General features: G+C 38.5%; 11 protein-coding genes across 16 annotated transcripts; 4 read left to right on the top strand and 7 right to left on the bottom strand.

Moving 5' to 3' along the window:
• The first annotated feature begins 8,031 nt into the window (after positions 1-8,031).
• On the top strand, positions 8,032-11,107 carry LOC129362863 (GTPase IMAP family member 9-like). Its single transcript, XM_055034654.1, has 2 exons — positions 8,032-8,114; positions 10,407-11,107. Exons 1-2 carry the CDS (start codon positions 8,084-8,086, stop codon positions 11,105-11,107), a joined length of 732 nt encoding a protein of 243 aa, XP_054890629.1. The 5' UTR covers positions 8,032-8,083.
• Positions 11,108-13,204: 2,097 nt separating this feature from the next.
• LOC129365823 (GTPase IMAP family member 9-like) lies at positions 13,205-13,945 on the top strand (the record flags this gene model as incomplete). Its single annotated transcript, XM_055039333.1, has 1 exon — positions 13,205-13,945. A coding segment is annotated over one exon (741 nt), but the record flags the coding sequence as incomplete, so codon positions are not given.
• Positions 13,946-22,358: 8,413 nt separating this feature from the next.
• LOC129362711 (GTPase IMAP family member 8-like) lies at positions 22,359-25,214 on the bottom strand. The gene is made up of 5 exons (XM_055034422.1): positions 24,410-25,214; positions 23,005-24,059; positions 22,806-22,958; positions 22,560-22,709; positions 22,359-22,448 (listed from the first exon to the last, which is right to left on the bottom strand). Exons 1-5 carry the CDS (start codon positions 25,212-25,214, stop codon positions 22,359-22,361), a joined length of 2,253 nt encoding a protein of 750 aa, XP_054890397.1.
• Positions 25,215-28,975: 3,761 nt separating this feature from the next.
• Positions 28,976-32,718, top strand: LOC129365818 (GTPase IMAP family member 9-like). Its single transcript, XM_055039319.1, has 2 exons — positions 28,976-29,042; positions 31,462-32,718. Exons 1-2 carry the CDS (start codon positions 28,979-28,981, stop codon positions 32,367-32,369), a joined length of 972 nt encoding a protein of 323 aa, XP_054895294.1. The 5' UTR covers positions 28,976-28,978; the 3' UTR covers positions 32,370-32,718.
• Positions 32,719-35,720: 3,002 nt separating this feature from the next.
• LOC129362136 (protein FAM3C-like) lies at positions 35,721-42,141 on the bottom strand. The gene is made up of 10 exons (XM_055033498.1): positions 42,012-42,141; positions 40,001-40,039; positions 39,417-39,500; positions 38,758-38,814; positions 38,575-38,683; positions 38,354-38,412; positions 37,600-37,650; positions 37,445-37,529; positions 36,418-36,544; positions 35,721-36,332 (listed from the first exon to the last, which is right to left on the bottom strand). The coding sequence occupies exons 1-10, from the start codon at positions 42,028-42,030 to the stop codon at positions 36,243-36,245; spliced, it is 720 nt and encodes a 239-aa protein (XP_054889473.1). The 5' UTR covers positions 42,031-42,141; the 3' UTR covers positions 35,721-36,242.
• Positions 42,142-43,563: 1,422 nt separating this feature from the next.
• On the bottom strand, positions 43,564-56,921 carry LOC129367047 (uncharacterized). Its single transcript, XM_055041257.1, has 13 exons — positions 56,488-56,921; positions 56,324-56,417; positions 55,700-55,787; positions 52,916-53,252; positions 52,132-52,225; positions 51,969-52,056; positions 50,928-51,234; positions 50,749-50,842; positions 50,341-50,428; positions 49,167-49,479; positions 47,021-47,114; positions 46,147-46,234; positions 43,564-45,326 (listed from the first exon to the last, which is right to left on the bottom strand). Exons 1-13 carry the CDS (start codon positions 56,552-56,554, stop codon positions 44,832-44,834), a joined length of 2,247 nt encoding a protein of 748 aa, XP_054897232.1. The 5' UTR covers positions 56,555-56,921; the 3' UTR covers positions 43,564-44,831.
• A 1,445-nt stretch (positions 56,922-58,366) lies between these two features.
• kcnj11l (potassium inwardly rectifying channel subfamily J member 11, like) lies at positions 58,367-63,797 on the top strand. The gene is made up of 6 exons (XM_055033178.1): positions 58,367-58,665; positions 59,609-59,771; positions 60,802-61,041; positions 61,385-61,654; positions 61,728-61,935; positions 62,740-63,797. The coding sequence occupies exons 2-6, from the start codon at positions 59,613-59,615 to the stop codon at positions 63,168-63,170; spliced, it is 1,308 nt and encodes a 435-aa protein (XP_054889153.1). The 5' UTR covers positions 58,367-58,665; positions 59,609-59,612; the 3' UTR covers positions 63,171-63,797.
• An 815-nt stretch (positions 63,798-64,612) lies between these two features.
• Positions 64,613-66,476, bottom strand: cd59 (CD59 molecule (CD59 blood group)). Its single transcript, XM_055033205.1, has 3 exons — positions 66,294-66,476; positions 65,660-65,761; positions 64,613-64,981 (listed from the first exon to the last, which is right to left on the bottom strand). The coding sequence occupies exons 1-3, from the start codon at positions 66,346-66,348 to the stop codon at positions 64,782-64,784; spliced, it is 357 nt and encodes a 118-aa protein (XP_054889180.1). The 5' UTR covers positions 66,349-66,476; the 3' UTR covers positions 64,613-64,781.
• A 3,338-nt stretch (positions 66,477-69,814) lies between these two features.
• On the bottom strand, positions 69,815-76,561 carry prdm11 (PR domain containing 11). 2 transcript variants are annotated; one of them, XM_055033158.1, is made up of 7 exons: positions 76,448-76,561; positions 75,615-75,760; positions 75,286-75,545; positions 75,138-75,205; positions 74,763-74,950; positions 73,527-73,946; positions 69,815-73,137 (listed from the first exon to the last, which is right to left on the bottom strand). In XM_055033158.1, exons 2-7 carry the CDS (start codon positions 75,640-75,642, stop codon positions 70,994-70,996), a joined length of 3,108 nt encoding a protein of 1,035 aa, XP_054889133.1. In that variant the 5' UTR covers positions 75,643-75,760; positions 76,448-76,561; the 3' UTR covers positions 69,815-70,993. The 2 variants fall into 2 exon arrangements, with proteins under 2 accessions (XP_054889133.1, XP_054889141.1); XM_055033166.1 differs by having other exon boundaries at positions 76,279-76,465.
• A 1,236-nt stretch (positions 76,562-77,797) lies between these two features.
• Positions 77,798-81,305, bottom strand: LOC129361939 (uncharacterized). Its single transcript, XM_055033192.1, has 5 exons — positions 81,025-81,305; positions 80,352-80,492; positions 79,715-79,887; positions 79,047-79,338; positions 77,798-78,434 (listed from the first exon to the last, which is right to left on the bottom strand). Exons 1-5 carry the CDS (start codon positions 81,266-81,268, stop codon positions 78,034-78,036), a joined length of 1,251 nt encoding a protein of 416 aa, XP_054889167.1. The 5' UTR covers positions 81,269-81,305; the 3' UTR covers positions 77,798-78,033.
• Positions 81,306-82,343: 1,038 nt separating this feature from the next.
• phf21ab (PHD finger protein 21Ab) lies at positions 82,344-114,524 on the bottom strand. 5 transcript variants are annotated; one of them, XM_055027449.1, is made up of 19 exons: positions 114,321-114,524; positions 107,495-107,534; positions 105,566-105,617; positions 105,398-105,487; positions 105,282-105,314; positions 105,131-105,196; positions 102,439-102,591; positions 101,837-102,067; positions 99,798-99,896; positions 98,111-98,458; positions 97,356-97,532; positions 97,227-97,278; positions 97,058-97,137; positions 96,216-96,276; positions 92,883-93,127; positions 92,400-92,555; positions 90,887-90,962; positions 89,652-89,755; positions 82,344-89,380 (listed from the first exon to the last, which is right to left on the bottom strand). In XM_055027449.1, the coding sequence occupies exons 3-19, from the start codon at positions 105,605-105,607 to the stop codon at positions 88,709-88,711; spliced, it is 2,685 nt and encodes an 894-aa protein (XP_054883424.1). In that variant the 5' UTR covers positions 105,608-105,617; positions 107,495-107,534; positions 114,321-114,524; the 3' UTR covers positions 82,344-88,708. The 5 variants fall into 5 exon arrangements, with proteins under 5 accessions (XP_054883424.1, XP_054883451.1, XP_054883443.1 ...); XM_055027476.1 differs by having other exon boundaries at positions 93,105-93,127; XM_055027468.1 differs by having other exon boundaries at positions 92,883-92,989.
• Between the last annotated feature and the right edge of the window lie 8,495 nt (positions 114,525-123,019).

The following is a 123,019-nucleotide window of genomic DNA, read 5'->3' as shown; positions in this document are numbered from 1 at the left end:
GTTCCTGAGGATTTTTGGGATAAAAGCAAATATGATGAAGGTCTAATTAAGGGTTGTGAACCAGTTGTTGTTACTCTGAAATCTGACTTCTGTCCATGTCAGAATCAGCATCACCTCAAGCTGAAGCTGTTGAAGGCATAAAACCAGTTTTTGAAGCTCTACAAAAAGCCAGCATCATTGTTCCCCGTGATAATTCTCCAGTTCGCTCACCAATGTTTCCTGTGAAAAAAGTAAAGAAACCTGGAAAACGACAGGAATGGAGATTTGTGCAAGACTTAAAATTAGTAAATACATAATTTTTACCACGTGTGGCTGTAACGCCAAATCCTCACATCAACCTTTCTCAGATTCCCTCAAATGCAGTTTTTGTCAGTGGTGGATATTTCAAATGCATTTTCTCTGTTCCTGTGGATCCAAAAAGTCAGTTTTGGTTTGCTTTTGAACTTGAGGGAAAATTATGGACTTTTACGTGTTTGTGTCAAGGGTTTTGTGACAGCCCCATTATCTATAATGCTGCACTGAAGGCAAGCTTAGATTCGCTCCCATTTGTCGAGGAAGAAGTTACCTTTAAGATCATCTCGTTTCAAAAACCTCTGTTTCTATCATACTTTTGGAGCAGAAAAGTTCCATCTTTCTGCTGCATGTTGGCTACAATATACATCTGTTCTTTTGGAGATAATGTCACTGTGAAACGTTTCAATGTTCTTAATCCAGCAACTCTTTTGTCGACTCCTGATGATGGTGAAGCTCATCATTGTGAGGGAGTCTTGGAACAAGTTTGCACACACAGACCTGATTTAAGCAAAACTAACTAACCCTGACTTAGTGCTGTTTTTTGATGGCTCTGCATCACGTGATCCTGTTACTGGAACTAACCGTTTGCTGTTTACTCCTTGCTAAAACACTTTTCTGAATAAAAAAAGAAATACAAACAAAATAACAAACCAAAGGAAAGAGCAAAAGAAGAAAATACTAATAATGTTGATCCAAAGTGAATAAACTACATACTCCTATTCAGGGTTGCTAGTTAAGTGTAAGTAAGTATTATCTGGACTTTTTAAGTGTGCTCTGAATTTGTAAAAGTAATAAGTGCTCCACAGTTTGCAAGTAATAAAAACTAAGTGTTGACGTTTTGAAGTGAAATACAGGGTATTTGTCAAAAGGGAAAAACAAATCTTAACTGATTTTATTCATTACATGAGATCTACAATATCACATCAAGTTGTTTTACTATATATGCATGCTATCATTTTATTACATTTATTTTATTGTATGACATTAATGTCTCAGTTCTCCTCCTGTTATCTCACTGATAACGCAGGAGGTAACAAGTCGCAGCCCGGCAAATAACACAGATCTCTGACCTTGAATTAAAGTCCAAAGGGATAAGAAGAAAACATAAGATGAGATAAAAAAGTACTTTATTGATCCCAGATTTGGGTAATTGTTGGCAGAGCAGCCAAAAGTACTTGCATTTTAAACTTAACTCTCCTCGTATGTTGTCAGTTTTAAGCCTCAAAAGATTTTTAAAAATACTTTACACTATTTTTTCTGCATTAAACTTTTTTCTATTTGTCTTAATAGGCATAATCTACATATAAATTAAAATGGTTTGCAAGAATTTAAATTATCCTAAAGTAAAATAAGTATTTATTTTAACTTGATATTGTGAATAACATGATAAAGAAACGTGGCTCTTTAAGTGAAGGCAGTTTGTTTTATTTAGTTTAAATTGCAGCATTAAGTTAAAACTCACAATTCAAGATAAATAAAGTTAAAAAAATAATGTTTAAACAACTTGTCTCTTGTTGTTAATTCAACTTCATAAACTTTAATTTCTGAGTTACAACCAAAACACTTTTCTTGTTGATTTAAGTTACATTTTTAAGTTAGCAGGTGCACTTTCAATTTCAACTTTAACCACCTGTAAATGTTTTACAGTGTCCCAATGTGAACCCTGACTGTTCAGGGTTCACAGACTTACCCTGGCACGCATACACACACATCTCATGGCCATAAACACACACTCCCTGCCTTCACTGCCTTCACTGGCAATGTGTTATATGTGCAGATGTTTTTTACAGCCTCTCACTGTGTGGGATTATGATGTTTTCCTTCCATTTTATTAAATGTTGCTGCTTCCCCATTTAAAAGCTGCAGCCTCAGACATTTGTCTATTTGTTATACCTGAAACTTGTTTATATGTTGTTTTGGATGGTGGTCATAAAATATGTGAATTTTCCTCTGAAATTAATAAATATTAATAATTCATTCATTCAAGCTCCATATTTTCCATTTGCCTGATTTATTATTTTTCCATTTTCTCTCTTTCTACCAGAAGCCGAATGATAAAAGTCTTCAATCTGCTGATTTTGTCTCAACTAGGCTTCTTTTGAAGAACAGTTTTGTTTACAGATTTCATAATTCATTTTATTTATTGTTTATGTTGTTTTGTTTATTTTGAACATTTAAAATGTCTCCCAGTTTTGGGATTAAATACTCACTAGACTTTAATGTTTATTGGTATTTGAGAACATGTTGCATTATTATCCTAAAATGTGTTTTTGTGAGAAGCCGACACTGAATCACAGTGGGAATTTCCTCCTGCTAAGTGTTTTATAGATCAGATAGATTCTCGTTCATTAATGAAGTTTTTGCTTCTAATCACTTCAGTTGAAGAAAAACGTCTTGATTTAAAAATTTGTCACTGCAGAGAAGAAGATGCATCTGCTCTTATGCTTAGTGTGTGAGTAAGTGTGGATTCTTGTTTCAGCTGAACAAAGCCAAATGAAAATTAAATGCAATTGAATATGTCATAATTTTAACATTTGTCAGGTAAATATAGAATATGATGGGATTTTTTTCATCCTGTCAGCCAAAATGACTGAAATAAAAAAGGTCTAGTGCAAACTCTGAAAGTTCAATTAAGGAGAGTGTTTTTGTTTTTTTTTACTTATAAACAGAAAAAGAAATATTCTCTGAGTTGACTTCATACAAAAGAGTAAATATAAATGTTGATTTTGTGGTAGAAAAACTGTTTCACTCCTCACTTCTTCACCAACCAATCAGACCAACCACAGCAGCTGCTTCTGCTTGTTAATCACAGCAGGAGGCTGACTGACCAGGTGGAGGGCCTGTCCTACGCAAAGTAAATAAATAACAATAGATGTACCACTATCATTACCTTGGATCAGTAACATTAATAATTTTGTAAATAATAAAATAATCTCATTCTAATAAGCTCCAACACCAATGCCAGCGGCAGACGAGTTCTGGCGTAATCAACACATTTTAACACACAACGTCGAGGAAAAAAAAGCAGTTTCATTAAAATAATAAAAACTTAAGAATGTAAAAGCCTAAACATGTAAACACAATCCTATAACAAATACAAAAGAACAAATAAATGCTAAACTGAAATCAGAATTTATTTCATTTCAGCAACAAAGCAATTGCGTTCAATAATACACTGAGGTTTGTTATGATGAAGTCTGCAATAAAAAACGAGTTTTAATGGACTGATCTGGTCCTCTGTCATCAGTGTCACCTGACTGTTTTTTTCATATTTCATTCAATTACATTTCCTTTCATCCTGGGCTTTATTCTTCTTTACTAAACAGCCAATCAAACCTTTTTGTGGCTCCTGTTTTTCCTGATTGGTTGTTATAACTTTTAGTTATAACGATTGACATTGACTGTTATTTACAATTGATATGGTCTTAGTGTCTGAACCTGTATGCTGTCATTGCTTTTTGCTGTTATTGACATGGAACAATAAAGAATCTTGTAATTTATTCTATTCTCTTGTGTTAAATACATTTGATCAACACATGTAGTTGACATAGTTGCCAAATTTACATTTTGCAGAGTAAAGATCATCTCTCTCATCCTCAAGATGGATGAATGTCGTGCAGAGGACAGAAACCCAGTCAGTAAAAATCTTTATCAGAACCCAGATAAGTTTATACAAAAACAAAACATAGAAGTAATGGTACATACATATTTTTGTAGTTAACCTGTCTGACCAACCTAACCAGAACTGTGACAAGAAGCTGAGATTTAAAATAATAATAAGAGACATGAAATTTCACCCAACTGGTCCACATGTGTTTTATGGACCTGGAGAAGGCATTCGACCGTGTCTGTCATGGTGCCCTGTGGGGGGTTCTCAGGAAGTATGGGGTACCGGGCCCTTTGATAAAGAGAGAGTTTAGACTGAAACAATTTATCCTCTAAAACGTTGTTTCCTGCTGCACTTTTTCCCAACTACAGTTTTTCCAAGAAGTACAATCCTGAGATCTGTCTTCTTTTCATCTGTTGAATAATTAGAAAACAACAATAAGACCAAAACAATAAATCCAACAAACATAGAATATGTTCACCTACCAGCTGAGCTACCTCATGGTTTTTGTATATTTATCATTTAATATCCTTTAATAAACATCAGTTCTCATTGAACTGATTTAACGTTAAATCAGACAGTTCCCTTAATGTTCCCTTAATGTTCCCTTTAAAGCTTCCCCTAAAGCTTTTATGCTTGGGGGGGAAAAAAACATTGAAGCTTGATACTTAAACTTCAGCCTCAACTTTCATCATCTCAGGAAAATCTATAATATGTCTCCAATACATCTGCTTTTGAACTCAGTTGACTGATGGTGATAAAGTATATTTAGTGAGCATTGGGATGTATTTTCTGTTTTCTGCTGTATGACACTTCCTGGCCAGATTGTTGTTGAAAATAAGACTTTATTTTCCACCAACTTACCTGGAAAAAAAAATAATAATAATCAGACATAAGACAATCTTATAGATTATTTTTCCCACAGGCCTTCCTTGCTCTTCGCTGAGCCCTCGATATTTCTCCAGTTTCTCATATTCCTTTTTCATAATGTTTCCATTATTGGGAATGGAAACATCCATCACAACAGACGTCTTCTTAGCTAGGTCATATAGAGGAACTGTTGGATCATTCTGTTAACTCGGGTCAGCAGGTAGGAAACCTGGACCTGAAGTACGACTCGTTCAAAATATTTTGCCTATCTTCTTTGCCTTCTTTGCATGGCTGACTTTACCTGGCAGAAAATATTATCTACTCTCCATAAAATATAGGTGAGCATTTGACCTTGACCCATGAATGTGACATATTTTCACCTTTAGGAAGGATTTTCACTCTCTGTGTGTATTTAAACTTCTCTCTTAAATTTACTGCAGTTTTTAACAAATTCTGTAGCTCCATGTGTATTTCTAAATCTGCTCCTTAGTCACATATTTTTGGGACTGCTACTGCCTCTAGTGGCGTGGAGGTGGTATCTAATATAATTACGATAAACAACATGATAAACAAAAAATTCCATTTGCAATGTATACGTAAGAAATTAAATTGAGCAACAGTCAATAACAAACAAATTACTTAGGTACAGGTTGTTACAACCAGGGTTGTTAAACTGATACAAGAAAAATAATCACATTTTTGTTTTTATTGTGTCATGTATATTATTCTGAGAGACTTTTTGTTGGTAGAGTCTTATATATAGGAAAAAATAAGATGAAACTATTTAGTCTATCAAGGTGGAAATTTTTGACTACGACTCTAAAAAGACAAATCCTATTCATTTAATCACATTATCAACAATTTGTGAATAGAGCAAAACACTTAGCACTCTGTAGGTAAATGATATCATTTAGTTTGGCTAAGAATAATTATTGCACTTTCAATAAATTACTTCTAATAGATGTTCTTAGTTGCCAGAGGAAAATAGTCACACCTTCATGAACTCAGAGGTTCAAACTGATGAATAAAGAGGATGGATGCTCTCTGCTAAAATATTTCTTGCCATCTTCTGTGTTCTTTCCAACAGTTGCGACAGAGTTGTTTTTGGTTTCACCACTTTTTACCTGCTGTTATATCTGCCATTGAAAATATTCTTAAAATATTGTCTGTTAGTATGCAGCTCATGTGACCAAACCAGCCAAGGAGATAAAAAGTTACAACTTGAGTTAAAATGTTGTTATAATTTGAGTTGAGTTAAAACTTAAGTTAGAACATTAAGTTTTAACATTTTAACTCAACAACCTCTACCTAACTAGAGATTGTTGACTATAGAATATAGGAAGTGTTTTCACTAAAGTTGAGCTGGCTGTCCAGGAACAACATAAGGAATTAAACATTTTCCACAGTTTCAACAAGTTGGCCATTAAGTGAAATTGGAATCACTTTGTTTATCTCATTACTTAGCTCTGCTTCCTTAAGAAAACAACAATAATAATAAGAAGAAGGTGTTCTATAAGACAATTTATATTTTACAGTAATGCCGAAATGAATAGTAGTAAGTAATAAATACTTAGTGGTACTCTGATTTAGTAATGTAATTAGATTAGTTGTTTTAATACCCCCACGTCACTAGAGGCAGTAGCAGGCCCGAAAAGAGATTTAGAAGTACACAGAAAGCTACTGAATTTGTTAAAAATTGTGAGTTGCGCTGAAGTAAATAAGAGAGAAATCTAAGTACATGCTGAGAGTGAAAATCCTTCCCAAATGTGAAAATAAATCACAGATGTCAAAAGAAAATGAAAACGAGAGGCCGCAAATAATATAGAAAATAGCGCCCCCTTTACTTTCGGAGTGCAATGGTCCCATTTCCAAATAAAGTCTGAGACTGACAGCGGTCCGGTCCGGTCCGGTCCGGTCTCTTCCTGTTTTCTGCAGCCAGGTGGACTTTCGCTTTTCATCAAGTTGTTTCTGTTTAGTTGGATTGAAGCAAAGCGACAGATCCTCTTCAGTGACTTTGGTAAGAAAATAATTTAAGCTGATTTATTGATCAACAGTGTTGCGTTGCAGACAGTGAAGGTGCAAATGATAGTTATGTTGTTATTATTATTATTATTATTATTATTATTATTATTATTATTATTATTATTATTATTTAAATTTCCTATCTAGTGTTCCCTTTATCCACATTAGACGATCTATTTACTCCACTGGTCTAGAGATGCTGTATTAACCGTCTAATCAGTGTTTATACATTTCAGTGCTTTAATTCAAGACAGTCTGATTTTCCCTGCTTTATTTAACACCGGGGCTCAGTTTCAAAAGCAGGTTAAGCAAATTATAGATGCAGTTCCTTAAGCTCAAGTTGGTTTCCAAATGGCTAAAGGGCGAGTCCACCTAGTTTTTCACCTTCTCATTTTTAATCGACTCTAGTTTAAAAACTACAATACCTGGACATTTCAAACCTGGACTGAATATTTAAAACCATGTTTGAGTTTGTGAAACTTTCTTTCTGAGTTGTGAAACTTCACTTAAACCACAGCAGAAGATCTTTCCTTCCAGCAGCCATCGCCATCTGCAGTAACTCTTTGAAGAATTAATGAGTTGCACCAACATTTAATTTCCTTGTGGGATCAATAAAGTGGTTTTGAATTAGAATTGACTTTGAATTTGAAAGAAACTGCATGGAACAAGTGTGAATATATAAACATTAGTGAAGTTTCACAAATTAGAAAAAGGTTTTATAAATCCCAAACATGGTTATAAATATTCTGCTATTAGTGCAGAATAATCCCATCCCGGTTTGGAGAGTCTAGATGTTGCAGTTTTTAAACTAGAGTCATTTAAAAATGCGGAAAGTAGTGAAAAATTAGGTGGAATCGCCCTTTAGCCAAACCAACTTCAGCTTCGTAATAGTATCTGTGAGATAATCTGAGTTTTTTCTTCCAGAACATCATCATCAACAAGGAAACTCTGAGTTAAGTTATTTCAAAGCAAAAGGCAATGACAGCTTACAGGTTAAATAAATAGTTACCAGACTAAAGTTATAAGGACCAATCAGAGGAAACAGGAGCCACAAAAGATATTGACAGGCTGTTTAGTAAAGAAGAATAAAACCCAGAATTAAGTGAAATAAATTAAAATGTATTATTTGAAAACACTGTATGGTTTTCATAAAGGTATCTCAAAAACATTAAATATTCATGTGACACTCAGCACATGCAGAGAATCGGTTCAGTTTGTTAAAACTTGTTTTTCATTTCAGATTGCATCATAACAAGCAGCAGTAAATTTTTATGCTGCTGTTTCTGAACCATGGATGTGTCATCAACATCCACTGATTATGGTAAGTAAAGCAGCGGCTTTTCTTTCTTTTTTATTTTTAACATGAAACTAAACAAACCAGCAGTACAAGAACATGGGAGTTGCACCAGAAAATGGAACTTTGAATTTAATTTTGGTTTAAAATGTTTTTTATGTTTTTGAATTATTTGTATCATTCAAATAATTCAAAATCTAAAATTACAGATGATAAAAAGATGAATAAATAAATGCTAAACTTAAATCAGTTTTTGCCAGTGTTTTATAAGTCTGAAGGGCCACCAGGCTTTAGTTGCCCAGATGCCCCACCAGACTACGCATTGTTTGTGTATTTTAAAATAATAACAAAATTATGGCGCCTGTTCTTGCACTTATTTTTTTAGCTTTCAACATTAACACAAAAACAAAATGATAGGGGCCCTAGTGACTCTACCATTGAGCTCAGCAGGTTTAATGGGGGAATGAATAACTGTCATAGAAGTCAAGTTTATTTGTGTAGCGTATTTCAGCTGTTATGGTCTGGCTCTGGTACCATAACAAATTAAAGGAAGCAACGCATGGGATAACTTAAAATAGAATTTATTTAACAAAAATCATAGCTGGTTGGAGAGGAAAGGAAAAAAAGAGGAGAAGTGAACAGTGTTGAAATAGAATTTTAAAGTAGCACAATAGTACACAAGTTAACGTTTACATTAAGATAAACTTAGATACAAATCCAAACTAAGACAACTGGTGACTCTCTGAACTTACATAAATTTCTAATCAAAAAGCAGTCTAATACTCCTTAAGGAACATTTCAGACAGGGAGTGTATTGGCTATCAGGGCAATAAATTCTTTACTCAGGGTTGAATAGTTCAGGCAAACATTAAAAACTATAGAAGTCCGTTACAACATATCAAACATATTAATATATTTCTTTAAGCATTAAAAAGCATGTTTTTAATTAGTTAGTTTTAGATCCAACTTATAGTTAGTATTAAGCAATAGATTTTGTGCGAGTTTGTTTAAAAAACACCAACTGGTTTCTTGTTGAAGCATTTTGAGGCAGAGATAACGCTCCAGATCCACGCCGTAAATCAGATCGCCTAAAGGAGCCTGGTACGAGAAGAGCTGGGTGTTTCAGTGGGTCTCAGAGGTAATAAAATTAACATTAAGACAGCCCACACAAAGGAAAAACACACCTCCTAATGCATATATTTAAATGAAGGGAATACACATTCTTATAAAATGGTTTGTTTTACAGCAGAAGTTTGAATCTCTTTGTGCTGAGTGAGAGTTTCCCAGAAGATGCATCTTTTGTTTGTGTTTTTATTTCCCTTTTTACTCAGTTAATTGTTTCTGTTTTGTAATGTCTTGGACTTTTGATGATCTAGGTGAGATGCTTATTGTAACATTCTTCTTGCATTGATTTTCTCTGGATATCTGAAGTCTGACGTCGTATGATTGCTCTTTCTCCCTGCACATATATAGAGACACAGGAATTCGGAAAAAGAGGAATGAATTAACAAGCTAAATCAAGTTATTCCTCTTTTTAATTCTTAACAACAGACAGAAAGAAAAAGGCTGGATTGATGAGAAAAAGGTGGTGCATTTTAAGCTGATCTGATGTCATTCATGGAGACACTGGCCAGCTGCCTCCACTTCCAATCAGCACCAATGAGAAGATCTGGAGCAGGGATGCTAAACCCCAAAGGAATAGCCTTGGGCCGTAACACAGCAACAATGCAATTGAAAATGCTTTACATAATAAAAAGATGACACAAGAAAAGCTTTTCTATGTTACACTGGAAAAATAAAGAGAAGTGGTGAAACTTTGTAATCCAGACTAGAATTAATGAATGTTGTACATATTAATCTAAGCAACACTAAACAAATTAACCATTAATTTGAGGTGAATTCACAGCCAGAAAGTTCTTTGGTCCGCTTGTTTGGTCCAGATCACAAATGGACTGGATTTTTTCCAGTTGATGTGTTTTATTTTCACATTGTGCTTTTTTGGACTATAATTTGTAAACAGACATAACATGACAGTCATTGCTCCCATTGAACAGAAATGATGGGAAAAAGTTTTAAATGTCAAGCAGCAGCTCATAAAACGCAGGTTTTGCACCAGTGTCACTGACATGGAGGAGACAAATGTTTTCATCCTGCTTCTTGGTGTTGGCACTTTTGAAAGTTTACAATAAACTTGTGCAAGTTGAGCAGGATGTGTGGTTTCATATTTATATACTTAACTATAACAAATCATTATGTAACTGATATTTATCTGAATAAAAATGCTTCTCAGTTTATTGTTGTTTTCTAATTCTCTTTCAGCTGCAGAAAAGACCAACCTCAGGATTGTTCTCCTGGGAAAATCTGGAGTTGGAAAAAGTGCAGCAGGAAACATCATTTTAGGGAGAAAAGCTTTTGAGTCTCATCCTTCATTTTGTTCTGTGACATCAGTTTGTGAGAAGAAAACTGATGATTTTCGTCATTTAAATCTGGATGTTATTGATACTCCAGGTCTGTTTGGGACTAAAAACAGTAATGAAGAGGTTGTGAAAGAGATCAGTAAATGCATCAGCATGGCGGCTCCTGGTCCTCATGTGTTCCTGATTGTTCTCCAACCGACCAGATTCACAGCAGAAGATGAAAAAACAGTGGAAATAATTAAGGAAACATTTGGCAAAGAAGCAGCCAGATTCACCATGGTCCTGTTCACCCATGGAGACGAACTGAACAAGAGAAACATGAAAATAGAAGAGATGTTAGAGAAACACCAGCCTCTAAAACTCTTCATCAGTCAGTGCTCCATCCTGGAGAAATTTGAAGATAAATATCATGTTTTTGGAAACGAAGTTGAGGATAGTGTTGAAGTCAGCAGATTGCTGCAGAAGATCCAAAGAATGGTTCAGAGAAATGGAGGAAGTTACTACACTAATAAAATATTCAAAAAGACTCAAAGAGTCAAACAAGAAGAAATGGAACGACTGTTCAGAGCTGCTGTTGCAGGTAGGACTGAGCTAATGGCCTAAAATCAATATTATTAATTATCACTGTCATTTTAATAGATTTTATCACCACAACATCTGCAAATAAATGAAAATCAAGTAAGTAAATAAGTTTAGAAGTATAAAATAACTTCCAGAGATTGCACTCGGCCAGACCTTTTTGTTGTCCATCATTTTGACTGATTGGTGAAAAAATCCCATCATAATCTATATTCATCCATCAGTTTTTAAAATGATAATAGTGACACATTTAATTACATTTTATTTTAATTTGGTTTTATTCAATAAGCTGAAACAATAAACCACATGGTGTCATCACACATCCTGGAGATGAATATATTTAAATTCTCTGCAGTGACAAATTTTGAAATCAGGAAATATTTCTTCAACTTGAGTGATCAGAAATCTCCAAGACTCTGAATGAAGAGCTACCAGATCCAGAAAACACTCAGTGGGAGGAAACGCCTGCTGTGATTTAGACCTGCCACAATAATGAATTCAGCTGGATGATAAATTGTCCCTTAAGATATTGTTATAAACAATAATATTGTTTTGAGATCACTTTAAATTCAAATACAGGTAATACCATAATAATTCAAAAACAGATTCTCAAAGAAGCTGAAAAAGGGAAACATTAAAATAGAAGACATGATAGAGAAACACCAGCCTCTAAAACTCTGCATCAGTCATTCCTCCATCCTGGATAAATTTGAAGGGTTCAGGAAATCGGAGCAAAAAATCCTGTAGTTTGAACTTTTGCATCATTCAGTCGGATTCTTCTCTATTTAAATCTAATTATTACTGAAGGGCAATATAATATACAGACTTCATAATCTGCACTCTTTTGGTTGAATGCAGTGTTTATTTCCACTTTGGTTTTATGCTGTTTACTTTTTATTCAAATACATTTATTGTTAATAGAGACTGAGAATCTATTTTATTTTTGTTTTTGGTTGTTTTATTTATTTTGTTTATCAGTTCCAGTGTTAAGTGTTCTTTTGAAAATAAAGTGTATCTATCTTTGACATGATTTATTACATAATTCCCATTAAATCAGTGCAAAAAAGGTCTTCAAACAATATTATCGTTTATAGCAATAATTTATGAGACAATCGCTCAGCAAAATGTCTTATTCTGACAGGCCTATCTGTCACAAAAACACATTTTGCTGAATGATAAATTGTCCCAGAAGTTATTGCAATAAATGATGATATTGTTTATGTGTTGTTAATGATAAGAATAGTAATTTAACATAACATTTAACACTGATAAATGCTATTTAACAGTGTTAAGACATTTAATATTCAAAATAAAACAACAAAAGCAACAAATAAAATGAATCATGAAAACATTTTGAAAACAAAACTGCCCTTCAAAAAAAGAGCTATTAAGACAAAAGCCCTTTTGTCGTCCAGTTTTTGACAGAAAGAAAGAGAAAAATGATAAATCATGCAAAAGGAAATTATTGAGCTGTTTTAATTTATCATGTGATTATTTCATTACTTATTGTGTCAGGCCTGATGCAGCTGCAGCAGATTCGCTCCAAAGCCTCCATAACTCTTCAATCAGTTTGAGAAATAATGGAGGCTTTAGAGCACATTCAATGAGAAAAGATGTTTTATCATCAGATTATAACAGTGTTGATTTCATGTTTTTATAACTGTGAAATTATATTGAAGCCACATTTTAGTGAAGCTTTGAAATGCTTTGATTTTAAACTTTTGATCAGATGATGCGCTGTCTATTTCTGCTTACTGCTGTTTGCAATACATTGCTGACTCAGCTTAATTTCAGGTGTTGTCATTCATGAAAGGATATTAACTTGATTATTAGCTGATCTATAAGATCTATTTTAAATACTTATCTATTATATGTGTGTTGGTTTGATGAACCATACCAAACTACAACACTATAAATGTTTTTATAACATGTCACCTGAAAACCAAAATAAATTTTCTTACATGAGGATGATTGGCAAAGTTTTTTAAAAAGTATTATTTTTCCTTTAGTTTTTTATAGTTATTTTTAGAATTTTGTAATCTACTTAATTTTCTTTGACATCATTAAATCTAATCATAACAAATTCTTTTGTAATGGATTTCTTTCAATGTATTGTTGTTTTCTAATTCTTCAACAGCTGAAAAGGCACGAGACCTCAGGATTGTTCTTTTTGGGAAAACTGGAGTCGGCAAAAGTGCATCAGGAAACACCATTTTAGGGAGAAAAGCTTTTGAGTCTGAACTCTCTCTTTCCTCTGTGACACAGACCTGTGAGAAGGAAACCTGTGAGTTTGCTGGTCTAAATCTGACTGTTATTGATACTCCAGGTCTGTTTCATACAGATAAGAGTAATAAAGAGATTGAGAAGGAAATCGCTAGATGCATCAGCATGGTGGCTCCTGGTCCTCATGTGTTCCTGATTGTTCTCCAACCGGCCAGATTCACAGCAGAAGAAAAAGAAACAGTGGAAATTATTAAGACAATGTTTGGAGAAGAAGCTGCCAGATACACCATGATCCTGTTTACTCATGGAGATGAGCTGAAAATGGAAAACTTTAAGATAGAAAACCTGTTAGAAACATCCCAACCTCTAAAGCACTTCATCAGTCAGTGCTCCATCTTGGAGAAATTTGAAGATAAATATCATGTTTTTGACAACACAGTTAAGGATTCTGCTCAAGTTGGTGGACTGGTGGAAAAGATCAACAGAATGGTTCAGAGAAATGGAGGAAGTTTCTACACCAATGAAATGTTCAGAGCGGCAGAAAGAGCCAACCGAGAAGAAATGGAACGACTGCTCAGAGAAAATCCAGACATGAATCCAAGAGGTTCAAGGAAAGAGGAGACGTGTGTTACACAGTGATAATGTCTGTGATGATTTCATCACAGCTGATTAAACCCTGATTTTAATGAATAAAATCTGTTCCAGTAATAAACATTATTTGATCATGTAATTGGGGCCTGCCTAGCAATGCATAAGGAGAGCAGTTACTGACTTGCAAAGCAAGTCAGTAACTGCCTCCATGCATTGCATGGCAGGCACCTATTAATCTACACCCAATAGAATGTCTCTTTATTATTATTCTTTATTTTTCTTCCGCCAGCCGGAATGCGGCTCGTACCGCTGCGAGCCCACCCACAAAAGTGGTATCAAAACGTGCGGCTCGTTCCCGGCATTGGAGCTATTACTTTTGGTGGGATTCGGAGTTACGATAAAAAAGTAAAAAGCGAAAAACCATCAAAAATTTTTGTCAGTTAGAAACTGCCCAAACTAGAGTGTAATCAACGTTTCGTTAGAGTGTGGGAAGCAGTGTGATTCTGACCCCAAATAAATTTTGAAATCGCCGTCACGCCCACAAATATCGCCCTATCGGTATGAAACTCGGTCATAACATAGATACGCATGCCTGCTCCGGTAAAATGTTTTCAAAATTTTTCTAGGGCTTATGGTTTTCTGTCTAGGGGCTTCAGAGCAAAGTGATGCGACAGGATTTCGACTCGCTCAGCCAGGATCACTTCCATGTATTTCTGAAAATGTCAGACCTCAGCGCACACCATTTTTATCTTGTCGCTGTTATTAATGTGAGTGATGTACAGATATGAATAGCGGGACTATCGGAGACGAAAGATAGCGCTCTCATACGCTTCAAACGGTTTTCCGATACGTATCACGGTTTCCGAACGGGAAGGAGTTGTTTTGGACCGCTTTTTTCAGTGAAAACTGACTGGGTGTCTCACAAAGATAGAATTCTTTCTGTCTCACACACATGACAGTTGCAGAGGATTAATTACCATAGCAACGAAGCACAGCAGGGCCGAGCAGCTAATTAGAACTACAAAAACGCATCACTGTAGTTTTTACTATGGCAGAGCTCTGAGGAAGGAGCTGGCCTGTAGAACTACTTGTGTTTTGGGCATTTTATAACTTATTTTAACCAACCATTGCTACACATGGGATTAGTGTTAATTAAGTTTAATTAATCTTAATGAAATTAAGCTTAATGAAAATTTCAAAATAAAAGCCTTGACAATTTTTATATAAATTGCTGTTTGGAGAATTTTAGAACTGATTTAACACAATCACTGTTACTCATGTGAATAGATTGGGGCCATTTAAACGAGGCTTACTGAAAATTTCAAATTAAAAGCCTTAAGATTCCTTTCTGGCTCATGCCTATTTTAGTGAAAATGGCTGCCTCAAACTGATAGAATTCTGTCTCCACCTGTCTGACTCACAGCTGGCAGAGGATCCATTACCATAGCAACGGAGCAGAGCAGGGCCAGTGGTTAGGACTACAAAAACGCATCACTGTAGTTTTTATTATGGCAGAGCTCTGAGGAAGGTGTTGGCCTTTAGAACTACTTGTGTTTTGGGCATTTTATAACTGATTTTAACCAACCATTGTTACACACAGGATTAGTGTGGCAATTTTAAATTAAGTTGAATGAAAATTTCAAAATAAAAGCCCTGAAATTCTTTTATATCACGTAATTGCTCTCTTGGGCTTTATGTGACTTTTTATATACACCACTGTAAAACTTTGGATTATTTTGGACATTTAAAATGAAGCTTGAAAATTTCAAAATAAATGTCTTAAGATTCCTTTCTGGCTCATGCCTATTTTAGTGAAAATGGCTGCCTCAAACTGATAGAATTCTGTCTCCCCCTGTCTGACTCACAGCTGGCAGAGGATCCATTACCATAGCAACGGAGCACAGCAGGGCCAGTGGTTAGGACTACAAAACCGCATCACTGTAGTTCTAACATGGCAGAACTCAGAGGAAAAAGCTGGACTTTAGAACTGCCTGTGTTTTGGGCCTTTTATAACTCATTTTAACCAACCATTGTTACACATGGAATTAGTTTGGCAATTTTAAATTAAGCTTTAAACAAATTTCAAAATAAAAGCCTTGACAATTTTTATATTAAGTAAGTGCTTTTTTGACCATTATATGTCTGATTTAACCAAATCACTGTTGTACATGGATTACATTGACCGTTTAAAATTAAGCATTCTGAAAATTCCAAAATAAAGCCTTGAGATTCGTCTGTGGCTAATGCAGCGCCGCGGGCGCTGCAATGATATTAGCTTGCATTATCTTTTCCTCTCAAGTTAGGGCACTGTCTTGCGCAGCAAGGTAGAGCATTAGCATTAGCCTTTTACCTTGCATGAGGTATTCGCTATTTCCCTTACTTAATGCAGTAAGTCATGCTTGTGACTCTCCACATGGTATTGATGACATTGCAGCTTTCTTTAGCATGGATGCTAATGTTTAGCATAAGAACGCTGGGTCCAAACTGACGGGCACACTTTGGCAGGCCCCGGTTAAATTTCTTCAGGAATTTTCTAGTTAGTTACTGTAATGTTTGAGCAGCTGTGGTTGAGCTGAGGAAATAAGAGTCATCATCTCATAATAACGAGGTTGTTGGTTTGATTCCTGTTTCCATCAGTCTCATCTTCAACTCTTAACCCTGATCAACGCTGCATGAACACATGAAGTAATGAACAGGAGCATTGAGCTGACAATATGACAACAAATACTAAATTAATAATAAATTATTATAAGCTGTTATTTTATTTTTATCTTCTGTGATTAATTTGTTTTAATCTGATAATTAGTGATGTGAGATTACCTGCTGGATTATTTAATGCTTGTGGGATCTTTACATTCTGTTTATCCTTTTGCTTCTCAAGTTGTAACAAATCCTTGAAATGATAAAGATCAAGTTTTTATTGTTTATTGCAGTTTCTCTTAAATGTCATTCTAATAATATCAAGTTTTTTATTTTGACAAGTAATATTTTGTAAATTCATGCAACATGTTAAAAACACTAATGATGAGTTTGGGACATTGTATTTATGTGCAGTGGTCCAAATACTCTATTGAACCACAAACACAAAGATCTTTAAAGATCAATTTTCATGTATAGATAGAATAACTCGGTATTCTAGTTTATTTAAACTTATAACTACATCAGTTTTTATATTTATTTGAATTAGTTTTATGGCCTGAAAAAATAAAACTTTGAAAACTAATTTACAGAAACAAACTAAACCATGTTACAGAGTTTATTAAAGTCCTGAAGGCTCAACAGTTTTTACTCTGTTTTTTATCTGCCTGGTTTTCTCAGAAAATAAACGACTGAATTTATCTGTATATATGAGTTTTACTAAACTAGATTCTAGATTAAATGTGGCTTATTATAGAGATAATTTAAATTACATTGGCAGTGAATTTGTGGATTATAGTTAATTTATTGAGATTTTGTATAAAATAAATCCAGAATCAAGAAACGATATTTATCTTTGTTGCAACATTTAAATAAATATTCTGATTAAATGGACAGTCTGTGACTCTTTATTGTTTTCACACATTTTGCTTCTCTAACAGCCACAGGATAATTTATATAACAACAATATAAATAACAGCAGAGATCATGAAGGGGATCTAACTTGAATGAACTTTGAGTAATTAATTAACAATTCTAATCAGGTATTTTCAATTATTCTTGATTATAAAACCTGACAATTTGTTGATCAAATTTTTATCTACTATTAAACAAAGAGCTGCATGAAGCCACTGCAATCATTTCTTATTGCTACAAAATAAAATATAAAAATTTCACACTTTTGCAGACAGAAAAAGGTTAATAAGTTTAAAGTCTGGGAGGTTTTCAGACACAAGCTTCTCTAAAAATATATTTTATTTAAGAACATTGGAAGGTTTCATAAATATTGTCTGTAGTTTCCTCATAACATTATTTTAGCAAGTTTTAAGAGCTGAAGTGTCTCCAGTGTTGTAATTTAAAATGCTATGACACGATGGCGCCGGCAGGTGGAGCTATTTAACCATTAAGCTTCACCACACCTGGTCTCAGCAGCAGGTTTATTAGAAATATGAAATAAATGCCTTTTAGTTACTTACAAACTCCATTTGTTCAGAATCTGATACCTTTATTGATACGGACATGATGTTTACATTCCTGTGTTTACATTTTATTTTATTTGGCTACATTTATCACAGGACAGTAACAAGCTGGGAGGACTGGGATCAAACCAGTTAAAGGCTTTCTAGTGGGAAAAACCCGTCGGCCATGCTGGTAAATAATTTATTTAACCTTTTATAAAACACAAAACTTGACTTTATACATGAAGTGTAAATATTTCTCAGATTCGGTTACAACATGTTTTGTTAATGAACATTTTAAAGACTTATTTCAGGTTATAAAATTCCAGATTGTATCACATAAATCAGGATATATTGGGTAAATATATTCAATAATTTGAATGCACTTTTGTGCAGTTAGCAGTACAATTGCACTACCAAATATAACTGGGGTAAGGAAGTATATTGGATTAATTACCTCTTCGTTTGCAGTAAACGTGTCACAACAAACATCAAATAGGACAAATATATTTAAGTTTTAACAAACAAATGGTTTCTACCACGATAATTATGTGAAATTAAATTAATTACATCCCAGATCCAGAAGATTTTCATTTACCTCTGCAGATCTCTTTGGTTCCTCCTATCAAACTGCAGTTTCTCATATTGACGTCATCAAACCAAAGTTCAGATCCACCAGAACTGACTGAGAAACCAGTAACCTGCTCCCAGAGTCAGAATCTCACTGAGGAAGAAACGCATCAGGTTTTCTATCATTTATTATTTCTGATATAACTGATGTATATTCGTCTAGAAAATAAGTCAATAGGGTTTAATTTACAATAGTTCTGTCTTCGTGTCATGAGGTCGATCTCAGTCGGCTACTGAGAGAGAAAGTAAATCTTGGTCTCAAAAAGTTTGAGCTCTCCTGAAGTCGCCTATGAAATTATGGGGAACTTTCTAATAACTGAGTTTTTGTGAGGCTCTGATAAGTTGTAGTGGTTTTCAGGCACAGTCCCCAAAATCTGTTGCAAAAAAAAAAAAAGTTCACATTTGTTTTAAAATATTGTTATTGCAATAAACAACAAAATGTGATAAAGTTCAATATATTCCCCATTCGTACATTTAGAGCATTGAAGCTGTTGAGTTTAAACAGAAGAAAACAGATAAACTAATCAATAATTACTGAAAGTAGAATGTCTAAAATAATTAGGAAAATGTGTTAAATTAACAGTATTTGTTTCTACTGTTATTGATGGTTAGAAGCTTCTGTACAACCTGTTACTGTCCTATTCAAAGACGAGACACATTTCCAATTAATGATAGAATCAGTTTTGACTGCAGATGCATTTCATCCTAATTTTATTCAAGAAGCTGCAGCAGCTTCCTGAAGACTCAGAGAGTGAGAGCCAGTTTACACAGGACATTTGTGGTTTTTATATTCTTCTTCATCACGTATTCACATCCTTCCACACAATGTTCTATTCCATCAGAACTTTTCCATCAGAATCTCTAAAGGTCAATTTAACCGCAAAACCGTCATCTTCAGATTTTCTGACTAATATTCAGATTGTTAATGTGGGATTCATCATGTTGCCCAACATGTTATTAACAAGCTGCGGCCGGAACATCATCACTGTGTAACATCATCATTCTCTTTCTCTGCAGCAGCAGCAAATAAAAACATTTCTAGGGAGGCACAGAAATGGGAAATGCCATTTGTCTCACAGATATCAGAGGTTTAGTATCAGTCAATACTGATCCGATATAGAAAAACAGCGCTGAATTGATTAAAAACTTTTTTAAAAACAAACATAAATGTCCTGAATTTCTAATTTGGTTGATAATTCTGCACCAGTTTAGCTCATTTAAGGAAACCTTAAGCTTCACAAGTTTCATCAAACAAGTAAAAACAACATAACTTTAATTTGTTTTGGTGCAATTAGGAGGATAATTTGTAGAAAACAGTTAATTCATAAATAATTGCATTTACATGAGCAACTTTATGGGAAAAAGTGCTTTTAGGAATGTTATTACACTGTACTTTAGTTTTACTTGAGTAACTTTAAGTATTTCTACTCTTACTTGAGCAAAATTTCTGGATTTTCTACCCACTCAATGAAAAAACAAAAATTCATCAGACACACCTGCAGATTGAGATGTTTTTTTATTGAAAGAAACTCCATTTTATCTTGCCTGATTGTTATTTTTTGTTACTTATATGAATTATTATTTTTGTACATCTGATAATGTAATTTTCTTTAAATATGAAATGACTGATAATTTGATCAGTTACCTCAGTGGAATTTTTACCAAACACTTCTCTACTCTTACTCGATTTATTTCTTGATGGATACTTTTTACTTTCACTCGTGTGAAAATCTGTTGAAGTAGTGAGTAAATGTTGGTAGACGCAGCAGAACAATCCCAGACTGATGTGTTGGAGATGTTAATCTGCTTACTTCAGACTCAACCAAAACCAGAATAACAGCATGTGAATAAATAAATAAAGCCCAGTATGGAGCACAACTTAATGTACTAAGGGACTAAATGGGACATGATAGCAGAAGACTAAATTCATCTATTGGTGCTTTTCTCAGTAATCAATAAAAACAATACAAAAGAATAACTGCTTTCAATACCATGTATTTTATAGAAGAGAAAATGAAAGGGAACATCACAAGACACAAAACATACATAATACCCAGTTCTGTATCAATATATATATTGTATTTATTGTATTGGGGAAAATTAGGAGTACACACAGTACTCCTAATTTCAGCACAGCATCTGACTGACACACATTTTAAAAAAAATAAATAAAATAAAAATCCATGGTTTGATTGTCCATAATTTGTTTCTGATGGAGAAGAGATGAATAATGGATTGTGTGTCTGTATAATGGAGGGGAAACCAGTACAGACCACCAGCCTCCTACCAGACCAGTATGGAGTGAAATTCAGGTTCTCCTGGTTCCAGCCGGTTGTCAGAAGCTCGACATCCTTTAACCCTAAAAAGGGTCACCTGGCAGGTATTGAAATAAACTGGTCCTGTAGCCACAATCAAATCTTTAAGACAAAATAAAGATATCAGCATTTATCTCATTATCTTACAGACATGTATTCAATTTGAAAAGTTAGATTATGTGACAACTGATGATCAAACAATTAGCATTGGCTACCACCACCAACATGACAAACAAACAAAACAGCACTATGTTCACTACCCACCAACTGCATATATAGATCAGTGCATGACAGATTCATGGCTGCAAGCTCACTGGGTGTTCAGATCTACACGACTTTTATATTGTACGTTTTTTAAAATTGCATAATAAACAAAGAGATAAACTAATTGTTTGGAAGCACAAACCTGTAGCTCCTTTGTCTGATTGGGAAAGTTGGAGCAGGCCTGAAAAATCACTTCAGGTGCAGCGATTGGCTGAATGCTCTGTGTGACTGACTGTCACTAACCAATGGAGCAGCAAAGGCTGGATTAAGGGCAGTTTTGGGATTACAGGTATAATAATCAGATGAAGGTTTTCCCTCTGCAGCTCTTCAAACAGCAGGAGTCGCTGTTATACAGGAAAACGCACCAGCGGTGTCAGTTTTTCAAAATAAAGTAAAATGCAACATTTCTCGATACTTAAAACCATTTCAAACTCTGATTTTGGTACAAATGCACAAATATAGACTATATATATGCACACTTCATGTGCTTTATATTGATGTAACATAAATAAAAATAAAAAACTTTTCACCTGGATACTGACAGAAATTTTACAATTCCTACTGATGTTGACTGGAAAGTCCATAATGATTAGAGGTGTTCAGTCCAGTTGTGGGAAAATTTAATTTGTGAAGTTATTGTATTAAAAAGATGTAGAAATTATCCGAATGGAAAATGCATTTAAAAATGGGAGCAAGTTCTGGATTAAATTAAAAGGCCATAAATGTGAACCGGGATGATGAATATCTTGAAATGCATCTTTCACTGTAAACACATGTTGAAGCCTTTGCATTGTAACAGGTCTGACATTCACATTTCTGCTGGAGAAATGATATCAAAATAACAAAATAACCCATATTTACATGGGTTATTTTGTTCCAGTAATTTATGTTTTCTATATCTGTCCTGTATAAGTTTGTCCTCTTGTCGTTGTCCCTTTTCCCTTTTTCAGCATAAATATTCAAAATATCTAATAAACATAACGTGAAACAAAATAATTTGGTGCGTCACCATCCAGTACCGCTGAGACCAATAACTGATACGGGCATTAATATCGGATTAGTGAATCTCTGATCATTTCACCTCTCACTCCAGCAGCAGCACTCCTACCACCTCCATCATGTTAGAGATGTTTGGAGCTCCACCTGCATCAGCTCCACCTACATCAGCTCCACCTGCAGCAGCTCCACCTGCATCAGCTCCACCTGCATCAGCTCCACCTGCATCAGCTCCACCTGCATCAGCTCCACCTACATCAGCTCCACCTGCAGCAGCTCCACCAGCAGCTCCACCCACAGCTCCACCTGCAGCAGCTCCACCCGCAGCTCCACCTGCAGAAGATCCGCCTGCAGCAGCTCCGCCTGCAGCAGCTCCGCCTGCAGTAGCTCCACCTGCAGTAGCTCCACCTGCAGCAGCTCCACCTGCAGAAGATCCACCTGTAGCAGCTCCACCTGCCGCAGCTCCATCTGCAGCAGCTCCGCCTGCAGTAGCTCCGCCTGCTGCAGCTCCACCTGCAGTAGCTCCGCCTGCAGCAGCTCCACCAGCAGCTCCACCTGCAGCAGCTCCACCCGCAGCTCCGCCTGCTGCAGCTCCACCTGCAGCTCCACCCACAGCTCCACCTGCAGCAGTTCCACCCACAGCTCCACCTGCAGCAGCTCCACCCGCAGCTCCGCCTGCTGCAGCTCCGCCTGCAGTAGCTCCGCCTGCTGCAGCTCCACCTGCAGCAGCTCCACCCGCAGCTCCGCCTGCTGCAGCTCCACCTGCAGTAGCTCCGCCTGCAGCAGCTCCACCAGCAGCTCCACCCACAGCTCCACCTGCAGCAGTTCCACCCACAGCTCCGCCTGCTGCAGCTCCGCCTGCTGCAGCTCCGCCTGCAGTAGCTCCGCCTGCTGCAGCTCCACCTGCAGCAGCTCCACCCGCAGCTCCGCCTGCAGCAGCTCCGCCTGCAGCAGCTCCGCCTGCTGCAGCTCCACCTGCAGTAGCTCCGCCTGCAGCAGCTCCACCTGCAGTAGCTCCGCCTGCAGCAGCTCCGCCTGCAGTAGCTCCGCCTGCTGCAGCTCCACCTGCAGCAGCTCCACCTGCAGCAGCTCCGCCTGCAGTAGCTCCGCCTGCAGCAGCTCCGCCTGCAGCAGCATCCATAGCAGCACGGATAAATGAGTTCTCTCTCTCTGCCTGTTTTCTTCCATCTTTAACAAACGTTTTTGGGTTTTCTCTGCGCCGTCGGTCCATTTCTTCTTGCTTGGCTCTCTGTGCCTCTCTGAACATCTCATTGCTGTAGAAACTTCCTCCATTTTGCTCAACCATTTTCATGATCTTCTTTAGAAGTTCCTGGACTTGAGTTCTATCTGCAGTAATGTTGTCAAAAACGTGATATTTTTCTTCAAATTTCTCCAAGACAGAGCACTGATTGATGAAGTGTTTTAGAGGCTGGTGTTTTTCTATTATGCTTTTCATTGTTATGTTTTTCTTTTTCAGCACATCTCCATATGTAAACAGGACCATGGTGTATCTGGCTGCTTCTTCTCCAAACAATCTCTGGATTATTTCCACAGTTTTTCTTTCTTGTGGTGTTAATTTGGTCAGTTGGAGAACAATCAGGAAGACATGCGGACCAGGAGCCGCCATGCTGACGCATCGAGCCATCTGTTTGGGGCAGACCAGGTACTCCAGGTTTGACCCAAACAGATCTGGAGTGTCAACAACATCCAGACCAAAGCCATGGAAATAATTGCTTTCCCTCTGACAGACCAATGTCACAGAGGACTCAGAGGCTCTGGACTGAAAATATCTTCCTCCTAAAATGGTGTTTCCTGCTGCACTTTTTCCAGCTCCAGTTCTTCCAAGAAGAACAATCCTGCAGTCTGGAAAACAACAATAAACTGAAATCAATTTCTTGTTACAGATAGAAGTACAACGCTAAAAATGAGTTTAATGACGTAAAATACAGAATGACATGTTTCTCAGATTGACTTGGAGAAAAATATGAGAATTACGTAACTTTAAAAAGTCTTATTTTATAACTGCTGATTTAATCAAAGTGGTAATAAAAATAATTACGTAAATTACATAATGTAAGTGGCTATGAAGAGTTGGTGTTAAGCCATTTCCAGAGATGCTGCGGGTGAGAGTGGTTAGGGTTAACTTATTGTTATCTAGGTGAATTGATCAGGATATCATAATATTGATTTTGGGCCATATCGCGCAGCCTTACCTTGAGGATCAGCTCTTTCTGCACCTTCAGGATTAAAGCCTGGATTTCCTCTGAGCGATCGTTTAAATTTTTCTTGCTTCGCTCTCAGAGAGTATCTGAACATCTCATCAAAATGGAAGAAGTAACTGCCTTCATTTTGGAGGACATTACGGCGGACATTACGTCCTCCATTTTGGAGGAAGTAACGTCCTCCATTTTGCTGAACCATTCTTTGGATCTTCTCCAGCAGTTTGCTGACTTGATCAGGATCCTCAACTTCATTGTCAAAAACATGATATTTATCTTCAAACTTCTCCAAGCTGGAGCACTGACTGGTGAAGAGTTTTAGAGGATGGCGTCTTTTTAACATGTCTTCTATGTTAATGTTTTCCTCTCTCAGCTCGTCTCCATGGGTGAACAGGACCATGGTGTATCTGGCTGCTTCTTCTCCAAATGTTTCCTTAATTATTTTCACTATTTTTTCATCTTCTGGTGTGAATCTGGTCGGTTGGATCACAATCAGGAAGACATGAGGACCAGGAGCTGCCATGCTGATGCCTTTATTGATCTCCTTCATAATATCGCGATTAATGTTTATAGTCCCAAACACACCTGGAGTATCAATAACAGTGACATTTAGACCAGCATTTACACTGGTTTTCTTCTCACAGAACAATGTGGCTGAGGAAACCCAAGCATGATCTTTGTTCCCTAAGATGGTTTTTGCTGCTGAGGTTTTTCCAACTTGAGTTTTTCCAAGAAGAACAATCCTGAGGTCCGGCTGCTTCTCAGCTGTTGGAGAATTAGAAAACAACAACCTGAGCATTTTTATTCAGATAGATGTCGGTTACAGAAGGATATTTTATTGGTCTAAAAGAAAATTAGACAGACTGCAAAGTTGTAGAAAAAATAAAAAAAAGACTTGCAGCAAAATACTTTTTCTTCAATACTTTGCAAATCGTCCTGATGTAAGAAAATACATTTCAGTTTTGAGCAAATATTTTCTAAAGAAATTAACAGTTATACACTTTAGTGCAGTTCAGCAAATAAGGACTAAGAACTTCAGCTAATACACAAAGTAAAATTTAACATACAACAAATACCTAAAATCAACCAGATTGTCATTTTGTTTAACCCCCTGTGGGTTTCCTTGAATTAATAATAACCAGAACATTGACTACTTCTAGTCTGGATTACATCTTTTCAGTCCTTCTCTTTATTTTCCCACTATCACATAATTTTATGTTTATCTTTTTACCATAAAAAGCACATTTAGTTTTCTTGTAGCTGAATTACAAATAAACTTAACTTGTAATTTTTTTATTTGTAGAAATAATATTTGAAGAAAAACATTTGTATTTATTTTTTCTCAAGTTTTCAATTATCTGTGATCTTAGATTTAGCTCATATGAATAATAAAACTAAAATAAAGAAATGCTAGGCTCAAATCAGCATTTATTATATTTAAGCAACAAAACAATTCAAAGCGACATTTTGTGGTGTAACTACCATTTTGTTGTCCTTCAGTTTCATGTTTAAAAAAAAGCAAAGCAAAAAAAAACTTTATTTACTTACCACAATCAGCAGATGTTGGTAATAAATCCATTGAAACTGTATATCCAGAAAACAGCAGCTTCTTCTACACACTCAGTAACACAGCTGGTTCCTTATGATCAGGTCTGCAATGGAAAACATGAGCTTCACCAGACTGAACCGGTTCTCTGGACCGGTTCAGTCTGTCATCAGAGTCGCTTCACTGTTTTTTATATTTGATTAATCTGAGATTAATTTCCGATGACCATACAGAGAGTTCAAATAATAAACTGAATTAAATTTTATTTCATCCTGGGCTTTATTCCTCTTTAATAAACAGCCTATTGAAACTTTTTGTGGTTCCTGTTTCCTTATTGGTTCTTCTAACTTTCAGTTTGGTAACTGTTGTTCTAGTGACGTCACTGGCTTTTGCTTTGAGCTGATTTGTTTGTTGACGCTGCTGTTCTCACATAGACATTCATGCAGAGTAACTGCCACCTATGACTGCTTATGAAACTTGAACCCTGATTGGTTCATAACTGCTTATGAAACTGAGCCCTGATTGGTTCATAACTGCTTGTGAAACTGAGACCTGATTGGTTCATAACTGCTTGTGAAACTGAGACCTGGTGTCAAACAAGGCAGGGAAACATAGATAAAGAATTAAAATATGAAAACATTTATGAGACTGTTCATTAATCCAGCAATCTCTAAACATTCACCCCTGGTGTTAACACGTTGCTTTCAGTCTAATAACGTTCATACTGAAATAATAAAGATAAAAATAATGTAACATGCCTCATCGTTTGTGCCTCCACGGTCTGCAACTCTGTTGAGAAATAAATTATTTTCTAATGAAAAGTCGAGCTGAGGTTTAATCCGAGAAAATAAAAACAACTTGGTGAAAACGGAGGTGACTTGATGCCAAAAGCGAAACTGAAACTTGTGTGAAAAAATTAAAATCCTGCTTCTTCTTCTTCTCTGTAATGGCGGATCGCCAGGAGCTTATAGGTGAATACCGCCCCCTGCTGTTCATGAACATGTAACAGCACCAACTCCCACCTATTAAAATTATTTTTAAAACAAAGATAAATAATGAGTCTTTACTATATAAATGTCCTCTTTATTTACTTTAGTTTCAAATATTTATTTTTCTCCATTCCTCTTTCACAATTCATCAATATATTTTCAACATTTTGACAGCTCAACAGGTGGGGGAGGGGCGTGCCGCTCCACAGTACATATAACTGGAGAAGTCTGCATGCTGTCCTAGGATCTCATTAAAAAAGTTGGATCAACAATAATACTCAATGTTTTGAATTCAAAACTTTTTAAATCCATCGTCTGTTTGGGAACTGGAAATCGTCCTTTTCCTATTATACAATAAATTATTTTTAAGTGCTGTATTTAAAGGTGAAGCTTGTAACATTTATAAAAAATGTGTTTTACATATTTGTTAAATTATTATAACATCAGAGCTTCCAGTAAAAACTGCAAAAAAGCACCATTAAGTCAGAACTGACCAATCAGAACCAGGAGGGACTTAGCGCCGTCAGTCAAGCTCCTGTTTATGCTGCTCAGACCCTACTCCATGCTCTCTGCTGTGCTACAACTGATTCATCACAACTTTACAGAAATGCTAAAGCTAGTTAGCATGATCACTGAAGTCCTAACAGCAGCTCCTCCTGGTTCCCCACAGCTCCACCAGCAGCTCCACTTATAACAACACAGATAAATTTAATGTCTGGATTTTCTTTTAATTTCTTCGTTCTTTGCTCTCTGTGCCTCTTCAAACATTTCATTGGTGTAGCACCTTCCTCCATTTCTCTGAGTCATTCTGTTGATCTTCTGCGGCAATCCACAGGATGATATTTATCTTCAAACTTCTCCAGGATGGAGTATTGACTGATGTTGTGATTTAGAGGCTGGCTGGGATATTTAGTCTGTAGATTTAGAAATCATTCAAGGTAATTTGTGTAGCACATTTCAGCAAGACAGCTAAAAGTGCTTTTACATCATAAAAACATGATTAAAACATCATAAAAACATTCTGGTTTTAGTCAGAATAGCAGCAGCGGCATTCTGGATCAGCTGCAGCTGTCTGATGTTTTTAGGCAGACCAGTGGAGACACTGTTGCAGTAATCGATGCGACTAAAGATAAACCCATGGATGAGTTTCTCTAGATGTTGCTGAGACATTAGTCCTCTAACCCTGAAAATGTTCTTCAGGTGATAAAAGGCCGACTTTGTAACTGCATTTATGTGGCTCTGAATGTTCAGATCAGAGTTCATCACTTCTCCCAGTTTTCAGGCCTGATCACTACTTTTCAAGCTGTAACAACTGAAGCTGTGTGCAGACCAGATCAGTCCTCTTTGGTCCAAACATAATAACTTCAGTTATTATTCACTTCCTCTGCTGCAGTAGCAATGGAGGAAGTGAATTCTACTCTATCCACGGGAATCGTTCATTCTGTGTTGGCCACACTTCCAAATATTAAATTAACAGCAACAACCACCTAGTTCGTTGCTGCACTTTTGTCTTTGCAGTGGAGGATGGTTGTTTACAGTGCAGGAAAATTCTGGAAAGCTTCATAGCGCAGAACTCGCGCAATATAGACATTAAATGTTAGCAACTGAGTAAACTTGCTAACTCTGGACTTCAACAGAGTCCACGATTAGAGCAAAAAATAATTTCTCCAATGGCCCAGCGTCTGGACTCTGTACAGAGCAAATAGCAACTAAACATCTGATTTGATTTTTTACAAATGTCTACAGCTGAACTGATTTAGTGAAAATTGATCTAGAAGAGTTGCTTCCCAAGCAACCTGTCTAACCGCCATAACTAATAGATACATGCAGTGAACTGCTATATGTGTCCTATGTTTCTCAAAGCATTTAGTTTACTACGTTCCCTCACCGTTTTCTATTTGAAATCATCCTGCATAGTTCTGACTGCATTGGCAGACAGATTGTCAGACAGATTCAAAGGGAGGAGCCAAGAACCTGGACCAGAAAGCAGAACTGATACAAACATTTACTGCCAAGTCATCAACAACCATGTATCGTCACAAATCAACAGCCTGCAGGGACCAAATGGAAATGACCAACTATCGTCCAGCTGGTAAGAAGAGTTTATTATCTATAAGGAGCAAACCTTATCAGAAAAATTTAAAATAATGAACCTTTGATAGGTTCATTATTTCAGTTGTTTATACTGAAATATAAAACATTATACCTTCTATTAAGTATCATTAAACATCAAAATGTATCTTTTAGTCCTGACATTTAACCTTTAATAATTTCCAGAAAAGTTTCCCTTCAAACTTTCTTTTTTGCACAAGTGAATGAATAAAAAGTCTTCCATGGAGCTGTTTTCTCTTTGCTTTCAGAGGCAACAATTACTTTCTATTTTATTAAAGTATGGATATTCAACCTATAACATAATTGAAATTTTAAATGAAACATCAACACTGACTTGGAAAGCAGAATAAATTTTAAATAAATAGAAAGATTTAAGGATACCAGGTAAAATTTTAAAAGAAAAACAAAACAAACAAAAATAAAACCCTATCAAAAATGTGCAAAATTTAATTATTAATATAATTTACGCTTTGATTTTTTTTTAATCAAAACAATCCAGGACAAAACACAGCATGCACAGTTAAACATAAAAAACTAAGAGGATCTTGTGTCTCTCAGCCAAAACAAAACGGTGTGAAGGTTTCCTGTCTTGTGCTCAGCAGGTCCCCCTTTTGCTCCATTTCCATTTCTGTTTCTTGTTCTGCTTTTCTCTAAAGGGTTTGGTGGCTCTACCTCAATCCCCCCCTATACTCTCATCAGTGGTTTAGTCACTTCCTGCTGTGTAAACTTCCTGGTTTTTCCTTATGTCTCCTTTTTTGCTTGGCATTGATTCAGTTTGGCAGAATAAAAAGCAGTGTTAGATATTTTTAGTATTTTAATTCATGTAAAGAAAGCTCTCATTTCTTTGTGCAGCAATAACAATACTCATAAAAACCCTTCCAATCAGACAATTCCAACAATTCCTAGATTGTCGGAAGCTGCAATGAGACTTTGCCTTATTTTAATGGTAGAACTCGCTTCAAAAATGTCCTTAAGGCTTTACAAGTCAGAAACCAGTTAAGACCAGTTGGGTCATAAATACTGAACCACGTGAGACTGTGCTACCTGCCTCGGCAGGTTGATTCACTTTAAAGAAAGTTTAAGTCTCTGTGCAGGGCTTCCCTGAGACAAGGAGGGAAAATTGTTAGCAGAAGGTCCAGAGTGAAGATTCTCCTTTATTTTTCTCTGCCTTAGGTTCATATTAAAATGTTTGACCTAAGTCTTGATGGAAATCTTATCCTTTAAAGCAGGAATCCTCAAATCCAAGCTGTAAGTCCTGCAACTTTAAGATGTTTCCCTGGATAAACACGCCTCAATCACATTACTGAATCACCTCCTCAGAGCAGTCAAGTTCTCCAAAGTGCTGCTAATTACCTGATTATTTGACTCAGGTGTGGTGAGGCTGAGCCACATATAACATCTGCAGGACACCGGGAATAGTCAAAGGGACATGTTGAATATCTTGGTTAATTTACCAGAGCTCTAACCAATGAAACTATTTTAGATCTGTCTCAGTTCCAGAACCCGATTCAAATGACTGCATGACTTTCTCTGCAAGCTGCAAACGCCTGTTAATCCCCTCCAATACTCATTTCTGTCAACATAGTTCTGGTTCCGCTCTGCATCACCAGAACCAGAACCAAACATGTAGAAGCAGCATTCAGCTTCTATGCACCACAAATCTGGACCAAACTTCCAGAAAACTGCAAAACAGCTGAAATACAGAGCTCCTTTAAATCTGGACTAAAATCCACCTGCTTCCAGTTGCTTTTGAAACATTATGAATTAAACAATCAACAATCTGATGTGTAACATGGCGCTTGACAAAATGTAATTACTGACTGAGTCTTCTCTGACTTTGTGCTTTTTTGATACAAAGCACTTTGAAATGCCTTGTTGCTGAAATGTGCTATTCAAATAAACTTGACTGACTGAACTAGATCGATTAATTTAACTTTCTCTGCCCAGTCGCAACATCTTGTTAGAGCAGTTCTTATGAGCAATAAGGCATGATGGGTCAGTGAGTTGAGGTTTGATGAGCAAAGAAGCCAAGGTGTCAGCAGCAGCTGGGATGAAGCGTCTGGGAAAGGATTCCACTCAGACAGCCGCAAACTTCAGGGCTCCAGAACTACAGTCCTTATCTAAAGGAAGTAGAGCAGAAGCCACTTCATCAGTGTAATCAGACAGGGTCTTTTTTTGAGGAATCTAAACTTGTTGACATTATTTTTTCAGGAGCTCAGACAAGCTTGGTGCAAGCTTACTTATTTTACTGAAAGTAGAGCAACTCATCAATAGTTGATCAACTGTAGAACTTGTTCTAAGTCCATAAAACTGGCATCATTAGAGGTATGTTAAGTTACTTTGAAGTTATCTGGATTAAACTTCTCCCTCTTTGTTGTTGTCTTCAAATTCTCCAACAGCTAAAAAGGACACGGAGCTCAGGATTGTTCTTCTTGGGAAAACTGGAGTTGGAAAAAGTGCAGCAGGAAACAGCATGTTAAGAAGAAGATTTTTTAATTCTTGCCTCTCTTTTACCTCTGTGACATCAGTCTGTGAGAAGAAAATCAATGATTTTGAAGGTTTGAAACTGGCTGTTATTGATACTCCAGGTCTGTTTGATACAGACAGAAGTAATAAAGAGATTATGGAAGAAATTGCTAAAGGCATCTGCCTGGCGGCTCCTGGTCCTCATGTCTTCCTGATCGTTCTCCAACCAACCAGATTCACCACAGAAGAAGAAAAATGTTTAAAAATTATCCAGAAAATTTTTGGAAATGAAGCAGCCACATACACTATGATCCTATTTACCCATGGAGACGAACTAAAACAGGAAAATATTGCAATAAGAGAAATGTTAAAAAAACACAGACCTCTGGAGCGTTTCATCAGTCAGTGTGCCATCTTCCAGACGTTTGAAGATAAATATCATGTCTTCGATAACACTGTTGAGGATCCTGGTCAAGTCAGGGGACTGGTGCAGAAGATCAACAGACTGGTTAAGGAAAATGGGGGAAGTTACTACACCAATGAAATGCTTGAAGACGCAGAGAGAGCCAAACAAGAAGAAGCAGATCGATTAATCAGAGAAGATCCAGAAATTGATCCTGAAGTTGCAAGAAGGCGGGCAGAGAAAGACAACTCATTTATGCGTGCTACTCTGGGGGCTGCTGCTGCTGGAGCTGCAACTGGAGCAGGTGTTGGAGCTGCAATTGGAGTTTTGGGAGGACCATTAGGAGTTGCTGTTGGAGCTGGTGTTGGAGTTAATCTGGGAGCAATAGTTGGAGCTGCAGCAGCAGTGCAAAAGATGGGAGGATGCTCTACACAGTGATCATACGTGTGATGTTTTGGCTGCAGTTCATTAAACTATGATGTTTCATGAATAAAAAAAATATTTACCAGTATAAGGAGATATTTATTTCCTTAGTTAATGGCTTAACTGAGGATGGATTAACTGTCAATCAGGTGAACAGCTGTCAATGATTAATATTTACAATCATAACCTTATATAATGTAATGTAAGCTAAATTCATGGTTATTTGTCTATGTTAATTAACATGTTTGATTTTTGGACATAATAGTAGACAGTACAAATAACTGTGTAATAACTACATTATATAAATTGAGTATAACCATTATCACAGTAAAGCCATTACTAAAAAAAAATATTTCTGTTTTCGCAGAATAAAAGCACTTTTTTCTCACAAATCAGTTTGTCTACCATCATGTGTGTCACATTCACATGAAACTGGAAAACATAAGTATGTAATTCCAATTAGTGGAATTACGTATTCCAGTAATTGAACTGGAATATGGGAAATTTCAGGTCCAGCAGCAGAACAGCTCTACATGGAGAAGGTCAGAAAACTGGAAAAGTGATTTTAATCAGCAGATGTTTTACATGAAACCAGTTGAACTGAAGGATGCGCTTCAAAAGGTTCCAAATAGCGCCACCTTGTGGAGCCTTAGAGATGTATGATATGATAGTCCGTCCGTCCGTCCGCCCGCCAAAATTTGTCGTGCAAAAACGTGAAATATGGACATGACATGACAGCATGTTTTGTTGCAGGAAGAGGAAGAAGCTGAAGTCCCGTCGCATTGGACTTGACCAGCAGATTATTAAAGCAGCAGGACCCTGGACGATGTTCTGTGAAATGAAGCGAGAAAAACATTTGTTTGAGCAGTCAGTTCACTTGGTGCTGGGAAACTGAATGTCAGAGTGAGAGAAATCAGGAGTTGCCAGCCTGATCCAACATTTCTAAAACTCCATAAGGTGGCGCTGTTTGCTGCCTTTTGAGACACATCCTTCAGCTCTCAGTGCAACAGAAACAGTTCAACTGGTTTTAGGTAAGAAAAGGCTAAACAAACTGCTGCTTGGCATCAGGTTTCCAGATTTCTTACCTTCTCCATCTGCTCTGCTGCTGGATCCCATATTCAATTTCAATCATCAATCCATGCTGCCCGGTTTCATGTTATGGCAGATGATTTGTGTGTGTTTGTATTCTGTGAAAATAGAAATCAGTTTCTTTAGTAATGGCTTCGCTGCAATTACACTTACACTGCTTTTAGAGTTATATTTCAATAATTGCACAGTTGTTTGTACTCTCTGTTATATATTATGTAAAAATATAACATATTAATTAGCACAGACAAACAATCATTAACTCAGCTCACAAAACATTACTAAGTATTTAGGGGAAAACTAAGGAAAAAAATTACAAAACTAAAATAAAATTACAAGAATTGGTGCCAATATAACCAGAAACTGGTATTGCACCAGAAATGTACTCAATCATACGGGTGAAAAAAAGAAACAAAGTACAACCGTTATGAATAAACAGATGATGAAAACTCAAAATGCAATGTCTCAGAAAACGCTGTATCACATTCATAAAACGTTGAGAGGAAGGTAAATGCTTGAGAGGTAAAGAACCGGACTGTTTCTGAAATGCGTGACAAAAAATGTCACTTTTTCATTGTATTTCTGATAATATTCTAAATTTTTGGAGCTTTACTTGAGCAATTATGGATGATTTTCAACAAATGAAGTGAAGCGGAAGAGATGTGAAATTGTCTAGCTTTAAAAAGTCATTTTTGTTGCTCCAGGGTTGAAACTGCTCAGAACAGAAGGTCTGCAGGATGTGAAGTGTTTGTTTCGACAATGAATTAACCAAGAAATCTGAGTTCATCTGATCCACAGGAACTTTGAATCCTGGAGGACAAGTCCTCTCTCTGTTTGTCTTCAGTTGTCACTGTTATCTCTGAGTTTCTTCCGTTTATTTGAGTGATCAAAATTAAACAGTGAATTTCATGCGAAGTTTCTTGAGAAAAACAAATAAGCCAGGTCCTCCCTGCATAAACACAGTTGTTTTTTTCTGCAGCCTTATAGGCTCTTAAAACAATGCTATTTATGTTTAAATTTCATTCCATAAGAAAATAGTTTGTCAAATTTATTGTTGGGAACCCTAGACTTAATACTTTTTTTAACCTCAGTTATCCACTGCGACTCTGATTCTATTTACAACAATTAAAGCAACATTTATTGACATATTTAAATTAAATCAACTCAAAACTTTTTATTTGTGGATACTTTTTAATAGTCAGAATTTCAGCAAGACATAGGAGCTTGTTTTAAGTCAATAATTGCTTAATTGCAAAACACTACTAGCTCCACTATTATATTATTATTAATAATACATGCTGAAAAGTTTTGTCTTATTTAAAGCATGTTGAGATATTTGCAAAATAAACTAGACCAAAAATACGAGGTGAGATTTTGTGCTTTTGCATTTAGTTTTATTTTACATTTAGCCACTAGTTGGCAGCAGAGTTCATGTAGAGCTATAAATTGAGTCACTTTGGTGTATTTTTGTTGTTTCATTGCTTAGAAATTGCAATTCACAACACAAGATCATCTAATAATCTACATAAATGAAACTTTCTCCACTACATATTCTTGATAGATTAGGGAACGATGTGATGAGAAAACAGGGCTCACAGTTTGGACCGGAACAGAAACAGTTCTGGATCCGTTTTGGGGTCAGAGGGTTCAATCCGTTCAATTCTGAGGGATTTCCACCTTCTTCTGGGTAGAAAGGTGTGTTTGTTCCTCAATTGGGTTGGAAGTTTTAGAGTTGCCTTTGTTCCTCCGGTCCTTCCTGTTTTTCTACCAGGAAGAATTTATTCCCTTCTTATCTGTGGTTGTTTTAGTAACTGCAGGCCGACAGCAGATCCACCAGAGCAGCTTTAAGTAGCGATGAATGTAAGATTCCTTATTTTAGAACCACTTTTATTTCAAACGGCTCTCTCAATTTGGCACTCGCTATCAATTTAAAGTTTAAACCCAGATTCAATGTGTTTAAAACCAACAAACCAAACTCTGGCTGAGTAAAAAACATTCAGAAGAAAGTAAGAATTATGACATTAAATTCAGAATTATGACATTCAGAATTCTAACTTTGATTTTAAAATTCTGACTTTAATCAAAATTCTGGAATTTGTCCCTTATTGGGTCTGTAACTAACTAACTAACTAACTAACTAACTAACTAACTAACTAACTAACTAACTAACTAACTAACTAACTAACTAACTAACTAACTAACTGTAGTCTGCTTTTTTTGTTTATTTCATTTGATTAATTGTTTCTTTAGGGTTAAAATGAAAGTTTGAAACGAAGATCATAAAGTAAAAACAGGATTTATTTAATACAAAACAGAAAAATAAGTTAAAAACTAGAATTTAAATGTTTCATTTTAATAGAAATATTTACAATATTTTTACCTTTTCCCACTTTTTCTATCTGACAACATAAATCCATCAAATCCCCTTCCCATAAAAACACTTTGCTCCTCATGATGCCCTAATAATCTGTTAATTTGCTTTTAATCTGCTGAAGTCTATAAATGGCTCCGGCAGGTGAGGCTGGACCTTGAGGAAAGTTAAACGTCAGCAGCAGCAGGATTGTTCCAGATGGATTAGGATCCTGGATCAGTGGAGATGTTCGGATGTTTCCTGTTTTCCTTTGAATACAGATTAATTATTCCATCCACAGCTGACCGGATTATTTTAATTTAACCTGGACTCTGAGTCTCAGCATCAGGCCCGGCTTTTTGCAGGATGTGGAGGATCTCATGGATTCATCCAGATCAGTTTAGTATGTCCTAAAGATCCCGTCCTGCAGCTTCCTGCTGATTTTTCCGGGATTATTCCACGTATTTGGGAATGCATCCCTCCACCTCCACCATCTCAGGCCAGTTATCATACTTGTTTTTGGAACTGTCGCTCTTTATGTACTGAAACACACGAATGGATCAGATTTTAGTTCCACAGCAGGAGTCAGCCAACCAGTTTTAAATTAGTTTAATTTGATGATTTTACCTTCTCGAAGTTGCTTTTCCCCATCATCCCTTTCCCTCCAACAAACACCCAGTTATCCCGATATCCCAGGGAATGGATGGAGGAGCTGCCCATCTCCGAGATCAGAGTCCGGGCCTCCTCACTTAACCTGATGGGACAAAAACACTGGGTCTGACAAATGAATACATCAATATTAGTAAGTAAATAAATATTGATTTCTAAAATAAATAAATATTAATTTAGAAAAATTGTTTATGTAAAATTTTTTGAAAATGTATATGTAACTGTTTATTATATAACTAATTAATTAATAAATATCAGTAAGTAAATTAATGTATTATTTAGCTAATACTTAATTAGTATCAGCAAGTAAATAAATTAAAATGAATGAATATCAATTAATAAATAAGCATTAGTGAAAACATAATAAGTAAAGAGGAATACAGAAAAATATTAGGAAAAAATTATTGACTGAATACAAATAATTATATAATAAATAAAAAATCAAAATAAATCAATAAATTAAAAAAATATAAATAGCTAAAATATTTGCTGGTAAAAAAATATTAAAATAAATGGATAAAACTATTGACAAATAAGTAGAAGTGAACAATAAATAAAAGTTAATAAATTAACAATAAATATTAGAAAGTATAAGTAAATAAGTAAATGCAACAATATTACCCATTTATTTAATATAAATAAATATAATGTATCCCCTCACATGTCTGAAATAAACCAAATTTCTTTTGTATCTGATAAATAATCTGACAGTAAAAATCTTTAGTTTTGAGATTTCTGATGTGATTTGTGGATAAATTTATGAAGAAAGTTTGATTCTAGCTGACTGTATTTCTGTGTTCAAATCATAAAAAATTAATGTCAAACTTTCATTTTAATGAAGCTAATAAAACAAACTGGGATCAAATTATTTCTGCTATTTTTTCAGACTTTAATAAGTTTTGTTCTTTAGAGACTTTATCTTATTTCCTCAGAGCAGATTTAAGCTTTTCTCCGTAAATATGAAGCGTCTTTAGGGACAACTGACTTTGTGGATCCCTCGTCGAAAACGGCCATCAGAACCACAGAACCCGTCTCGATGTTCTTGAGGAGCTCGATGAGCGGCTCCACACCTGCAACACAAACATCAGCATCAGGATCCGTTTGGATCCGACAGAATCCGGTCTCATGATGGCGACTTACTGCCGCTGTACATGTTGAAGTGATCCGTCTTCAGGACGTCTCCGGATTTACCTGCCGGACACAAACCAGGTGAGATCAGCCTGGAGCTCCGGCGGGTTATTAAAAAATACTAAAAATCACTTTATTAAGCTTCTAATCGGTATGAAAAACTGTAACAGAGAACAGGAGCCACCTAGAGAAAAAAACAGATATGGAGTAACTTTATTTTTTAATTTATGTGTATTTTTATTTTTATTTTTTTTACTTTGCCGATCACCTATTTTGAAATTGGAGTCCAAATGATGACGAAAATGTTGAACTCATAAGACAAAATGTAAATAATTAGAAAAGGCTAAATTATGGGGAAAAAGATGAAATAAACAAAATGATTAAAAAAAGATTAAAAGTAAAATATTTCAACATTTGAAACTCAGAAATTTCCAATAATTTTTTAGAAGATTTCTGAAATTAATCTAAAATCTTATATGATTTTTTTCTAGTAATTTTTTTTTTTTACTTTTCAAGCTCTTTTTTCATTCAGAAAATTCCAGATTTTTTTTGTGGAAATGTACTCCTATTTATTGAGGTTCTTTGTACAATGACTTTAATATGCAGGTTGTAGAAACAGCTGCTTTTATGAGAGAAAACATTTTATCAGTAAATAAAAATATACATATTTTATGTTAAGTTAAACAAATAAAAATTTGTGAAAATTAGTTATAAATCCGAATTTACATTATAATGTAAAAAACCAGGTTTAATCCCCATCACTTACCGTTTACCACCACGACGTTGATTCCGCCGCCAGCGTTGTTCAGAACGGTTCCTAAAGCCCTGAAGCAACAAAACGCTGAGAGTCAACAAACATCATCTGAGCTAAGACATGACTGAAAGAAAGCAAAAGGTCCAAAACGACAAAAAAGACCAATCAAACTGAATTAAACGTCCAAACAGAGACAAACGGAGCAGACAGAATGAAGAGGACGGAGATCCTACAGGTTGTTGTTGATGCAGATCTTTGGAGGAACAACGTTTGCAGCTCCGCTCTGGACGAAGAAACCGATGTGATTCCCTGGACAGACGTTCTTCATGGAGCATGGCGCCTCTGCAGGAAAAACTGTAAATCAGATCCCAACAAGCCCACAAGATCCGGTCCGTTCTGACCCGGTTCAGACTCACCTGCGTCGGAGTCCATCATGGAGGAGCGACTGAATTTCAGCGTATTTTTAGTTTTATCTGCAACAGAAGAAACAAGCGAAAGTTAAATAAGATCCAACATTTTTTTTCCAAATCAGGTCAGATTTTTATCATGGTTTTTTTTTGTGCTTTTTTCTTACTTTAAAAAAAATTACAAGAAACATTTTCAAAAAATTCATTTTTTTCCCCAACATTCCTTCTATGAGTTGAACGACAGAATACTAAGGCCAAACTGTGGTCATTTTTGTTTTATCATGAGAAAACAGTCATAATATTTGCAGAAAGAAAAACACAATTTTCCAAGAAAAAAGATTAAGTGTTTCTATTAAGTATAACTACACAAGATGGTCAATTTTCCTCATTTAATTTGGATTTTTTTTGTTGGCATTTTCATAAAATTACTACTTTATTGGCGTGGTGACGTCACGCGATCTGAACTATGACATTGGTGAAATAAATCCAGATTTTCCAAAGATCTAATTTTCAAAAACATAAAATCAGTTTATCACGCAGCACACCTGAAATAAATCTCTTTTTCTGGAGAAAACAAGAACATCTGCAAGACTTTTATTGACAACATCATCATCATCATCACTGTGACACAGAAACAATCTCCACCAGCAGAATCTGGAGGTTCTGACCTTTGATCGGGTCGTCGTAGAGCTTCAGGAAGATGACGACGCTGAACAGCAGGAGGATGAAGAGCATCAGCGCCTGGAGAAACCCTGAAAGACAAAAAAATCCATTTTAGAAAAACAACTGGGGAACGAAGATGAAGATTTTCAGACCAGGTTCTAAACCGGTCAGATGATTTCTGCAGCAGGAACGATACAAACGGGACGTTCACTGCAAAAAAACAAAATCTTACCAAGTGTTCTTGTCTAGTTTCTGGAGAAAGTATCTTAGTACACTTGCAATAAGACAAAAATTAACAGAGACGTAACTTTATAGCTATATACAGAGGATTGCATTAGGTCAATAATACTTTACTATTGATGAGAAATATTATTTAACTTATAAAAAACATTTTCCCATAACTGAAACAATATTTTTCAACAACAATGAGGAATTATTTACTTAAAACAAGCTCTCATATCCTGTGGAAAAGTTGCTTATAAGTTAGTTTTGTCTTATTTCAAGTATATTAAGATGTTTGCACCAGAACAGATTTTTGTATTTTTCCAGTTTTATCAAACTCGTAAAATCAGGAAGGTTTGAAACTTACATCTGACGATGTTGCATTGATTCCCAATGTTTTTTTTCCCTGAAATATAAGAAGTGACGTTGTGAGTGTTGAGTTTTTCAGGGCAGACAGGTGAGACAGGTGAGAGGATGAATCATCGTCAGGTGAATCCTCAGAATGTTTCCAAGACTAAAGAATTTAAAACAAACTTCAGCACAAGATGTGAAGTCGTTAGCTTGGTTCCGTACGTTCGTCAGACTTTGTGTGTATTTTTGTTAGTAATCTTTCAGTTAATCAACTACTGATGAAACATTGTGCAACAGAAACTAACTCAATAAATAAACATCAAACTTGAAAACTTAAACGGTCCGTTTGTGGTTTTGTGTTCTGTTGAGAGGAAATGTTGCGTGTTTTTTTTGCGTGTTAATCTCTGCTCTTTTGTCATTCGGTTTCCAGGAAATTGGCGCTCCGTGAGGCATAAAGTAGACACAGACGCCGTGGAAAAATAACTTTTGAATTGTTCTTCGTTGGTTTTTCAGCGTTATTTTCCCATTGTTGTGGAGCATTGCAGCCGTTGTAATTACTTAAAGTTCAATAAAGGACAGAAGATGGACTAATTGACTCTTTAGGTCAGAAAGTCTCAATTCATAATCTTCAAAATAGGACAAAATATTTCATAAAATTTAACAAACTGGTTCATAGTACAGCTGTAATTTTGTCAAATTCACTTAATTGTCCAATATAAAAGAGAAATTATTTTAATTATAATTAGAAACCAAACTGTTTCTAAATATGTATCTATTTAGAATATACAATATATGTCTCAAAACATTAATTTCCTCAGCTTTAATTAATTTAAGGCATACATTTTATAAAAATCAGATAAGAAATAAGAACACTAAGATCATTTTTCTGACAAAAGCAAAGTTTTATCTTCACTTTTTCTTTGTCAGAAGTGAAACTGATTAAAACTGATTTCTTCTTCATGCTTTGAGGAAAACTTCAGGATTCGCAAGAATCCTGAACATCTTTCCATTTCTGATGCAGCAAAGACTCTTTGCTGATCAGCATCCAGATGGTTCAGAAACAAAGCAGCAAAACCAATGAAATATTTTATATAATTTAACAGAAGAAGCAGAAACACAGTGAACCCTGGGAGACGAGAAGCTGGGCTTTCCAGTTGGTTTAGTCTTCGGTTTTACTGGCATGTCTTCTCAAACTGACTCACTGTCAAAATTTATTCTTTCCTTTTTCTCATAATGTTTGATCGGAATAAAGATCTGAACTTTACTCCCTGCATTCGTGGGAAGATACGATAAGAAAAATTTTCAATAATTCTGGTTCATGATTCACTTTAAAACATAGGAAGTTAAAATCTTTAGCAGGTGAAATTAGTCAAATCTGGACCGTTGGAGGGAAATACCTGAAATATCAGCAAACAGGTGAGGCAGGATTGCACCAAAAATACGAGCTACACCTGAACAGGTAAACTAGCTGCATCACGAACACCTGAACAGGTAAACTAGCTGCATCACTAACACCTGGACAGGTGAAGTAGCTGCATCAATAACACCTGAACAGGTAAACTGGCTGCATCACTAACACCTGAACAGGTAAACTAGCTGCATCAATAACACCTGAACAGGTAAACTAGCTGCATCACTAACACCTGAGCAGGTAATTCTGCTCTAATACTATCAACTAACTCCTACACAGAATATTTTTGGTGTATTATTAACACCTGTAAAGGTAAATATATTCTATTATAACTCTATTATAATAGTTATAATAGTCACCTATTATACAGGTGTCTTGTAACACCTGTACAGAATATTTACTATTAACATCTATAAAAGTATTTCTACTCTATTATTAACACCTGTACAGGTACTTCTGCTTCATTGCTAACATTTAATATCTGTACAGGTAACTTGCTCTATGATTAACTCCTGCTCAGGTAATTTTCCTCTACAGTAAACACCTGCTCAGGTGTTTACCTTCAAACAGAGCAGAGAAATAAATGGAAATCATAAAGAAATGAAATGAAACTGACCGACTTTGAAGGCGAACATGTTTCTTACGTCCGGTTCCCATTCACTGTGAACGGCCTCAGGTGGATCCAGGAACAGGTTGAACTTGCTCCGCCCCGTGCTGCCTAGCAACAGCCAATCAGCAGCTGCCCAGTAACAGTCTGGCTGCAGAGCTCAGAGATGTTTCCTGTACAGATAATTATATTGACGTTACATCACAAATATTCCAAACTGAAGAGTTGGGAATGTTTGATATATCAATTTACAGGAGTTTATTTTTAGTTTGCATCGGTTCTTTGAGTTTCCTAATTAATAATCTATCAGAATTTAACACTTTAAGAGTGTAAAAATAACCCTTTTGATTATACTCATGTTTATTAGTCATGATTAAATCTATGTGAATCATCTTTGTTGTTAATCCAAGCAGTGTGCAGGTTTAAACCCCACAGAGGATCTGAAGTTAGAGGAAACCACAGTTTGAAATGAATTTGAATGCCAAAAGGTTCATGGCTTCAGTAATGTTGTTTGTCTGGATCTACAGCTGATTGTTCCGGTCAAACCACCCGTGATGTGTTCAGGGAGTGTCGCAGCATCTAAGTTTCAGTTTCCAGAGCGGTTTCCCTGAGGCAGCTTTTCTCGTTTCCTTCAGGGTGTGAAAGCTTCAGTTCATCCACGATCGTGTCAGATATTCCTTTTCACTTAAACATCCTGAAAAACTGACTGTTTCCTGATAAAAAGAGGTTTGTTTCATTTAAATATGGTGTTCCACACGGCTCAGTTTTAGATCCTTCTCTTTTTTGATACCTTTGGGGAAACAGCTTCAGAAGAAACAGGCTTTCCTTTGTGAATATTTAATGCTCTGATTGAAATCAGTGTTTTCTGGTACTCAGCTGGTGATTGATGAACTTTCACACTGACTTTCACTATAGGAATGTTAAAACTAATCTTTTCCCTACTTTGATATCCCATAAATAATTATTTTTATTTAGATTACTTTGTGTACAAAATTTATTTATATACTAATAAATGCAGTTTATTAGTTTATAAATGGTATTATAAACTAATCAAGATATTTTTGTGAATTTTTTGAAATATTTTACTTTCTTAAAGAACTTTACAGAATTTATTACAGAATTTTTGCTCTCATCTATTTTTGAGATCCTAAAAGATTTTAGAATGAAATCTTGCTGTTTTATCCATTTTTAAAAATGTATGTATTTTATATAATTTTGGCTTATTTACTGCTCTTACTAGGTTTTTTTCACCAATTGGCCTTTAGTCTTTATACTCCACAATTAATCAATTACTAAATTAATTGATGATTATCTCAATAATTGATTCATCACTACCATTTGTTTCAGCCCTACTCAAGTGTGCAGGGCCAGATTTAGAAGGATGTGGGGCCCCGGGCTACAGTTTGGGGCCCGACGAACACAAAATTCTTGACTTGGCACAAACTACATTAGATAGTTAAATTAGATAGTTAGAAGGCTTATTGCATTGTTTAAATGTAAAATTCTGCTCAATTTTACTCAGTAACCTGATCAAATTCATAAGAAATAAAATAAGAGAAAGTGATTAAAGATTTGATCATATTATCAAATCGATAGACTCAAGAGTTTTAATCCTCCACAGAAACTTGACACATGGACAGAAAACAAGTGTCAGGACAGAAAATTAAAAGGCAGTTTTTACAACATATTATAAAACATTCAACACGTTTTTTAAAATCTTGGTTTTAGCAGCAGGGGGCGCTGCTTCTGTGAAAGCACTTCAGGACAGAAACTGATGCATCTCTCTTCTTCTTCTTCTTCAACTTGGGTCATAAATTACAGAGCAGAACGTCGGAGATTATAAAAATAAAACAAAGTTATTTCTTTTAACCAGTGATGGACTCACAGTCGCTGCAGATGTGACTCGATCAGGATTCAGTTCCAGAGTTCACCCAAAGAGGCTGCCGTTTCACCGCATTACGCAGTTTCTTACCGGGAGGAAAGCTGTCTTAAATGAAAAAAAGGCATAAAAACTCTAAAAATACAGAATCTTAAAGTATTTTTGTCTAGTTTCTAGTGCAAATACTGTAATAGATTTAAAATAAAACAAAAACAAAGTAACTTCAGAGTTACAGGAGCTTCTTTTCAGTTGATAATTCCTTAATATTGATAAAGTGAACCTTTTCCTGCATAACATGGAGAAACAATCTTGTTATAAAGAGGAATAATCTGCCAGTGGAACAATAACTTTTTAAAAATATATATTAAATAATTACTGACCTAAAACAAGCTACTATATCAGGGATGTCTAAAGGGAGTGTCCTGGAATAATTTTGTGTGGACCCCTCACTCAAAATTCTTAATTTGAAATTCGGAAAAATTTTATGTTTTGTTTTTTTCTAAAAAAGTTTTTTGGTGAAAATTTAGAACTTCTATTTACAATGGTTCTAATGGTTGTACTGAGCACATCATTTTTTTTCATAACAGCATTATTTTTTATTTAAAGTTAGAAGAACAATATGGTTTCTGAATATTTAGGATTCTGGCCCAGTTTGTAAAACGTTCGGACATCACCGTCTTATATCTTGCTGAAAGTCATCTTTGTCTTATTGGAAGCATATGAAGATATTTGCACTACAAACTAGACTAAACGTACTTGGTAAGATTTTTGAGTTTCGCGTCAGTTTGACTCAGAGTTGATGGGCAGTCAGAAGGAGACAATAACTCCCTGATAAACCCGGTGGACCTGCAGAACCAGGATCTGAACCTGAGCCAGGACCAGCCTTTTTCCCCCCAGCACCAGTCTGGATCCACATCAGGATGACGCTCTGCGTCTCCACATCGTCCCGCCTACATCAGGCTGTTCAGGTGTCCCACAGGGTTCATCATCAGGGCCCGCTGGTTCAGCGCCTCCCTGTCCCGGACCAGCGCCGCCCTCTCCTGCTCCACCAGGGCGCGGTCCTGCTCCACGGCCGCCCGCTCCCGGTCCAACCAAAGCCGCTCTGCCTGCACCGCCGCCCGCTCCCGTTCCACCGTCTCCCGCTCCCGCTCCAACGCCGCTCGCTCCCGCTCCACCGCCTCCCACTCCCGCTCCAGTCCTCCCAGCGTCCCGCCGCACGGCTCCTGGAAGTCCGTGGAGGAGGATGGTTGCTGCGCAGGAGGGAGGCGGAGCCTGTGTCTGGGGGCGGGGTCTGGGTGCTGGTCGTCATCCTGAGTTAGAGGCGTGAGGAGGGGGGCGCTACCGGCCAGACGGCCCTCCATGGCGTCGTTCATCAGGTGAAACCACGGCCAGGAGGAGGCGCTGTCAGCTGCACTCTCCATCCCAACGGGAGGATACTTCAGGTCCTGAACAGAAGGTGGAACACAGTTTCTGCAGCTTTCACCAAATTTAGTTCAAGACCATTAAGAGTTAAATTTAAAGAGGCAGTATTATGTGGCACACAGTCCCATTTTATAGCATAATTAACCTTCAGTTGTTATAAAAACGCTATAGCAGATAGGACTGCACATCTTAACGTTTTAAAATTCTGCTTCTGTTTGTTTAAGAACTCCTGCTCTATCTGAAAGTCCTCCTTCAGGAAGTCATCACAACATGGCTCCCTTTAACAACATTTCTACCAGCCTTTCACTGAGAAGTAGCTCCTATAATGAGCTCAGTAGATGCTCAGTTCAATCAGGTGTTTGCTAATTGCTGCTGGCTAGTCTGAAGGAGCTCAGTGAGGGAGTTGCAAGGACCTTGGGCGTTTGTAAACTGCAGCTCTGAGGAGGAGCTGTGTCTCGTACAGAACAAAGGGCCATTTGCTGAAGCAAACACTAAATAAGTAAATGTAAAATAATATAAACATTTTGCATTTAAGATTAAATTAACTTTTTAGTTTGCAAATATGTTCAAACCAAAACTCCTCAAATAATAATACACAAGACAATGTTGACTGGGAATCTTGTTAAAGCCAGTGTGTTGATATGTTGATGTTTTTTTAATTGGCATTTCTATAAATAACTTTCAGTGATTAAAAAAGTATTTTTTGGTGGATTAATGCCAAAATACAGAAAAATGTATTCGTTTTCAGAGATATCCGGCTACATGTGGACTAAGCCTCACCATTTCCTGTGAGCTTGGAGCAGGAATCATGGAAGCATTGAAAAGATGGTAGGAATATCTCACCTTGTACCTCCTCTTCAGATTGTCCCACTTCTTTGCCATCTGGTAGGTGGAGACTTTTCCCTGCAGGCTGAGCTCCTTCAAGATGGCTCTGAGGAAGCAGGTCATAACGTCATCACCAACTAGGGATGCAAGTCATCCATTAATGAGTTAATCTAAAGTTGGTTGATTTTCCTGCCTGAGTTTTTGCATGTTTTAAGAGGGCCAACTGTCTATGCATCATATAAAGGTCTATTTTTTTTAATATGCTGAATCAGACATTTTTGTGTCAGCTTTAGGGTTAGGGTTATTTAAAACTAACCCTAACCCTAACCCTGAGGTTGCAATCTTGATTTAAAAACATCAGCTGGGGGTTTTCTCACATTATTAAACAGACATATTTAAAAATAAAAACATAAACAGGAACCTTTTTGGTGATGAATAAAAATATAAAAGATAGAAAAAAATTAACGTCTGAAAAACGTAAATACCCATGAAAAGAGATACTTATACAGAAATACCGCTTTGAGAGAATGTCAGAACTTCACATCAACTGAGACAGCCATCAAATTCAACTGTGCTTATGTTTTTTTTATATTTATATATATATATTTTCTGAGTTATACCCACGGCTGTTCTATCATCGCTCAAAGTGGACTTTACATCCCAAACCGGAACTGTTTAGATCGTTTCTCTTTCCCCATTCTGTAAACCTCCGCCATCTTTGTTTTTGCATCAACAGCTCCGGTTATTAACGGTGCCCAACTGCGCCCTCTGCTGGGTGGCGCCGTTCTAAGCGGACGGCTTTAGCTAACCGACTGGAACTAGTTTTAATCTAATAGACCACAAATCTTTTTTTTTTTTTTTTTTTTTACAAAAGAAAGCAACTCCACCTCACCTCCAGGCAGCTTTGGCGGCGTTCCTCCTCCCGGTGAAGAGCACCTCGTTGGAAGCGCGGAGTTTGATCATCCTCCTGGTGTCCTGGTCGCTCACTGGGAAGCAGATACAGAACAGAGCCGCTGCAGTCAGAGGTTCTAAAAATCACTCGCTGTTTATCTGCAAGATCCCTGAACTCTAGTAAGTTTCGATTCGTTTTCGCTCTGAATCACTGATTCGGTCGCCAAAGGTCCCGATTAACCCGGATGTTGACTTTGGCCTGCAATTTGTATTTACAACCACTAGATGGCACTCCTCTCCTTACTTACTTACGTCTAGATAAAAATATCACGTCGACGTAGAAAGCGTGGCGTAACTGTGCTTCGTCTGTAATCGATTATTCCGGTCAAAAGTCGCAGCTACTTCGAAAAATGTGTTTTATATATATGGAACAATTATATATTATTTACTTATATATATGGAAAAAAATATTTTACATATGTGAAGAAATTTAAAAAGAACGGAGACTCTGTAACTATAAAAAGTAACGGGAACAAAATAAAACTCTGTGATTATAGCTTTTTATAGTTTATGCCAGGAGTTTTCAAAAGGACATAGAAGTGACAACAATTTATCCCAGCTGTTTAAATAAAACTTAATGATAAACGATTACTAATCCTATCGATCAATAGGATTAGTTTTAAAGACATTATTTAAAACTAACCCTAACCCTAACCCTGAGGTTGCAATCTTGATTTAAAAACATCAGCTGGAAAGATGTAAGTAATAAGAAATAAATAAAAATATTATGTTAATTAAATTCCTCTTATTTATCTGTCATGTCACATGGAAATGACCAGAAATGTGTAGAAGTACTTACATTCACTCACATTGAGCAGAATCAAATTAAATCTTGTTTATTGCACCAAATGTTGGTGAAATCAACAATATTGTGCATTGACATCACAATATTTGTGATGTCCTACAGTTTTACAGTCCCTCTAAAAATGTAGGACAAATGTTTTCAATCTCATGTTTTGGTCTCAACAAGTCTTTTGTTTGAAAGACAAATTTGTTTACAGCAACTTCATAATTAATTTATTTCGTTGTTAAGCCTGGTTTGTGGTATTTTATTATATTATTAATATTATTTCTAAAGCAGCGAGCCATATTTTCCTTCTTCCTGAACAAACACATGAGACGGATTCAGGATGAGTTTAGATCAGATAAGCAACTTGTGTCCACATCCTTACAGTAGAGGAAACATTGGGGTTTTGCAAATAGACTGATCGGATCAGTCAGTTTTAGAGTGAATAAGAAACCCAAAACAAATGGGAACAAGATGAACTTGGCCAGTATATGAAATAATTATTATATCTTTACTTCTTGCTAAACTATTCTAACATGAACATGATTTTAAGCTAAATATTAATTGTTGATTTTGACTAAGAATATGTTGGTAGTTCAGATTAATAGTAATAAATTAAACATTTGCACCATCTGTTGATGCAATGTGGTACTGTGCAATTTATGTATAAAATTATTTCATTCTTAACAAAAGAATATTTTTAAAATTAGCAGAAATTATTAAATTTTTGTAAAATACATGCTCTTTGGGTTACCTTAATAGAACCTATGCAAAGTTGCGCAATGTAAATACAAAATAATCGATCAATAGAATGACCAATTAAAATACGCTCAATATCTATTTGCATGATTTATTGATTTCTCCTGTCTCTCTAAAACTGTAGGACAAATGTCTTCAATCTGACATTTTGGTCTCAACAAGTCTTTTGTTTGAAAGATAAATTTGTTTACAGTAACTTCATAATTTATTTATTTTGTTGTTTCCTTGATATATAATAGATAATTATATATCACAGTTCCAGTGTTAAAACTTCATTAAAATTTAAAGTTTAATAATCTCTCAGAATGTGTTCCTGCATTATTATTGTGTTATTATTACATTATTTTAAAATTGCTTAAAAACTACAATATTATTAAATTTATCACAATAACTTCTGGGACAGTTTATTGTCCAACAAAATGTGCTATCATGACAGGCTTATTGATTAATAGCAAGGACACAAAGATGAAGAAAATCATGGAGTGTGAACTCTGTGTTGGTGTTGACTTTTTTGTTTGTCCAGGAAAGTACTTCCACGTACTTTTGTAGGAGAGCTCTGACGGCGTGGCGCACTCCTCTCCGCTGGCGTCGATGTAGGTGATGGCGGCGTCGGCCTCGCCGTGGTCTCCGCCCGCCATGCCGTCCAGCTCCGGCATGCCGTTCCGCTCCCCCATCAGGCAGTCGGGGGTCGGCGACGACCCGAACACGGCGTCCTCCTCGCTGGTCCACACCGGCGTCACTCTGGGGGCTTTATCGGCCAGCCGGCCCTCCAGGGCGTCGCTCATCAGCTGGAACCAGGGCCAGGAGGCCGGGTTGGTCTGGGCCTCCATACCGCGAGGAGGAAACTTCAGGTCCTTCACAGGCAGGACACAAGATTCAGAACCAGCAGCACCAAAGAGACGGATTTATTCTGATAAATGTACATAGTTTATAACTTAATGACCTTCGCAACAGTTTCCAGAGAATCTGGGAGGAATTATAAGAAACACACTGTATAAACACAAAATATTTGTTTCTCGCATAAATGTCTTATTTTATTTGAAATAAGACAAAACGAACTTACAAGTAACTTCTCAGCAACATATCAGAGATTATTTGGGTCAATTCTTTAATATTGGTGAAAAGGTACTAGACTATGTCACTTATAACGTGGGAAAATATTTTTTTAGTTTTAATGAAATAATCTACCAGTGAAACTAGAACTTTTCCATTTTTAGGAATTATTTACTGAAGACAAGTTTCTATATCTTTCTGAAAAGTTACTTGTAAGTTATTTTGTCATATTTCAAGTATACTAAGATATTTGTTTTATATATTAGACAAGAATTAATTAAGATTTTATGTTTTTGCAGCTCAAATACGTCACTTATTTCTCGCTTTCTTTTCTAAAAAAGAAATGACAAAAGACAGAAATAATTTTCCCCATTGTCCCAATTACTGTTCTAAATATATATATTTTTCAATATATGAACTTTTTTGAGTCTCTATGTTTCAGTTAACGATTAATTGATAATTAAATAATCGATTTGTCACAATTAATCATTTCAGCCGTAATTATCTGTGCTATTCAGTTTTTCCTTGACATTTTTAATCATGTAATAATTGTTAATTTCTGTGTCAGATAAATAAACTAACTAACTTTATGACGTTTGTTGTGAATTTGAGAAAAAAAAAGACATTTTTCACGGTAAAACAGTCGATAGTTTAGGACAAACCTTGAATTTAGTCTTCAGGTTGTCCCATTTCTTGGCTACCTGGTCTGGAGTTATCCTCCCAGTCAGACCCATCTCCTTCACAATCCCCCTGAGTCAGAACCAGAACCTTTTCAAACAGGAAGCTTAGCTGGAATCATGAATATTAAAGGTGTTTCAACTGTGAATGTGATGGAGACCATAATAAAATAGGATTATTGATTTTATGTTTAATTGATTTACTGACAAAATGGTTCTTTATTTCAGTTGCAGTAACATTTTTTCTCACATTCTCGCTGTACGGGAAGGATGGTCAACTAAATATCACAATTAAATCAATTAAACACAACATGATAAAATAATCCTGTTATATTAGTGATGGGATGACTGCTCTTCATCAGTGACGTCAGTGTAAGTGTGGACATTCCTGACCTCCAGGCGGGTTTCGCCGTGTTCCTCCTGCCAGTGAACAGAGCCTCATTAGCAGCTCGCAGCTCAATCAGTCGCCTCGTGTCTTCTTCTGTTACTGTGGACATTTCCAGTTTCACCAGCACATTAATCTCAGTGAGGTACAACCCAACAACAATCCCCTCCTGTTTCTGGTCTCTTACGTTTGTAGGTGAACTCTGTGATCCGGTGCAGATCTCCCAGAGCCGATGATCCGATCTTCTCTTCGTTATCGACCAACAGATCCATCTCAGACTCCGTCAGGAACTCGGCCATCCCGCCCCGGCTTCGCCGCGCTCGTTTCTTTGGCGTTGGCAAGAGACTCTCGTACTCCTCGTCTCCTTCCTCCACAATGGGAGCGAGGATGGGCGCGGCGTTGGCCAGACGGCCCTCCATGGCGTCGTTCATCCGGTAGAACCAGGGCCAGGAGCTTGGGTTGGCCTCCACACCGCGGGACGGAAATTTCAGCTCCTGGGAGAGACGCAAACAGATCCTCATAGGGAGTTTTCACACTCGCTAGTCTGGTAGATTCAGACATGACTGATACAAGTTAGATTGGGGACCAAAATTATAACATTTGTTACATTTTCAGCTGCTGCAGTTCACTCTCACATTGCACTGAGTCAAATGAACCAAATCTTTTGAAAAAACAGTTCCTCTTCTCGCCTGAGGGGGCGCTGAACCAACATCTACTGGAGGAAAAGACACAAAAACCTCAAAAGAAGACATTTCCATCTATGCAAAATGTAAACAAAAATGGAGTAGCGTCAGATTTAAATAAATAAATCTGAAAAAATTATTTGAAAAAAGTAAATCTGAAAAAAAAAAGTAATTTGATAAGAAAAATATAAATATAGCAAACTGCAAATAAGTAGGTCAACCATTGCACACATACTGTAAAGTTACAGTTTGTGTCCGTTTGGTCAATAAAACTGTGATTACCAACCAGTATTTATTCCATCTTGTTGCTGTTTGCTTCTGTGGGGGAAGTGATGGAGGCTGTCACATATTCAATTATTTACTGTCAAGTGACATTAAATATCTGTTACAGACTCTAACAGTAATCCTCAGCTCAAATTTCCATATTGGTGGATTCCTAGTTTTTATTTTTGAAACATGTTCTTTGCTTGCAGTAATATTGGAGCAGATTTCTCTCCATTCAGCATCGCTGCAGGGCGCTGTGGGGGTTCAGGCGCTTTATGTACCTTATACCTCCTCTTCAGGTTGTCCCACTTCTTGGCCAACTGCTCTGTGGTCAGCCGGCCCTGCAGGCCAAGCTCGAACAGGATGGCTCTGAGGAAAACAAAGACAACGTTTTCATTTCTAACGTAGGCTGCCAAGGTCTAATTTAAAGTGAAGGAATCTCACCTCCAGGCTGGCTTGGCCGAGTGTTTTCTACCCGTGAACAGCGCTTCGTTTGCAGCTCGAAGTTTGATCATCCTCTCGGTTTCTGCCTCGGTCACTGTTGGGCAGAAAAATCGGGTTAGAAACAGAAGCACAAGGTGAAAAAAAACATCCTTAGCTGTGTTTCCATTACAAATGTGCACAAAACTATGACAATTTGATAAAGTCTACAAAACACATTTCTACTTTCAGTTAGTAAGAAACGCAAATAAAATCACTATTATCCTCCAACCAGTTCCTGTCGTTTTTAGTTACATCCGGTTGTTCATCACATGACTGTTACAAAGTGTTTCCATTGCAATTTTGTTAAATTCACAAAATTTTGATACAGCCAAAAAACCCTCACCTCATCCTGGTGCAAAAACTTTTTGTCAAAACTGCCGTGTTTCTATTAAGTAATTTAATTTTTGTGATTCCAATTTTCACCATTTTATGGTGAATGGAAGCTGAAGAGTTGAGTTCATTTCTGTGTTACTATTAGATGTTTGTAACAAAATCAAGCAAAATAAATATTTTTCCAAATCACTTTCTTTCAATATAAAACTTTAACAAAAACTGCAGGTTTAAAACAAACGTTTCTCATTCAGTGAAGTTACTCACAGTGGGTAGAGAATCCATCCAGAAATTTTACTCAATTGAGAGTAGCAGTACTTCATATGTACAAGCACACTAGTTACTGCTAAATGCAATTTTTTCCAAATCATTGTGTTGTTATGTTAATATAATGATCACAGGAAGGTTCACTTACTTTTATACGTGCACTCTGTCATCCTCCGCCATCCCATGGGAACGCCTCCAATGGGCGGAGCCTCGGCATGGATCGGCTCGTCTTCCTCCACCGGCTCGCCCGTCACCGTCTCGTCCATCTCCGTCTTGATGAGGAACTCCAGGATGTCCGTGTTCTCCTGGTTCTGGCAGGGCTGGCAGTCGGGGGGCTTGGCTGCGTTGCCGGGACTGTCCGGACTCAGAACCAGGCTGCTGTTAAACAGGCGGCCCTGCATCGCTTCGTCCATGATGTGGAACCAGGGCCAAGACTCCACCACGACCCCCAGGTGCTCCTGGCCCTGGTAAGGCTGTTTCAAGTCCTGAAAGAGGAACACAGTGACCCCTACAGGCTCAGAAGAGAAACTGCAGTAACTGGCAGAAGCGGTAAGGGGATTTTCACAGCTGATTGGGAACCAAAAATGCAATAATTTCTACATTTTCAGCTGCTATAATTCTCTTTCACATTACACTGGGTCAAACAATCCAAACTAATTGAAAAACATGTTCCCCTCCTCGCCTGTGGGGGCGCTGCAAAAAGAAGGAAACAACACAAAACCATCTGAAGAAGACAGAGTAGAGCAGGTTTGGATGAAACGGCTGAAATACGCATCATGACGTAAGCGTTTCGTGTCAGTCGATACCGATAATTATTGATTAGTTTTTTGATTTAAATTTCTTTTTTGATTCAGCTGCATCCCCAAACAAACCTGACTTTCTAGACAAATGAATGAAAGTTGGTTTAAAGCAGACTAAACATGACTGGTATGAATATTTTTACCAGAGTTTTGAATTGGTAAAAAAATAGCGCTGTCTAATTTTTTATTGAAATTCCTGTAAATTTCTATTTTTCTTTATGAACTCCTGCAGACGTTTAGCTGAATCCTAACGTCAGAGCTTTAAAAAGGCTGCAGCAGCAGATGAAGCAAACCCAGAACCAGTCCACTGCTGCGTTATTAAAAACCCTTGCAGCTCGGTGTTGGGTGGTCCAGATTCCCTGATCACATCCCGTCCCGCTGAGCTACACGAACAGAACTCAAACATCTGAAGGAGGGATAAATAAATGATGAGCTAAAGCCGGTTCATAGTCTCACTGCCTCCTCACAGCAGGGCTGGTTCTGTGAGAGATCCAGCTGTTACAGCAGAGGCTTTAATGCAGGAATATTTAGAGGAGTTGATTAAAAAGACCAAAAAGATAAAACAACCCATCAAAATCCTTATTAATGTAGCAGCTGCTCTGAGTAATTACTCTGTAAATTCTCCACACAATACTGTATTTTTTTAACATGTACTATCCCTTAACTTATGTTTTAGGGCTCTTGTGATTGTGTCTCTTCTTAAAGTGTGTCTCAAAAAAATTCAAGGATTAGAACAATAAGTGAGTTACTATTTGTAATATTTTTTATACTAATAGCTTTCCGTAGGCCTGAGCCTTCCAGGGAAGGAGTCGTCACTAAAGAGGATCAGCCAATAAGAGACAGAGTTTACCGGACAAACAACCAATGGTTTCAAAGAAATTAATTTTTATAACCACATATTTTAAAGATGAGACAACATGTAAACAAAATATTCCTGTAGATAAAACCAACACTGGCCTATAGCGGTTTCATATTATGTTTCAAATACGTAACATTTTTTGGGATGAAACTATGATTTATATTTATAATCCAACAACAAGTTAAAGTAAATCTGTTTTTTAACACACTGTAGGTGTAGAAATGTGGTTCCCTTTCTGATTCAGTCAGATCTTCATAGATGGAAGAGATGACAGGGAAAGAACAGACATGGAAAGGCCACAGGAAAAGAAAGAAGAAAATCAGGGAAGAGGGAAGAACGGAAGAAAGGAAGGTCACATGGATGGAAAAAGGCAACAAGAATGTAAGATGAGGGACAAAAGAACATGAGAGAGGAAGGAAGAAAGAAAGGAAAGAAGGTCACAGAATACGAGACAGGAAGGAAGGAAGCAGTGACACAGCATTCCCTGCCCCCTTTAGACAATGGCCGTGTGGTACTGAGTGTCTTTTCCTACACTTATCCTGACCGAGTACGAACCCTGAACATTAAACATGTTGAGTTCAACATGTGACACAAAAATTACAAAATGTTGAGAAAAAAACTGCTTTTTTTCTAACTAAAATCTTCTGGTATGGTGAGTTATAGCCGAAGAAATCAAACCGTAATGTTCAAGTTCGACCCTTTTAATCACTTAAGCTTATTTTATACAATATTAGAAATATATTAAAAATTAAAAATATTTTAAAAAATTTTGAAATCGGAAAATAAACATTTCATTGCCTAAATGCAACAACAACAAAAAAGGATTCGTTTCAGTTAACGACTTTTAGTCATTCAGTCCTATAGCATTAGCATGAAATTTGTTTTGTTTTTACAGAAATTGAACTTTAACTACACCACTTTAGGAGTTCTGAGTAGAACATTTTTACACACAAAAGTTTTTTTTTATCTTAAATGCAAACCGTACACCTTTTGCACAGTTTTGGTTAAATTACAACTCGGAATATGCTGTTCTTTCAGCGAATGTCCTTTTATACTCTAGTTATATCTAGATTAATAAATTGAATAACCGATTTATCAAGATTAATCTGATTGATTGTTACAGACCCAATTATTTTTCTCATGCATTTTTCTTTAAATTGCTTAACTCTCACAATCTCTTTAATTATTTGATGTTTAATCTTGAAGAGCAGTAGCTGCTGATGTGAAAAACAGTTTATAAATAGCCGATCATCCCTCTGTCACCTGAACTCACCTTATATTTGGTCCGCAGGTTGTCCCATTTCTTGGCGATCTGGTCGGCCGTCAGCTTCCCCTCCAGACCCAAACCCTTCAGGATGGTGCTGAGGGGAGACAGAGGAAAACACCTGAGCCTGAGATACTGGAGTTTAAAGACTCCATGTGTGGGGAGCGACGAAAAGGGCAGCAGACGTCGAAACGAGGACAAAACTCTGGATTCATTTGTTCTACAGCGGAAGTCTCAGGTTTTAGTCTCTGGTTTTAATCTGATGCGTTTTTCTAGATGTGGGCAGAGTTTCCAAAATTAGACTCCAGTAAAAACATCACGGCGTTAACTTGTTTTTACTGAAGTAAAAGTAAAAAAGCATTTGGTAAAAAGTCTTCTCAAAACAAAAATGACATCATCACTTGAACCAAAGTATAAAGTTAAGTGGAAATTTTGGTATTTTAAGGAGAAAAATGACGACAATTAATTTTAGTAACAAGAAATAACAAAGTCAGGCAAAAGAAAATTTTTCCAAATCAAATTTTCTCAATAAAAAAACTTTAACAAACACTGCAGGTGTGTCCCTCCATTCTGACCTGAACCTGGACCACAGAACCAACCGACCCGGCCCAGACCATGCTCACACCTCCTCACCTCCAGGCGATCTTGGCCGAATTCCTCTTCCCAGTGAACAGAACCTCGTTGGAGGCCCGGAACTGGATCAGCCTCTTCACGTCCTCCTCCGTCACTGCAGGTCAAAGGTCAAAGTTCACGGGTGCATCAGCAGGGCAGGACCTACAGGGGCTGCAAATACTCACTCTTGTAGGAGTTCTCCAGGAGGTTCGGCTGCAGGCTCGGTTGGAGGCTCGGCTCCATGGTGATCATGGGAGAGCGGGGACTGGTTCTGGTGTTCGGGCCCGCTTCCTACAAGTTAGCTCATCGCGTAGTTCGGTTTCTCCAGCTTCCTCCAGCTTCGGTCCATTCAGCAAGTTGGGTTCAGTTCGGTTCGGCAGAGCTCCGAACGGTTAAACGGTCCGTTAGCTTTTTTTTTTTTTCCGGTTAACACAACACAACAAACCAAACAGATCCGAGCTTCCTGCCGAGCTGGGAGTCCGGTTACAGACAGCTGGGACTGGTTCCGATGTCTGGCATGAGTCAGAACTTTATGACACCACCGCAGAATCGTCGGGCAGAACCGTAAATAAACCCGATGGAGGTACCAGGGCTAGCTGCTGCTGCTCCTGGTGCTGAGGACAGGAGCGCTCGATATCTCCGCCCAAACCTCCCTGAAGTCATGTGACTGAAATCTGGAGAGGGCGGAGTTACAGACACATATTATATTATATTATATTATATTATATTATATTATATTATATGTACTCTAAAGATCCCTTTTACTGTAAATAAAAACAAATTATGACAGTAAAAACTGAGATCAGGGTTCTAACTTTAATAAATAAGTTTCTTTTCTTCTCAGTCAGTAAATGTGTATATAGGAAGGGAAGTCTTGAAGGTGTCTTAATTTATTGTGAACTCGGATGTGTTTATATTTGTGTCTGTTTGCAGATGGACACAATTGGCTGTAATTTTGTCCAGAAGAAACTTGAACAGAAACTTAAAAAGAAATATTAATTACAATTATTTATATATGTATAGTATCTAATATTTTCTGATATAAAATCCAACTACACATTTCTTTTTTTTTTTTTAGGTCAGTAAGCATTGCTAAAGTTAAATCTCTTTGGTCAATACCACAATAATCAGACACTGAATATTTTATAGATTTTTATTTATCTTTTTGTTTATTGAATTTTGGTAGACAAAACAAGTGAAGACCACCTTAGTCACGCATACCTTTTGACTTTGTGGTCCATAATGATATTAGTTCAGTGGGAACGGATATCTTGTTTAGCAGAATAAATCTGCTAAAAATTTATGATCATAATATGATGGCTGATCTGGAGCTTGTATGCAAACGTACCAATCAAGTTGTTAATTTGTCCAAACTTCGGTGGTAAAACTGATAAATTACGACTTTAAATTTTTCTGTGGCCTCTAAACTGTGCTCTGCTGCCCCCTGCAGGCTGCAGGAAGTCTCTGCACAGTGAACCTGTTAGGATCCTGCAGAATAAAATCAAGTTTAAAATATTCACACAATTATAATATTCACACAATAAATTTCACTTGTGTGAAACTTCTTCACACAAGTTTAAAATATTCACACAATTAAAAACGGTAAAAATCAAATTTTACCGTTTAATTCAGACTGTGAGTTTTAAAAGCAGTATAAACATTTAAGTGGATGGATGATGAATAAAATACAAATTGTTTAAAAGAAGCTTTTGATGATGTTTTGTGAGTGATGTGAGAAGAAAAATCATAAAAATATATTTCTTTCTTGTCTTGAAGAACTGAACCTATAAAAGATTGAAAATAGTTTTTTAAAAGTCAGAATGTGAAAGACAAAGTAGAAAATAACGTGACCTGTAATAACAGGTATATTATATATATTATAAATAAATTAATCATTAAAATCACTATTATTATTATCATGTTGGTAAAACAACTGATATTTTTACATTTACGAATAAAAATAGAATATATCCTTCTGTGACCTTAGGAAAAAAACTGCGTGTTGTCTTATTTTGAAGGGTGGAACCGGAAGCTGTGCTCCCACCTGTTCCACCCTGACTCGGTTCTCCCTGTCCCAGAACATCCTGATGGGAATGATGGAGTCCGTGTCGCGGATCACGTCCTGAAAACCTTTGATCCGTTTCCCACCTCAACAGGTGAAACCACGTGACGTCGCAGCTCTCTGTGTGCGCGCGCGCTCGGAGTCCAGTGCGCGCGTCTGCAGGTGCGGATGTTTATCTACCCAATGATGATGAGGATGGGGATGAAGGTGAAACGACGTGTCCCGGTGAAGGAGTCGCGTTAACCTGATCGTCGTTTCCTCCTTGTCGCCGATTTTTCCAGGATTTTCCAGGATCCACCAGGTAAATATGGGAAAACCTAAAAACAGATCAGATCCTAAAAACAGAAACACAACAAAACAGAAATATTCTGAAGCGGCAGCAGAAAGCGGATCCCTGTGACCTTATTTACTCTTCCTGCATCAGGCCAGGGAGAGCCAATTGCTCCTTCAGATATTAAAATAATAGATATTGAAATAAAAGTGTCTCTTGGATTAAACAAAAAAACCCTCAGAGCAGTAAATTAAGTCAAAACTGCACACAAAATATTTACATTTTGCTTTTCAATTTAAAAACTTTCTTTACCTCTAAATCTGTTCTACCCAGAACTCAAGTGTCAGTTTTAGTTTCACCTGGTCCAAGTTCTGCTAAAAAACAAAAAAATATATTATGCAACTTTTGATATCCAATAATTAATAAAAAATAAATCAACAAATGAATAGACCAATAGATGCATTTAGGACCAGTAGATCCTAAACACATCTGAAGCTAAATAAACGCTGTTTAAATTATTTTCTTATTTAAAAAGTAATTGAATTATTTGCTTATTTGCATCTTTTATTTCTAATATTGTGTAAAAAGAGGCTGAAGTGGTTGACACACCTGCAGAAGGTGCCAATTTTTTAAAACTGATTAATCAATAGAATAATCATTACTGTAACCTTTCTGTGATTAATGAGGTCAGAGGGTTCGGTTCTGGATGTTTCAGGAAGTGACACGCTGCAGGTTGGGTTCACATTGATTAATGTCATAAAGGAAAAGAGATCCAGAACCGAGCAGCTCATGAGTTATTTCTGCTTTAATTCAACTGTTTCATTTTAGTAACACGGCTTATTAAACCAAACCTGAACATTTAATAAAAAAGAAAAAATGTTTTTGTGCCAGAAAACTGTTTTAAAAACTTGCTTTTGAAGATCTTTTGTCCAATCAGACGAAGGAAACATTGCATGTTGTTCTGTTGCTGTAGCACCATGTTGGCCCGGAAGGGCCTCCTGCCGGACGGGTTCCTGCTGACCCGGCTGGCCGAGGACCAGAACCAGCTGAACCGCACCCGGACCAGGTCCCTGCGCGCTCGCTTCATCACCAAAACTGGATCCTGCAACGTGGCTCACAAGAACATCAGGGAGCAGGTAGACGGGCCGAGTCCGTTTCCGTGTTTAGATGTGGACCCAGGATGCGAGTCGGTTCTGGTGAAAATGGTTCACGTATTTCTAAAATCATGATAATAATAGTTTGTTATAAAGATGCAACTAAATTGGACTCAATGCAGAAGCGGTCCTGGTCCGTTTGGTGTTCTGAGTGAACTGCCCTTATGGCGCCCCACCACATGATGCCACCCTGGATGGTTGCCCACGTCGCCCACATAGTAGCTTTACAAACAAAATATTTAACTTGCAAACTGAAAGCTTAGCGCAAGCTAAATATTTAGCTCTAAACTAACTACTTCATTAGAAAGCTAAACATTTAGTTCCAGTCTCTACATGTCTAGACTGAAGAGACTAACTTAAAATTTAATTTCAAGCTAATGATTTAGTTTGAACCTAAATATTTAATTTGCAAACTAGATATTGAGCTTACTAAGTGGATATTTAGTAGCTTTGTAAACTAAATCTTTGGGTTGCAAATGGAAAATTTATCTCAAGCCAAACATTTAGCTGAAAGCTAAAAATTTTGCTCAAGCTAAACATTTAGCTTCACTCTACATCTAGCTTGAAGCTGCTAACTTAAAATTTTGTTTCAATCTAAAGATTTAGTTTGGATCTATATATGTAGTTTGCAAAATAACTATTTTATTTTAACTAAAATATAGTTTCTAACTAAATATTTTGTTTGAAACTAACATTTATAAATACATGGTGAAAATACGACTTTAAAAAACGAATCCCCATTTTTCTCTCTTTACAGGCTACATAAGTGAAATTGCTGCCAGTAATTTTTGACTGTAACTTTAGTAATGGAGGTTTGAGCTTCAGTCCATCAACAGGACTGATGTTAACCAGAACCTCATTCCTCTGCACATTTTTGCCCTGATTTTCCTCCGTTTCATTGTGTTTCTGCTAAATGATGACTCTCCACCCTCCTCCAACAGCACATGATGACAAAGAAGCTGGGTCAGAGGTCAGCCATGTTTTGATGTTCTCTCGTTGTTTCCTCTCACAGGGTCGCTTCCTGCAGGACGTCTTCACCACCATGGTGGACCTGAAGTGGCAGCACTCCCTCCTCATCTTCACCTCGGCCTTCCTCTGCTCCTGGATGCTCTTCGCGATGGTCTGGTGGCTCCTGGCCTTCGCTCACGGAGACCTGGAGCCCCGTGACCCAGACAACGACCCGGGTCGGGTGCCCTGCGTCACCGCCATCCACTCCTTCACTTCAGCCTTCCTCTTCTCCATCGAAGTCCAGGTGAGCACCTCTGCTGCTGCAAGATATCGACTAATGAGGTCATCTAAAGCTGATTGATCTTAATGATCGACTACAATTCATTGATGAAATGTAGAAGTATCGCCTGTTTGCTCTTGAAAGAATGTTAAAATTTTATTCCATAAAGTTTAACTTATTCACATTCCCACTTTCACAGCACATGAGTAAATGAAAGATGTTGTGACAATGACTAGCAGCGCCCTCTGCTGGATGGTGGTCAAACTACAACACTAAAATATAGTGGAGCAGACGTTAATAATTCAAATTAAACTAATTTTAATCTAATTCGCCTCTGATCTAATCCTTATTTGGTAACGCTCTCCAGGTGACCATCGGATTCGGCGGCAGGATGGTGACAGAGGAGTGTCCCGTCGCCATCATCACGCTGATCATCCAGAACATCCTGGGCCTGATCATCAACGCCGTGATGCTCGGCTGCGTCTTCATGAAGACGGCGCAGGCCAACCGGAGGGCGGAGACGCTCATCTTCTCCAGGAACGCCGTCATCGCCACTCGAAACGGCCGACCCACCTTCATGTTCCGAGTCGGAGACCTGAGGAAGAGTATGATCATCTCCGCCACCGTGCAGCTGCAGGTGAGACGTCAGCTCCTCCGGAATCACCAACACGGGATCTGATGCTAATCGGCGCGCCGCTGTTTCCCCGCAGGTGATCCGGCGCACCGTGACGACTGAAGGGGAGGTGATCCCGGTGTGCCAGCTGGACATCCAGGTGGAGAATCCTCTGAGGAGCAACGGCATCTTCCTGGTTTCTCCTCTGATCATCAGCCACACCATCGAGAGAGGGAGTCCGCTGTACGACCTGTCCGCCCAGTCCCTGGCCACAGTAGACCTGGAGGTCATCGTCATCCTGGAAGGTCAGGCCCCGCCCTGACCCGGTTCCACCTGACACAGTCCATCCAGGGTCTACAACCCGAGGCTCCCAAGCCACAAGTGGCTCTTTGGACCTTTCACAATGGCTCTTAAAGAGGCAGTAAAATTTCTGAAAAAGAAAAAATCTGACATTTTTAGATTGAGCTAAAAAAATTTTATAAAAATAACTTGACTTTCAGCAAATTTCTCAGTTTGAAAAGTTTTCCATTTTCCACTTTTCAAACTAAAATTTCAATGTTTTTTTCTAGATAATTTTCTAAAAAATGTAGCTTTTTCTAAAAGTCAAAGACATTTGAGTTTTCAAACTCAGCTTTTTTAGCTAATTTTTGACTTTAAGTTTGAAAAGTTGAAACATTTGGAGAAAAAAATTCTGAAATCTTCAGATCTCAGAAAGTTTCTAGAAAAATCATGGAGGTTTCTGAGTTTGAAAAGTAGAAAAATGTTGACGTTTGGAAATTGATGAAAATTTCTAACTCAGAAATTCCCATGTTTTTTCTAGAATATTTTTGAGATCAATCTCAAAATGTCAACTTTTCAAATTCAGAAATCACAAAGTTCTTTTTCTTGAACATTTCTGAGTTTTTTTGACGGAAATTAACTCCTTACTTTTTATTATATCTCCAATGGCCCTGATTTACTGTTGCATGTAATATTTGTGGCTCCACTGAGAGCAAACTGGATCTTTGTATCATAAGGGTTGCAGACTCCTGACCCACGTGGTTCTGATGCAGCATTGGGGGGTTTATATCTGTTTCTACAAACCGATTCTGATATTTTCCTTCTTCCAGGTGTGGTGGAGACGACGGGCATCACCATGCAGGCTCGCACCTCCTACACCCCCGAGGAGATCCTGTGGGGGCGGCGCTTCGTCTCCATCATCACCGAGGAAGACGGCCGCTACTGCGTGGACTACTCCAAGTTCGGAAACACGGTCCCGGTCCGGATGTCGTCGCTCAGCGCCAAGGAGCTGGACCAGACCCGCGGCGTCCAGGAGGGGACGTCCGAGACTCACCTGCAGGGCTGGGGGCTGGTCAGAGCCGGCAGGGGGGGTTTCCGCAGAGGAGGGCGCGCCTGCGACGGCTCCGCCCCCCAGCCGTGGTACGCCCAATCAGAGAAGCAGGAGAAAGACGCGGAGCAGAAGGGGCAGAAGAAGAAAGTGCAGCTGGAGGTGATTGGACGGCAGGTTGAGGAGGAGGGACCCGGAGACGTGAGCGACTGAACGAACAGAACTGATTCCTGATTCAGTGTGTTCAGACTTATGTGTGTCTTTAACTTTAGATTCATTCCAGCTGTTCAAAGTTCAAACATCCTCTAAGACCCACAAGGACCAAAGAGACATGCTTGGTTTACCTAGCAACCCCAGCAGCACTGCAGTCCGTTTTTCAAACAATTAAATGTTCATGTTTTGTATCCTAACCTGTTCAAGGAAGCATAATAGATCACCTTTAACCGTTTTATTGTTGATTTGTCGTGTTTTGTGGTGCTTTTCTCTTGTTTCTGTAAATTATTGATGGCTCTGACATATCCAGATTATTTACTGAATACATAAAGGACATTCAGAGAACAGCTCTGGATATTTTACCTCTCAGTAGATTAAAAATAATCTTCACTCTTCTTGTTATTTATAATGTTGAAATAAATCAGTTTTGTATTTTTTTTCTTCACCTTATTTGTGTCATTTATCCACTTTAAAGTAAGTCGTCTTGAGATCAATCCATTTGAAATTATAGCTTTATATCTCAAACTTATATATTTGAAAGTTGAAATTCTGACTTCCTATTGTTGTTGTCGTTTTTCCCTGGCAGGAATGGACTTCCATACAGAAATAAAGTTTTAAGGGAGATTAGAGGACAGTTGTAATCGAGCAGTTTTTTTGTTTTTGTTTTTTTTAGAGAGAGCAATGCAACATCTTGATGGTGAAAATAATGAAACAAAGGCCCAAATGCAAACTCGATCCAAAGATCAGATGTTTGTCCAGCAGGGGGCGCAGCTGCCTCTTCTTGTAGTTCAGGATTTTTGAACGAAAGTTCTGTTGAAAGGTCACCTACTAAGTCCAGGCCTTAGTGGGTGAAGTAATGACTGGTCAGAGTGGAGCAAAGGTCAACGCAGACATATGGAAGAACCTTAATCACTAAAATATCATGGAAGTTTAAAAAAACATTTGTTGGTATTGAAATGTTTTTTACCACCAGAATTAATAGAATTGTGGATAAAGTCCTTTAAATGTAATTCAGGAGCCTGGTTTGGAGCTAAATTGGGGACAAAAAAATTGCTCAAATTTTTGTTTTTTTGAGTGAAAAAAAAAATTTTAAACTTGAAAACTATTTTAATGATGAAAAAATTGAAATTAAAAGAATTTCAAAGCTATTTTAAATATGTTTTCCTGAAGTTTCAGATATTTTTATTTTCAATTTATTTTTCACATCAAAATTTTTTTAGTAAAAAAAAGTTCCAAGCTACTTTTCATATTTATTTTTTTCTCTGCTTCAGATCTCTTTATTTTCAGATGCAATTTTATTTTACATTTCAATCTTTTTTCAGCTTAAACATTTTTGGGAAAAAAACTTTATGGCCTCAATTCAGCACCTTAGAAAAATCCCTGATTGACCTAATTTGACTTGCAACATCATCATGTTCCCAAGATCCAGACAAAAAAAAGAATTCAAAAGCCAGAACATTTTATTTCCTGCTAAACCAACAGAAAATCACATTTTAAATGAGTAAAATCAGATTTACAGAAGAGACCTGAGGAGCCGCAGGAGCCTGAAAACAACCAGCGAGCCACAGATTAGTTCAAGCTAACATTTATATCCAGAACAGCTGCAGCGATTCAGAACCAGAACCACCAAAGGCTCACTAGGGACCAGAGCAGAACCAGGACCGGGCCGGCTGCGGGGGCCGTGGAGCCCGAGTTACACAGGTTACTGTTGCAGCATCTGTACGTGAATCTGGAGATGGACGGGAACATCTGGGAGAGGCGGGACACGTCGCACTCTGTGTACCGGATACACTGCCGGATCGTCTTCCCACCTGCAACACACAACACCTGAGAACCTGAGAACCTGGGCAGAGTCCGAATATCAAACTTCAACATAACAAGACAAAAAAGGAAATAAAAGTCATAAAATCCTGATGGGAACATTGTGGTGGAGGTTTGTCTGACGGCGTATCTTTAAAATTTGCCAGAAAATAATCAGAAGTTTTAATATCAATTCCAGAAATTTTGTAGGAGAAACTTGGAAACATTTGAGTTTTGAAAGTCACAAATGTTTTACTTTTGCAAATTTTCTGAGTCTCAAAAGTCAAATCTGGCAGCTTTTCAAACTCAGAAATTTCCAATTTATTTCTAGAAAATTTTTAATATCTCAAAATTTCTGAGTTGTTGGCTGAAATTTACACTTTATATTCTATTTACAATGGCCTTAATATGATGTTGAAGGGCTAAATTTCAAATATTTGCGAAGTGAGAGTGAAGAAGTATGATCTAAAAAGCTATTTGAAGAAAATGAATTGAAGAAGCTTATCTGTCTGATAAAGGATTTTAAGAGGGTAAAACATTGCAGAAGAGCCCAGGTCTGGTTATTTAAACAAGTTCACCTTTAAAGCAGACTGCAAAATGCTGAGAGAAGTCTCCAAAACCCTGAAATCTCAGGTCCCACATCTCAGGCTCTTTGGTATGAATGTTTGTGTAAGTCCAGTTAAACCGACCTTGATCGTTCAGAGAGATGCACGAGTCTTCGAATGTGCACTCCTGCACGTTCTCGCAGCGGCCCGTGTAATCGGCACACCTGTAGCAGCGAAGCCCAGAACCTGAAGAAGAGGCGCAGAGAGTCAGGAGGAAGATCGCTGCTGCTAACTCTTTTGGTTTTGCTGGGATTTCATCTCATTCCTCCAGACAGAACTGGTTTACCTGAGCCAGGTGTGAAGCCGCTTCGCTCACACACCTTTTCCCTTTAACTAAAACTTTCTTTAGGAGTGAAAACAGTCAAAATATTGACTTTTTAAAATCAGTATTAATGAATTGATGACTTAAAACAAGTTCCTGTATCTTGCTGAAAAGTTAATTTTGTTAGTTTTGTCTCAATTCAAGTGTGTAAAGATCCCTTAAAGATGCCTCCAGGAACAACGAGATAAAATACTTGATAAGATTTTGTGTTTTTCTCAACTTCCAAATCAGAAATGTGTGAATCTTCATGGCTTAGAGACAAAATCACATAAAGTTAGTTGATCCAGAACTAAAAGCAGGAATGTTTAACTAATATGAATATTTTTCTTTCCTTCTCTGCAGTTTGTTTCTCTCTCTCTCTAAAGCTCAAGTTCTGCCGGGTCCAGGTCCACTCACCCTCATGCAGCATCCCGGACCAGAGCAGCAGAACCAGCCCGAGGCAGCGCTTCATGTCGCAGCTGAAGTGAAGCAGTTGTTGTGGAGAGTCCGGCTCGGTGTCGGTCTGTTTGGCTGTGACCCGCAGAGGTCTCAGCAGCTCTTTGTCCACCGGACCACAAAGACCCGCAGTGTTCAGAACCCTCCTCCTCTGAAACAACCACTCTGCTGCTGCCTGCCTTTATCTGCACTAATTCCTGATCCAAGTTCTGCTCCAACTGGGTTTTTATTTTTACACCTGATAGTCCAGTGGACTTTGCTCCAAAACTGTGGTTTTTGTTACATTTTCAGCTGGTACGGTTCATTTGTTCTCACTGCACTGTGTCAAATTAAGCAAACTAATTGGAAAAACCTGTTCACCTCCTCGCCTGTGGGGGCGCTGCACCGAGAGCAACTGGAGGAAACGACAGGAAAACCTGTCTCTAGACATTGAGCACAACTTCCTTCACAAAATGGAAACAAAAAAAAGAAGCGGTTGTAAGATTTCTTCAAAGTCTACGGTAAAAGACCACAAGTCATTTCTCCCACTGTTTGTTTTGGTTGTGTTTACCCAGAATGCCCTGCACTGTAGTTCACTTCCTGCTTTTTGAGTAGTCTCCAGTCAGATTTCACTGCACTCGAACTGAGACCTCAGTTTTTAATACGACATAAAGTATTTATGTTTTTAGGAAGAAGGTTTTCGAATAATAAAGTCAAGCTGCTGCAGGCCACGTCCCCCTAACTCTGCGTTTGCACTCACACTTGAAAATGGCTGCAAACAGATGCCAAATTTTATAGCTACGTCTCTGAAAAGCCGAAGTGGAGCCTCCTGCACAACCAACAAGAACACAGTGGGTAATTTCTTGATCGTAAGTCAAAACACTTGTCTTTTCCACCAGCCATTGTACAGCCAATAGAATGGTAATGCCAGCTGACCAAATGTTCTGGAGCTCTGGCTTGGTTGCTAGGTAGCAGGGCAGAGTTTAGCTGCGTTTGCAAGGTAACAGCAATGTTGTGACTCGATTTCCAGACACCTAAAAACATGAATATATTCTCCAAACTTGTGTTTTTCTTTTTTAATGTTTTTTTTATATATATGTTTTAATGTTGTTTTTAGAGGCAGCTGAGATCAAAATGGAAGAAACAAAAACCTGCAGCATCTGAATTTTGCTTAATAAACTTGCCTTAAAATAGCAAACATTTGAAACAAAGTGACCCAAATCCTGTTTTTATAACTGAGAATATTTTTTTTCTATCAAGCCCAAAGTAATTTAATCACTGTCTGACTTTCTGTTGAGCTTATTTTTTTTTTTTGCTTTACTTTTTTCTTGTATTTTTCACTCCGTGATTTCGGCCCATGTGGTAAAACGTTGCGACTGCGCTGCTGGTGGTCGAATAGGCCTGAATTTGGCAGGAGAAGTTCAGGGTTTTGATGTCGTCAGATCTGAGTGGGTTTGTTTAGGGAGAGGCCGGACTGTCAGTCTGTGAGTGGGAGAAACTGGCTCTGCTCTCGTATGAAGGCTTTGTGTTTCTGCAGACATCCAGAAACATGGAACTGATTTGTTTCACTTTGGGTTTATAGTTCAAAATTCCTCAGGAAATCACCTAATATATTTCATCTCTTCATCTGTGTTTTATTTGAAATTTCCAACTAAAATATATTGTTAACATTGAGATTTTAAAAAGAGCGGTCATCAGTCGGAAAGTAAATATCTGATTCCTCTCAGCTGAACTGAAAATTGAGGTTTAAGAAAACATCTGACTTGTTGGACTGTGACTGAGGGCCCCAGAAAATAATCCAAAGGGCTGAAAGTGGCCCGTGCGCTGCAGTTTGAACACCACTGCTTCATTCTGGTGACTGACCGGACCGTCAGCTGCAGCTCACAGAGACGCGACTGTTGTTCTCCAGCTGCTGCTGCAGACAAACATTTTCCTCTCACAGTGAAAACGACCCTGCAGCTAAAAGAGGAGAAATAATCTGAAGGATACAAAATGGATTCTTTCTAATTTAATCACTGATCCTCCACCAGGAAACTTTGATTTATAAGTTACAATAAATCAGTTCAGAACTGTCTGGTATAATATTTAAAAATGATGTCATCAAACCGACAAAAATCTAAAGTTATGTCCAAATTTTGGTATTTTATGGACTAAAATGATTTTTAAACAAATTAATACAAATAAATGATATGATTACCAGGTAACATAATCATTCAGCACTTTTACAAATTATTTAAAAAAATATTATGCTTATAGTCTTCAAATACTGTAAGTTAGAACAGGGAGAGGAGAAAAAAGGAAGAAAGGAAAAAAGAAATAAGAAAAACAAATAAAATAAGAAAGAAAAGAAAGCTGAAGAGAAAGAAAGGAGGAGAATAAGAAAAAAAGGGAAAGAAAAAGAAATAAAAAAAAGGAATAATGGAAAAAGGAGGTAGAAAAAATAAAAAAGAACAAGGTGATTGTTTGCCAGTTGTTTGTTTCTCCTACGTTTTTCTTCTTTCATTGAATTTTCACTCAGTGTGGAAATTATTCAGACCTTTTACTCATGTTACAGTGAATAACACTTTATAAAAATATTATTCAACTAAAAGTAAAAAGTGTAATAATTTTTTTCAAGTAACTGAGTAAATGTAACTAGTTACACATGCAAACATGAGCTGTAAATACAAGAGAAGCTCCTCTGATATTTGAGCCAAATAAATGATTTTAAGCTAATAAACGTCTCTTTCATATTTCATATGAAAACATTGTGTCACCAAACTTCCTCTCCATTGTCTCTTTTTGTTGATCCGTTCTCCCCAGTGCTCCCAGTTTCTTTCTCTCCTGCAGACTGGAGTCCAAATGGTTGGAAAACTTGGCAGGAAGTCGTTTTGTGCTCTCATTAAATCGTCTCTGGTTGCCGTCTCCTGGCGACAAACGACTCCTTGTATTAATTTCATTTCCATAGATGTGGTCTGATGCTCTGATGGGTAAACTGGTGGTTGAATGGGTTCAGAACCTCTGACCCAACTGGGCCCATTGGCCTCCCATTGGGTTCCACTAAAGGGCCAGTTCAACATGTGACTCTGAGTTAATGATCCCAAACATCCCAACCAGTTTTCCAACAGGGAAAGGATCCCGAACTGTTTTTTGAATGGATGAAACAGGATAACAAGTTTTTGGACTAGATTATCTAAAGATCCAATCGTAAGCTGTGAACTTTGTTAAAATCTGAGTCTATGCCAGAAAATCAAAGTCTTAAAGATGATCTATTGTGCTTCCTCGAACAGAACATTTACACTCACAAAATGGCTGCCAACTGATCCGCAATTAACAAACAAAAGTGGTAAGTCAACAAAACACGTGTCTTTTCCAGCAGCCATTGTACAGTGCATACAGCAGTAAGACCTGCTGACCAAACGTGCTGGAGCTCTGCTTGGGTTGTTAGGCGATGAACTGGGGTTGCAGTAGCTACATTAACTTATTGCCAAAAACCAACAGTTTTTTCAGAAGCAGTAGAAACACAAATAACGCTTCACATCTGGAAAACCTTCAGAATGAAAGCTATTCATTTATTTGACCAGAAGAAATCACTGATATTTAATGAAAAATAAACCCTCTATTGTAACATTCGTTAATGCATTAAACATGTCGATCATGCAGCTGGGAAGCCTTTGCATCACTGAAAGGGAAATTCAAATCATTCACTGCTGTGAAAATTCTAACAAATGTGGAGAGAAGCAGAAGAAAAAACACCCAGAGCAGCTTTAGCATTCATTCAGTTTGACAATCTTTACATAGCAGAGAAAAATACTCTCTTTAAATCGAGACACTGCAGCATTTGCACTGTTTCTATACAGAATTATAAAGCCTTTACACATCCATACACTGTGTTATTGTCAGGCACTGAGACTGAGCGTCCTGCTGTTAAATCAGCTGAAACAGAGACAGACATTCACTCTGACACCAACCCATTGTTCCTCCTGGTGACCGTCTTCTTCTGCCAACACGTGCAGCTCGGAGCACAACTTCAGCGATCCACAGGAGGATCCAGAAAACGGAGGATCCAGAAAACGGAGCAGAATCCAAAGGAGAACCAACAGGAGGAAGCAATGGGAAAAAACCCCCAAAGAAAATCCACAGTAAGACGCAAAGAAGGATCCAGAAAAGGACGCAGGAGAATCTACAGCTGCCTCCAGGCAGGGATGGTCGATGAATCGATTGCATTCATTATTTTTGGTTTTTGAAGATTTAATTTTTGTTTTCATAATTAGTGAGCCGCCATTTTTGTTGTTGTTTGTTTTACAGCTTCTATTTATTTGGACTTTGAATTCAGGTCAAATATTTTGTTTGATGAAATTATGAGAATAAAGTCATAATATTAGCAGAATTCAGTTGTAATATTATGAGAATGTTACAACTGTTTTATCTGTGATTTGTCATTTCTTTTTACAAAAAAAGAAAAAAATCCATTGAAATGGGATGTTGGACCTGGAATGAAAACAATTAATCATAAGTTGATAGATAAAATCAATCAACTTTATATTAACTCAGAAGTCGATAATTTGTATCCCTAATTAGAACCTTAACATCTTTCACAGCTGTTTTAGATCGAACCTCCTTCCCAATCCGTCTGTAATAAATTATTTTCCTGTCATCACTTTCCAGTGCATAAAGGTTTTCCGCCTCGTTTCTTCCAGTTACTATAGATATTCTGCGTTGATGTCACCGCCGTGCAGGCCTGACTTTGGATCAGCGTCCGACATCCTGGTCAACACCTCGGCCGACAGAGAGTAGCTGCTCCCGGACTTCTCCTCAAACCAGCCGTCCAGCGCTCGCTTAGCGTCAAAGTTTGCGACGGGCGGTCCGTTGACGGCCACGGTGAGCAGGTCGTTCATCTGGTCCAGGGTGAGCCGGGAACGGTTGTTCTTACAAATCCTCTGCAGAGCGCCTCTTCCTTTATCGCAGCAGGCCGTCGAGCTGGGCAGGACCCTGACGACCTGCAAGATCTGGTTCAGCAGCGGGAAACGCTGCTTGTACCTGCAGATGTGAATCAGAATGTCTTTGAAGCTGTTCGTGCTGAAGTAGTCCACCTTCAGCTCCTTCCACTCCACCAGCAGGCTGCTCCTGGTCTCCGTCCAGTCCTCCTGACCTGCAGAAGGAATGGAGTCCAGGTGGTTGAATATGAGCTGGATTTCCTCCTCACCGAACGTCTTCAGGTCTTCGCGGTTGCCGGGCCAGCTGTCCAGGTCCAGCACCTTGCAGGCTTTGGTGAAGGAGCGGCTCTGCAGGTCCAGCCTTTGTGACAGGATCCCCTGACTTCTGCTGCAGATCTTTTTCCGGATGGACTGAAACTTGGACTCTGCAACACGAAGGTTCTTCAAAGCGACACCATTGAAGCTTTCCCTGAAGTTTTCCTCAAACTCCTGCAGATATTCACCAGGACAATCCACCAGCTGGCCGATTTCCTGAATCGCCTCCTCTAGCCTGGCTTCCACCTGCGACACCAGCAGGTGCTCCCCCTGGAAGGTGAGGGCCAGTCGCGAGAGAACAGCGATGATGTCCAGCAAGAAGTAGATGAGTTTCACAGACTGATAGTCCATGAGGAACTGGAGGAGTGTGAGGGCTATGGCTGCAGCGTCTGCCCTCTGCGTTTGGCTGCTGATCTCCTTCAGGTGTGCCAAAACCTCCAGGTAATCCTTGATGAGTGCATTCAGAACGTTTGGTTCTCCTATGATCCATCGTACGGCTCTGATGTCACCCAGAAACTCCGTCTCCTCGGAAAGAGTCGGAGCGGTGGATCGCAGCTCGGCCATCATGCGTGGAGAGTAGCGGTAGAAACTGAGGAGCTGCTTCAGGTTGTTCTCCAGATCCTCAAGACAGGAGAGCTCCTTCCCACTGATGGCGTCCAGCACCTCCAGATGAGGCCGGTGGATTAATATGGGAAGACAGAGGATCCAAGGAAAAGTCTTTTGGACAGATATATACAGGCTTCCTCTGATCCCTGAGGAGATGTTGGTGCCATCCACTCCAAGACCTACAACCAGCAAGTCCTGAAACCTGAGCCCGAGAACGCTGAAGGCCCGATCCAGAAGCTGCAGGTACCCATCCACGTTCGGCATGCTCACTCTCTCTAAGGACAGGAACTCCATCTGTGGGGAACTGTCACTGGTTGTGAACTGGACATAAACGGCCACCAAATCTGAGAACAGGTCGTCGTTTTGAGCATCCATAATGACGCTCAGAAAAGGAGAGAGACGCATCTTCTCAGCCAACTCTTCCTTCAGAGCTCGAGCGATGTGGCGGACCAAAATCTGACAGTCGCCCTCATTCATGTACTGATCTACGATTTTGAGTTCGCACTTCTTCAGTAGTTCAGCCAGAGGACGCAGGTCGGAAAAGGCCCGTCCCTCGAGAGCGAGGTGGTACGCCGCGTTGAACAGCAGAGTCATGTTCCTGCACATCTCCTCCGTCTTCTCAGGATGCATCCGCAGCTTGTAGAGCTGCAGACACTTTTTGTGGAGGTTGCTCTGGCTGTGCAGCTTGATGGTGTGAATCTTGAACTGCTTGGAGCCGATGATGAAGGCTGACGTTCGAGACGACTGGACGGTGTACTGGCGGCAGACATGGCACCACATTTCATTCAGGGTCGGCGAGTACCGAAGGAACCAGAACTTCTTCAGCCACTCCTGCTTGAAGCGGCGAATTCGTCTGCTTGATCCAGAGTAAGGCTTTGACGAGTCCTCTGGGGAAATCACCAGGTCGGCTGACACCGACTCGTCAGCCGAGTCCACTTCCGGGTCATCTTCATCCAGTACCATCTGACTGGGCGTCAATGGTTCCATCCCTGAAAACACAAACTTGTTTAATCTTTTCCTGAAAGAAAAGTGTGAAGGCCAAAACACACCGGACCCGTTTTAGCATCTGATCCAACGTATGAAACACGAAACACCAGATCCCAGTGCAGAAACAGCTCCATCTGGTGGACAAAGGTGTTTGCTTGTTTTTAATAGGCGTCTCCATTTAGCAAATTTATTTTTACAACTCCAATTTGTATGGTTAATGGAAACTGAGATAGTGGGCCAGGTTCTCCAGGAAGTTTCTTCTTGTCCAACTTTGTATGAAACCAACCTGCTGCTCTCTTATCTTCACCTCTAAAGCTTAAGTAACTTCTTCCCACGTCTAAATGATTTGTGGCTCGTCACTGCATCGTACAGCACATGTATTTGGACCCACCTTGAGAGTCCTCAATGGGACCCTGTTCGGGATGTGGTGGATCCGGTTGGAGTTCAGAACCTGATGGACCAACCGAGTTCCCCTGTTGCTTTCTGAGATGAAACAGCTCCTCCTCCAGCTCCAGAATCCTCCTCTTCAGTTTGACGCAGTTGGGGCAGAAGGAGGTGGAGGGTTCTCCGCTGGTCAGGTTGTCCTCAGCCTTCTCCTCCTTTAAGTCGGGAACAGTGGGGCTGGAACCGGACCTGGGCTTGGTGCAGTCCTCCAGAGAGGCTTCAAGAACGTCTTTGAAAATCAGGTCAATCTTCTTCTTCTTGGCAGGAGGCTGACCGTCTGTTTCTTCACAGGACTGCTTGCCGGTGCACAGTTTGAGAGCTGGAAGCTCCTTATGGAGGCTTTGGGGAACTGTTGATGTCTCAGAACCTGAAACAGAACCAGATCCATTGCTTACAGATAAAAGCCTAAAAGGTCTTCAGCTGTTCACATGGGGGTCAAAAGGCAAACCACAGTACAGGTGGGCAGAAAGTTCAAATGGTACCAATCAGACAGAGATGCAAAATAATCGATAACACAGCGCCATCTGGTGGACAAGGTCACAAGAGGGATCAAAGTTTTAGTTCTTATTAATCTGCTGCATGTTTCACCTTTTTCTAGGTTGAAACAGTTAATTGGGTTAATTGTAATTAATATTATTATTCATCTAGTTTATTCAGTAAAGGAAGGCTATCTTACTGCTAATTAGGCAATAAAATATTTATTTTATTTTTTTTAAATTATTATTTGGATCTTTTAATGTCTTTCCGATGTCATAGAAAGATTTAAAAATGAAAAATCTAAAAATGTACCAATTTTTTAAATGTATTAATTGTCAGAATAATCAATGGAATAATAAAAGTCTGAATTTGATTGATAGTCATCCGCTAATTTAGGAATTGATTAGTATTTAACTGGAGTATATGGCCATTTGTTGCAAAATCAATAAACTCAAAGCAGTGATTGAGACAAAACTGAAAAAATAAATACATATGTATTTTGCATTTAAAGTAAAACACGTGTCTGTAAATATGTTTTAGCCAGAACAGAATTATGTTTGTATTTGCATCTTTTAAAGCATTTTTAATATTATATAACAATGCTTCAGTGGTTAAATGGAGAATCTGAGAATGTGCCAAGCTTTGAACATCTGATTCATCATCAGAATAACAGAATAACTAAATGGATCATGAGCTGCAGCCCTACCTGTGTCCAGGTTGCGATTGATGCTGTCCTGAGAGACGCACTGAAGTTTCTGGATGTAGTCGTCGCTGTACCAAACCCTGAGCTTCTCTCCGGCCTCCAGCCTCCTGCAGACTCTGAAGTAGATGTTTCCGCTGTGCTGGAAGGCCGTCAGGTTCCTGTCGCTGTCCTCTGACGAGGTCCGAACAAACCTGAGGATCAGGCCAGAGCCATTATCTAAGATATTATCGATGTAAAATGGGTTATCAGAACCAGAATCCAGAACCTGTGGAACCAGAACCCAGTTTTTTATCCATGAGGGAGAAAGTCTGTCAATAATTAATCACATGATAAATGAAAATAAGCTCAATAATTTCCATTTTTCAGAGAAAAGTTTACCTCATCCAGTTGGCTTTGGTCTCATCGCCGCCATCGATGGACTGAGACGAATTGTTCAGACCAACAATCTGAAACACCAAACAGCCACTTTAGGCTTCATTTTGTCCTAAACTGGTCACAAACTGGAGCTTGACTGGTTTGAACTTACGATCCAGGAGAAGGAGCTGGCTGGTTCCTCCTTGGAAACCAGCTCACCCTGATACGGACCAAACAGCGCCCCCTTTGGGAAGATTGCATCCGTGCAGCGAACGTCTACCTGGCCCCCCTGGGTGACAACCTCCAGGCCTGACGGGACCGTGAGAGCCGCCCTGTTGGCCGGTCCAGGGGCCACCGGCGAATCGGGGATGAAGAGCGGCGGCCCGTGGGACGGACACTCCTCCTGGAAATACTTCAGACAATCCTCGCAGTCTGGAGAACGAAAACATCATCAGAAGAAGAACCTAAAAACTGAAGGAAAGAGAAGAAGAAGACACTCACACCAGAGGTCCGATGGCTGTTGGGTCATGATGGAACCATGTCGGTAGAAATCCAGCTCATGGTTCAGGTGTTACTGCTGCTGAAAGCTGATTGTGCATCTTCATCACAGGAAACGTCTTCCTGGTTTCTGGTAGGAAAACCTGAATCTGCAAATTAAGAAAATAAACACAGATGAGGAAACATTTAGAGGTGGACAAACAGCGACCCCTGCTGGTCAGATTTCAAAGATAAGTTTAGACACTACAGATAAAAACAATGCAATAAGAAATATTGGGTTTTAGTCACTGATGTAATCAAGTTAACATGACTGAACTTAACAAAATTATTTATATAAGCAGATTTTTTGCAAAAATACTTTTTTTAATATAAAAAGGTGATTCTGATTGAAAAAATCAAAAACAATCACGGATTGAAGGGTCTGATTAATGTGAAAAGACATGAAGCACTGTTTGATTTTAAGAACATATCTAATGCAGAAACAGGGATTTATTCATATATTAAGTTTGTTTCAGGGTTTTTATAGCAGCCGGCTGTTTAATGACATCCAGGAGCTGAAAATGGCCCAAAATGAAAACGAGTTTCACTGTGAAGCTGTGATGATGAAATAATCTCAGCAACATTAAACATTCCCAAACTAAAACTTCTCTTTAACTTTGTGCGTCACCTCCGGTCAAATCCACGGGTAACTGCGCACTTTGCGGCTGTGCTGAGCGCAGATCTGCGCCACTCTGTTTTTCCTCCCTGCACCAGAGGACCTGCAGGCTGCTGGCGATCTGCCTGCTGTTTTCGGAAGCCATTTTCGGTGGCCACGGTGGCCACAGAGCCGGACCCACCTGGACCAGAGCCGCAGCGGGGACGCCGAGCTGCTGCCCGGGCTGAAGCGCCTCTCTGCTCCTCTTCCTCCTCCGGCCGCTGGCTCTGCGGCGGCAAAGTTGGCGTTAAATTGTTTGCACCGACTCAGTCGCCTTCTTTAGCTGTGGCCACCATTTTTATCACAGGAAATGACATGGAGAGGCGGAAGAAAGCAGCTGCGCGAGTGTTGAAGTTAACGGGGAGAATCCGCTGCAGAGTCCGGTCGGAGAGCACCGGGCTGCGGCTGGACGGGGCTCCGCCGCCCGCTGTGAATGGACGTTAAACGGATTTATATCCTGCAGGTTAAATATGGGCTGTAAACTGATCTGCAGCAAGAAAACTATCTGTAAATTTCCCCAAACTGTGCTGAGGTTACCCTGATCATCTGGGGCAGATAAACACATCTGGATTTTTCCCTATAGTATTTCTATGATTTCTAAAACTGAAAACAAGTAATAAATATCTAATTTAATCACTTAGTACTCCTGCAGGGCCGGAATTAGGAGAAAGCCGGCCCCAGGGCAGAACCCAGTTTAGGGGCCCCTCAAATGTAAATGTATAATTTGGCAGGACTTTTTAAGCTTCACATCATGTTATACTTATATTCCGTCATCAAAACATACCTGGAGGGATGCTATGATTCTTTTATGCATGCTTGAGAAATGCTCCAATCTCCATGGCTGTGCAAAACACCTAGGTGGACAAAGCTCCTCCTCAAGGAGATGAGTGTGTTTCTATTCAGGAAATTTAGTTTTGTGCATCTAATTTAAACAATTATATGGTCACTGGAGAACCAGATAGTGTCACATGACCAAACGCCACATGACAAACAGCACTATTACATTTTGCAACATTTATTCTCATAACTAAAATAAAAAATATCATCCATCCATTTTCTGAGCACCCTTCTCCCTAACGGGGTCGGGAGGAGCGAGAGGCGGGGTTCACCCTGGACAGGTCGCCAGTCTGTCGCAGGGCATAAAAATATCAGTCTGACCTAAAATATTTCAACATACAAATGACCTGGTAATAAATATCGCTTGTTAATATCGGATCATTTTTATTTATCGGACCGATTCCGATGTCAGAGCGGATATATCCTGCATCTGAAGTGACTTTTTGCGCCCCCTGCTGGTGTTGATCATGTAGTAAAAACTAAAGAGTGAGCTTGTGGTTTCTGATTGGTTTGGTTCTCTTAATTTGAACCTGGCTCACTTTGACCCATCCAAACTGATCCACAAGAACTAATCTGAGCTCAAGAACAATTTTCTTAACTCTTAGTAATAATAAAAATCAGCAATTAGCACAAACAGAGGGAGGAAAGACAAATATCAATTTCATTAATGTTTTTCTTTAATGCACTTAAAAAACGCTCTAATAAATACAGAGCTGTAGAACACGCTCCTCAAGCAAGATGGCGCCATCTTGAATATGTAAACAAAGGAGTGTGTTGGTGAAAAAACACAAACATGTTTTCTAAAACCCTTAAAAACCCTTAAAAACCACCCAGCTCCAGTTTCACTCTTTCAGAAGTTGCAGAGTCACCGGAAAGATCAGAAAGTATTTGTTATGATTGTGGCTCAGCGGGCGGATCCGTTGGATCCGTTGGATTCGTTGGATCCGTTGGATCCTCGGACAGTGGGCGGCTGCTCCACAGGAAGCGCTGCACGTTCTGCTGGTGGTACACGGTGTTAGTGTGCTTCTTGATGTTGGACTTGGTGAAATGATTGGAGCCTTTGATCAGACGGTGGTTCTGGCTGAACGAGTCGGCGTGAATGCGGCACACGTAGCACCACATGACGTTGAGGCTCGGAGAGTACCGGAGGAACGGGAAGAGCTTGAGCCACTCCTTCCTGAAGCACTGGCGGCGGCGGTGTTGAAGAGGTCGGGGAGGTTGGGGAGGACGGAAGGTGGAAGGAGCGGCTTCACAGTCCGGTTCACCTTGAACTGGTCCAATGTGAGCCGTTGCTGCGGAGACAGAACAAACAGAACCATCAGAAGGACGAGACGGGAACTGGAAAATGGGTTCATAAACTCAAACGTTTCCACTGATCGATCATTCTTGACCCGAAATGCACACAATATTGATCAATCAATTATTCTAACGGTTAATCGATTAATAATCTAAAAACTGGTACATTCTTCAAGTTTTTAATTTAACCACTTAAGAATTTTTACATGATATCAGGAATGCATTACGAGACGTTTATAAGCAAATGATTAAATTCCTTTTCACATAATAAACATTTTATTGCCTTTAGTGAATGTTTTGGTCATTTGAGGCAATGGATGCATCTCCAGCTAAAAAATACTTCTAATATGTGAAAAGTTTATCTCCTGCTTGACTTATCAATACAGTGTAGGACTAATATGTTGATTATTTTCTGGATTAACTGATTAGTAATGAGATAGAAAATCATAACGAAGTATTTGAATGTAGAATTTTGAGGAAATATTAATTTGGGACACAACTAGCTTGGCTTTGACACTCGATTCTCATCTCACTTCAGAATCAGATCTGGGATTTCTCCCATTGAGCCGAATTTCTGAATTTCAGCTCTTCAGCTTCCTGAAACTTACACTCCCCCCAAACCCCAGAGGGTCTGTTCAGCACTTTGCTCTTATGTTTGCTGACGACTTCAAACAGCTTCTGCTCCAGCTCTCGAATCCTCTGCAGCATCACGGAGCAGTTCGCACACGACGATGCAGAACAGGACGGCACAAGAAGAGGGGCGGCCGGTTCTTCTGCAGAAGATGGAAGCGCCACGTTCAGCTCCACTTCGTACTCTGTGGACGGCGGCCGACTCTTAGAGCGAGCTCTGGCCTGGATGGAGGCCTCCAGAGACGACTGAAGAGCGTTCCTGAAGAAGTCCTGGAAAAAATGGAGGGTTAGTCAAACTTCTTCTCTTTCATAGAACCCCAAATATCAGTTTAAAATAGAAAATTATTAGGTAATAGAGACTAGCTGCAAATCGATTAACTAATATCATCCACTAGGCTCTGGAGCTTTTACAAACCAAAGAGAGAGCAAAACAAAACTTTATTTAATCTATAAGTACATTCAAAAGTAGATAAATAATTCAATACCTTTTTTAAATAAGAAAACATTTCAGAGCTTAATAATTAATTATTAATTCATAGATAAGATTCATCAACTTTAGATTAGCTTATTGATTGCTTATATCTGTAGTTTAAAAAACAAACAAACAAAAACAAACAGTTTTAACCTAATCAAACGCCTGTAGTACCTGGAAGCCGGAGTCGGTCTTCGTCTCAGCGCCTTGGTTCTGCTCATCGTCTCCCTGCTGCTGCCTGATGACGGTTTTACCGTCCAGAAGAGACTGCAGAGCAGATTTCACTTCTTTCCAAGCAGGCGAAGGAGGCTTCCTGGCTTCAGCAGCACCATCTGCTCCTGGACGCACTGGGACGACATTCAGTCAGTTCACCGTCAACACAGCTGACTAACACAACATTTAATGCTCGACGGCTTTTACTTCAACCTAGTCATAAATTGATTATTGAAATAATCAACTAATTCAGTAATCAATTAATAGAGAAGTGGAGCACACAGACTCAAAAAATGCCTTTTGTTAAAACAACATCCTCAAAACAGTAATTAAGCCGAAACTGTACAAAAAATGTCTGAAAATACTTTGTACCCAGAACTCAAGCGGTAAAGCCACTAAGCAATGCTCTGTGCAGGAACTGAAAATAATCTCAGTTTATACGCAGATGAGGCATAACATTATGACCCATTATGACCCCGGAACTCGGGTTTGGTCTGATCTACGCACCCTGAGATTCACTGTCTTCTCACATCGAGGTTTTTACATGCGTCAGACTATTTCTGATGCAGGTTTTTTGAAACTAATATTTGAGACCCACCTTCTCCTGGTTCCTCAACAGAAAACAACCTTCTTCTTTTACTCCAGGACTTTTCTCCACATTCATCAACGCCATCGTGACCCAGGTGTAGCGACGGCACCCAGTCTGGATCTTTGTCCAGCATCTCATACGCTGGTTTTCCTATAATGGGACAAAGACTAAAAATGTTTTGCTTGTTTTCAAAGAGTTGCCCAATTGAAAGTGCTTCCATAAATATTTGTGCATCAACAGAAAGTTTCTGTCCATAATTAACATTTCTAATGCATTAAAATGTTTTTGTTTTTTTAAACAATAAAAATAGCTTCTACTGCTACTGTGTGGGGTTTCTCCCCAGACATGGGGAAAAGGTAAACTGCTCTATGGTGCAAAGTTGGTAACAATGTTGCTTTGCAACAAGATATTTTTTTCTTACCATTATATGAACCGACAAAAAGTCAGAAATGTATCAGTTTTTATGAGTATTAAATAATAAATTATGTCACCACCTTTTTCTAGCATGAAACCCAGCACGCTAATGTGAAGATACATTTATATGGCATTAAGAAGAAATTATATGAAAGGAGAGTCGCCCTGACCAATATGGCGGCTGTGCTGTGATTAGCATTGATGCTAATACGTCTCTGGATCCTCTTTCTTCGCGCTGAACAGAGAAATAAAACCTGTTTGGATTCACCTGAGACAAAGTGTCTGGAGCAGACTCTCATGGAGGACGGGATGTGGTCGAAGGTGATTTCTCTGCGGCCCACGGCGGTCACCCACGCCTCTCTCCGCCGCCTCGTTAGCTGCGATATAAAGTCGCCTTCCTTCGTTCTCCACGCAGGGAAGCAGTGGAAGCTCAGGCCGTTCACGGGCATCCTGCCCCGGTGGTCGTGGGAGCTGCTCCCACAGTTATTCACGCAACATTCTCTGGCTCCCATTTCTAGCGTGGAACAAACACGCAGGAAACAGCTGAGAGTGAGAACCTCGCACTGCAATACCCACAATCCATAAGCATGTGACGTCACTGTAAGGACAAATAAATGGTTTTAACGTGGAAAATGTATAAATATTTAGTTGTTAAAAATTAGGTTCAGAAATTTTATTTAAAAAAAAAAAAAGAAACCTCTTCATTTTCGGGGATTGGTTATTTTTCATCACGGAGATCATCTTCCAGACAGTTAACTCGCGTTAACAGCAAAGGTCCAGTCTGGGGAATCTACATTCAAATTTAATTTGTTTTAAGTCATTTAAGTCACCAAATTGCTCATTTAACGATATAAACAACAGCACAAAAAATAAAATCATAGCAGAGGATGGTTTCGATCCATCGACCTCTGGGTTATGGGCCCAGCACGCTTCCGCTGCGCCACTCTGCTGATGAGATGTAACACTGACATGTAGCTACTTAATACTAGCACCTTCAGCAAGGGGCGGAAATACGCGCTATTGTTGATTGAAACTTTTATTTCTATGTATGTTTTCATGCGTTTCCTGGCCCCGCCCACATAGCTAGAATTCAGGTCGAAAGTGAAAAACCACCCAGTATTAGTGAGCTAAAAAAACAAAATCAGAAACCTTAAGTATGGCCTCCACAGACGATTTCTGTTTTATTAATATAATCTTTTATTTTGTTTTTTATTATGAACTAGCTATTCTTAAATTTGGCCTCATTTCTATTTCCTCATAAAAAACATTGATTCTTCAAACCTACATTAAGTTGATACAGTATCTCTATTATTTTATTGGAACTTCAGTTTTATTTTTTATTTTTTTATTTAATTAGGTAAGAATTCACTGAGACCAAGAAAGGTCTGTTTTAAAGGTCAATTAAAAGAACAAATTCGCTTTATTTATTGTTCAATGCACACAAAACTGAGAATAAGAGCTTTTGGCATTTTTTTTTTTTTACTAAAAATACTAATGTCTCCTCATTAAATTTAAATTAGCATTGTCAATTTATTTTTCTTAGCATTACCTTAAAGGTAGATTGCAAATAAATAATTTCAGAAGATGATCCTTGTTTTTCACAATTTATTTTAACAAAATGATAAAATAAATAAATACAAATTGATCAAATGCTCCTAATATCAACTCCTCCCCATGTTCCCTACAGTATTTCCTAAACACTGCATACAAAGAATTCATCACAGAAGAGGCTCAATACAGAGGTAAGAATCCCACCAGACCAGTCACAATGTCAGGCCAACAGAAGACACATCTGGAACAGAAGTCAAAAAAATAAACACATTCCTTTCTAAAATCATTATGAAAAAATACAAACAATTATACAAATATTCAGATTGTGTAATAACCAATTTACACATTATTCAGCACACCAGGTGAACTTTATTCTTTATTCTGATCGCTACAATGCATCTCACCAAATGGAAGATAGAAAAAGACTTCTTTTCATTTTTTATTTTTTTTGTAGTATTTTTCTGATTTTTTGCACTCAACACACCCCCGATGGACTCAGCTGTGGATGAGGTAAGAAGCTGCAGGTGTAGAGGATCCAGACAGAATAAATGGGTGGACAGATGGATGCTGAGCGGGAACAACAGGTGAATGACGTCATGAACCCACAGAATACTAGAAGGCCACAATCATGACTTGATCGCTTTAAAACCGAAAGATGGAAAGCAAACCTCCTCCCCAGGACCCACGCGGAAGCCCCCGAGTGTGTCCCACAAACCGTCGATGGACGACGCAGAAAACTCACACCCCGATGATATGCAGAGTTCTTTGGATATATTTGCTTCCAGACTTCAATTAAGGAGCATTTTAGATCTCAATGCCCCGTTTCCACGCAGCAACGACAGAGTTAAACAAAAGCTAAGCTAAAAGGAGAGCCGAGATGGCTCCTAACGCTCGCTCCAGTCCGCCCCCCGGTGGTCACTCGCAGTACTGCAACAGAATACCCTCCCCCTGATAAAAGCAAACCTCTCGGCACTGTCAGGAAAACCCACCCTGAATGGCTACCTGAATGTGTAAACACATGCACACGTTTGGCATTGAGATGCCAGAATGTTCAGAGAAAAACAGAAAAAAGGTGACTTAAGTTTCACATAAAAACATAAAAAAACCGAAGCAATGCATAATAAAAAAGGTTGGTATAAAAACTTGCATAAGAAGGCATGTGCTGCACCACAGCGAGCACAGGTGATGCTGGCTGGGCCCAGGTTTGTTCAATGCGTTCCAGGTTATGTGACCTGATCCTGCAAACTCATCCCTCCTTCAAAATAAGAGACAAGAAGAAAGAGAGGGTGGGGGGGGGGGGGGGGGCTTTTTCAAATAAAACATAACCCATCTCTGCTCTGATAATACTGATCAAACTAAAAGTGCATGACAAACAGATCAAAGTGAGATCTCAGACTGCCTCTGCACAAACCCCACCCCCTCTGACCCAAAATCTGAACATTTCACCAGAAAATAAAATACATTTAAGGCAACTTCTAGGGATGAACAACAAAACACTATGTGGTCAAATCAAACGGGTTGGTGTGAAGTGGCGAGCTTGCATCGACTCCTGGCAGCCTGCGGAGTAGGGCGCAGCTTCCTCTGGGGCGGACAGGGCTCGGTGTCAGGAGGGGAGCGATCCCGGAGGGTTTGTTAAGTTTTACGAGTCACAGTGCAAGTCAAGAGACAAATATTATCTGCTGTTTGAAGAAAGGCACTCAAAGGTACCTACTGTACAGAGGGAAGGATCTAGAGACCTGATGACCTATCGGATCTACGGGCCGAAATGAGAACCACGATTTAAACATGACAAGTGGGACCCAAAAGGAAGCGGGGATACTTGGGTTTCCTGTCTGGCTCATCCCCCGTCAGATCATCTGAACTCTACAGGACACACCCAACAGACACACACATATTTCTCTGGGGTGTTTGGAATGAAGGAAGTCTGTGCAGCTGATGGGAGAAAACCAGGTGCCATTGGGATATGCTGATTCACTCACAAGAGTCTGCATGATATGAATTTAAATAAAAACTAAGACGCCCACAACAGATCACCACCCAATCAGGAGCTCACCCCCACCATCATGAGAGGAAATGGGTCTTTCTAGGAGAGCAGCAATCCAAGAAATGTTGGAATATTTGTCTGTTGAGCTTGGGGACTCTCCAGCTTCGCTTTCATTGAACGGTACCCTGTTGATCAGTACAGTCCAATACGCTATTTTGTTGTCTGGTTTATCCATGATGGAGAGTGTTTTCAATACCAGCTGGACTCTCACTGGGCAGAGGAAGTTAAACCCAAATGCCCAAAGCTGAGAGCTAGTATGTCTCGAGCAATGATGTTTTTCTGTCCCCCAATCAATGGGCTGTATGACACCAGTGGCTCCACCATAACAGTGCCATTGTCCCATATACCTACAACTGAAGGGAGTTCAGGAATGGTGCAGTACGGACTGATTCTATGGGCCGCTTCTTCATTGGAAACAGACAAGAAGCATACCAAACTGCACAGCTCTGCTGAAATGAGGCATAGCTCCAGTCCGCAACTTCAACTTCAGATGCAACACTTCTCCAAGACACCAGAATCAAACAAATGGCTCGTTACTCGGCCTCTGCAGTACTTCACGACAAGCTAAGAAAGTTATTCAGGTGTGTTGAAGCAGAGATGCCTCTTTTGCTTTGTTTGCACAGAGGCATGATCCGGTATATTCAAGTGTTCCCTCCACAAGTTGGACTTTCACCGGATAGGTGGGGCCAAACCCAAACGTCTAATGCTGCCTCATACAAGTGCAACGACAAACGTGATTTACTAGAATTTCTTGTGTCCCCCAACAATGGACTGACTGTGTTGTGAAACACCAATAGCGCCAGTCTAACTGACCCACAGACGTACAACTGAAGAACACCTAGGGATGGTGAGGTGTGGGTCGTTGTATGGGCTGCTTTTACTACAGAAATATTACAAAAATAGTACATACCGCTCAGTGGTAAAGAGGCATATGTCTATTCATCAAGTACTAATTTTGATGCATTCCTGCTCCAAGACACCAGAATCAAACAAATGACTCATTACCAGACCTCTGCAGTTCTTAATGACAAGGTAAATAGGTAATTCCTTGGCTTGTCTTAAGTGACAAGCTCAGGAATTGTCACTTATAACAATTCCTTAGCTAAGGAATTAGGTTGTATTTAGTGGACAAGCCCTTCCATTCCTGTTGGAAGTAACCAACAGGGATTCTTCTTGTTGGAGCAGAGAAGCATCTTTTTTTGCCTAATTTCGACTGAGAGGTACATAACAGGTGTATATGATACTCGACTGTACAGTCCTACATTCTCAAGGAGTGTTTCCATTGCTAGTTGGACTCACTGGGCTGGCAGGGTTAAACCTCAACACAATATTGCAAGGCAACAACAAACATGACTTGCATATGTTTATCTCATATCCTCCAAATGGACTGTGATGTGACACAGGTATCTCTGCTCTAACTGTAACTATTGTCCCATAGATGTACAACTGAAGGGAGCCCAGGAAGGTTGTGGTACAGGTCTGTTCAAACAGAGACCCGAGCAGCACCACTCAGTAGAAACAAGGCATACCTCCAGTCCTCAAGTTAGACTTTAGATGCATCCCTGCTCCAAGATACAAGAATCAAACAAATGCCTCGTTATCTCAAGGTAAAAAGTAACATAGCAGTACTTTATGACAAGGAGGTAATTCAGGTGTGTTGGAGCAGGGATGGATCTAAAAGTTACAGCAGGACGATAGCTCTTGAAGACTTGAGTTGGCGATATACATTTCTGGACTGATTTTGTGTAACAAGAAGAATCTTTAGAGGGAATTCTCCTTAAAAAATCTGAAACATTTCCTCACATTCAGGAAGGAGTGAGCATGTCGAAGAACCAAAGGAACCCCAAGTAAAACTAAAGTCTCCAGCATAAATGGAGGCAACTTTAATCTCTATTCACCTCGTCAATGTTCCGATCAGTTGCTCCGATAACCATCGGCTTCATGTTCCGGCTCCAAGCCAGACTCAGTGGGACAAACTCCTAATCGGACTCCAGCCTCAGAGTCGCACCGAGGGGAAATATTGGCAATGTAAGGGGAAGTCACACGACAATGAAGAGATGCATACTCTGTTTAACTCCACGGGAACGTACAAAAAGCTCTTCAGCACTTCTTTGTAATGCAGCAAGCTTGTGCTTTAATCTCAGGAATTGTGTTGTCGTCCTTTGACCTCCAACAGATCCCTCCGTTTTTCCAGACGGGAACACGTCCTGCTGTGGTTATTGTTCCCAACGCTCTCCTGTCTCGGCTGGGACTTTGCATCTTAATCTTTCTGATGATTTGATCTTTGAGGACAGTAAGAGGACGAGTCCCTGCTGAATTTGGAAACAACATTAGGATTTTGGCAGTTCAGGATTCAAATGATCACCGCCGCCCAGCGGCGGCAGCGGCGATGATGACGACGGCAATGATGATGATGATGATGCCAGTCCAGCAGGTTCAGGAACAGAAAGCACTTATTCTGGAGACTAGGAAGACCTGAATATCTTTTCCTATAAAAAACAAACAGCCCAGATAGAGTTTGTGTGTGTTGACGTTGCAATATTGCAAATTCACATTTAGTGCTCACAGTTGACACACACACGCACTCACACACACGACTCACGAATGAAAACTCAATCACTACACTGACCGACACCACTGAGAACATCTGTTAGGCTACCGCTCCTGTTCGTCCTCATCCCGGGACCAAATCGGGGTTCAACCCGGTGTCCATCAGGGAACATCTTCAGTCTACCAGAGGGCTGCACCCAGCCTTCACTGGGAGACCCTGGTACAAAACCTAGGACTGCAAGGAAGGTGATGACGGTGGGCGACAGGGTCAACAGACGGAGTTGGACTCTTTTTGGATTAATTTAAAGTCTCAAAGGCTTCAGTATGACTCAAAGGAACTTTGTAACTCAGTGCGAGTTCACTTTCAAAGGAAACCCAGTTCTGGATCTACATTAGACCTTCCTTCACTGATTGGTGGGAACTTTGGGACCCTGAAACGTTCCCTGAACTGTGTGACAAGGTGAAATCCCCTATATAGACGAAGCAACTCAACAAACGTAGCTCAAGTCAAAACTTATACTGAAGATAAAAGTTTGGAAATATATGGTTTGGACTTCCTGCACCAGACAGAGGAGAGCTTTTCCATAATGTCCTGGGGATCAAAACTAGCAAATTTAAACTACGAGCAGGCCACAAAATTAAAGACATTTAAAATACAAAAATTTGATAATTGCAATTTTGTTTTACCTACTAAAAATAAATAACATTTTAATTGAATCCATATAATATTAAAAATCCAAAACATAAAATAGTTTCTTATTAAAAGAAGAACTGACACATGGCAATTCTTTTGGCTCATCAATTGTTTTCCATTTTGTTAGCCAAATTTTTTAGCATTCTTGACTTGAAGTCAAGGGGCACAAACGGCACCCTGGCCACACTTTGGACACCCTTGAGTCAAATAATCCAATAAGGTGTTTGACTTCGGTTTTTAAATTTATGATTCGTCGCAACACTTTTCTACAGATCTACAAAAGGCTGTAGTGGCCTCGTGTGGTTGACTCATTTTGTTTCTTTTCATACAAAACAAAAAAAAAAAAGTTAAATGTTTGCAACTCCTCCTGAACTAAAGGGTGTGTCATAACTTTTCATCCAATCAAATTTAGGCTGAGCTGATGCAGGATATGGGCAGTCTAACCAGAAAATGGACTGAGTCTGACCAAAAGTGGGCGGAGCCTGATGAGAGCAGACTGGGGAAGTAATGGGTGACAAACATCAACTTTTGAAAACACACTTCATGGTCACATTTGCCTCATCAATTTTGTTTTGTGATGACAGCTTGAATCAAATTGAAACCTTTGGGTTGGAACAGATCGGTCCTGATTGGGTTCTGGTTTGGTTTCAGGTGAGGAAATTAATCGAGAACTCGGACTGTGGAGCGCCATTCCCGTCAGGGTCAACGGGACGAGGACGCGAACAGGTTCTCTTTTCAGTACACAAACGTTTACAACACTGCTTCTTGGACCAGCTCCCCCCGACAGATGTTTGGTTCCATGTTCTGGGTTCTCCTTGGAGCCGTCAACAGAACACAGGGGCCACTGTAACAGGCACACACCGGTGTGATGATGAAGAAAATCTTCCTTTGAGTGTTCCCTCCATGACGTCTATCACTAATTGGCATGATGACCCGGGTCTTCCCAGAGTCATGTGACTTGGGCTGTACATCTACCATTGACACAGTCTGACAATACAATGCAAACAAACAACATTTATACAGATTGGCAACTTCAGGGCACCGTGCGGTGCAAGCAAAGGTCTTTTTTTTTAATATATATGTTTGACTTCCTGCAGCCACAGGGACGCAGCGTTACTTTTTATCGTCCAAACTGCTAAGCAGAGCTGGCAAAGAATGCTGGGAGGGTTCTGAGGTTTTGCTGTTGTTGCTGCCGTCGCCGAGCTCCTCCTGCTTCTTCTCCACCGCCGTCTCTGCAGGGTTCACGGCAGATATCTTGTTCTCAGCGGCGGCGGCAGCGGGGCTGTGGGCGGGGCATGGGGGCGGCTCTGTCGTACCGTTAGTGGTGGCAACATTTGCAGGAGCTGCAGGAGCTGCCTCAGTCTCAGGCTTGGGCTGAACCTCGACACAAGGAGTGGTCTCTGTGTGACCCCCTAACCCCGGCGCAACCCCTGCCCCAGCAGCAGGGCAGTTAGTCAGCACTGTGCTGCTGTTGCCGCCTCCTCCTCCTCCTCCTCCTCCTGCTGCTGCTGCTGCTGCTCCTTCTGTCTGCTGCTCCTCCTGTTTGCTGCTGACCAGAGAGCTGCTCACCACCGGCTTCCCCACCGCGCCAACTTCAGCTGCAGCTCCGGAGCCGACAACGATCCGAGCGACGTCCTGCACTTGGACGTCCTTTCCCTCCGTCTCCGCCAGGGCCTGGTTGAAGTTGAAGGCTTGGATGAGGCGAATGAGATGCTTGACTTTGTCCAGGGAAAGCTGCATCTCCTTCTGACGAGCCAGGATGGTGTTTTTGGTCTCCATGCACTTCTGCAGAAAGAAACAGCAGAATCAGATCAGACAAGCAAAAATTTGTTGACAAAATTAAGAGGAAATGTAGCAGAAATGTATAATCACAGGAAGTTATCACCTCTATTAAACAAGGAGTTTTAGTGACTAGTACAAAACATTTTTTCCCCACTTATGAGAAAAATGTCTTATTATAAGTGCAAGTGATACTAGAATATATTTTCATTTATACACAAGAGTTATTGACTTAAAAGAAGCTTAGACATCTTGTTGAAAAGCTGATGTTTCTCACCGTTATGGAGTTACTGAGCTGCTTGACTCTCTGTTCCAGCTGCTCGCGCTCCAGTTTCAGCTCCGAGCTCCACTTCATCAGCTTCTGCTTCTCCTCTTCTTTAGCTGAAACACAGGACAGTCTCAGCAGTTTAGCAACAGTTAAGCAAATATATAATTTTAATAAGTGCAACTTGTGTAAAGTGAGAAATTCAGTCAGATTTATCTTCAGACAATAAGACCTTTAAAGGTGACCAGTTATGACTCCTTGAACAAGTTAGGATAGGTTGATAAGCTACACAAAATGTGTTCATTAAATTTTTTGCACAATATAATGCTTAAATAATAAGATTTTAGTCTGCTGAGTTCTGCCTCGGCTGTCTTAGGGCCCTTTGCAGGTTTAAATTCAAATTCAAGCTGCTCCTGGCCAACTCAACACTTACACATTAAACTGGCTACAAACAGATGTGCAATTACACAACCGCACATCTTTGAAAAGCAGAAGTAGAGCCTCCTGCAAAAACAACAAGAATGTAGTAATTTGTTTCTGGATGCTAGGTAGGGCTGCACCGAGCCACTTTGTTCACTTCCGGTATTGATACAGATATTCGAGGTTTAATATTGGTCCATTTTCTGATCCAAGACAGAAAAAAACCCAGTGCTGAATTGACTTAAAATGTTCCTTTTTTGAAAAGCAGGCAAAAATGTCTTAAATTACAAATTTATTTGATAACTCTGCATTAGAATCGCACTAAAATACACAAAGCTTGATCAAACATGTAAAAACAACAGAACTCTGCTCCGTCTATTAAAAGACAAAACCAGCTGGTGAAACCGACTGAAACTCTGCTCGGGTTGCTCGGTAACAGCTGCAGTGCCCCTGGATTGCGACTAATGAAAACTGGTCATTTTGCAGACACCAAAAAACACTTATTGCCAAAAACCAGCTGGGATTTTATTTTTTTTAAGTGCTTGTTCCATTTGTAGAACCATTAGAAACACAAACAGAAATACAAAAAACCTCCAAAACGTGAATTATGCACAACAGGACCAATTTAAATATCTGGTTTAAACTGTGAATAACGCTTTACAAATTTAAACATTTACTCAAAGGTTACACTGCACTTTAGTACAAAACTTAGTTTGAATATCAAGCACTTTCGATGTCTTTAAACAGAAACCAAGCACTTTCCAAACTTGAAATTCAAGCGTTCTTGAGGATTTCAAGCCCCCGAAGGAACCCTGAGGAAGACTCACCTTCTTTGTATGCAATGTAGGAATGAACGATAGCCAGGGTGCCGGGCCAGGGAATGGCTTCTTCTTTTTTCAGGATCTGAGGGGAGAAGCTCAGGGGTGTCACAAAGGCTGAGACCCAGAACAGAATTAAAGAGTCGAGGTTAGCCTCCACGCTGCGTGGGACTGACGGGGAACGGGTGATGGAGTGGATGGACGTGAGATGTCAACCTCAACTGACACAATGAATGAGACATAAGCACAAAAAAAAAAAACAGTACTGCATCATGTGTGTGCTTACAAAGTACTGAACAGTCCTAAAGCTGAAACAGCGTTTAATATTACAGCTAACCATTGTTTTACTTAGCTATTAATCTATTGATTAGTTTTGATGATTAATTGGATCAAAAAACTGGAACATTCTGCAGACATTTCATTTAAGCCTTTTTTATGCATTAGACTATATTTAAAAATTGCAGATAAACTTTTTTTTTTAAAAAGAAAAACTTTTAGTGCTCAAAATGCAACAACATAGCATTCCTATAGTGGATGCTCGATCATTTGTAGCATAGGATGTCTCTGGAGCTAAAAAATACTTTTATATTCAAAATATGGAGCGCTCAGACCTTTCTGCTCGACTCATCAACAAAATGTACAACTGACTTTCTTTTAATCAACCGACTAATACTTGGATAGCAAAAGGTTATTAAAGGTATTTTCCTAACGCATTGTGGCATATCATAGCATAATCAAGAAACTATTTTAACTTTGGTTGTTATAAAACTGATGTAAATATCAAATATGACTTAAGAAATTTGACTTTATAATTTAAACGCCTTAAAAATTAGATTCTGTCTCTTTAAAAACTCTGGATCTTTCAGGAAAATAACCCGTTAACAACATTGTTACCAGGGCTGCATTGAGAAGTAGCTCATGTAATGAGCCTAGCAGGTGTTTGCTAATTGCTTTTGGCTAGTCTGAAGGAACTGAGGGGGTGGGGTATAGTCACAGAGCAAGGGCTGTTTCTATGAAGTAGAAGTTTGGAAGCTGCAGCTTTGAGGAGGAGCTCCACCTTAAGGGTTTTGAACAGCTGAATGGTTGACATGGAGGTTGAAGGGCGTCTCAAACGAAAGACTCTCCAAATATGTTTTTAATGGGGGGGGTAACATTATAACATGATGTAAAGCTCAAAAAAGTAAATTTTACATAATTCTGTCCCTTTAATAAAATATTTTTTCCACAAAATTTTAACTGGGTGAAGCTAAAACTATGCAAATTAAGTTTTGGGTAGATTATTATGTCATCCTAAATGCAAAATGTATATATTTTTATACAGTTTGGGCTAAATCACTGCTGTGTTGCAAATGGCCTTTTTTGAGTCTGTAAACTCCAGTAAATGCTTAATCTATTACTAAATTATTTGATGATTATTTCAATAATTGATTAATCACGATTAATCCAATTAATTGTTTCAGCCCTGATTACAGCACAGCTAACGCTCCCCTGACTCTGGATCAGTCTCTGCTGCTGCGGTTACCTGGTCTTGGCATTTTGGACAGATCCACATGCCTTTAGGAATGGTTTTCAGGGGTGGATCCAGGCAGTCCAGATGATAAACACGAGAACACGTGTCGCACATGAGCAACTGGCCACTGCGTCTGCACACAGTGCAGAAATCCTCGTGGATGTCTCCCTGCGAGGAAGAATTGGACCAAATCAGTTTCTGCAGGAGCCCCACCCACCCTGCATGGAGAGGCGGGGCGGAGGGGAGGGGGCGGGACCGTGATCTGGTTTAGTTTACAGCTGGTCTCGTTTAGAGCTCTGATGGATGTGTGTGTGTGTGTGTCTGTTAGGATATGTGTGTTATTCATGGACTCTGTTCACTTTGTAAGGCTGAATGACAGGAAGTGATGGTTCATGGTTACCACATGGACAACAAAGTGATGGCGGTGCGTGTGAATGGGCGACAGCGGGGCTGCGTGTGACGGGGGCGTCCGCCGTCTCCCCCATCGTTACTTACGTCCCCAGAGCCGGGGCTGGGCAGGGGGAGGGGACGGACGGGGCTGGAGGGGGAGGTCGGGGTGAGTCTGCCCAGCTCCGGGACGCTGCTGAATTTGGGTGGGCGACCTGGGTGGAATGAGACAGACGACAAAGACGGAAAAACAAAACAAAACAAAAAAAACAAAAAAAAAGATGGAGAGGGGGGAGAAGACAAAAAAAACAGAGCGTCTGTATGACATACCTTGGAAAGGGAGTCTTCGTTGGCTAGCATGAATCAGGGAGCAGTGAGGAAGAGGAGTCAGAAGCACAGACAGCAGTGTTAGTGAACGACACCAGCTCCATGCAGGCTACAGACAGGCCAACACACCTGCTCAGGTAACACCTCCCAACCAAACTCACGCCCTATTTGTCTTTAACTTCAGCTAATTTCAAACCGCAGGAAAATGCGACCAAAATCCACCCGTTTCATGGCAACCACCTACTTTTTTCACTTCCGATACCAAAATCTGAGTTTCATCATCAGCCGATGCCACAACAATATATATAAAAAATAACAAAAAAACAACAGTGCTGAATTAACTTAAATCCAGACATAAATGTACTAAATTACAAATTTATTTGATAACTCTGTATCAGCACACCAATACCTTCACAAGCTGGGCAAAAATGTAAAAACGACATATTTAATTTGTTCATTCAGAGCAATTAGGAGAATAACAACCAACGTAAAATAAAGAAACTGAAACTGACTTAAAACAATAGGCTGACTACCTGGTCAAACCAGCAAAAATAACATTTCTGATCACACCGTCACTTTGGTTTTCATTTATTCGCCACCAACAACTGAGATTTATCATTTTAAAAGTAAATAAAAATTGTCATGACCAGAGTAAATGCCCATGTTAACGACAACATTCATCCGTCTATAAGAATAGATCACCGTAAGGTTACAGAAAGATTAGTGAACAAGTATTTGCCCCCCACTGCAGGGTTCTTCTGTTTTTACTCGTTCGTTACACTTGTTTCAGAGCAAACGAGCTCAAGTTAAAAATCAAACTAATCTGGACCATAATCACATGTATTTTGTTCAGTTTCACAGATCTCACTACAGCCAGAACAGAATAATTCAAAAATTACTTGAACAGAAAACACACTTTTCCAGCAGCCATTGTACAGTGGCGAAACTTGTTGACCACAAGTGCTGGAGATCCATTTCGGTTGCTAGGTAACGAGACTGGGCTTGCACGGGGTTGCTAGGTAACCCTGAATGTGACTTATGTGGAAGTTAACGAGTCATTTTCCAAAATATTAACTTTTGCAAAAAATGATTTTAAAAAAGTGCTTGGTTTGCTTCTACAAGCAGTAGAGATGCAAATGGAAGTACAAAATATGAGTTTGTATTATATATATGTTTGTACATATGAATTTATATAAGTAAATTCAAGTTAAACAGTTAAAAAAAAAAAAGGATTGGCAAAAAAAGAACGTTTGTTTTGGTTTTGTATTCTCCTCTTCTTCTATTTTTCTTCATATTCAAGAGCATGTGAATTATTGAACCCTGTGACTGAAAATACGGCGCAGTGTACGCCCAGCTTCAGATTTCATTAACCCGTCACTGAACCTGCCTTGATTGGCAAATAAATAGCGACATCCATTATCATCAGGCCATGAACCAATGACAGTGGAGACTTAGCAAGGCTGGAAGTTAAAAGACAAACAGGAAGTAAATGAAACCAGGAGTCTGACCGTCGCCTCACCTCCCCATCAAGCGGGTCAGAACCTCAACTGTAGGTGAAGCTGACATTCTGAGGGCGCAAAAGGGACCTGAGATCCATTTTAAGGTGCGTTAGCGTCCAGCTCCGAGTTAAAACGACAACATTCATCCGTCTATTAAGTTTAAAATGCTTCCTGTTAAACTAGTCGTCCAGTCGAAGACCAGTGAGATGTTACACCAGCAGCTGCCTGTTAGTCGTGTTACAGCTGGAACACGTCAGCATGACTCTCAGAAACAGACACCTTTTCCTTCTTATTATTGAAATTAGACATTAGTGCTCCTTCAGATCCCAGGATGCATTTCTGTTAAAAGGTTAAACTGGATTTATGAATGTTTATCAAAGAGCTCCAGAAACCAGTCAGAACCCACCACAGCAAGCCACTCAAGCTGGAACCATTAGTTCACCACCACCACCATAGCTCAGCTTTACTGGTTGCTGGGAGACAGAAGGAAGGGAGGAGCTTCTTATGGAAAGATCTTTAGGATTTAATTTGTGCTCCACTTGGTATTTATAAAGTATAGTGCCATTAGGCGTTAATACCCTGGTGGTGTGCAGTAACCCTCAGATTTCCTCCCATCCATTTAGTGAAGAGCTTATTGAGACGTTCCAAACCAAGGACCAATGGTTGGCACATTTCCGCTAATATTGTCGCTAATTTCTTTGATTTTGCAACACGTTTTAGTCAACTTTGAAAACTGTTAGCACACAAACCTTTTCCATTTATACTTTAACTTCAATTAAACCACTTTCCATTTAAACCCTAACACACTTTATTCAACATGTGCAAAAGAGTTAAAGCTTTGGTTATCGACTTAAGTAATTAGACATTAATATTTATGCTCTTATTTTGAAGTGGGGGAAACGTTTTACCCATCAATTCCATTTCCAAAGCATTTCAGCGTTAGCTTCAGCTAAGTACCGTGTTGGTATAGCGCAGAACTGATGTTCATGATTAGTGATTTAGGATTAGCACAACTAACTTTTTAATTAGCCTTACCCAGTAAAACATTGTAGACCAAATGGCTGTTTTTGATCAGCTTGCATAGATCTATTGAACAGTATTAGAGTGCTGTTCAATACTATTTTAACTATTCTATTTAACCACCTGATCAAAGTGGTTTTATAAATTTGCGGACAGCGGGTTGAGGATGTTACTACATCTACATCTTCTATCACTTTCAAATTTTTAGCCAAACTTTGAAAACTGAGCTTTGAAGTTCTGATTCCAGATGATAGTGTATATTTTTTTAATCAAGAAAACTACTTTCTAAGCTCCCAGTTCTCTTCCTGACTATTTATGCATGCATCTGACTGTACGCCTCAATGAACTCATATGTGAACATGCTTGGATTCAATTAAACGTCGTTTAAAGCCACAGACACACAAGGAGACCAAAGTCTGACTTCGCTGAGGTTGTTCATGGAAGCGCTCTGACAAACGAGCAGAAATCCGCCTGACGGAAGCGATAGGAAGCAGTAGAGGAGAGGAGGAGGAGTTGCACAGCGTGTTAATAAATCTAGTCTCTACAGACTGGAACTGGTTTGGACTGGGAGTCAGACTTCGAGTATCATACAGACCTCTCTTCCTGGTTCCCTGGTGCAGAGGGCTGTTCAGGTAACTCACTGCACTCTTTTTCCTCTGAAACAAAAACAGAGCAACTGGATCAACAATAGAAAAAAAATAATCTGATTTTATCTGAGTTTAGTTCAGTCCAAACTAAACTGAGAATCTGCAGATTAACCCAGTATGAGAGTTGCTGAACTGGTTCTCAAACTCATTCAGCGGTCTCTCCAGAAAGTTATGGCGTTGCGTTTGCAACTAAAAATGTAAGTTCAGTCATCATTCACAAATTATTTATTTACTTGCAATTTTAAGCACTCATCGCAACTTTTCTACAAATGCTTTCTGCATTTTCTTCTTCTCTGACCAGTCACTGCAATTCACTTGAATTTTTTACCAATCCCCTTCCTTCTAATTTAACTTCCTGTTTCATGACGTCTTGAAAGTCAAACTTGCGAGATGAAAGCATGTGGGATGCAAAATGGTAATGTTGTGATGTTTTGTCAGATTTGCTTATTCTTTGTAAACAGTCATGGTGTAACTGACCAATAAGGAATTCTTGTTTTTCATATTGATAAAGCCTCAGGACATAATTTTATTTATTTGAAGAACGTTATTTGCTCTATAAATGTGAAGCACGTTAAAATCCTGTCTTTTTTGTTAAGTTTATGTGCCATAATTCATTCGAGTTTTTTTGCAGCAAACATAAAGCTCAAACACAAACAAAAATGAAACTTGGACCGCAAATTTTTGCAAAAGGTACAACAAAATCAGCAGTTTTAGACTGCAACAATCACAAAAACCATGACATCCAGGAGGAACTGATTAAAATAAACCCGTGTGCTCAAATCGACGTTACCTCAGGCTCGAACACGGCTCCGCTGTACACTGGATTGGCCGTCGTTCTCCTCTTCCTCTCCTGCCGTTTGCTCTGGATCTCTGCAAGGACAGAAACCAAAAGTTTCAGAGCCGAAAACATTTGTTTTGCAGCAGCTTTCGGACCAGCAGGCGCCCGGAGCGCTGCTCACCTTCCAGGTGGTCGTGTGTGACGAGGCCCAGAGACACCATGAAGGCCAGTTTCTGAAAGAGGAAGAGCGGCTTTATCAGCAGCACATGGAGGAGTTCAAGAGAAAGCATTCAATATGAAGAGGTCTCACCTCGGGGTTCTCCTCCTTTTTGGATCGAGGGGGTGGAGAGAGCGGTGGGGTGGAGGAGGACGGCAAGCTGACCGTGGCTTTCTGTTCTGCTGCTTCCAGTTTAACAGTCTGATGAGAGGAGGATGAGGAGGAGGAGGAAGGTGACGACAGCAGGTTAAGGTTTGGAGAGATGAAGAGCTGCAGGAGGATAACCAGGACCCATGAGAAATTACCCTGGACTGGAAGAACTCACATGGTACTTGAAATAAAACCCATATAGTTCATATAGGCAAACAGCACCCAGACTGCACCAATGGCTGCGTTTCCATTCTACACATAACTGTGCAAATTGAAATTATGAAAATAAATCTGCTTAAAGCTGCAATGTGTAACCTTTGATAACAAAGTATTTTTAGATATTTGTTGAAATTGTCAGTGTTTTGACAGTTTGATTTGAGATGGTCTGAAAAAACAAGCTGCTAACCAGAAACAACCAATCAGAGCCAGAGGGAGGGTCTTAGAGTCGTCAGTCAATCTCTGTGTGGTGCTACTCATACCACGTTAGGAAGAGCACCCAAAAATTGCACTCAAGAGAAGCATTACTTCAACATATTTTTGGTAAAGTAAAAGTAAAGAGTAGCTGTCCAACAAATTAGTTTTGCAAAATTTGAATTTTGAAATTGTGTTTTTTCTAGATTAGTAAAGTTTTGTGCAGGTTTATAATGGAGACGCAGCTACTGCGAAGTGGCACTTTGACAATCATCATGGACTCCTACCTTAGGTTCAGAGATCAGGCTGCTGATCTGGATGGGCGGGGCTGGAGGCGGGGGAACAGCGAGAGGGGCGGGGTTAGTCAGCGCCTGGGAGGGGCTTGCAAGCCGTGTGGGCGTGGCAGTGACGGGCGTGGTGATGACGATGCCGGTCAGCGGGGCGGCGCCCGTCTTGCCACACGGCTGCCCGTTGACGATGCGGACCTGGTGGATGGGTGCGGCCGAGGGCAGCGAGGTCGCCAGCTTGGTGGTTAGCATGACGGGCCTCTGGAGCAGCTGTGGGGCCGCCATCATGGGTGGGGGAGGGGCCGGGGCGATGGGGACGTTGGTGGGCGTGGCCAGCCTCGGCCTGACCTGTTGACGACAAACAACCAATCAGGAAACGGGCGTGTGGGAATCAGACATGGCTGGGTAACGACTCGGAGATCTTCAAGCTGACTGGTGCTCCTGAAACCAACTTCCACAAGCTTCCAGGACGCAGAGAATTCCCAAATATTCCCAAGTATATTCCTGTTCTCCACTGTCAGATATTCAACATGTTCTGTTCTAATTATCCTCGCCGTCAGGGTCAAAGCTCTATTTCTGCCGTGTTTGATATCTTAAGTTGCGCTTCCCTCACGTCTTCAGCTGGGTATGTATTATATCATGTTCAAGACTCAATGAAGGCTAATCTAAGGCTGGGCGACAAATCAAGTTTTGGTTTTTGGAGATTGCGTTTTTTCAAAATTGGAATTTTTTCAAATGAATTTCTTGGGTTTCAAAAGTTCAGAGTGATGTCAGCACACCCAGGGCGGCCATCTTGTTTCATGTTTTACGGCTTTTACTTATTTGGACTTTGAATTTAGGTCAACTCTACGGTCATGCAAAGATTTTTAATTTTGAGAATAAAGTCATAACATTGCCAGAGTTCAGTGGTCATATCAGAAGAATAAAAGTTGTAATTTTATGAGAACTCCAAAAGGCAAAAAAAAAAGAGAAATATTGAGCACCTTGAAGTTTTATGCTATCCGTTTCATATACAAGGAAATGCTTCACCTTCTAACAAATCAGCATCAAATTATTAATAGCAAAGCTTTGAAATGATTGAGCAACAAGTAAATTTTTAATTAACATTTCCCAGATCTAGTCTGATCACTACAACCAGGTTGTGCTGCTTGTCTCTAACATTATTGTGCCTCCTGGTCTCTGCAGTGGCTACTGCAGTTCATGCTGCAGACACCAGGGGGCGCGGCGGCTCCAGAGGCGTTACTCAGCTCAAATATTTGCCAACATTTCCGCTTCAACTTCCAGGATTAATTAAAAAACAAAACAAAAAGAAAAAAAAACACTACACAAACAAACAGCCAGGAACTGAAAAAATACCAAGAAGCTGCAGGAGAACAAACCGTCACCACGATAAGGTCAACACACACACGCATACACAGAGTCAGAGGGGGTCACGACCCCTCCACAACCACCTGCTCACAGGTCAGTCGGAAAATAACCAAAAAGAAGCACAACACGAGGAAAAGGGATGAGGCGGCACAGAGAAAACCATGTTTTAGTGCCACTGAGCAAGGCAGGAGTATTTGCTTTGCTGCCCTCTGCTGGAGAGTGAACACATCACCTCAGGTAGGGCCACACACACTGGTCTGAGAGGAGAAGGGGTGGGAGGGGGGGGTCAGGTTGTGGAGGCGGGGCTTTTGGGACGCACCTGTGGCTGAAAGGTGGGCCGAGGCGTCAGTCTAGGAGGAGGGACAAACTGAGGAACTCTGATTGGCTGGGCGGAGGAGGAGGTGGTGGTGGCCTGCAGCTGAGACAAAACCACAGCAGAATGTGGGTCTGTGGGTCTGACACCCACACAGCTGGTAGCTGATCAACCCGACCGCTGCCGTCACAACACGACTCAACTTTCAACTCCTCTGAGATGCATCCGCGCCGACATCGGTTTCGCTTCGTTTGTTACGTAAAACCAAAACTCTGCATTTCATTAGAGCTTTATATGGCAGTCCACCACAAATTAATTTAGTTAAGGGGCAGTATCGAGTGTTTTCCAGGCACATAGTGCAGATCAAAAAACAATCAAGTCACTACTTTAACTTCAGTTGTTTAAAAGAAAAGTTCTAGGTATCTAATCTGACTTCACAATTTCACACGTTGAAATTGGGATGTCCTTCTCTTCAGGAAGTCGCCGTAACATCGCTCCTATATTAACCGGTTAATAACTGGATAGCAAAAGGTGATTAAACAAGCAGCAGTGTTGTTGTATCCGAGACTGGTCTTGGTCTCAGGCGCGGAGGACTCGGGATTTTATTTCAAGACCAGTCAAGACCAGTCAAGACCGCAAGTGTGAGAAGGTGCACTAAGCTCACAGCATACTGTCCAGTTTATTTGTTAACATATTTGCAACACTCACAAACTATCTGAGTCATCTGAACTTCTCTTTACGAAGAAGATAGGACTGGAGCCTTGCTGAGAGCCGGTCTTTGTTCTTGCAATGCTCTGCGTAAACTACAGTAGCTATTAATGTTTTATCTAATTATATACATTGGTATTTATTTAATTAGCAAATAAAGAAAACAAGAATGAAAGAGCACGCAGAGTATGGGCATTGCTCTTTGATTGGTTCAAAGTGGCAGCTGTAGGTCTGCCATGATGGCAGAGCATTGCCTCAATGGTTATGTTTAATGGTGCAGACAGTGACGATTTCTGAAATGAATGACTTGGGCAAATGCCCAGGGTATTATCTTTTTAAATAAGCAGAACAACGAGTTTGTTCTGCTTTTAATCTTGGTTACATGTATTTCAGCTCTAAGTATTTAATAACTAGGCGTTTTTATGGCACTGTGAATCTTTCAGATCAATTTGATTAACAATTTTGATCATATTTCATATTTTATTGTGTCATGTAGCGTGACTTGGTCTCAAGTTAGAGACCAAGTCAAGAGGTATACAGTGCCATTTTAAACAACAATCAACTACGTTAACTTCAGTTGTTAAAAATTGCTGTATATATAAAATATGATGTAAAAGACTTTCTAATTCGACACCTTGAAAATGGGCCTCTGTCTCTTTAAAAACTCCTGCAATCTGAAACTCCGCCTTCGGGAAGTCGTCACAACATGACTCCTCGGTTTAAACTGCAGTGAGAGGAAGCTCCCATGAGCTCAGCAGATCCTCCACGTGTTTGCTAATTGCTGCTGGCTAGTCTGAAGGAGCTGGAAGGTTGCTCTGAGAGAACGAAGCTTGGAAACTGCAGCTTTTAGGGAGGAGCAGTGTCTTGAGGGTGGGGCTACATCTGACCAGGCATTTAGCAGAACTGTATAGCTGCCATGGAGATTAAAGCATTTCTCAAACATAAAGGACTCATAGCAACACTCCGTTAGCACATTTAGCAGAGAGTATAAAAGGTTGGTTGAGGCAGATTTTTATCTAAATTTTGTACAATCTATGGGAGGGCTGCTGGTGGAAACTCACTTCAGCGGGTCAGTTTTAAGTAAAGCTGCTGCAGAATTAGGGAAAACGGATTTCTTTGTGACAAACAGCAAATGCTGAGGAGATCAGAAATGAACCGTCTAGTTTCTGTGCCTTATGGACTCCATCTGGGAGCAGCTGAACGGCCACCGCTCACACCACGGCCTGGCAGAACTCGCTCCAGACATGGCGAGCCTATCTCAGGCCTGGGAGCGTCTTGGGAAGCGTCTCACCCGGTGCTCACTAACTGGCCCCGGAGCCGCGGCGGGACGAACTCACCACCATTGCGTTCTTGGACACCAGCCGCACAGGCTCCGAGCTCTGATTGGTCAGCCGGCTGGCCACCTGCAGGTTGATGGGGACGCTCTGCGAGTCGGGCTTGGTGATGGCTGTGGTTACCATAGCGACGGTGGGCGGGCGCTGCGACAAAATGGCGCCGGGCAGGGTGGGCGTGGCGGCGGCTTTAAGCACCAGGGTCTTGGCGGTGAGGACCGGCGTGACCGTCAGCGTCTGTTCAGAGAAATTCACCCAGATTAACTCGGAGAACAACAGGATTAAATCTGAAGACTTAATTAGTTAAAACATTTAAAGCTGCAGTATGTAACGTTTATATAAATATTTATTTTGCATATATTTGTTGAAACTGTCACTATGCTGCAACAGCATGTTATGAGACATAACACCAAGACCCTCCTCCTGGCTGTGATTGGTTGTTTTGGTGAATTTCTTCAGATGGCAATCAATCCTTTCACAGATCATCTCTCATATTACATTGTCAGTTTTAACATATAAATATATTATAAAAGTTATATACTGCATCTTTATAATGAGTAAAACGTCAAACTGAATTGAATCAGGGCAGAGAGGTGGCGGTCACCCACCTGCTGCAGTCCTCCAGGTATCTGCTGGCTCTGCAGCAGGTTGGTCGGCTTCAGGTCGCCCCCTACTGGAGCAGCTTGAACCTGCAGCTGCAGTTTGGCCTCTGGTTCCTGCTTCACCAGCAGCTCTTTCCTCAGCTGCTCCACCACCTTTTTCTGAACACAAACAAACCAATAAAAATCAGCTTTCTCCTTTATTCACCTCTGAAATGTCCACATAATGAAACCAACCCTCTGCAAACACTTTTATTTATTGCAGTTTGTTACGTTTATACAAACACACTGTATAAAATTTCTCCTCTTGTCATGACAGTCAGAGATTTATTCAATCTATCAGGAAGGAACCACCTTAAAAATATTGATGAGCAGCAACAGGAACTGGGCTTGTGTTAAACCCGACCTGGACCAGAACTCCTCAGTTCCAGAACCAGAAGACTCTTTTCAGTCAGAACTGAAAACATTCAATCTGTTTACAGATTATTTATCAATATTTTTGCTAAGTGTAAATGATCTTCTCTTATATTATGACAAAAATGTATAAAGACGACAAGAAACAAAAAGTGCAAGGAAGGAAGTAAGGAATGACAAAGAAAGACTGAAGGAATAAAATAAGGTTACAAAGAAGGAAGGAAGGAAGGAAATAATGCAACAAGGAAGAAAGGAACGTTATAAAGAGGAAGGTGTTGAAAAACAAAGAAGAAAAGAAAGGACAGCTAAAAGAAAGGAGGGAAGGAATGTTACAAGGAAGGAAGTCAGTAAGGAAAGTTCTGGACAGTGGGAACAGAAATAAAGTCTGACAAAAGTCCATAATTTCTTCTTCTAAATTTCTCAAGGCTCATAAAAAACTGCAGAAATCAGATTCTGGATTATTCCAGACTGTAGGAACGCCAAATGTTTCCTTACATTCCCTGAAAGAGAACTAGTGATGGAAGGAAGCAAACATCAAAAGAATAATAATCAGAGTTAGCGGGACAGCAGCTCAGAATCAGGTCACATGGAAACAGCAAGCTGAGGAAAAGGCCCATCTGTTACTCAGCAACAGCAGGAAGCAAACGCAGCGATGGCCGATCAAAGACCGACTGAGAGAAATTAACGGCCGAGTCCAAGACCTGCCGAGACCTGCAGATCACACTATCAGAGTGACCTTTCATTCACTTCCTGGTTCAAACCAAGAAGTCTCCACATCCAGCCAATCAGAGGAGGAGTTAACACAAAGACAGACTAAGACGGAAAACAGACAAAAACAGGAGTTTAAACCAGAATAACCAGATTTAGATTAGGGAGATAAGTTGATCTGATCAGTTAATGAAAGTTTTATTTGAAGAATTTATTTTTGTAAAATTGGGATTTTTTTTCTACCAATGCTCTTCTTAATTCAGCGTGCTGTCAGGGCACCCAAAGCCGCCATCTTGTTTGACGGCTTATACTTATTTCGGCTTTGAATTTAGATTAAAGAAATAATAGAGTCAAAATAATAAAGTAATAAAATGACCAATTTTACTATCTCATGCAAGTTTTTCTGTCTTAATGTCTTGTGATTGTATTATACACTCTACAGCAGAGATAAATAGAAAAAATCTCACCATGTTTTCTGGTATTTAGCAAATACAAATAATTTTAGTAACTTTGAGCTAAACAAGAAATATTTAGTCTGATTTAAGTTCAGACTAAATACGAGGGGAAAAAAATACATGTTTCTATTTAAGTATCTAATTTCAACTGTACGTAACATTTTAATCAAATGTTACATTGCACTGTGTCGCAAAATTGCACAGTTTGAATATCCAGCATTTTCCAAACCTTAAACTAATTAAAATTAAAGCAGCTTTTCACAATCCAGTATCTCCATCCTGCATGTTGGGAACCGTCTGATCTGTGTGTTTCACCTTAGAGTCCACACTCATCACAGCAGACAAATAAAAAAATCCAACCTGCAGGGAGCGGACAGAAATAGAAACGCTCAGAAAGACGATAAAAATAGATCTGCAACCAACAACAAAGACGCTTCAGCATCAAGTCTTCAGAAGATCCTGAAGCTCGATTAAAAAAAAACTCCAGTTTTTAAAGAAACATTAATCTGAAACGACAACTGCTGCAGCTCATTTACATTATTACTCAAATTATCATAAAGAAACAAATAAATACCCAAGAACAAAAAGTAACTGCAAAAAAGTTACGGCAAAGCCACAATCAGCTTTAAAAAGGATTAAAAGAAATATAAAAACAGCAAACAGAATGATCTAATCAAAAAAATAAAACGCTTAAAAAGTCTGTTAAATAAACTGCAGATAAACAGAAATGTCAGACAGAAAGAGTAAAAAAAAAACAATCTGAATTTCTCCTTTAAAACTGAGGAAATCAGGCTTTAGACTTCCTGATTATTTTCAGAATAAAAGTCTGAGGTTCCTGTCTGCAGAATGAAACCAGGAGAACATCAGCTCCAAGTTACACATCAGAACGGGTCAAGAGTCTCCGGTTTGTTCTGAGGCCAAACTAGACGTCAACGGAGAGGTCATAGAGGTCAGGGGTCAGCAGAACTCAGAGGAGGTCCTAACCTTTCAACATCCTCCTTTTACCGAACATTTGTTCTTTTACCGAACATAGATGGATTTTACAGACCGGTCCTGGGTCCGTATTGCCCAGGACTCGCCCTGACCCTTGACCTCCAGGTGAGTCGGTCTGCCTGTGGACTCACCTGCTTCTCGCTGAGCGCTGTGATCTTTGCCTGGAGTTCGTGGAGCTGCTTCTTCAGATCTGCGTTCTGAAACAAAAACAAAGCGGGTCAGGCTGAGCAGAACCAGACCGGATCTCGGACCGGACCCACATGGAGACCTGCTGGGTTTTACCTGCGGGTCCTGCTTCATCTGAGCCACAAGTTTCTGTAGAAGGAGAAAAATAACGAGTCACAGTGACACCTGGTGGCGGCAGCAACATCCTGCGGGTGCTGGACCCGGAGACTCACCTGATGGATCTGGATCTCCACCTTCAGAGCCTCCTGTAGCGTCTGTAGTTCCATCATGGATCCAGTCAGTCTGCCAACCGATCGATCAGCCTGGAACACAAACCTGTCCGGTTACCACTTCCTGTTTGCTGACGACAGCTTCCTGTCTGAGAGGCGCTGCGCTTTTACCTGAACACCTTCTCCAGTAGGAAAACCATCCAACTGAAGCATTAAAGTGCCGCTGAAAGCAAAAAGGAAAAGCATTAAACTCTGGAATTTATTAGGGATAAATACAAGGACTGGGCAAGAAATCAATTTTATTAACCTGATTATTGGTTTTTGAACAGGCTGGTCACAATAAGAAATAAATAAGTTAATAAAATGATAAATTAAAACAATGACAGTAATTTCCATTTGAATTATTTAGTTTTCTCTTTTAACCAAAAACTGGATGACAAAAGTCTTCAGTCTGGCTCTTTGTCATTTCTGTTTTGTTTATTTTGGATATTTAAAATGTCTTCTGGTTCCAGTGTTAAATGTTCATTTGTAGCATTTGATGTTTATTGATTTTTGAGAATATATTCTCACATTATTATTATGCCAATAACATTATATCACCTCAAAACAACAATATTATCTCGTTGGGTTTTAAGAGTGATGTCATCACGCCCAGGGCGGCCATCTTGTTTTACAGCTATTTACAGTATTTGTACGTTTTATCCAGGTCAAGTTTATGACAGAAAGTTAACGCCAGACTACGATGTATTCTTTTTAATTACAAGAATACAGTCATAATATTACACAAATATACATATACGACAGTCGAATTAATGAGAATAAAAATTTAATATTACCAGGGGAAAAAAAATTCAGAATGTTAAGACAGAAAATTGATAATTTTATGAGAACTGCAACACAAAATAATCCGAAATAAGAGTGAGCTGCCAGTTTGTGTTTGTTTGGACCTTGAACTCATATTAGGGCCAGGCTTCCATTTTATTTTATTTTTTAAATTATGAGAAAAAAGTCATAATATAAACCAAATAAGAAATAAAAAGGATTAGATGGGTTTTACAGAAAATTATGAACAACCAAACTATCTTAGAATAACAGAGTATCTTTAGTCAGAAGCTTCTTCAAATTTACTGTGATACAGACTGCTATAGGAGAGCCATCTACAATAACTCTTTAAAAAAATATTAATTTATTGATCTCTTTGGGATCAATGAAGTGTTTTTGAATTTTGATACAGTTGAATGAGAATAAAGTCAAAATAAAACAAGAATAAAATAAACCAGTCAAGGCAACACATTTTGGCCACATCTTTTGAAGTTATACTTTGATATTTAATTTGCAGATAAGAAAACACTTAATTTTTTTTAAACAAATAAGCATCAAATTATTATCAGTAGTAAGACTTTGAAACAGTAAAAGAAATCAGGAGATATAGCTCCTAATAACTCCTGTTTTTCTGGTAAAAATGCAACTTTATTTCTGCTGATATTAAACACAAACTCTCATATTCATGATTGGAATAAAGCCCACCTTTTGAAAATAATCTCAATAAGCTAAAGGAAAAAAACAAAACATTAAAATTGTTGTTTTGTGGCTCCTTGTGTCAGAGGCAGAGAAAACCCACAGCACTCGAACGCAACACAGGCACCACGCCCTGTTGACGTCACCTGAAACCGATTTTTAGGTCCTGATGCAGGTTTTCATTTACATCAGCAGATCTACACACTTTCTGAAGATCTTTCTTTTGTTTTTGGCTGATTTCATTCTCCTTTCAGTCCAGTGGAAGACAAAGTAACAAAACATAGAAACTCCTGCAGATCTAAAAGTCCTGTTTTTAAAAGACATCATTTCCCCTTCAGATAATCTTCTTTAGTGCTTTCAAAAACATTTTTTACTGGAGCTGAAATAAGTTGCATTTGAGATTTTCATGATAATAAACAACAAAACTATCCAGTTTATTTGCTTTTCTCTGAGTTTAGGAGCATTTTTGACAGAATGATGCAAATGTTCCACTAAAAGTTAGAGCTGGAAGAATTAAACAAAAAAATAAATCTGTACAGTATTTGAATTAATGCATTGTTGTTGTAATAAAGCAGGACTCACCACCTGGCTGTGGGACTGGACTCCACCCCTCTGTGCTGCCCTGGAAAACACAACAAACCCACTCCATCACAAGATCAGCCGCACTTTTATAAAGGACAACAAATCAACAGTTTTTCATCAAAAAAAAAAAAACAAAAACACAAAAAGAAAAAAAAATCACAAAAAAAGACATCAGGCTCCATGTGTTTGCAACTGATCAAAGATATTGATGTTTCGAGATTCCTTAATTGTTACTACAAACGTGAAATTAACCAATATCACTCATAATCGGGGTAAAATGTCATTATATTTAACTAGAATCCTTCCTGTTTCATCTAATGGTCCAATAATTACTTTCCACAATGCCCCCTGCTGGCTGCCTGCAGGTTAGATAAAACAAGTTTCATTTACAGAAAAACAAAGACGTCAGAATCCTCTGCAGGCCTGAAATGAAACTCATCCATCAGCAAAAACATAAATTATTCTGGAGAAGATCTGACAGATTTACAGCTGGAAGTCAAACCGAAACCAAACCTGTTTTTTTAAATGTGCAGTCACAAAAAGTGGGGAAAAAACACTTAATCACAGAAACAAAAGGCTAAAAACTCAGGAAAATTCCACTTACAGGTAAAATTTGAGTTAAAACAAGCAAAGAAATGAAAATGAGCTCAGATTTTATTACCTGTTTGAACTCTGCAACTTCTTTTTCTCATTTACATGCCGATAAATCTGACTCTGTCTTTATTTTAAGCCTCATGTAGCTGAAAATAACTATTTGTACAAACATTTTCTAACCAGATAAATACTGCAGGAACGCTTCAGAGAAAGTGCAACACTGCAGAAACATAAAACCACTTTAAACCGTTTATTAATAATAAATATTCCTCTGAACATCAAGATTTTATTTAGAAAAACTAGGGAAAAAACGACATAAATAATTCAAAATATATATATTAATATATATTAAATCATAAAAAGTAAGATAATTAATTAATAAAAGACAGTCCAGAGATAAAGTTTATCTAAAAGTAACCAGGAGCTGCCGAGTGGTTTGCTGGTTCAAATCTGCTAAAACGATTCTTAAAAAGATTATTTTTTTAAAATTTTATTATTTTTTTCAGTTTGTTTCTCATTCATGCAGCTTTAACTTTTAGAAAAAAATATTTTTCCCATTTTCTCCAAACACATCGACATATGAGGCTTTTAATCTGCAGATTATCAGAACCAACAACCAAGATCCTGGAGGCCAACACGTCAAACTCATAATCTAATCTGGCAGATTAAGCAGACATCTGATCAACAGGAACACAGTCCAGTTATGTTTTCTATCCTTACATCACTTAAGACACTTTATTTACTCTACAATCTATTATTATTAAAATTTGGTTAGAAAACAAAAAATAGAAACTATTTTAAACTTGTGAATCAAATATAAATTGTAGTGAATTTCCTTTTACTTTCAACTAGAAATAAAATCTCTGCAGATCCCACACATCCTGGACACAAATCATTTAGACTAATTCAACCTGGTCTTCCTCCAATGTAAAATGCTGCATATACTTTTAAAAATATGTACTTTTATTTCCTTCATAGTGGTATTTAAAATGTCTTGACTAAGAGAAAATTATTTGTGCACAAATGTGCAAATAAAGTCGGTTCTGGTTCAGAAACAAGTCAAGTCAAATCAGTTTATTGTTTTAAATACCAAAAGTACAACTAATACAGAGACAGCAGTACTTTTAAAAGTGAAAAATACTTTCTAGCTGCTTTTACAATTATGCTGTTTTTTTAGTGCATCCTATTAATCTATTCATGTTTTATTTTATTATTATTATTGTCATGGTTTTGTTTTTTATAACTGTGCTTTATGAATAAAATTAATTATGTTATAAACACTGTAGTAAAGAAATAAAACACTTCTTTTAAAGTTTTAATTCTTGTGAAAACAGTCAAGTATTTACATTTTACTTAGAGATAAACATTCATTAGTTTCTCAGAAGAATTAATTTTTTTTATTATAAATCAAATGCAAACAAAATACTAAAGTGAATATTATTTGACAAAAAATACTAAAATACTTTGAAATTCAGTCTGGATTTTGAATAAAGTTGTTTTTTTATTGCTAAACTTTAAACATTTTTGAAGTGATAAAGTTTTGTTTAGTTAAGTCAAAAATAAAACGATGAAAATTTCAGACTGAACTGAACTTTAGTGGTTCTGATACTAAAACCTTAAGGTTCTTCCAGAACCAGGAAGTATTTCCTTAACTTTCTGCAATACTTTACTCTTGCTGAGGTTGTATCAAAACCAGGTGAAAGTCCTGCAAGTTGCTCCAGATGTGGAAAACTGTAACACTTTTACTTCTAAAACATAAAAAACTTTGTAAGTACTTTAATTTTTTCCACTGAACTTTCTCATCCTGAAACCCAAAATATCCCGACCCTGTTAGAATAAAACGTAAAATAATCAGCGTCAGAACCAGTTAGAACATTTGCATGTGAAACGTAAAACCAGGCAGGAGGGAAGTGAAAATACTTTGTCACTTCAGTATTTAAATATCAACTGCTGTTAAAAGAAAGTACATCACCAGACAGCAGCACTTTAAAAATACTTTATAACAACACAGAGGCGTTTATTTCTAAACTGTTCTAAATAGATAAAAACACCTCAAGTTTTGTGAGAATCTGTTGAAAATACTTTTTTGAAAAAGTGATTTAAGCTCCTTTTACCAGTTAGAAACTACTATAGTATTTACAACATACTTTCTAAAACCTGTTAATGGATATAAAAAAAGCTTTTTAAAGATGTGCTGCTGAGCTCTGAAGTATTTACATAAAGTAGGCAGGATGTGTTTTGATTGATAAAGCAGCAGAAGATCATCCAGTCATACTTTTATCTGAACTTTAAACCCGATTCAGATCAGTCAGATTGACGTTCTTTCAACGTTTCCTGTAAAATCAACAGCAAAAAAATAAAAACAAAATGAAACCAAGATGATGAAACTGCTCAATGTATAAGTACAAAGTAGTACAGTTACTTTTAACTGTAATACTATCAGTTTTATACAAGTACAACCTGCTGCCCTTAGTTTCACGAACTGGAACAGTAACTGTGTTAAAAGAAACCAAAGTATACAAATAACTGTATATCGGTACATACTCAGTACTTTATTACTATGCTGCAAAAATAAATCACTAAATACTTCTTCATTTTAAAATTCCAAAATTTTATTTCCATCCACAGAAATAACCAGCGTAAAAGCAAACAAACTGGGAATCAATAATGAAGTAATGCAGAATGAAAATACTTCAGTTTCTCAAATACGTGGTTTATTCTAACGAGGAGTAAATTTAATAAAACGTTTGTTTCATTAAAACAAAAGTATTTTGTTTTAATGAAAAGATGTTGAATAAGTTCTGCTTTCTATCAACTACTTTCCAAAAACACAGCAGTACTTTAAAGTACTTTGTTTTGACACTTTAAACTGTCAAGTATTTGTTTACGTTATTGGACTTTAACAGATTGTACCAGATTAAAAACTACTTCAATATTAAACCATCAATATTAAACCGACTGCATTTGTGTTTGAACTGAAGCATACTTTTATTAATACAGAAAACTATTAAAATACAACAAACTAATAAAGTTTGATTTTTTTTATCCAAATCTGCTTTGTGCTTAAAGAGAAACCAGAAAAAAAGAAATCCAGAGCTCCCACTAAAACGTACTGGAAAGCAATAATAAAGTACTGACAGATAAAAACATCATTTCAGTTCAGATGTGGTATAATCTGAATCTAAATGTGAAAAATTGCATTATTTACCCTGAAAGTAAGTAAAAGTACTGTCTATTGTATTTAAAATGGAAAAAATACTTATGTTTTGCTCATTTCTACATACACTGAAGTACTTTCAAGTGGATAAAATGTACTTTGTTTCTTAAAAACACTATTCTGGAGGAAAAATTACAAATTAACTCAGGATAAAAATACTTTAAAAGTGGTTTAACAAGGAACTTGCTTATAGTAATCTATAGATAAAATCAGTTTTAAGATCTGAATAAAAATATTTACTTTAAAGTGCAGGAAAGTACAAGTACAGGTTCTTAAAACACCTGTACTTGTACTAAATACTTTAGTACTTCTGTTTTTCAAGTACAATTTAATAAAATGTTTGTTCCTTTTATTTAAAACTTTTCAAATGATTTTCTTGGAAAACAGTCAAGTTTATAGATTTAACGCAGCTGAAACTCCTTGATGAAAACTTTTACACTAAAACAATCAAACTGTGACCCACAACTATAACAGGAGGATTTGACCAAATATTTATTTGACTGTATTAAAAATATTTAGAATTTTTCACATCTAGAGCTTGATGGAAAAGTTAAAATAACTCAAATAAGGCTTAAAAACTAATAAAATATAACAAACTACTGAGGTTTGTAATATTTTCAAACATAAATATGCTTTAAATATAAAAAAACTGAATAAATATATTATTCTCTGCTAGATGTAGTGGACAATAATGAAAGTATCCCAAAATACTTCAGTTTTTTTTTATTTACAAGTTAAAAAAGGGAGTTAAAGTAGAATATATATTAAGTTTAAAGATAATATTTAAATATTTTGCTGTCAGAGTACATCTAAATGGTTTGTACTCTACTCTAAAAACAGATTATATTCCCTAGTTAAATCTAAATAAATAAATAAAAATATTGATCTCAGAGCTAAAATGTATAGATTTAATGACGCAATTATATTAAAGAATTGTTTCTGTTATTATCAGTCACACATTAAACTACTAAAATACAACAAACTACCAGGGAATCCTCACAGAGAAAATGGGGAAAAGTCCAGTATTTCCACTGAAATATAATGGGAAACAATAACAAAAGTAGTTTAGAATAAAAAATAGTCACTTTTCTCTACCAAAGCAGGAAAAAGTAGGTCTTTATTGTTATTGTACAGCCGCAGTGATGCTTCATGCGCTCTGACATTAAATCCCAACACCCCAGTTAACACCCCAGTGTTCCCAGTGACCAGGGAATACCAGTGAAAGCACCAAGTTCGGCGTCCCGGAAGGGATGTGGGGTAATTAAGCTGATTGGGTCGGAAAGTTGCCGGGATATAAACTTCCATGAAGCCGCATGCCGCCGCAGCAGCAGCAGAGGCCCGAAAACACCAAGAAGTGAGGCTAAGATGGAGGGTTGATCCTGCGAGCAGCTCCACAAACTCCGCTTTTCTTTCGATTCGGGGGGAAACCAGCCATTAAACCGTCGCTAACCGACGGCAGACGGCCTCCACAAACCCTCCGGGCTGCCTGACAGATTCCCAGCTCTGGGATACCGGGGGACATTTCAGCAGGATCTTCGTTGTTTTGTCGCTTTTCTTTTTTTTTTTTTTTTCTTTTTTTTTTTTGTCGGTGTGAAAGCTCCGACCGTTTCACAGAGAACAAGTGGATGCGGCCTGAAGTTGGTGTCTGATTCACCCGTAAAGGGGCATTCAGCTGTTTTTTGAAATACTGAACTACCTTAAGAAAAGTCCTGAGGAAAAATCCAAAACACTTACTCAGTTCAAACCTGGAATTAATTATTCTGCATTGTTAATGAATACTTTAACATATGGGAAGAAACTTTTATGTAATTTTTTAAAGTTAAAGAAAATTATAAACGTCATTGTTTTGTCAACTGGACTTTGTTATATCAATCTTATTTCTAAGATTTGTATAACAATCTTAGAACTAAGATTGTTAGTAAACTTGTTTTATTTGTCAAAGTTCCATTAAGAGTAATTTCAAAGAATTTAAGCCAAAAATAAATAAAGATCATCAGTAACTTGACAACATGTAAACTTTAATAGTTTGTTTTAATGAAGCCAAATTTTTTTAAAGCAGCATAGGAACATATGTTTTAAAATAAAAATTTTGGTATTTTTTGTTTTTATAAACAGAGTAAACTGTTTTACAAATAACTGCTTTCTTAAAGAGATCTACCCAGTCTGGATCACTTTAATCACTTTTAAATTGTTTAAGTAGGGCAGTTTTCAGGCAGAACCTCAAATAAGGTAGACTAAAAATGGACAGCTCGTGTATTTATAAATAGAATCAAACTTTTGCATATTGAAATGTTGAAGGAAATCTTTCTAACACTACAGAACAAGTTTGACTTGTCCAAAGTTTGCAGGCACAGCCCTATTTGTGATGGTCTAGATAACGAGAATTAGATTGTCCTCCTAACTTGTGTCAAAACAATCAGAGTAAGTTACATAACCCATATCATGTTGCACACAATCTAGAATTGTTCAAGTCAGGTTTTACAAATTTTGGTATTGTAAATTTTAAACGAGCTGATAAACTTTAGTCCAGGCTTTCCTCAAAACAGCGGAATGCTCCTTTACTAAACAGCTATTAAACAGCTTTCAATCAGAGGCCAACTTCAGCACCGTTAACGTTAGCCGCTAACGCTACCTATCCTGCTAGCTGCCCGGGCTAACGGCGCCAGCAGGCGGATAACTTCACGCAAAGAACCGTGGGGAGCCTCCGTTGGAGACCCGGAGAAAAACCCGAGGGAGAAGATGAGCAGCAACCCTGAAGGACGCCATCTTTTCGGAACAAAACCTGGCGGTGAGCCGCCGTCTGTCGGTGGCTCTAAGTTCTGTCGGCCCCTTGTCCTCCAGAACTCCAGAACCTCGGTCCGCAGCTAAACACACACAGCCAGCCGGAACACACACCCTGCGGCCGCTCACACACCTGCCCGCACACCTGCTCAGAGCATCAGACTCATCCTTCAGCCTTCTGAACTTCCACACAGGACTGAATTAAAGTTATGAAATTAAAAAAAGCCCACTTACTCAGCAGCAGTCCTCCTCCAGATTAATTAAATATTTCCTCCCAGCAGCCGATCCACGGTGGAGCCACAGCTGAGCGGGAGTCCGGCCGCCTCCTGCCCGCAGAACTGCACTTTGTTCTGCTGTTAGAGTAAAAAAAACGAGTAAAAACAGAGAAACTGAAGCTACAAAACAAGAAGAACTCTTCTTCAATCTCATTCAGCTCAGCCTCAGCACAACACAGATCCCTGCGCCGCCAAGCTGGAGGAAGGGGGCACAAAAACTACATCGCGGTCCACAAAAACCTCCCCAATCCGCCACGAAGCGTTTGATACCGTCTTAGTTCGGCGCCAAAGTTCGTTAAAACAGACCGATCATAAAACCGAGCCGGCCAGAAAGGCTGTTCGGTGAGCGGACTACTTTTTGTGTCGGTGCGGCGAATTTATTTCACTTTGCCTAAGGAACGGCGGTGCTGCGACTCCCATTGCCTAGGGAAAAAACCCGGATGTAAACTCAGTGAAACTCTACGGAGAGAAAGTCTTTCTCGCACACACACACACACACACACGCCGAGGATGTAGTTGTGTTCTTGTTGTGTTCTCCTCCTCACAGGCGGGCCGTCCGTTCCCAGCCTCCATGTTCGGCTGTTCGCGACTGTTGATGCACTTTATAAAAACAGGAGAAGAAGAAGAAGAAGAAGACAGGTGGCTCGGCCTTTTCCCTCTGCTCAAGTGTTTTTAGCTGAAGAACAGCTTCACAAATAACCACCGACCTGGAGGAATGAGAAAGCAAAATAGAACAGAAAACAGTTTAACATCAGTTTTAGTTTGTTAATTAATTTATTTATTTATTTATTTAATGTACTTTGAGGCTAAAATGCTGAACTATCTTTGAATAATGTACTGAAAAACTGCAAGCAATGTGCTTGCAGAATGCCACACTGTTAAAAGAACTGAAAACACTAAATTTAGAGTGAGACATCTTGAAAACAATTCTTTTAGAAAGTATTTAGTTTTGTTGCTTTTAAGAAACAATCATGGTCTGCAAAGTTAGACTAACTTATTTTACAAAAATAAAAAGACATTTAATGTCTACGTTAAATAAAAATATGAAACAAAATAGATGTAAATATTAGGCCTTTAATTCAACAGAGGTCCAACCAACTGGAGCCAGCAGAAGTAAAACTGAAAACAGTTTAACATCAGTTTGAACTTCTTGTTTTATTGGTGAATATAGTTATTTTGGAAAGTATTTACAGTTTAGTTGCTTTTAAAAATTGATAATGTCAACAAATGTAGTTTTTTTTTTTTTTTTTTTTTACAAATCCTTTAATGTCCACGTGAAAACATGAATGCAACAGGAAGTGGTGGGAGGATAATAGTGTGGCATGTATTTTATCCACTTATCATAAAAAAACTTGTCAGCGTGTGTTTTTTTTTTTCAACAGAGGTTGAATATTAACATAAATGTAATGGAATCACAACAACAGTCATGCTGCTTTCCACTTCATATCTGGAGCATGTTGTGATCTACAATTTGTTTTTCTGTAATTTTTTTGACTCCATTTTGTCTGTTTACAGTATTTTCTGTGATCTTTTCTGGTCTGTTTTTTTGTGCATATTAAATTCAGTTTCCTGAACTTTTTGCTCTTTCAGTTTGTTTTTGAATCTTTTGGTTTATTTTGTGAAAGTTGGCACATATTTCTCTGCAGGCAACCAGAATCGAATGGTTTTCATCCTGAAAGTCCAATGAAAACACTATAATAGAAAAACAATTAGTTGAGACGCTCCGATCCCCTTTTTTCATTTCTGATACCGATAGGGTTTGGTATCAGTTGATACTGATTCGATACAGGAAAATGACTGAATTTACTTAAAACGCTTCTTTAAAATAAAAAATAATAATAAAACAGACATAAATGCATTGAATTAAAAATTTATTTGATAACTCTGCACCAATCCAGCACACTTAAATACAAAATAGCAATACTAAACACAACAATTGCAAAATAGTTTTTTTTTTGACTGATGTAATAAAATATGTAATAAAGTAAATAAAGATATTTCTACATAACTCTTTGAATAATTAATAAATATAAATTTTACAACAATTTCATAAATAAGTCAATATATAATACAAATAAACGCATAAAATATTTATGAATGATCAAAAAGTGTATTGGAATAAATTACAAATAATAGCCTGTAATGATAAATTGACGGACATTTAAAAATAAAAATTATCAATTAGGCAAAGCTTTTAAAAATCTTCCTTTTGTTTGAGATTAAATAAAATGAAGGGAGGTTTATGGGACCTTTATAAAAGTGTTCAGTTTACATTAATCCTGACTCAAAAGAAAACAAACATAGAGATGATTGATCCGTCTGAGTTTTCATTGATGATTCATGATTCAGATGCATTCGGGCTTATTCTGCACAGATTGACTTTAACCTGCTGCTCCGGGAACAGCTGCTGCTCTTTGTTTGCTCGTGCAGTCATTTCCTGTTCTGTAATGACCCACCGCCGCCACTAGAGGGAGCAACGTCACCGGTGAACACATCCCAGCGTCACCTTCAGGTTCACGGTGACCTTCCGCTGCGGGTCAACCCGGGTCCGCAGACACGGAGGGACGTTTCTGACACTTTCTGTGGGTCCGATCAGCAAACCGACTGAGAGTAAAGAGCTAACTTATTCAATAATTTCAAAGGTTTTGTTTATTTTATTTTTAGAAAAAAAAAGTAAACAAAATTTCCTATTTTTGTATTTTTTATTTATTTATTTATTTTAAATTACCCCCCAAAAATTTCCTCAATCAATAATTTCTTGGTGGAAATACTTCTAATAATTTCGAGTCAATTTATTCAAAATAAAGTGTCCCAATAAAAAGAAACATCCAATTCTCACCCCTACAGTCAATTAATTAGAATACTGATGAGAATTTACTTTATTTTTCAGCAACTTTATCACTTGGTAAGACACATTAGATTTTTTAAAAAGTCTCTTACAGTTTTATTGCTTATATAAATCAACAAAAAATAAAAATTTGGCTTTTTGACAAGAAAAAATTGCAAAGAAAAAAAACAATTTAATGTCAAAAAGAAAAAGAGTTAATTATGAGAAATATTAATAATGCTATCAGAAAAAAAGACCAAGTTTAGCAGATGCATCTCTTAAAGTTAGGAGAAAAAATGTTTTAATAAAAAACTAGCTATAGTTATACATTTGTTTGCTCAAAACTTCCAAAGTCCTGATTTTAATTTTCTGTTGACATGTTAAAAGATTATATCTGTAAAACTTATTCCAAACTTCACAAAATTAATATTCCTCATTTTAATGTTTTGTTATGTTTTGTGTTAGAGTTGTCATAAAATTACTGCTTTAATCTCCTACGGCTGCAATTTATTATGGCAATATTATTAATTTATTCTAGGAATTAAATTAAAATGTTAGCTTGACCTTTATATTTTGTTGTAGAGTTGATATGAATTCAAAGACCAAATAAAAAGAAGCTGTAAATTATAAAACAAGATGGTGGCTCTGGTTGACATCACTCACAGAGGAAATTGGTGGGGAAAAAATGCAGATTTTCCAAAAATTACATCTTCGAAAAACAAAAATTTGATTAACTACAAAAAAGAGAAAGAATGAACTTCCTACTTAGTTTCTTGGTTATTGAGATTTGATACTCATCAAGTAATTCTCTTAGTAAAGAGTGAACATCTATCAGTCTTGAACATTGATAGATGCAGCTGAAAACTATCAGCATTAAGTTTTTGATTTATGTTAAAACCAAACAGGATGAAACCGGAGCAGGGCCGTGCAGAGACCTTCAGAGGGTCAGAGGCTCAAAGTTTTAAAAAAAGAACACATTGAACAAGACCTTAAAACACCAGAACAACATAGCAACAACCCATTTCAATCAAGAATCTAATTGGATCCTATTATATCACTTCCATCATGCAGGAACAATGCAAAGCAAATGTAGTCAATGTTTTCCCATGTTGCTGTTTCTGCTGCTGACAGTCCTGGAGGGCTGAGTTGATCTGAGACTGGAGCTGTTAAACAGACCAGAGGAGAGAAGGTCAAAGGTTATGTAGTTATGAAATAAGCAAATTTGCTGCTATTTTACTAAATAAGCCCAAATAATATCTATTTAACCTCTGCAACAACTTGGCTGCAGGCTGATTTATAGATCAAAAAGCTCAAAGGGCTTTAACGCCATATAATGTTTTGATATTAGCATCTCTGAGATCTGGAATTGTAAAACTGGGATATAAAGGCATAGAAAACTCAGTAGCTGCTGGTTGGGGCCATTCAGGGGCCTCCAGACATTCAGGGGCCTCCAGACATTCAGGGGCCTCCAGACATTCAGGGGCCTCCAGACATTCAGGGGCCTCCAGACATTCAGGGGCCCCAAGAAATGGTCTAATTGTAACACAGACCATAGATCTAAAACTGTAGCATCATTTATAGAGAATGACAATGTTACTAAATTTTATTTATTGTATTCAGTTGAGAAAAACAAAATTACATTTAGGATTTAATTAGGAAGTTTAGCTTTGCAAAAGTTTGAAGAATCATCTTGATAGTTTGATTGTTGCGTTACCATGGCTACAAAATGGTGTAATCTGTGTGTTTGATTTTGGTTTGTTCACAAATACATCACACCAAAAAACCAACGATCAGTGATTGATTTTAAAGGGCGAGTGAAGGGCTTTGTGGTTCCGTGTAGTCCAATCAGAGCGCAGCAGACGGGTGTTGAGGTGGAAGCACAACTTCCGGCCATGTTGGATCTTGATGACCTGGTTAATGCGTTTCCAGAGGCGTCTGTTCTCCTTTGAAGAGCAGCTCTGCCTCTTTGTTCTGTGGCTCAGATCTGGATTTAAACCCGTTAAACTGATCAGAGAGAAGCAAAAAATGAAAAATTAAAGTATGAATTGAAGTAGGACACCAGAGTTGGAGGAGATGCTCTTTTATTCTCTGTTTCTCTTTTTGCTTTATCTAATCTAAACCTTGTGCAGGATCATTTTTAACAGGGCAGTGTTGTGTGAAATGTACTTTTTTGAGCTTTAGTTATAGTTTTAGTTTTATTTCCTGTAGTGTTGCTTTGATTCTTTCATGCATGTTTGAGAAATCCTTCAGTCTCCATGGATCCATTAAGCTATGTGAAATGCCTTGGTGGACTTAGCTCCGCCTTCAAGACGATGCTATTCTTTGGAGCTGCAGTTTCTGAGTGCATCCTCCCCCAAGACTCAGTCAATCTGCTCCTTCAGACTAGCCAGCATCATAGGAGCTACTTCTCAAAGCAACCCTGGTAAAAATGTTGAAAGGTTAATAGAGGAGCCATGTTGTAATGACTTCTTGAAGGCGTAGTTTAAGAAAGAGCAGGAGTTTCTTAAAGAGACAGAGGCCCAATTTTCGGGCATTAAATAAGGAAGTAAAATTTCTATTGTTATATTTGATTTTTATTACAACTGAAGATAACGCAGTTACTTGATTATGGAATAAAAGTAATAAAACCCCTTTTGAAACACTCAAATACATTTGATCCCACTTTTATTTCCTATAAGTCTTCATGAAGCTACAAAAAATTCACCTAATTAACATTTTTTTCTCTTATAATTTATCTATTTCTGTTTCCTTGCCCTTTGTTCTTGTCTAGTTTCTAGAGCAAATTTTACAGATAAAATAAGGCAAAACTAACTTAGAAGTAGGTTTTGATCAAGATACAGCAGCTCCATTGGTAGATTATTTCACTTAAGACAAAACATTTTTCCCATGTTATAAATAAATAATTTGCCAGTAGGACAATATTAATATTAAGGAATTATTCATTTAAAATAAGCTGCTATATCATTTTGAAAGGTTACTTGTAAGTTAGTTTTGTCTTATTTTAGCTGTACTGGGACTTGTGCACTGGAAACCAGACATTTTGGTTATCCGGTCAATGACCAGCAGCATGCTGGACCTCTGATGAATTACTATTACTATTTATTACTATTATGTTGCACATTTTTATTTTATTGTCATTATTTTTTTGCAGAAATCAGTTTCCTCTTGAACATTAAAGTTTTTTCAGCTTTTTTGTGTGTGAAAGAAGAAGTCTAAATTTGTTGATCATGATTGAATTTTTTTCTCTTTTTTCTATTAAGCAAATTTATTTTCCAAATTCCAATTTGCACAATTTATTTAAGGTCAGTCAGCTGTTTCAGAGGATGTTTTTGAAGACTATCTAATTGCTCTAAATGTTTTGTGAATCAGAAGAGATAAATGACTAAACCCCTGATTATAAAAGACCTTCTGAGGGTTTTTGTGAGCAGACTCAGAGTCATGATTCTGTAGGAAGCAGCAGAGTCGGTGTGAAGAGGAAACAAGCTCACACTCCACAGTATCTGAGCCCACAGAGCTCCTCGACGCAGGGAAACACTGCCCTCTGATGACATAACGGCAGCTCTGCTACTTTTAGCAGCTGGAAGTGACTCATAAGAGCGGCTTGAGTGAATCTGAGCAGATTGTCGACGGGATTTCATAACGCTCTTTATGTAAAAGACGGAGAGGAGGGGGCTGGATGTGGCGCCTCTCCACCTGCCTCCACCTCCACTGCGGCTCCGCTCCACATCTGCGGATTTTATCCACAAATATTCTCCTTCGGATGTTCCAACGTTCACGCTGCAGAGCCTCCCACTGATCCTCCACATCCCACACAGAAACCACAGCAGGACGAGGCTGCGGGCCGGTTCAGACTGATAGAACCGGGTCCAAGAAACGGACAGTCAAAGGAGATCCAGGGTTGAGGAACAAGGTTCACTCTGCAGCAACTTGACTAAGGCTGCATTCACACCAGCCCTGTTTAGTCCGCTCTAATCGTATACCAGTCCATTTGTGCAGAAGGTCAGGTTCAATTGGGGAGATGTGAATGCACAGTCGAACTCCAAAAAAGTGAATTCTGGTGAGGTTTGAATTCACATGTGAACACCAAGCGAACCAGAGATCTCTCCAAACCAGGAAGTGGGTTAACAATGTTTTCACAGCTCATAATTCAGTTCGATTGCAATATTTGTATTTACCCAGAATGCCTTGCGCCATATTCCGCTTCTTGATTTTGGAGCTGTCTCTGGTCTTGTTGTATCCACATATGTATTTAAACCAAGCCAGAGTTCTCTTCAGCTGAACTGTGACCTAAACGGACCAGAGTTCACTTTCACACCAAGAACCACTGAAGGAAATGTCATGAAGAAGACACTGAGCAAAACCTCCTTCTTTAAAGAAAATGGCGTCAGATTTTAGCAGTTGTAGGATTTCTCTTTTGTCGTTGGTAAAAAACAAAACAAACACACAAGCTATTTCTCCCTCTGGTACAAGGCTGTATTTACCCAGAATGCCTTGCGCTGTATTCCACTTCCTTTTATTAGGGTGACCTCCGGTCCACTTGGTATTCTCAAAACACACCAGAGTTAATTTCAACCGAACCAAGGCCGAGTTTATAGGTGGACCGGAGTTCGCGTTTCTGGTCTGCATCAGAGTTCAAATCTGCATTCATACCAAACAAACTGGACTTTCTACACAAACTAAACTGTTTGATTCAAGCGGACTAAACATGGCTGGTGGGGCTGCACCCATGCTGTTGTCTCAAACGTTCAGATCAGGTCCATATCAGACAAACACATGCAGTTAAATAATTTATCTCTACATGCAGATGACAGGAGGAAATGACTGGCAATCAAAAAGGGGTGTGAAAGACCAAAAAATACCCGCAGGGATCTTTTCTTTGAGAAAATTCCTTGAGTCTGTGACAAGTCAAACAGAACGAGCACCGCGTCTAAACAAACCCGGAGAGGATTGGACCTGCATCCTGATGCAACCCCATCAGCTCATCTTTCAGGCTCCGCGCCCGACTGGAGTTTCTGGTCCTGCTGGGTGAAACATGAGACGAGGAATTTCTTTGGCTGCTTTTCACACAGACACGTCACGTCTGACTCAAACCGATGGAAGCAGAACATCAACAAACACATCTTTACTTTCGTTTGCTATTAATAAAATGCCAGGGAATTATTTACATGAAAGAAAAACTAACCCTACTCCTCTTCCCCAGAACCAGAACTAAATATGAGAAGCAGCAATCAAAAACAAGAAGCAAAAACCTGATCTGGGTCAGTTTTATGCTGCATTTATTGCTATAATTTTTTTTATTGGGATACAATTTTGATTAATTGTTGTGGCAATAAATTCCAAGTAATGATGATTAAAAACCCTACAACTGTCCACATAGTTATTTTTACTATTTTATTCTACAGTTTGTTCAATAGATTTGTGCATTTATTGACTAAATTTGTGCATTTAAGTCATTTATACCTTGTTTATATAACCTTTGTTTGTTCTTAAGAAAAATGAAGCTTTTGATTTTGATTTAATTTTTAATAGGAATAAATGTGAGGTTGTACTGCAAAAACACAACATTTTACCAAGTATTTTTGGTCCAGTTTCTAGTGCAAATATCTTAGTAAAATTGAGATAAAACAAAAAATAACTTACAAGTAATTTTTCAGCAATATTCTAAAAACAATTCCTTAATACTTTTTTAAACCTTTTCCATTGGCAGATTATTTCCCTTATAAAAAGACATTTCCTCCCCATTAAAAGTGAAATAATCTGTCAATGGAACCAGTGCTTTTTAAAAAAACAATATTAAGGAATTATTTACTCCTATATCTTGCTGAAAAGTT

This window comes from Poeciliopsis prolifica, unplaced genomic scaffold (genome assembly GCF_027474105.1).
Source record: "Poeciliopsis prolifica strain line A6 unplaced genomic scaffold, Auburn_PproV2 SCAFFOLD001, whole genome shotgun sequence".
Taxonomy (NCBI): domain Eukaryota; kingdom Metazoa; phylum Chordata; class Actinopteri; order Cyprinodontiformes; family Poeciliidae; genus Poeciliopsis; species Poeciliopsis prolifica.
This window is presented reverse-complemented; position numbering and strand designations above follow the sequence as displayed.

Bases quoted from the DNA above. Each gene is read 5' to 3' on its own strand.
- LOC129362863 (XM_055034654.1), top strand. From the start codon at position 8,084: ATGGATGTGTCATCAACATCCACTGATTATG. The intron at 8,115-10,406 runs GTAAGTAAAGCA...ATTCTCTTTCAG, and splicing joins ATCAACATCCACTGATTATG to CTGCAGAAAAGACCAACCTC.
- LOC129362711 (XM_055034422.1), bottom strand. From the start codon at position 25,214: ATGCTCAGGTTGTTGTTTTCTAATTCTCCAACAGCTGAGAAGCAGCCG. The intron at 24,060-24,409 runs GTAAGGCTGCGC...GTTGTTTTCCAG, and splicing joins AGAAAGAGCTGATCCTCAAG to ACTGCAGGATTGTTCTTCTT. The intron at 22,449-22,559 runs GCGGAGCTGCTG...GAGCTGATGTAG, and splicing joins TGCAGGCGGAGCTGCTGCAG to GTGGAGCTGATGCAGGTGGA.
- LOC129365818 (XM_055039319.1), top strand. From the start codon at position 28,979: ATGTATCGTCACAAATCAACAGCCTGCAGGGACCAAATGGAAATGACC. The intron at 29,043-31,461 runs GTAAGAAGAGTT...ATTCTCCAACAG, and splicing joins GACCAACTATCGTCCAGCTG to CTAAAAAGGACACGGAGCTC.
- LOC129362136 (XM_055033498.1), bottom strand. The intron at 38,815-39,416 runs GTCAGAACCTCC...CTTCTGTTGCAG, and splicing joins CTACGACGACCCGATCAAAG to ATAAAACTAAAAATACGCTG. The intron at 36,333-36,417 runs GTAAAATCATCA...CGTGTGTTTCAG, and splicing joins GGAAAAGCAACTTCGAGAAG to TACATAAAGAGCGACAGTTC.
- LOC129367047 (XM_055041257.1), bottom strand. From the start codon at position 56,554: ATGATCACCATGGAGCCGAGCCTCCAACCGAGCCTGCAGCCGAACCTC. The intron at 56,418-56,487 runs GTGAGTATTTGC...TTTGACCTGCAG, and splicing joins CCTGGAGAACTCCTACAAGA to TGACGGAGGAGGACGTGAAG. The intron at 53,253-55,699 runs GTGAGTTCAGGT...TTCCTCTTTCAG, and splicing joins ACCTGCGGACCAAATATAAG to GACTTGAAACAGCCTTACCA.
- kcnj11l (XM_055033178.1), top strand. From the start codon at position 59,613: ATGTTGGCCCGGAAGGGCCTCCTGCCGGACGGGTTCCTGCTGACCCGG. The intron at 61,042-61,384 runs GTGAGCACCTCT...AACGCTCTCCAG, and splicing joins TCTTCTCCATCGAAGTCCAG to GTGACCATCGGATTCGGCGG. The intron at 61,936-62,739 runs GTCAGGCCCCGC...TCCTTCTTCCAG, and splicing joins GGTCATCGTCATCCTGGAAG to GTGTGGTGGAGACGACGGGC.
- cd59 (XM_055033205.1), bottom strand. From the start codon at position 66,348: ATGAAGCGCTGCCTCGGGCTGGTTCTGCTGCTCTGGTCCGGGATGCTG. The intron at 65,762-66,293 runs GTGAGTGGACCT...CCTCTTCTTCAG, and splicing joins GTCCGGGATGCTGCATGAGG to GTTCTGGGCTTCGCTGCTAC. The intron at 64,982-65,659 runs GTCGGTTTAACT...TGTGTGTTGCAG, and splicing joins CATCTCTCTGAACGATCAAG to GTGGGAAGACGATCCGGCAG.
- prdm11 (XM_055033158.1), bottom strand. From the start codon at position 75,642: ATGACCCAACAGCCATCGGACCTCTGGT. The intron at 75,546-75,614 runs GTGAGTGTCTTC...TTCGTTCTCCAG, and splicing joins ACAGCCATCGGACCTCTGGT to ACTGCGAGGATTGTCTGAAG. The intron at 73,138-73,526 runs GTGGGTCCAAAT...TTGTGTTTTCAG, and splicing joins TCCCATTGAGGACTCTCAAG to GGATGGAACCATTGACGCCC.
- LOC129361939 (XM_055033192.1), bottom strand. From the start codon at position 81,268: ATGGGAGCCAGAGAATGTTGCGTGAATAACTGTGGGAGCAGCTCCCAC. The intron at 80,493-81,024 runs GTGAATCCAAAC...GTCCCATTATAG, and splicing joins CTCCAGACACTTTGTCTCAG to GAAAACCAGCGTATGAGATG. The intron at 79,339-79,714 runs GTACTACAGGCG...CATTTTTTCCAG, and splicing joins AGACCGACTCCGGCTTCCAG to GACTTCTTCAGGAACGCTCT.
- phf21ab (XM_055027449.1), bottom strand. From the start codon at position 105,607: ATGCTTCAGTTGGATGGTTTTCCTACTGGAGAAGGTGTTCAG. The intron at 102,068-102,438 runs GTGGGTGACCGC...TTCTCTGAACAG, and splicing joins TACCTGGAGGACTGCAGCAG to ACGCTGACGGTCACGCCGGT. The intron at 97,279-97,355 runs GTGAGACCTCTT...TTCCTCTTTCAG, and splicing joins AAAAGGAGGAGAACCCCGAG to AAACTGGCCTTCATGGTGTC.